Genomic DNA, 119,591 nt, shown 5'->3' with positions numbered 1-119,591 from the left:
TGGCAGAGTACTGTGAGAACATCAACCATTCCCCATTAACAATCCAGCTGCCATTTTGGACTGGATAAAATTTCCAGACCATCTTCAAAGGCAGCCCCACATACAACACACAGCAATCATCCAAGCAGGAGATTAGCAGAGCATGAATAGCTGTTACACTATCTCTGTTCTGGTTAGGTTGTAGTTGGTATATCAGGCTAAACAGATAAATCTCTGCACCAAACTGAACATTGCATTAGTCACATTTTTTAAAACTTGCTTAAACCGGCCATTTCTATTTTGAAGAAAAGACAGCTATGCAGCCACAACCCATAATGTGGATCCCTATCTGGATTGGGGCTCTAGACTGCTTTCCTGCAGAAAATACCACCCCCAGGTGCTGTTTGTTCCCAACAGTGTGTGCAGTAAACAGTACCTTCAGGGGCAAATAGCAGCAGGGGAGCTATTTTTGGCAGGAAGTTGATATGAACCCCCAATCCAGAACAGGAGCACATTCCAGGTTTTTTGGGGGTGGGATAGCCTCTTTTTCCCCTTCATGGATCACTGCCTTGTTGTGGCGAAGGGGCTTGCGTAACTCAGTGAAGCCATAAGCTATGCCGTGCAGAGCCACCCAAGACGGACAGGTCATGGCGGAGAGTTCTGACAAAATGTGGTCCACTGGAGAAGGAAATGGCAACCCACTCCAGTGTTCTTGCCAAGAAAACCCCATGGAACGTATAACAAGGCTAAAAGATACGACGCCGGAAGATGAGCCCCTCAGGTCGGAAGGTGTCCAATATACTAATGGGTAAGAGCAGAGGGAATTTCCAAGTAGCACCAGAAAGAATGAAGCAGCTGGGCCAAAGCCGAAAGGACACTCAGCTGTGGATGGATCTAGTGGTGAAAAGAAAATCCGATGCTGTAAAGAACAATATTGTTTAGGAACCTGGAATGTAAGATCAATTAATCAAGGTAAGCTGGAGGTGGTCAAGCATGAGATGGCAAGATTGAACATCGACATCTTGGGAATCAGCGAACTAAAATGGACAGGCATGGGCGAATTTAATTCAGGTGACCATTATATCTACTACTGTGGGCAAGAATCCCTTAGAAGAAATGGAGTAGCACTCATAGTCAATAAAAGGGTGGGAAAAGCAGTACTGGTGTACAATCTCAAAAACGACAGAATGATCTCAGTACGAATCCAAGGCAAACCATTCAACATCACAGTAATTCAAGTCTATGCCCCAACCACTGAGGCCGAAGAAGCTGAGGTTGATCGGTTTTATGAAGACCTACAACACCTTCTAGGCTAACACCAAGAAAAGATGTCCTTTTCATCATAGGGGATTGGAATGCTAAAGTAGGAAGTCAAGAAATCACCGGGATAACAGGCAAGCATGGCCTTGGTGTACAAAATGAAGCAGGACAAAGGCTAATAGAGTTTTGCCAAGAGAACACGCTGATCATAGCAAACACGCTTTTCCAAAAGCACAAGAGGTGACTCTACACATGGACATCACCAGATGGTCAATATCGAAATCAGATTGATTATGTCCTTTGCAGCCAAAGATGGAGAAGCTCTATACAGTCAGTAAAAGCAAGACCTGGAGATGACTGTGGCTCAGATCATGAGCTTCTTGTTGCAAAATTTCGGCTTAAACTGAAGAACGTAGGGAAAACCACTAAACCATTCAGGTATGACCTAAATCATATCCCTTATGAATATACAGTGGAGGTGATGAATAGATTTAAGAGATTAGACCTGATAGACAGAGTGCCTGAGGAACTATGGACGGAGGTCCGTAACATTGTTCAGGAGGCAGCAACGAAATCCATCCCAAAGAAAAAGAAAGGCAAGAAAGCAAAGTGGCTGTCTGATGAGGCTTTACAAGTAGCTGAGGAAAGAAGGGAAGCGAAAAGCAAGGGAGAAAGGGAAAGATATATCCAACTGAATGCAGAGTTCCAGAGAATAGCAAGGAGAGACAAGAAGGCCTTCTTAAATGAACAATGCAAAGAAATTGAAGAAAACAATAGAATGGGAAAGACTAGAGATCTTTTCAAGAAAATCGGAGATATCAAGGGAATATTTTGTGCAAAGACGGGCATGATAAAGGACAAAGAAGGCAGGGACCTAACAGAAGCAGATGAGATTAAGAAGAGGTGGAAAGAATTCACAGAAGAACTATACAGGAAAGATCTGAATGTCCCTGATAGCCATGATAGTGCGGTCACTGAACTTGAGCCAGACATCCTAGAGAGTGAAGTCAAGTGGGCCTTAGGAAGCATTACTAACAACAAAGCTAGCGGAGATGACAGTATTCCAGCTGAGCTATTTAAAATCCTAAAAGATGATGCTGTTAAAGTGCTGCACTCAATATGCCAACAAATTTGGAACACTCAACAATGGCCACAAGACTGGAAAAGGTCAGTTTACATTCCAATTCCAAAGAAGGGCAATGCCAAAGAGTGTTCAAACTACCATACAATTGCGCTCATTTCACATGCCAGCAAGGTGATGCTCAAAATCCTACAAGCCAAACTGAGAACTACCGGAAGTACAAGCTGGGTTCCGAAAAGACAGAGGAATTAGAGATCAAATCGCCAACATTCGCTGGATCATGGAGAAAGCAAGAGAATTCCAGAAAAACGTCTATTTCTGCTTCATTGACTACGCTCAAGCCTTTGATTGTGTGGATCACAATCAAACTGTGGCAAATTCTGAAAGAGATGGGAGTACCAGACCACCTTACCTGTCTCCTGAGAAACCTGTACAAGGGTCAAGAAGCAACAGTAAGAACCAGACATGGAACAACCGATTGGTTCAAAATTGGGAAAGGAGTACGACAAGGCTGCATATTGTCGCCCTGCTTATTTAACTTATATGCAGAGTACATCATGAGAAACGCCGGGTTGGATGAATCACAGGTCGGAATTAAGATTGCCGGGAGAATTATCAACAACCTCAGATACGCAGACGATACCACCCTAATGGCAGAAAGCAAAGAGGATCTAAAGAGCCTCTTGTGGAGGGTGAAAGTGGAGAGTGCAAAAGCTGGTTGGAAACTCAACATTAAAAAAACTCAGATCATGGCATTTGGCCCCATCACTCCCTGGCATATAGAAGGGGAAGAAATGGAAGCAGTGACAGATTTTATTTTCTTGGGCTCCAACATCACTGCAGACGGTGACTGTAGCCATGAAATTAAAAGACGCTTGCTCCTTGGGAGGAAAGCTATGGCAAACCTAGACAGCATAGTAAGAACCAGAGACATCACCTTGCTGACAAAGGTCCGCATAATCAAAGCTATGGTTTTCCCAGTAGTAACATATGGCTGTGAGAGCTGGACTAGAAGGAAGGCTGAGCGCGGAAGAATCAATGCTTTTGAACTGTGGTGCTGGAGAAGACTCTTACGAGTGCCCTGGACTGCAAGGAGGTCAAATCAGTCAATCCTAAAGGAAATCAACCCTGACTGCTTATTGGAAGGACAGATACTGAAGCTGAAGCTCAAATATTTTGGCCACCAAATGCAAAGAGAAAAGTCACTGGAAAAGACCCTGATGCTGGGAAGGATTGAAGGCAAAAGGAGAAGGGGACGGCAGAGGATGAGATGGCTAGATAGCATCACCGATGCAATTAATATGAACTTGAGCACACTCCAGGAGACAGCGGAGGACAGGAAGGCCTGGCGTGCTATGGTTCATGGGGTCATGAAGAGTCGGACATGACTGAACGACTGAACAACAAGCCTCTTTTTCTTCAAAATAAAAGTGGCCAGTTTAAGCATGCTTTTTGAAAAAAGCCTGAAGAGTATATCATGTACTTTGACCCCATTGAGTAATCTGTCACAAGATGAGGAACCACTTGGTTTCTAAAAACATTGTTTCAGAAACTATGAACACCTTATATATAAGACAGGGATGGAAGAACCTGAAGAAAACCTATAGCTAATTATGGCAACATCTGATCAGTTTGAAGAAGAAGTAAAGACAAGGCATTTGTCATGCAAATGAGCACTCTGGTCCATGTAGGTTATACATTTGCATTATAAACCAAATTAGAACAAGAGCTGCTTTAAGCCTCATGTGTGAAATGCCCTTGGCCTACAACAATGGAAAAAAAGTCAGAATGATTGTGCCATTTGAAATATTGCCCCCCAGGGGCCTTTCCATATTCTGAGTTTGCAGTCTCCATTGTTTTTTGTTTTCCTCCTTGTGGTTAGACTTGATGGAGTCTCATGCTTATGACCAAAGCCACCACCATCATTTTGACACAAGCAATGTTTCTGACAAGACAAAAATCTTGCATGCCAGAAGGGTACACAACAGTGCTTCAGCCACCCTAGTTGCCTGTGAGCCTTGCCTTGTCTGAATCAGTCCAGTCTAGGTGATTAATTATGTGTCTCTTCCCTACCTGGAAATAAGTCTGTGATTGAAATCAATGGGACTTGCTTTGCAGAGTAAACATTGTTAGGCTCAGGCTGGGAAGACCATTCTTTCCCTCCCATTAGGGCTGCCAACCCCTGTAGCTGTCATTTCAGAACAATTTGACTATAATCACAGGTGGTTCTGTTTATCTCTGTAGCAAGGGAAAGTTCTATTGTTTATTTATTTATTAAACGTAGATCCCGCCCAATTGGTAGATGCCCTCTGGGTGGTTTACATGACAATCATTAAAAACAACACCAAAACAACCATAGAATACCAACCCAAACAATAAATGCAACAATGAAAATATCAAAATATTAAAACATTAAAAATAATCAAGAGACAGCTTAATAACCAGTGCATCAAATTAGGAATCGAATGCCTGTTGGAAGAAGAAAGTCTTAACCTGACTTTTAAATGTATACAGAGAAGATACCAGGCAGCTGGGAAAGGGCATTCCACAGACAGGGAGCCACTGCAGAGAAGGCTCTTCACCTGGTTGCACCCATTGCACTATTGTGCGTGGCGGCACCCAGAGAAGAACCTCTGAAGAGCATCTTAGCAACTGGACAGGGTCATATGGGAGAAGGCCGTTCTTCAGGTAGACTGGTCCTATGCTACTTAGGTTTTAAATACCAGCACCAACACTCTGAATTGGGACCAGAACTGACTGGCAACCAGTGCAGTTGAAAAAGCACTGGAGTAATATGTCCAAAGTGCCCAGTCACAGTAAGCAGCCTCACCGCTCTATCCTGCCCTAACTGAAGTTTCCAGTCCATCTTCAGAGAAATCCCCACGTATAATGCATTGCAATAACCCAGGTGGATGGTTGCCAGTGCATGGGCACTGTAGCCAGGCCGTCTCTGTCCAGATAGGGTATTTCAGCCGAAGCTGATGAAAGGCACTCTGTACCGCTGAAGCCGTTTGGGCCTCAAGTGACAGAGCTGGATTTATGATCACTCATTGTGCAGCAACCTCTGTACTTCCAGTTGCTCTTAAAGGCACACAAGAGCAGTTCTGGGCCAGTATTTCCTTCTGGTCATTTGGCAACCCTGCTCCTTGTGGTTGCTGGGAGTTCCACAGCTGGCTCCAAGTTCTGGAGGGCCCTTGGGCAAGACACCCTCAATGGGCCCCCACCGCCCTCAGCGAGTCTACCTTCTCACCGTCATTGTCACCAGCTCCTACTGCTTCTCATCCTCTTTCTCATCATTGCTACCACGTGCTGACTTGACAGGCAGAGAGCCAGGAAGCAAGCAGGCAGTGGCATCTACTGCTCCTCCCTCTCACCACCGCCATTGTCTGGGCCAGAGACAGAGGCAGGTGAACAAGCAGGTTGCAACGGTGAAGAGGAGGAGCAACTCTAGGGGGCTGTAACCTGTGGGCCCATGCTGGCATGTGGGATCCGTTGGCAGCTGCCCAACCATGCCTACCCTTTTTGGCTCACCCTAGGGAATTCCACACCCAAAGCCATTGTTCCGTGATTATATGTAGACAATGCTGGCAGCATTACTTTGAGGAGCAACGGTATGGGTTTCTTAGGCTGCAGTCCTACACTGGGCTGGGCAGAAGGTAGGCAGAGATTTGCAGGTAGTCCTCTGATTGGCAGCACATCGGCACAACAACAATAGATTAAAAAGCCTCCCTCTCCCCACCCCCTCCCAATGAAGTTGCTGAAAAAGAACGCTTGGGGGGAAACCAGGAATAGACTTGGATTTGGAAAGACTTCTGAGCCTGGTTCTGGCCCCAGTCACAAATTCCTGGACTGAGCACGTGCTCAGAGGCACCCTATTCCTTCGTTCTTAGCGTATGGCTGGCTGGCTGCCTGTGCCGTTATTTTGCAACTGCGCCTGACTCCTGTCGGTGGATCTCCGGGTTCTAGTAAAAAAAACTTAAGTCGATCCTGCAAGGCTCAAGTCCGCCTGCCTACAGCTGCTAGGAACACTCACCGGAGAGTGAGGCCCACTGAAGTCGATGGGGCTTACTTCTGAGTAGACATGTACAGGAGAGAAGCGTTAGGCTGCACTCCTATACACACGCGCACCTCACCAAGAGCAAATCCCACTGAACTCAATGGAACTTACTTCTGAGTAGGCACGTGTAGGGGTGCACACTGCCCAGAATGGCAGCGACCCCACGCCCTGAGCTGAATTCGCCCCACAGAAGGAGGGCGGCGCTGCCTATCCTGCGGCTTCCCCGGGGGGCCGCGTCCCACACGCGATCACAGGGACCTGCTCGGAGGGCTGCAAAACGGCCCATTGTGTAGCGAAGCCGCCACGTGGGGCCGCCTCGCGTCCGCTCGGCGGGCGTGTGCGCGTCGCCGCGACGAGGCTGGGCGGCTTCCCCGCCCCGCTCGCCGGTGAAGGGTTACAAAGTCTCTCGGAAGCCTCCGATGCGAACTTTGAAGGGGTTTTCACTTTCCCCGGCGGTCACATGACGCCAGGACGCCCAATGACACCAACGGCAGTGTCCCTCACGAAGAGGTCGTGCGAACTCCCTCTCTGCCACACGCGCGCTGCACGCTCGCCGGTCGGAGTCGGGAGCCCGGCTCGGGCTGCGGGCGACCCTCCTGCTCGGCGGCCGGCCTCGCTTCCTGGACAGCGCCGGGGTGCAGGTAGGAGCGGGTCGTCCGCCTGCCTCCCTCGGGGGCGCTTCGCCACTCTCCCTGCGAGCCTTATCCGCGCGGCGTCGGCGCGCCGGCAGTCGCGCCCTGCAGCCTCTCCTTCGTCGGCGATGTGGGCTTCACCTGTTCCTAACAGGGGACCTCGCCCGTTCCCAGTGGAAAACCAGGAAGGGCCTCGTTTCTGGGCAGGCGCCCACGGGCCCAAACTTTGGGAAACTTTCTGTTCGTTCCTTAATTTAGCCGACTGGGGTGGGGACTAATGGGGCGACAAGCCCTCTTATTCAGCCGTCCCTGACCAGAGGTGTTGGACTGCAACTCCCAGTATCCAACACCTCTGGGGGGCATCAGGTCGGCTGCCTTACGCTGTGCAATGCATGGAGAAGGAAGGAATCTCTTGAAATCCTACTTGGGTGGAAAGATGTTGAGGAGTCCCCTGGATAGATGGGAACATAACGTACCTACTGCAATAGGAGTAGTTCTGCTACTCTTGTCTTCCTATCCAGTAGGTTAAAAAGCAGGTGTTGCTGTCTGCATTTAATAAACAGTACAGGCATATGTTGACCTCCTACGAAACAATTAAAACGTATAGGGTCAAGGGTCTTAAAACATATTTGGCCCTGGTTTCTGGAAAGACAGGGGCTGCAATAGGAAATCTCCCATGGAAAGGTGCTTCACCCACAGGTTAGAATTCCATTCAACATAGTCATGACTAAGTTTCCTGGAAACTATGGGAACTAGTTGGTCACAGCTACACTTCTCAAGCCTTTAAACAAAGAAAGAAAAAAGAGAAGTGAGTGCAACAAATGCGTGCTTGCAACTATGTGTACCTGGGTCTGCCAGGGTGTGATGTGTGAAAGGTCCTCTGACCAGGAAGGAGCTAAAGAAGCTCATTATTTGGGGCGGGGGGGGGGGGAGAGAAGGGAAATAAGAGGAAGTGAAAGAATGAGAATGGCTAATTATAAAGTCTGGAAAAATAGTACGTATCTTATACTAGATTGGGTGCATCTATCAATGAAGTGTGTCAGCACTGACTTGGGCAGTAATTAGCTTGAGTTTCCACTTTTAGATTCTACAAGTCATGTGAAAAGGGAACGATGTTGGAAGAAAGTGAGCCTCTTCTCATCCTCCTGCGGCCACCAGTGTTTTAATAACCTTGGGCTTTCTCTGTCTCCTCATTTCTTGACACCTCAGTTAAGGAACTCCCTCTCCCGGCTTACTTGAGCACCTTTTGGAAGTGCTCTGTGACCTTCTTGGAGCCCTTGGGGTTCAGGGTTAAATCTGTGACCAGTGGAGAAATGTTCAATGAACTCTTGGATTTGATGTAACTTCGTGTGTTTAGGAAATTGCTTTTGTTATGCCCACTTTGGGGGATAGAAAAATGAGAGTCTTGTGGCACCTTAAAGAGTCAGTGAGGAGTTGTGGTTAGAGCATTGGGTTAAGATTGGAAAGGCCCAGGTTCAATTCCCCACCCGTCATGAATTCAGCCTCTCTCAGCCTGGCCTACCAGGGCTGTTGTGAGGATAATATGAGCATGAGAACCATGCACTGTTCCGTGAGCTCCGGGCCGCAGGAGTGGGATGTAACAAATAAACAACTTCATTATGGCATAAGCTTTTGTAGACTAGAATCTACATCATCTGACACTTGTCCATGAAAGCTTATGCCATAATAAATTTGTTAGTCACAAGTCTCTTTGCAACAGACTAACACAGCTACCCCTCTGGAAATTGTTACTTTTGGATGGAATGGCCAATAAAACTAGCGCCAGGATTGTTTTAGAACATAATGGCATAGCTTGTGTTTTGCTATGCGCCACTCCCTTTGATATTGTTAGTAGCTGTGTTTGACAATCCTAATAATTATTTTTCTCTAAATGATTTCCATTGGAGAGTTGGAGAAATGTACACATTCATAAATTGGCTGGAAGCATAGTAAATGGTTACATGGAAGTATTTCTCCTATTAGGGTGGAAAGATTTTTAGGAGGAAATAGATAGAAACATAATGTAGGAACTGCAGTAGTACTAGTTCTGCTATTCTTGTCTTCTTATCCAGTACGTTAAAAAGAACGCATTGCTGTCTGCATTTCATAAACAGTACAGGCATGTTGCACTCCTCCAAAACAATTAAAATGTATTAGGGTCACATTTTCAGCAGTGCAACTATTTGTAACTCTCTGTAGAGCCATCTGTATTGTGTTAGATGGAATTGTAGTGATAAGAATGTTAACTGGGCCTGTGGCTGTCACCACTGAAGTGACTGAAAATGTTTTGATTCATCAGTAACTGTGCTGAGTATAGATGGTAGCTGTATATTTTTCCCCACTGGACAATTAGTAGAAGGGGTGGGAGATGGGGTCAGTTGAGACTGGGAGAAAGATAGGGCAGAAGAGTTTTAAAATGCAAACCTCCCCCAACACCACAGCCTCAAACTATATCAGAAGTTCCAGCACCTGTATTAAGCCTTAAAAAAAAAAAAAAAATTAAAACCCACGAGGAATCCAGTCATGGGCCTTCCCCCACCCTTTCTAATTTGTTTGTTTAAAAGGTTCTTAACCTGCCTTTCAGGACACATTGCCCTTACAAAGTGGCTTACAATATTACAAAAACATGAACATTGGAATTACAATTTTACACATGCGTGCGTGTGTGTGCACACAGCAGTAGCAGCAACTAATGATTTTTAAGCACCAAATGCAGACTGGAATAAATGTGTCATCAGGGTTTGTTTGTTTTTTTAAAGCCAGCAGTGGTGAGGCCATACGTATATCCCTGGGGGGAGAGTTCCAAAGGTGTGGGGCCACCACCGAGAAAGCTCTACCTCTAGTAACCTCCATCCTAATGGCTCTTGTTGGTGGGCCACAGAGTAGGGACTCTGAAGCTACTCTTTATGCTTGGTAGGCTCATGCAGGTATAGGCAGTCCTTCAGACAATGTGGTCCCAAGCCATTTAGGGCATTAAAGGCCAAAATCAGCACCTTGAACTGGGCACAGAAACTTATCAGGCAGCCCATGTAAACAATACAGAATAGGAGTAATCCGATCTGGCTGCCTAGCTCCCACAAGTGTACTAGCTGCCACATTCTGTACTAGTTGCAGTTTCCAAATAATCTTCAAGAGCAGCCCCATATAGAGTGCATTACAGTAATCTAACCTGGCTGTAACCCAGGCATGTGTCACTGTTCCAAGGTAAGTTCTAGATAGGGCTGCAGCTGCCAAACCATCCTAAGCTGTGAGCTGAGACCGTGATGCTTGGTGGCTGTCCTGATTCTGGAGACTGTGGCCATTCCAAAGGGTCATGCTTCCTCACAAGTTGGATTTTGCAGCTTGAAAATGAGTCCCAGGACCCAACCTGGCTGCTGCGTGCCCTGTCAGAGGCCATTTGGAAGGAGTATTTTATGCCTCTGTAACTGCAATGCACTCTACATGGGGCTGCCCTTGAAAACTGCTCAGAAATTGCAGCTGGTTCAGATTGGCCCTTCCTTGCTTTTACTGAAGCCTTGTTCAGACATCTGCCTGAATTTGTGAGGGCTTAAAATGGGAGAGGGTCAGGGCCATCCACACTGCCTCTGCCCCCTCTGTCTCCAGGCATGAAGGCAGGGTCCACAATCGCATGGAGAGTCCTAGTCTTGTTCAAGTGACCGTGACTGGAACTTCCTTGCCGATTCAACGGGGCAAGGGCTGAACTGAGAGGGGTGGGGCTGGTGTGCCCAGAGATGTAGGGGGAGGGCCCAACATGCATTTTTCCTGGCCCTCTACTCATTCTAAGCCCTCACATATTCAGGCAAATGCCTGAACAGGGGTTTAGTGTTAATTATAGGGAGCATATTTCACCAGTGCTGAAGGAACTGAGCTTGTGCACATATTTCAAAGTGCTGGTCTGGAGGTTTAAAACCCTAAATTGTTTGGGCCCTGTGAATCTTGAAGAAGATGCTCCCATACAAACATCTCCACTTTCTGAAGGCAACTGGCTCTGTGTGAACCTGAGGCAGTGCCTTTTCCATGGTGGCACCACATTTTGGGGATTCCCTCCCTAGAGAATTGTTTAGGAAAAACATTGGAGCCCCGCCAGAGGAAATCCTACTCAAATCTCAGAATCGCTATGGATGAATTTGTTTGGTATGAATGTCATTCTTCAGAGCCTTGGATTCCTCATTTGTAAAACAGGAATATCACTGTCTTGCTGGTAGAGTTAATAAAATATGGCAGTGTTGCTAAAGGTGTTTTCCAAGGGTGATCTTGCAAGACTTGTCTGGTCAGCGCGCTCTCCTTTGTTTTGGGTTGTTAATTCTACAATCTTCTTATCACGTAGAACAGAGGGGAAATAGGCAATACAAACAAATCTTGATTTTTATCATGTAGATAAGGGTAGACACTATATTTGGGTTTCCATTGGCCATCATGGCTGGGAATGATGGGAGGTGTAGTCCAGCACAACTGGAGACTGCCAAATGGGGAAAGGCTGATGTACCCTAACCAGGCATGATGCTCGAATAAGGCTAGAGTCTCTCAACCAAAAGCTCCTGAGCAGATTTAGCTATCATGCAAGAATAGGACGTGTCCTCTTGTGGATCAGTAGCTGCTGGTTTCCCCACTAAAATTGCCCCCAAAACTGCTTTTCAGCCCACAAGCAAAGAAAGAAAGAAAGAAATGCACCCCCCTGTTCTCCAGTACCCTGAAAAATCAGTGTTCCTATTCTGGGCTTTTGAAGAGAGACTGGGATACCTTTGAAATATACACACAAGATTCTTTCAGGGTTTTCATCCTTATCCCACAGGTGTAGTCCTGGTCAAATGCGTCTTTACGTGCATGCATTTTGTGTAATAGCACACCTGTGTTTAAATTCGCACACACAGAGAATCAAAATGGCCGTGCACCACCTCCCGTGCACCCCTCCCTTCCATAACGGAGAGCAAAATGTGTTTGAACTGCAACTGTTCTGTAATAAGCACAAGCAGATTCATTGCAAGATTAAGCATTGTTGAGTTAAAACGCCACCACAGAGGCACACACAGACTGTTACAGGCAGTGTAACAACACACCCTGCTTGAACAGCTAGGATAAGGGAGGCTACTGCGGAATCCACAAGCACAGTGTGGGGGAACTAAGGGAGAGACGTCCGCAGTGTGTACTATTTGGAGGAGGCCCTCAGGCATAGGTCCTTGATGTGTGAATAGGAATGTTGCAGGTACATAGGGAGTGTCCCTGGACATGTCATCAACATCCACATGGTACTTTAGAGAGAGTGTGTGAAGTATTATTCTGATTTACATGAAGGATTTATTTACTCGGCGGTTTATATTCAGTACTGAATTCAGTCTTGAGTGGGTGGTTGCCAACCAGCTCCAGGCGCTCTTGGATGATACCGATTATCTAGATCCATTTCAGTCGGGGTTCAGGCTGGGTTTTGGCATGGAAACGGCGTTGGTCGCCCGATATGATAACCTATGTTGGGAAAGAGACAGGGGCAGTGTGACCTTGTTGATTCTTCTTGATCTCTTGGTGTCTTTTGATACCATCGACCATGGCGTCCTTCCGGGAGGATTGTCTGAGCTGGGAGTGGGAGGCACTGCATTGCGGTGGTTTCACTCCTACTTGGACGGTCGGCTCCAGAAGGTGGTGCTTGGGGAACATTGCTCAGCCCCGTGGATTCTCCAGTACGGAGTGCCACAGGGGTCAGTTCTGTCTGCCATGCTATTTAGCATCTACATGAAACTATTGAGTGCGGTCATCCAGAGTTTTGGGGCACATTGGCATCAGTATGCTGATGACACGCAGCTCTATTTCCCCTTTTCATCTTCTTCAGGTGAGGCTGTGGATGTGCTAAACCGGTGCCTGGCTGCGACAAGGGACTGTATGAGGGCGAATAAACTGAAACTCAATCCAGACAAGACTGAGATGCTGTTGGTGGGTGATTCTCCTGACCAGATGGAGGGTGCTGAACCTGTTCTGGATGGGGTTGCACTCCCCCTGAAGGAGCAGGTTCATAGTTTGGGGGTTCTCCTGGAGCCATCTTTGTCACTTGAGGCTCAGGTGACCTCAGTGGCACAGAGTGCCGTCTACCAACTTCAGTCGGTGGCCCAGCTATGCAGCGCCCCTATCTGGACAGGGATAACCTGGCTTCAGTTGTCTATGCTCTGGTAATCTCCAAGTTAGATTACTGCAATGCACTCTACGTTGGGCTGCCATTGAAGACTGTTCAGAAACTGCACCTTGTGCAAAATGCGGCAGCCAGATTGATAATAGGGACCAGAAGATCCAAACATATAAGACCGACTCTGGCCCGCTTGCACTGGCTGCCTGTATGTTTCCGAGCCCGATTCAAGGTGCTGGTTTTAACCTGTACAGCCTTATACAGCTTGGGACTACAATACCTGATGGAGTGCCTCTCCCGACCCAAACCTACCCATATACTACGCTCAACATCTAAGGCCCTCCTCTGGCTGCCTACACCAAGGGAAGCTCGGACAATGGTGATAATGGAGAGGGCCTTTTTGGTGGTGGCCCCCAAATTATGGAATGATCTCCCCGACGAAGCCTGCCTGGCGCCAACATTGTTATCTTTTCAGCACCAGGTTAAGACCTTTCTCTTCTCCCAGGCATTCAGCAATATATGATAAGTGTTTAATCGATCCTGGAATGTCCTATAGTTATGGTTGTTTGTTTTTGAGATTGTTGTTGAAGTTGTTTTAGACATATGTTTCTTTGAGTATATTGTGTGTTCATGTGTTTTTTATGTAAATGGTTTTTAATCTCTGTATATAGTATTTTTAATGTTTTTAATTTTTGTAAACTGCCCAGAGAGCTCCGGCTATTGGGCGGAATAGAAATGTTGATGATGATGATGATGATGATGATACTGTTCTTCCAGGGTAAGAGCTAAAAGTTGGAAAACTTTAGAACGTCTAACACTGAAGTCTTAGTACATGGAGCTGTAATAAATACCCATGGCAGAAAAATGGACTTAGCTAAAAGCAAAGTCAAAATAGCTAATTTTTATAAAATATGGCATTTATTTATTTATTTATTTATTTATTAAATTTCTTAATCGCCCATCTGGCCGGTCACCCAGCCACTCTGGGCGATGTACAAAGTGTATAATAAAACAGTTTAAAACAATAAAATTCTACAGTAAAAACACCATATTTCTAAAACATACCCTAACACCCCAAATGGCTGCCTGAACAACCACGTTTTTAATGCACAGCTGAAGCTCATTAGAGAGGGGGGTATGGCGGAGTTCCCTAGGGAGGGAGTTCCACAGAGTGGGGGCCACCACAGAAAAGGCCCTCTCCCTCGTCCCCACCAGTCTAGCTGGCCTGGCTGATTGGATAGAGAGAAAGCCATCCAAGGCTGATCTTGTTAAGCGGCCTGTCTAGTGTTGCTGGAGGTGCTCCTTAAGAGAGGCTGGGCCAGAACCATATATGGTTTTAAAGGTCAAAACCAACACCTTGAATTTGGCCCAGAAAACAACTGGTAGCCATTGCAGCTCCTTCAGCACTGGAGTGATGTGATCTTGCCGGCGGCTGCCTTTAATCAGGTGAGCCGCCATGTTCTGTACCAGCTGCAGCTTCTGAACCGTCTTCAAGGGTAACCCCATGTAGAGCACATTACAGTAGTGTAAACGAGAGGAGACCAGGGCATGTACTACCAATGGGAGCAGATGATCAGGAAGGAAGGGGTGCAGCTGCCGTATCAGATGGAGTTGATACAGCGCTGTCCGGCTCACAGCTGACACCTGAGCCTCCATGGACAGCTGGGAGTCCAAAATGACCCCCAGGCTGCGGACATGGTCTTTCAAGGGTAGCCATACCCCATTCAACACCAGGTCAACATCCCCCAACCTCCTCTTGTCTCCTACCAAAAGTGCCTCGGTCTTGTCAGGGTTCAGCTTATTCCTTCCCATCCAGCCACTCACTGTCTCCAGACATTTGAACAGGGATTCTATGGCCAACCTTGGTGAAGATTTTAACAAGAGGTAGAGCTGTGTGTCATCCGCATATTGATGACACCACACCCCAAACCTCCTGATGATAGCCCCCAGCGGCTTCACATAGATGTTAAATAGCATCGGAGAGAGGATGGAACCCTGTGGCACCCACAAGTGAGTGGCCACGGGACTGAAACCTCCTCTCCCAGTGCTACCCTCTGGTACCTGCCGGAGAGGAAGGAGCAGAACCACCGCAATATGTTGTGTCTAATGCCTAACCCCTCCAGGCGGTCCAGAAGGATACCGTGGTCAACGGTATCAAAAGCGCTGAGAGGTTGAGGAGAACAAGGAAGGAGCATTTGCCCCTATCCAGAGCCCGCCTCATATCATCCACCAAGGCGACCAAGGCCGTTTCTGTCCCATGCCCAGGCCTGAAGCCCAACTGAAATGGGTCTGGATAATCGGTTTCTTCCAAGTGTGCCTTCAACTGCACAGCCACCACCCGCTCAATCACCTTGCCCAGAAATGGCAGATTCGAGCCTGGGCGAAAGTTGTTCAGAACTTGGGGATCCAAGGAGGGCTTCTTTAAGAGCGGTCTTATCACTGCCTTCTTGAGGGCTGATGGCATCACTCCCTCCTCAAGGGAGGCGTTCACCACCACCCTGATCCCCTCACCCAGTCTCTCTCTGCAGCCCATAATGAGCCAAGATGGGCAAGGATCAAGTAAGCAGGTGGTCGGCCTGGTTTTATTGCGTGTGTGTGTGTGTGTGTGCATGCACACACACACACACACACACACCAGGAACATGGGCAGCAATGTTTGTCAAAGCCTTTCCTCAGATTATGGACAAGAGACTAAATATAAGAAGAACCGTAGACAAACCCCAAGCAGCCAATGGATTCCACTTATAATTTCATCTGTAAAGGGAGGGAAATGTATTGCCTCCTGTCAACAATTAGATTTAAATTTGATGTGTTTGTTTGTCATTATAAAAAAATAATTAAAATATTCAGTGCTGTTCCCTGCTCTTGACTGGCTGCATTCAGATGATCAAGTCCTGACTTAATAAACCACCATTTGGCTTTTCTGCCGCTTTGCTCCTCCCTTTCTGCAAGTGAGCACAGAAACCAGGAAGCCATGGTTAATCATAACCGTCATGTACATAACCGTTATATACAAATAGGAAACTATGGTTAATGGCTTCCAAGGAAGCAGGATTAGGAAGCTAACTTTAAACCAAGTTTTAGTATGCTGGCTTGTTTGGAAGCCATTAACTATGGTTTCCCAGTTTGCACATAATGGACTTGAGGATGCTGTGGTTAATTGTGGCTTCCTGGCTTGTTTCCACACTCATGTGAAGGGAGGAGCGAAGTGGGATGGGACCACAAGGGCTGCGCATGGATGTGCAAACCTCATGCATATCCTGGCTTGATCATCCAAACCCAGCCACTGTGTCTGTGAAATCCTAATTCAAAACAAAGCAGTGAGACAGATCCATTTAGGAAAAGCTTGTATGTTTTATGGTAAAGACAAGGAACAGTTGTATTTACCTCCCTGACCAAATATTTGCTATGCTTTTTGAAGTGTTCCAGGAATATTATGTAACTAAACATCTGTTGCATTTACCCTTTTCAGATACTCAATATTGGATTACCAGAATCCACCCAGGTTATGTACAGTCATTATTTAAAATAAGAATGGAGGTTATAATAAAAGGGCTCTACCAGTTTCAGGAATCGGTGGCCACTGCCTTCCCCTGGCTAGTTGGCTACGTAATAAGCAAACAGTAGCAATAATAGCAGGGCTATAAAAATAGCCATGCAAATGATCGCTACTACGCACTATTGGATTTGCTGCTATTGAACATAGGGATGGGAAATGTGTCGCCTTCCAGATGTAGGTGGATGACAACTCCCAACAGCCCTAGCCAGCATAGCCAGTGGTGAAGGATGATGGGAGTTGTAGTCTAGCAACATCTGGAGGGCCATACATTCCTCTGATATAGGGCATCATTCATAGAAGCACTTATTGTCCAATATTTTTCAGTGGGAGACATTTGAAGTGTATTTGTGACTTTGTCCTTGAAATGAGTAAAATTCCAAAGAGCTTTAACTTTGGCTGACCCCTGCTATGATCTGTCTCACACAGCACAATCCTATGGAGGTTTACTTGGACGTAAATCCAATGTATTCAGGAGTGACTAAGACTGCATAGAGGATGCAGCCTGTCATCATTTTTTTTTTAATTAAGTGGTTAAAGGTAAGAACACATAAAAATAAATTCTACTAGAAATAGAATCTACAAACATATAAAAATGCAAGGAAAATATGAGAAAAGCAAGAGCAGAACAAAGCCCATCTGAATCATGTCTCAATAATTAAGAGCTCTCTGAAATAAAGATGACTTGGTGGCAGAAGAAGTGGAAAGACAGCAGGTTAGATTTCCCTGGGAAGCAGGTTCAAAAACACTTGTGCCACCAAAGAACAGCATTCTTAGGAAACCAGAGCCTAACACCTTGCTGGTGCTTATGGCTTATTTTGACCCACCCCTTTTTGCCTTTGGCCCCTCCCACCACTGGAATGTGAGGGAGAGGCCAAGAGCGTTTCTGCAGTGGGATTGGCCCTCAGGCTGAAAGAGGTTTAGCTGCTGCATGACTAATAGATATTCAACAGGTGTGGTATTTCCAATGGCTGCATCTCCATGCTGGGAAAACCCTGCACCAGTTGAAGTTCTGTTTATTATGCCACAGTTAAAGGCAACTGGGGGAGGACGGGTGTGACAAAGCTGGCGAACGGTTTAACTGGTGTTCAACAGTTATTTAACATAGCACATAGAACAAGCTTTTAAAATCAAGCAGGCTGTACGCACTGAATGGCTGCTGTTGTAAACAATTACATGTGTCCTCAGGGTGTGTCCAAAGGCTGAAATCCCTTTGCTTAGAAGAGGCGCTGATGTCTGTAAAGCCAACAGCTAGTAGTAAGGTTTTCATGTTCTTTCCTTGAACGTCATGTGACTGTACTGGTTCTTATTTCCTCTCTTCTCCTTGCTATGGCACTGGCTTAATTTCTATTAATGCCCATCTAGTGCTCGCGCGCGTGCTCGTGCGCGCTCTCTCTCTCTCTCTCTCTCTCTCTCTCTATATATATATATATATATATATTTTTTTTTTCTCCCTTATCAGCATGTACCAGTTAAGGTTTGATTCCAAATAACAAATGCAACACACACCCCTACACACACCCCTGTCAGTGACATGCATGGTTGCAGACAATATGGTAATTAACAAAGAATAGCTGCTTATTGTGTGGGTACAAATGCCGAAAACAAAAGCTAAACAGATTAGTCACCAAGTACTTTTCCTGCTCACGAGTTGATGATTAAGAGTAAAGGTGCCACTTTGTTTTCTTTCTGGCAGACATCCTTTGCCTTTTAACAGGTAGAAAGTTAGTAGTGAACAGTGGAAGCTGGTGGTTCCGATGTCATTGGGGCGGTGAATCCGCTCTGGGTTTCAGTCAGAACTTTAAAGGAGCTATCCAAGGTGTGGAAGCTGGTTCTGGTTCTGACTGAAACCTGGAGTGGATTCACCACCCCACTGACATCAGAGCCACCAGACTCCACTGGTAGTAAGAATCGTGGAACTGTAGAGTTGGAAGCGTCCGGGAGGTCCTCTAGTCCAACCCCCTGTCCAATGCAGTAATGTATCTTGCAGCTACAGCATCCCTGATGGCTGGTTGTCCAGTTTCTGCTTAATACTTCCAGCAATGGAGAGCCCCTGTCTTTCCATTGTCAAACAGTGCTTACTATAGCAGGGGTGGGCAACTTGTGTCCCTCCAGATATTTTTGCCTACAACTCCCATCAGCCCCAGCCAGCATAGCCAATGGTGAGGGGTCATGGGAGTTGTAGGCCAAAACATCTGGAGGCCAAAACCACAAGTTGCCCATCCCTCTGCTATAGGAATGTTCTCCTAATGTTTAGACAAAATCTGCTTCCTCACAATTTCCATCCATTAGTTCTAGTCCTGACCTCCGTAGCAAGAGAAAACAAGTCTTTCCCCATCTTCTATGTGACAATCTTTCAGCTATTTGAAGACCTCTGTCATGTTTCTCCTTAATTTTCTGTTCTCCAGGCTAAAGATACCCAGTTCTTGTGAATGCTTGCTCATCATTATAGTTCCATGCCAGGTTAGGCTGCACCTGTTGTGTGCCTTTTGAGTTTTCCTTGCCACACAGCTATTAAAGGCACAGGACAGGAGTTCTGGTAGAAAATAAACTCTGGCAACTTTACAAGTTGGCATAATATTAAACCAAATGGCTTTTACCTGCAGGTGTGAAGCTGGTTTGCATCACTGTAGTAAAAACTATTTTTTCCCACCTGTTTCTTAGGCATTAACATTTCCTGTTTTAATGTGAAATTCATTAATATGCATTTGAATACTGTTATATCACTACATGTCTTATTCCTGTAGATTGGGGTGCGCAGCCCACAACTCTCATGTTGTTTGGGTTCTGTATTCAAAAGTATGATCATATAAAACAATAGATTAAAGTCAAAACTGTGCATACCCACAAAACTTGCAAAAATGGTTAAATAGCTTCATATACTGACTTCAGATTTATACAGGCAGACAATATGTTCATTGATGCTGCCACCTTCAGAGCTATAGGGATGGATGAATCTGTCAAGTTTGAATATTTGTCTATTTTATTTATTTAGAAATTTCTTACACAATCTGCACAGTGCTATAAGGCTGTTCTCATGCTCACATTTGTGTAAGCACTTCCCCAAACAGAACATTCTTAGATTTAGTTTTCTTGTTCTTGCACAACACTCTGGCACAGCTTCTGCCAACTTGGTGCCCTCCAGATGTTGTGACATCAGCTCCCATCAGCCCCAGCCAACATGGCCAGTGGTCAGGAATGCTGGGAGTTGTAGTCCAAAACGTCTGGAAGACACCAGGTTGGGGAAGGCTGCTCTAGCACAAGAAAAAAAATGTAAGTTTTGTTGATTTTTTTTGTATTTTAATAATTGTGTATTAGCTGTATTTATTGGTTGCTTTGAGCACTATTTTTAGTGGAAAGACAGGATATCAGTTTAATAATAATAGCAGTAATCATAAAATAATAATGAATAGCTTTTTTATGAGTTGAAGCCACCTTCTGCATATGGAAAGGCCGATACACTTTGGACCCAGTCTTGTATTTGCAAACATTGAGTGGAAGTCAATCGGAAAAACAGCGACACGTGTTTGTGTCCCATGTGTATGCCCTTTTTATTACACACTATATCATATCTGTTCAGTCACCCACAGCCCTGTCTTCCTTCAGAGACTGGACATTGAAAAAGCCACATGGAAATGCCCGAGGATCACTAGTTAGTTGCCCATAATATCCAGGTTCTAGCTGAGGTTCTTTGTTTTTAAAAGAAATTATATCACTATAAAACTACCACCAAACAGTAGTAGCTTCTGTTAATACTGTCGTAGTTACCCTTAATATGGTCATGATCTAGTTGTCCCCACTCTCCCAGTAAACACCAGAAAGAATTGATAACTACAAGCATATTGTCCCAAACTCGCTTTTCCAGGAAACCTTCTAACCCTACAAGAGGCTTTTTCCACCACATATTTAGAAGATATGGGTTTACTTCCTTGAGTTGCATCAGGTTTCTAGTGGAAAAAATGACCTGGGATCTGCAATGACTCTGTCCTGGAGTGAAAGCAGAAGTTGTCCTGTTATGTGGGTACTCACAGGGGAAGCTGCTAGCATCTGATGGAGTCAGTAAATGCAAAGTCAAGTCACATAGGTAAAGTCAACTCATGGCAGGCAAAGTCAGGGCAGATGCCCTCTTATGCTGAGGGCAAATGATAACAGGACCTTGGATAATTCCAAGTGAACCTTGCTGGTTGAGATTCTCTCCTACTTGGACAACTAAATGAGGATGTTGTCTCAGCAGGGAGCTAAAGCCAACTGAAGCCTTATGTAGGCTGACAGATCTATAGTGTACTTAGCTCTCTCCCCCCTGCCCCGCCCCTTGGAGGAATTGACTGGATTGTTAAAAGGCTCTTATCCAGTTTTGTGTCCTAGACTTCTGTGAGACTGGAGAGATGGAGGTTCTGGCAAGGACTTCTCCTCTGAGTCAGGTGGTGGGAGGGCCTTGATAGGCACTTTCATTGGCTTCAGACAGGCTCATGTGGTCAAAGGCTGTCCTTCAGGTTCTGAAGGCATCTCTGATATGATATCTGTGACTGCCATCTTTCCTCCTACAAGGCTCTTGTGCATTTAACAGCTGCATTTTAAGAAAAACATAGGTGAAACTTTATGTCACTGCATTTCCATTCTGGGAAAACCTTCTCCTGTATAAGACCTAGACAATGTCTTATTATTATTATTATTATTATTATTACCTCTTGATCTAGAGATCCAGTGTGGTGTAGTGGCTAGAGTGTTGAACTGGGAGTCAGGAGATCCAAGTTCTAGTCCCCACTTGGCCATGGAAGGTCACTGGGTGACTTTGGGCCAGTCACAGACTCTGAGGCCAACCCACCTCACAGGGTTGTTGTGAGGATAAAATGGAGGAGGAGGAGGATTATTTACACCGCCTTGGGTCCTTAAGGAGGGAAAAAAAGCGGGATATAAATGAAATAAATACATACATACATCTGCTGTGCCTGAGAAAACCCATAGAGCTGTGAATTTAGTAGAGCCTCCATAAGCAACATGATTTGCCAGGGTGGGGTGAACCTGGGCATAATCCACTTGGATAGTTGCAGCTCATTTTGACATCAGTGGGGCTACTCAGTCCTACAGTGTATCTATAAAGAGGAAAAGGAATAACGTGTCCTGGATTTCAGTGTTTTGAATGATAAATATGCTTCTTTTCCACTGCTCAGTGTTTGAAATAGGTTATTGTCTCTTTAAAGGTTAACGAAGTCCTTGTTAGTGTATTGATGCTTGTATTTTTGACTTGCCTGCTGTGGGTGGGGCATGGAAAAGGCAATATTTGCCTGCTGCGTGGTTTTATTCTTTTCATGTTTGTCCTTTGCATTATCTTTCCCAACCATGAATTTACCAGATGTTTTATGGATTTGTGTCAGTCTTTCACTTCAGTTGTCAGAATACATGGAGACATTTGCTGAATTTTTTAAAAGTCGACAATAGCATCTCGTTTGCATAGCTAAGATATGAGTCAAATGCCACCATGTGATTCAAAATGAGGGGAAAGTGCATGGTTAAAAAAAAAAAAAAGGCCTAGAAGACCTTCCTTCATCCAGATCCATAAAAACCCCTTACCCAAATTATTTTTGGGATGTTTTTCTACCCCAAGCTAAATTCCAATGTATCTTGTGGTAGTAAAATGTCCCAAAATAAAAGCCAGAGTGGGGTGTTGGAAGACATTTGCTTCCCCGGATCAGCGCCTGTTTGAAAAACGCCATGGGGCATTTTTAAAAAATCCCAATATATTAAAATTGGTTGGGACAAGACAGAACCCCACTGGCCAAAATGAATAGATTTCTTGAGATAATTTTTGGCTTTCAAGAAAAAAAAGCCTTGTATGGGCAATTAAATCTGTGTCTCTGGAACAGTTTTTTGTTGGGTTTTTTGTTTTTTTTTAACCCTGCACTTTACATTGGCTGGGATTAAAACCTCCTAAATATTTAGGATTGGGGGGGCATTTTTTTGTCTCAAGTGCTTTTTGTGAGCAGAAGGAAAACTGAAAATGATAAGTGACTGAAATTTGGAGATGATGTTTTACTTCTATGCAGGTGATAATGTCCTAGAAGGACTACGTTGTAGGGCTACTTCTGTGTAAATTCTGCAGCAAAAAGTGCATTGGGGGTGTAATCACAAGCCCAAGGTCTAAATGAAGGTATTGACAACCATAAATAGGGATACCACCTCTTTTTTTTCTGAATGCACACACCAGTTTACATTCCTTTGACTAAGACTTTGAGGGCCAAACTACATATGACGCTCATGTTAAGTGTATGGGTTGCCATTGCATGTATCCAATCCTCCCTACAGATGTGGCACTGGGGGGCGGGGGTTGTGTGTGGATTAGGACCTCAGTGTTTAAACCCTCCTGATGCTGTTTTTTTACTGAAGAGGAAAGCTTTCATAAACCGCCTCTGCATGTGCCATGGTCCCTCTCCTGATGGTGGGGCCTCTGTGGCTGCTATCTGTAGCTAACAGATACACACAGCACCAAACCATGTGCTTAACATAGCACATAATTTGGCTCTGAGGAAGATCTCATTGTTTTGACTTTTGCATCTTCCCTTGCCCTGTTCCCTTGAAAAGAAAAGATGCAGGGGTGTTACAAACACTGTACCCCATTTTAAACAGGCTTTCCCAAGTTTGAAGTCAAAATATCTGCCTGCCCAGCTGTTGAAAGTACAAGATTCTTTTGGAGAAAACTATGGCAGCGTATAATAGTTCAGCCTTCCGCAACCTAGGGCTTCCAGATATTTTGGACTATAGCTCTCAGCATTCCTGACTATTGGCCATGCTGGCTGGGGCTGATGGGAGCTGAAATCCAAAACACCTGGAGGACCCCCAGGTTGAGGGAAGGCTGACATAGCTTATACTTCAGGAGTTGGGAACCTTCTTTCTAATAAGGGCCACATTCTCTTGGGAATAATCTGTTGGGGGTGGCATGGCGGTAGCGGGCAGGATGGAGACCGGTGGCAGATTGGCCGTGAGTCAACATGGGGCACGGCCACCCCTTTTGTCTTCCTCTCCTTCCTTTCCTGATCCTCCCAACTCAGTCGGTTCCCATGGAGACTGATGGCTGCAGTGTCAGGGGGGCTGTGAATCCTTTCTGCGTTTCAGTCAGAACCAGTCAGAACTCTAAAGGAGCTATCCAAGGTGCTGAACCCTAACCCCAAAATAGGTTCTGCACCTTAGATAGCTCCTTGAGAATTCTGACTGGAACCCAGAGCCAATTATCAGCCCACTCTGACATTGTAGCCATCAGCCTGCACTGGTAGGTTGCCAGGGCAAAGACAGATGGCTCTTGCCTGAGTTCTGACCGGGTTGTTTGCAGAGGGCTTTTGAAATTAGGCTGAGGGTGGCTTGTGGCTGGAGAGCCACCCATTGCCCACCCCTGTTATATCTGCTGATACTCTGCTGATTTCAAAAGTACTTTAAAGTACTCAGACTAGAATGCTAGACCACAACCTAGATCTCCATTCTATTCCTAGACAGAGTAGAGGATCCAGCAGCGAAGGCTTCTGTCCCTGTTTCCCCTTCTCTACACAGGACTCTGAGTGAGTGTCCTCTGTGAACATGCATATGCCCATGCAAACACTCAGATCTATGCGTCCAAGAGCCTTTTGAAGCTGGTTGTATTGCGTCTAAGCAGGTTTGTCCCAATTGCCACACACACGCATGCACACACGGGTGTATTCCAGCAGGGAAGTTGATTTTATTGAACAGGAATCAAAATGTGCAGATGATCTATCATGGGGAACTCACTTTTTGCAACAGTAATGAGGAGTCACTGATTCTGATATGGATTTGATTAGTTCCTACAAGATGAACAATCCTAGCAAAGTACAGGGCAAAGATAAGGTAACCCGTCCATATATGGGGCTCGAAATGTCACAGTCAATTTATTTGTATAGCACATTTTCCACAATACATTGTGCTCAAAGCAGTTCACAAAATAAACAAATGCAAACAAAATATGGGGGATTTATTTATTTATTTATTACCTTTCTATACTGCCCATTAGCCAAAGCTCTCTGGACAGTTTATAAGACAAAGCTTAAAAACGTAAAATACAATAACATAGTAAAACATAACGTAAAACCATAGGTTTGTGGCTTTGAGTACTTCCAGCTGCGGATTCAATAGGACGGATATAGAACAGAACCATATTCAATCACACCAGTGCTTCTCGGTGGCTGCAGTACTCAAAGGTGTGAAGCCTCTGTCTGGCTACTATTCAATACCAGTCTCAAGAGGAAACAAACCCCTGGTAGTATGCAAATGTGTCTGGGTGTATTCAAATCTGTATCCTGAATACTATGCCTTAAGCCAATCATGAAGCATTTAATTTGGTGCTGTTTGGTGAATTCATATTTTTGAATCTCTCCTTGCCTCCGTGACCCCATGGACCGGGTCCCATGACAAGTCCACTTGCCAAAGGCGCTCCATTCAGCCCAAGATGCAAGCCCAGTGGGCTCATCTTGATGTGAAGTGCCAAGATGAGCATCTTAGAGCAACAGTATCATGTCAGGCCAAACACTGGCATGAAATGGCTTTTCTGATTGCCAACGCACCCCTTTTGTCTGCCTTGGGCCCCTGTCTGCAGTTGTGAGCAGGATTCCAGATGCACCATCAAACTGGCGGGGGGGGGGAGAGGTGACTTGGATTAAAGGACCAGGTGAAGTGGGGAGGCAGGGATGGGTAGGAGAAGCTGCCACTGCATTGAGAAATGTAAATGCCAGATCTCTCTCCCCTCTGAAATGCAGCCTGGCAACCCTGTTTCAAAGCCCTTTCCTTGCACTCAGTAACTGAACATACAGATAAATTAATAAAAATACAGAATCTCTTGCCTCTTTGCCTCTTCTCCATCACCCCTTTCAGAACAAAAAATGGCAGTCTTTTTAGAAGCATGTACACTCACATCATGTTGTGACAAGGAAGGAATACCATAGTGAAGACTGAATTTTTACCACACACACACTTCCTATCAAAAAAGCTTACAAGAAATAACAGACTTAAACAATTGTCCGCTCATGATTTTATTATGTTGACTTCACTTCAGTGATGACATCACTTCCCATCTTTTGGGCTAGCGTGGCATATCTTACGTTATATATTTGCGTATCTTGGAGACTGCAACCAAGACACGTGACTGTATCCACCCCAAAGCGAATAAAATGAAGCAGTATTTCTATATTATACAGTATTTCTATAAGTAGGTGAAGGTTTGCCACCCAGTGGGAAAAGTGATGGGGAAACCAGAGCCAGGGCCAAGGATAGGCATGATTGGGCAGCTGCTGAGGACCCATATCCCAGCAGGGATCTACAACAAGAGCCCCCTGGAGTTGCTCCTCCTCTTCACCGGTGCAACCTGGTGGTGGTGAGGAGGAGGAGCAGTGGATGCCACGGCCTAGTTGCTCGCTGGCTCTCCACCTGTCAAGCAAGCAAGAACTACCAATGCTGAGAAGACGGAGGGGGAGCAACAGCAGCTGGCGACAATGGCAGTGAGAAGGTCGGCTCACTGAGGGAGGGGTCCATTGAGAGTGTCTTGACTGAGGGCCTTCAAAAACCTGGAGCCAGCCACATGGGAAACCTTAATTGTTTTGGGTCGGGCTACTCAGGAGCAGGGGGGTGACTGGCAACTCCACAGCACAGGCTAAAAGAATAAAGGAGAGTATTTCTCTACACACACATGCCACTCCTGTTCATTTTTACAGTCAAGTTATAATCAAGGCCTGATTGGAAAAGTTTGCGCACTGCTTATGAGCATGGGGCATCATAAGCTACCTCACTCTGTTTGAGCCTGAAGTAATTATGTGCTGTTTTGGTTGGCAAGTTTGGGTGAACAGAGACCCTATTCTTCTCAGGGGGGGGGGGGCGGGGAACGGATTAAGTGGCAAGTTGGCTTGACTCCAGACAATACTAAATCTCTTAAAGGAGCAAATGCTTTCTTCAGCTTTTAAGCATTGTTCCAAAGCAGGGCTGCGAAAGACTGTAAATAACATTAAGATAAAGAAATCAAACACCTTTCCTTTCAATAGCAGGATGAAAATAGAAACTCTGTTTCATGGAGGCCTCTCAATTATTTTCCTTTGCCTGTCTATGGATTCCAGCCTGCCCTGTGATCAATAATGTGGCTTAACAATGCACTGAAGAAATAATTGCTCTGATTTGAACATTGTACTCCAAATTGTTGTGGTTTATGAGAATGTAAGTCCCCTTGTCACATCTCTCCTAAATCTGTCAAGGAAATTGTCTGGAGAACAATATCATAGACATGTGATACAGATTAAGTTATGTTTGTTCTACACAGTTGTGAAATCCTGTATTTTTAAAAAAAATCTGGGAAAGAATTGAATGTGATGGTGAGTTGAAAGTAACACATTGAAGTCGGAAGGGATCTTAGAGTTTTCATGGAAAATGTTGAGAGGCTTCTTTGCCTGCAGAAGCGTTCCTGGGGCTTGGGGGGGGGGGCGGGTGCTGCTATCATCACCCACAGCCAAACTGAGTGGAGTGAGCTGGGAGGCTCATGTGCATATTGAAGTACCAATCTCAAAGAACCAGAGTGTTCCAGCAGGTTTCTCAGTCATCAGATGGAGTCCTTCTCAAAGTGGTTCGATTGTTAGGTGATGTGATGCTTGTTTCCAGAAGGGGCAGTGCCTTCTCAGTGGTGGCATCCTGTCAGATGGATTCCCTCCCACCACGAGAGGCTTGGAAAGTCTGCTTGGTTTTGGTTTTTAGAGGATGGTTAAACTATTCTTCTAGTGAGCATTTGGGCATATATGTTTAATTCCAGTCTTAAAGGTTAACGGTTATATTGGAATCTGCTAATAGTATGGGTTTTGAATTCTAATTTCTTTTGTGTTTTTAAAAAATCCTAATGTGTTTTTATTGTATTTGTTATCCCCCTGAGGCTTTTTGAATCATTTGTCAGGATACAAACTGTAATAATGTGACATGATTATTATGGTGGCTAGGGACTCAGTCATCCAAGTTTAGTTATTATTTATTTATTATTAACATTTATATATCACCTTATCTGCTAACAAGCCATCAAGGTGGCATACAACAATTTAAAACAATAAAACCTTGCAACAACAAAAGCAAGAACATTAAAAAGAGTAAGAATATGAGCACAATTTTTTTAAAAAACCACGCATTTTAAAAGGCTAAATTGAAGTTAATGGGCTGATTTGCATTATTCTGGAGACATTGTATAGAACTTCCTAACCTTTTGTAGTAGTATGTCATTAATACTACTAGTAGTAGTAGTAGTAGTAGTATCTGTTCTCAAAAAATCCTTGTTTCATGATTCATCCCACTTTGCAGTAGTTGTTCCCAACCACAACTGGGTACATTTCCATGTAGGCTTAGCACTTCTTACACCAGATGGAGACCTTTACATCTCCCATGTTGTGACAGATGGGGCACCTACTGCTACCTGATCACTCCTTGATTGTTTTCTCTGCCTTTTTGCTCATGTGCTGAGCAGCAGACCTGGAGACCTGTTTGCCATAGAAGGGAGGCCTAGGAAACTGGTCATGGGAGCAGGTGCAGCTGCACCAGGAGAAGGTCTCCATCTGAGGTAAGAAGCAACAGAGCTTTTCTACACGAGGGATTTATTGTGCACTTGTCATTCCTCACTTACATTTTTTTACAGATTCTTTAGATGACATCATAACCCTCCAGTTTCACTTCTGTTTTTAAAGAGCACTTTCCCAGATTTTTTTAGAGCAGGGAATAGGCAGTATTATTTCTGAAAGCAAAACAAAACATATTTCCCCACGTGTAATTACATTATTCCACTATACCACAGCACCACCTAGAGGTAATGTAGGGGAAAAGCAGGAAAAAGCTCTTTGTATAAAGCTCAGATCTCAGTTCTGCAGCAAAACCGAAAGTAGATGCAGCAGATTAACAGCCTTGTGTAGAAAGTTTTTATCTAATAAACTTCAGGCTATAGGCTCTTTGGGACAGAGACCTATCTTGTATACTCATGTTGACAAGCACTTGGGCATTATGTTAACAACACTTTAAAATGTCTGCATCCTGGACAGTATCCTGTTATAAAATAACTCTATAAACTCTAAAGAATCCGCAGTTGTATTTTTTATTTTTTTCCTTATGGACCAACATAGCTACTGTTGCTTTTTCTGTAAATTCTGTAACTACTCTGCATTGCAGAGGGATGAGATACAGCTGAGAAGCAGTGAGTTGCCCAAGGCCATCCTGCAGGCACATAGCTGAGCTGGGGATGTGAACCCAAGTCTAGGCCAAACATATTGTTGACTAGTCCAACACTATTTCCCATGCCTAGTATCCTTCAGTGGAAAGATACAACTAAAGTTATGACCTGGCTGTTTTTCTTAACTATCCTGCCCATTATTTTTCCCTTAGTCTAAGCAAGACAGAGACCTGTAATAATGTAGTGTATCTTCCGTCCTAAAAGGAGTTCCAGCCAGTTAGGGGTCTAAGCAGCCATTCCACTCCTTCTCCCCTCTATTCGGTTTTTCTTTTCTGTTACTCAACATCCTGTAGATACTTCATGAACAGTCCTCATTCAGCTTTTCATTAAGCTGCTTGTCCCCGGGATTATTTTTCAAATATATTTTTGGTACTTTTAGAAACCTCAGGATTCCCCCAAACATGCTGGATTCTGCCTCTTGGTTCTCAGTGGCCTCATTTTGGCTACAATCCTGTCAACACTCACCGCCTGTGTTTGCTATTGGAAGGAATGATATGTCCATACATAAATTTCAAAATACTGAAATTTTAAGATATGTGCATGGAGAGTGGCCTTTTTCTTTTTTTTAAAGGAGATATGACAGCCTTTGATACTGATGATTTAAGATATCTACAGGGAGAGGTACACAGAATTACAGAGTGTACTTGTTGTGTTCTGTTTTGAAAAGATGGCTGATTTTCAAGATCGTAACCTGTGAAGCAAAATATGTACAAATCATCAGTCTGGTTCACCAGTTTTCACAGTAAGGCTGCCCTGCTGTCAAATGACCCCCTCCTCTCGCTTCTTTGCCTAACTCACTGGAGATTAGTAATCTGGACAGCAAGCTATTACCGAATTCGGGCACTTTCTCTTCCAGTTTTGTTGGGAGCCTCATTCTTGGATCTGAGAAGCAACTATTCACAGCATCCATATTGGTGGTTGTATTGTAGCCAGGCTACACATTCTGCACAATCAAACATAGCCTGAAATATTAGAATTTGGGTTGTGCCACTTCACACTGTAGGTGGGAAACCATATTTTTAAATGTTTTCCCCACATTAAAACACAAACGCAACCTGCCTGTATGCAGCAACTACCACACCAGGAGAGAGGGGGATTAGTGTATGCCTTCCTGATGTGCTAGTTTGCTCCACATTTTTGTGTTTCCATGTTGGGAAAACACTCTAAAAAATAACAGCCCACCACCACCTGAAGATTGCAATGGTACAGTAAATTAGACTACTTTCTGCATAGTCTGCAACTAGCATCTTAGTTTTCCTTTCTGGGACACACGCAGTTCATCAAGCTCAAAACCAAGGGGTGTGATTTGGGTTTTGATTAGATTCTTGGCATTTACCAAGGAACTCCTGAAATCTTTTCTTTTGTCTATCAAGAGTTGATAGATCTGATTGTCATTTACAATCCTCTCTAAAGATTGTCCAGTCTGAAAACGCCCTCTTTCAGCTGTTATCTTTGATTCCTTTTGAAATAACAAATCCAGACAAAAACACCTATATTCTTCTCCATCCCTTCCCCCCTCCCCTTCCCCATTGCAGGACTAAATATCCTATTTAATCTTTAAGGAATTAGGGTTATTCCCTCCCCTCCCCCCTGGCCAAAATCCTGTTTAAATCTCTTAAAGTCTGTCTCATGATGTTGTGGTCTGCAGATCATTACTAATTTTATGACATCCCCCCCCCCCCACAACCTCCTCTTGTTCTAGCATGATGCTGGGCAGGTGTTTGAAATTTGCAAACAGTTGTTTCATCTTCCTGACATGGACATTGAAGGTAAATTCTACTGGTACGTTCCATCTATTGCAAATTCTTCAATTTGCAATAGATGGAACAACTGGAGCCCTGCAATGTTACAGCGTGAAGTGATTCTGTTCAGAGTTCCAGCTGCTGCTTTCCATTTCCCCTCCAGGTTTCCGGATTTGCCCAGCATCACCATCAGGTGGCATTCCATGCTCATTGAGCATGCCCAGTCCTCATTAGCCTGTTCGTGGGGTTTTCACTTTAGGGGTTTTTCTAAATGTTGTTTTTGTTTAGGTGGTACTTCTGTAAAACCCAGGATTACCCCAGGGCTGTTCATACAACACGCTAACCCACACTCAGTGGTTGAGTGTGGGTGGCTGTTGAATCATGGGTTAGCATGTTGTCTGAATCCAGGACATTTTCTGCAGGGTGGCTTGTGAACCATGCAACTTGGCTTGTTAACCACCCTGAACAACCCAACAGCTTGTTCAAGAAAAATAAGCCACACTGCATGGTTAACAAGTTCAACAAACAAACAACACTCAACCACTGAATGTGGGTTAGTGTGTTGTGAGAACCCAGCCTCCAAGTCTGCCATTACCTCCCACTTGAGCATTCGTGATTGGCTACATAAGCGTGGGCACCTGAAGACTCTAATTGGTATTCGTATATGTGTGATTACTGCAGTAAATGAGTTTTTGTTAGGATAATGGGAAACATGACTGAACTGCTCTGAAGTGAATTTACTGTAGATAATCTAGCAGTTGTGTATTGTCATATCCTGTTCTATAAAGGCACTAGATTCATGTACTCTGTTAACAAAATGCAATTATGTTAATCAGACTAAGACTTGTTTGAGTAAAATAATTTTGTTTTTAATACCAGCTTACTCCCTTTTTTGTCTTATAATAGGTTCCCATTACACACTACCATTTCTCACCCTTACAGAAATCAGTTTTAACAGGTTGTAACCCAATTGAATTTGGTGAGATATCAGCAAAATCAAGTTTATTTCCTTTACCATTGAGTTCACAAAACCTTGTCCACTACGCCAGGTAGCTTTTTGGCCTACACACCCTCCAAGGAGCTCATCCAGTATTTAGCCTCACAATGACTCTGTGAGGTAGGCTAGATTGAGAGATCGTGACTTACCCAAAGCCACCCACAGAGTTCCATGGCAACACAGGGACTCAAATCCAAGCCGAATACATATTACGTTCATATCCACAACCAACCCTGAGAAGCGTAATAATTGTGAAATTTTCACAATGCCAGGTTTTTTATCCCTTGGACTGCAAGAAGATCAAACCAGTCCATACTCCAGGAAAGAAAGCCAGACTGCTCACTTGAGGGAATGATATTAAAGGCAAAACTGAAGTACATTGGCCCCATAATGAGAAGACAGGCTACCCTGGAGAAGATGCTGATGCTAGGGAAAGTGGAAGGCAAAAGGAAGAGGGGCCGACCAAGGGCAAGGTGGATGGATGATATTCTGGAGGTGACGGACTCGACTTTGGGGGAGCTGGGGGTGGCGATGGCCGACAGGAAGCTCTGGCGTGGGCTGGTCCATGAAGTCACGAAGAGTTGGAAGCGACTGAGCGAATAAACAACAACAACAACTCCACTGAGCAGTTGCTCATTCTTTATATGTTCTTAAATTTAAGATCCAGATGTTGAAGGACATCCATTTAAATGTTGTTTAACTTTAGGGCTTACTTAGAAGCAGCACTGCTATGCGAGTTGCAGCAGGTTCACACGTGGCAAGTGCACCGCGTGATTGCTCAACATTTGTTTCTCAACTGGCTGTATGAACCAATCCCACAGAAAAACATGGCTTTACAGCAGTGTTCTTCACTGCGAAGCCCACAGGCCGCTGGCAGCTCCCCATAACCTCACGTGCAGCTCTCCGCCCCTCTCTTTTTTTTGGCAGTAGCTACTCACTCTTAGCAGGGGCTCTGTAGCTCTGTCTTGTTTGCAGGAGGCAGCTCAACGTTAAAGCAATCTGGGCTACTGGAAGAGGCTTCCCGAGTGTGGAGTCAGGAGACCTGCCACGCTCATCAACTGTAAGGTGGCAGGAGGAAGAGGGGAACACAGGAGCAACCAGCCAATTAGCTTCAGGGGACGGGAGGAGCCTGAGGGTCAAAGAGCAATGTGATTTCTAGCTGCACTGTTACACTGCGCAGGCCCTGGAGTTGGAGGAGATATTGAATGTGCAGGCGTCCTCCAGAAGGGATACATCAAACCCACCCTCTCCCACAGTCTCCATAATGACAAGAGTCCACCAGGAAGTGCAGGCAGCTTTTATTTGTAAGCATTTGCCTCCAGTTACAGCACTGAGGCCAAGAAAGCATATAGACTTCCCACTTGGGGAAAGGATTCCACCTTCCTCCCCTACTCCCTGGCTTTAAATTACAAAAATGTCCTACTCTCCCCTTTTGAAGTACAGGCCTTTCAGGTGGCCACCCTTCACCGTTTTTCTTCACTAGAGGTGGCCCATTCCTAGGGAAGTAGCTCTCCAGACCGAGCCGTGGGTGTGGCTCTTCAGGTGCCGCAGAGAAGGATGCTAAACGCTGGCTTGGATATGCCCGAGGTCTTCCTGTGGATGCCAACTGGTAATTTCCAGGTCTCCCAGCAATGGAAGCCCTGGGGGGGGGGGTTTGCAGGTGAGGTCCTCTTCCAGCATCTGCCTTGGCGAAAAGTGCCTGTCTGCCCTCTTGCAGGCCACTCTCACCAGCCTGTCTTTCTTCTCTCCCTGTCTTCCCTCTCACCAGCCTGTCTTTCTTCTCTCCCTGTCTTCCCTCTCACCAGCCTGTCTTCCCTCCGTTTGCTCTTCCCACCACCCTCCTCTTCCTGCTCCTCCCCAGAGCTTTATAGCAGCATCTTAATGAGGCCTAGCTGTTTCTGCTGAGGCTTCACCCCCCCACACACACACACAGCTGTAGTGTGCTACCTTTACCAGCTTGAGCCATCCCCAGGCAGTGCTCCATTTTACCTTTATACTCAGACCTAGCTGCCTCTCTGCCTGGGTGTTATCAGCAAAAGAAGGATGACTTAGTCTGGTGAGTCCTGGTGGGCTGTTACAGCAGGCAAGAGAGAGAGAGAGAGAGTGATGTGGACCTGCACTTTTCCCTTATCTCAATGATAAGGAAAAGATCCATTCAAATCCAAGGATCAAGTGAGCCTGTCAGAATTTGGCTACTTCGGGGGTTGCTAACTGACTGATGATGAGCTTGGAGGAAGGGGAGGAGGAGGGGAAGAGTGGCCTGGAAAAGGCCCCCACACAGCAGTAGCTGGACGAACAGTGGCTCCTGCTTGAAAAAATGGTGAAGATCACTGCTTTAGAGGTTCCGCCTGCCCTTTGACCCTTCACACATACAAGGCATCACCTCAAGTTGCAGTCGTCAAATAATGTAGATTCATAAGTGAACAAGACCCTCATCTTATGAGGAGACCCCTTGGTTGACTGCGACCTCTTTGTTTTGTTGTGGATTATGCGTAGCTTCATATCTGAGAAATCGGGAAACATGCAACAACCATTAGCTGCAATGTCAGCAGCACCAAATGCTCCCGCTCCTCCCTCAGGCACAGTGTGTGTGTTTCAATCAGTGTTTTACTCGAGCTACAGCAAAAGCAGTAGTAATTAATCAGTGAAGTACATGATTAGTCACACTAATTAAGGAATTTAATTCTTTCGTCCCTAATTATTGCTCTCATATTCATTAATTGGGACAAACTGAGGCAATCACAATGAAACAACTCACACAAGGACACACAGGAAACAGAGCAGAAGAATAAGCTGCACACTACCACCAATTATCCTACAAATGGAAAATACACGATATTTGCCTGGTGCAAGTTTTCTATGCTGCTAGTACTAAATTAAGGTTGCATTCTGCAAGTGTAGGAATACTTGCTCTAAGCAGGAGTGTGCCTTAAAGTCTGAGGGCAGTGGAATTCCCACAAGGTAACATTCTGTCTCACATATGCTGCAGCTTTGCTTGCTCCTTGTGCAAATGGCTGCTGTTGAGAGGTAAATATCATGCATTTTGATTGCAAGGGGTAAAATGTCCTGCTTCCATACATTTCTAGTAATTGTGGCATCTAAAATATTTATGCTAAACATAAACTACAGGGCTATTCAGGGACAACAAGGGAGGAGCTGTGGCTCAGTGGTAGGTCACCTGCTCTGGAGGAGAAGGCTATCAATGGCTACTAGTCCTGATGGCTATATGCTACCTCCAATATCAGAGACAGTATGCCTATGTACACCAGTTGCTGGGGAACATGGGCAGGAGGGTACTGTTGCACTCAGGTCCTGCTTGTGGGTTTGCTCTGGGCAGTTGGTTGGCCACTGTGTGAACAGGATGCTGGACTAGATGGACCCTTGGACAGATCCAGCATGGCTCCACTTCTGTTCCCAGAAGGTCCCAGGTTCAGTCCCCAGCATCTCCTGTAGGGCTGGGACAGAATCCTGCTTGAAACCTTGGAGAGCTGCTTCCAGTCAGCGTCGACAATACTGGGCTACTTGGACCAAGGGTCTGGCTCTGTATAAGGCGGCTTCCTATGTTCCTGATTCTGACCTTGCAATCCTGTCTGAGAGCTGTGTTCTCTGAACACATGCTGCCACCCTGCAGTCTCTCTAATTGTTAAAGGGGGAAAGCTGTATGCACTGAGGACCTCTGTCTTGATGAGATCTATATCAAAAATCCCAGTGATATGAAATCCTTGACAGAGCTCAGGTGTTTCCGGGGCATCTGGATGCTGTTCCTGAACTGTCCAGGGCAATCCTGCGCAGTTGGCAATGCTACCTTGCAAGGGCTCCTAGTGCGGCATGCGGGTATGTGCATGTCTTTGGCGGGATAGCCAAGCGGTAAAATGTAGGACTTCCCCAGCATCCTTTTGGCCACCTGGAACAAAGAAAAAACCCATGTAACCTTATGAATGGTTTCCCAAATGGAAGGTTAGGTTGCCATTATTATTTTTTTAGAAAAAAATTCAGAATGAGATTCAGTATCATTCTCATTCAGTATCAAGCTTGCCTCCGTTGCTGAGCAATGCAAAAAGCCTTCCCAATTAAAAACACTGATGTGCTGGCTAAAGGTGTTCAAAGATGGAGTCTGGTATACGTTTCAGAGTAATGAGTTACATGGGAAAGGCAGCACCATCCATAAATGCCCTGCTCTCCACTCTCTGTAGTTCTAACCAGTAGAGTAGCCGTGTGTCCCACATTACAGAAGACAGTCCTTTATTTCAAGGGCTGTCAGAGGATAGTCCTCTGTTTCAAGGCATCCTCTATTTCAAGGGTTCTCCACTCCAAGTCCAGTTTCAAGATAAAGAATGATCAGAAGCCAGGAGAAGCAGGAGCCGTGAAGCTGGCTATCAACAGTTAACACTTGGACAGCAGACTGCACAGGCGGGCACACAGGTCATCCGATCATAGTCTTTCCCATTATATATTGTATTTCTATTTACATTATACTGATTCTTTCTAGACATGCATCTATAATATCAATTAGCATATGCAAATTTTATGCAAATGTCCTCTTTTTTGAAGTTATATGGGAGGCTACCCTTCTGGCCAGTAAAGGAAGTTATGCAGAGCAAGGCCTCAGCTGTCAATTCGAGGAAGGTATTCCCTGATATTTGTAGGGGCTAGGTAGTGTAGACATTTTGATAAGAACCAGCATCTTGAATAGGGCTCCAAAGCCAAAATGCAGATGGTACAGATGTTACAAGAAGTTTTATATGTTTCCTCCAGTTCGTGCTTCTCAAAAGGCAGGCTGAGGCATTAATTAATGTATGCGGTGTTGTAACACCCTATTGTTTCAATGTCCGCTGCAGAAGGAATCCAGAACAGCTTGCTAAAATTGAAATTCATTGCTTCAATAACAAGCCTTCATTACAGAGTACTAGAAAAGGTTCTGAAGGTGGGAGGTAACATGTAGCCAACTGCCACAAGTCGCAGCACTGAAGTCTCTTTCCTCTCAGTGCTATTTCTCATATTTTTATTTAACACTCGACAACTGCAGCATCCAGTGATGAGTTGCATGTGAGAATGGGCCACTTCAGAGGTAACCCCTAAGATGGTACTTCCGTACTGATTCACATCACCAGGAAGCCCATGCTTTTCAGTAGGGTCAGTTCACACAGTCATTTTCTAGTCCTCAAGTATACTGTTTTCAAATGTAGAGAAACTGAGTGATGTGCGTATATGTGTGAACCAGCCTTAGTCTCGTAATATTCAACAAAGTAATGCAAAAGCAAATACCTTGCTTCTACTTAAGTATTAATTATGATCGATGCTCTTTTTTATTACTGTAAGCTCTTAATAATACAGTTGCAGTTGCAAAACAAGGATCCAATAATTAATCTGAGTAACAAGCTTTCTGAGTCCTAAACAACTCTCTACTTAAAAGTAATGACAAGGTACAAAGAGCGACTTGAGACAAACAGGTGAGAATCCCACAGAGGGAGGCTGAAGGAATGGTGATTAATTCTCTCTTATTTACACAATGAGGATGCCACCTTCCTCAGTAGAGCCTACAGCTGTTTTCTTCAGATTGCATCTCTCCAGGAGAGTGCAAAGAGCTAGCCAAGAGAGGGATTTTACCCTTGGAATGCAGCTTGACTTGCTAAGCAATAGGGACAACTACAGAGGAGAAAATAAATAGTCATTGGGTACAGCAGCTCTGACACCAGTGCCCATAGAACTACATCAACCTTAGAATAATGCATGCAGGTTTTTCCCAAACTCCTGACAGCTGGCACACTTTTCTGAATTAAAAATTGGAGGGACAGATACCCAGAAAGGTTTGCTTTGGGGAACAAGCAAGACCACGAATTCACCACACTCAAAAGAGCCCACTCACACCACACATATATGTCTCTTCCGTATATGTCTCTTCCGTTCTCGGCGTGCCTCCTCATTGGAGGCCTAAATCACTTTGAATTGACGTGGTCCAATATCATCCCCATGCAGAGATGCAATAGGATGACTCCTTCCAACAGACTGATTGGAAGAGAGGGAAGGATGGGAGCTCACTGGTAGAGCCCATGCTTTGCATGCAAAAAGTTCCAAGGCCAATACTGGGCATCTGCATTTATGGTTGGAAAAGACTCCTCTGTGAAATCCTGTTTTGTTTGTTTCTCATATAGCACAGCAGTGCTCCCCAACACAGTTGGGTTCCAGATGCAGCTAAAATCTTCTTGAAAAGCATGTTTCCTAGTTAAGTGTGGCCCATCATTTTTAAGCTCCTTTAGGCACAGAACAGAAATGTGAAACATAAAGGGTTAATAGGAGTCGGTGCAATAAAAGAAAAAAAAATGTTTGCACAGGTAAACATGCCAGACCAGACAATGCTTCATGAAAACTCACAAAAAGATCTTACCAATGCGGAAGTCCAAAGGTTAAGACTTCAGTTGCACATCCACAGGCTGAAACCGAGAGCCAAGTTTTGGAGTGTTTTAAATGCCAGATTCAGAACTCCTGTTCAGCTATATGAAGAACAAAAAGCAAATACAAAGAACTAACACTTTTGAATGTCTGATTTAGATTGTATAATTCAAGGGAATAATTTTACTCCCAAAGAGCTGCTGTGATCTAGTGGTTATGTGCACAAGCTATGAACTGTGAATTCCCAATCCAAATCTTAGTGAAATGACTGGAGAGCCTTAGGCAAGGCACTATTCTCCTGGCCTCAGGCTCCTCCTCTGCAATAAGGAGGTAGTAAAACTAGACTACCTTGCAGGGTTGCTGATATGAGTATGATATGACTGATAAGACATGAGTCAGGTTGCCAACCCCTGAAAAACACAATTCTGGATCTGGACAGGGTCATGGGGACAGGACCAAGCAGACTAGGGGGGTCAACGTGGCAGGGGGGTCACAGCAGCAGCAACAACTGGGGGATGGGATCGCAGCAACAACAGTGGCATTTCTCCAGGGGTGTGCATCACTTTGGACAAAGTTCAAACCCTCAGTGTCAGACCTGAACCCCGTTTTTGTGTTCTTATCTTGGCCATGACCTTCCCTTTAGATAAGCTATGCTTCTCTGGAGTCCCACACTGGGCACCTGTCTGCAGTTGAAGGTAATACCTTACAAGGCTATTGCAAGGGTTACTGAGTGAATGGATATGAAGTGCTCTGTCACTTGAGCTGTGCTATAAAAAAGTATTTTATTAATGTTAAAGCAAGCATACCTAACGTGTTCAAGGGCACGGGAGAACGCAACACATCAAGTAGGAGATGACTTTTTCATCTCCTTTTTTTTTTCTTTTTCAGCAGAGCAACTGAAATTATTGCCATTTCTTTTTTTGTATGCATTGCATTTCACAAAGATATAACTGCCCTCACAGATGCAGGAAGAGATCTATTGTGGACTGTTTTGTTTAATAGAATCTCCATGGTGTGCATGAGCAAACACACACGCACGCACGCACGCACACAGAGCTCTGATCTTACAACATCTTGGTGCTAGAACACTTTTTTTTTTCACCTTAGCAAGCCCTCTCAACACTTCTTGTATGCTGTTGCTTCCTTTTGAAACACAGCCATGGTAGAATCTGTAGGAAGTGAGAACTTGTGGCTTAGTTTTGTTTCCAGTCATCACCATAGCACAGCCTCCCAAAACATTTTTTTTTTTTTTTGGCAGCATCCTGGTCCTATGACCAGTGAGACATACCTTGCTGGATCAAAGGTTTCCAGCAACATTACAGTGTAGGGCCTTCTTTCATAAGCTGGTTTCCTTGCATGCAAAAGTAGTCATTTTGGTTATGCTTTCCAGCAACTATTCTGAAATTGGAGATCACAACCTGCCCTGCTCTTGTCTTGGAAACGAATGGAGCCCTAACTCGAAAGAACCACGCTTTATTCTGTAAAATAAAAGAATAGACGGAGGGTGCTAAAAGAAAGATAATGGCAGAGACTTCGTTAGGAGAAACTGTTCAAGATATACCTGATCTCGGATGTCACTTAGAGAATTGGACTTTATAAAGCAAATAGGGAATGTAACAATATAGTGGGGTCTCTCCCTCCCTCTCCATTGGGTGTGTGTAATGAGTGGGTAAGTACATGGAGGAACTAATGAGGAAAGGAGCGCCAACACTCCTTTATGTTATTTTATATCTATTCATGACAAAGGGAAAAAACTGAACCATGGACATCCCAACTTGTAGCTAAGGGCACAATCCTATGCATATTTAGACAGAAAAAAGTCTTACAATTCCCAGCATTCCCCAGCCACAGGTGGCTGGGGCATGCTGGTAGCTTTAGAACTTTTTTCTGTCTAAACATGCCTAGGATTGCACCCTAAGCCAGTCTTTGGGAGATGTGGGGAGGGTTTCTTGTCTTCAGTAACTTCTCATAATCTCAGTGAATAATAAATCCAAGAATGATGATCATAGGTAAGGTGCTCTCACAGCCTTGGATCTAAGACCTGGTAGCCAGTGCTTGGTAGCCGTAGGCAACAGGGAACCCACATACAGGCCTATGTGGGCTTGTGAACAACTGACAGAGTGCTCTTACCCTCCTCTGTGCACAGCATAAAATGTGCTGGGCTGGTGGAGGAGGTACAGAGCTCTATGTCCCTCCACAGCCAGCCCCTTGGTACTCACCAGGCTCCCTGCCCCTCCTGTCCCAAGATATGGTATGAAGGCACATGAGGCAGCCACCTTGCTGAAGCTAAGCAGGTCTGGGTCTGGGTCTGGGTCTGGTCAGTGCTTGGAGGGGAGACCATCTGGGAACTGCATGTAGCCACCTTGCATTCCACAATGGAAGAAAGGTGGGATACAAGTGTAATAAATAAATAAATAATACAGTACAGTACAAAGCAAAGCAAAGCACCAGCCTGGAGCGCCATCTTTATTTCCCTGAGTGCCATGTGAGCCCCAGAAGCATTTGTAGAGGGCAGTCCTATAGTCCATGGGTGAGTGTCCCAGGGACCATAGGTCTGTTGAGATTCCCCCTTCCATGGTCAGAGACAGAGTTCCAACCTCAGAAGGGGGGGTTGGAAATCCGACCCTGCTCCCCTCACAGCTGGCATGGAAAGAACTGTGCCAGCTGCCCTCTGAGGTCAGAAAATTGACCTCGGAGGAGGAGGAAAGGGGGCATTCCAGTGGGAGGGGAGGAGACCGGAGAGGCCAGGATACAATTTATCCTGAGCCTCTTCCAGCCTCCTTCCCTCCACTTCTGAAGCATCCTTGCTAGATGGGCTAAAAGCCCATCTAGCAAAATCTGCAGGGCGGAAATATGGAGAGGCAAAGTTCACCTCCGATGCTCTTCCGGCCCGGCATTGGATGATTGGATGCCTCTGAGTTCAGGGGCTTCCAATCACCAGGGACACAATCGATAGGATTAGAAAATAAAAATGGCAGGTGGCTGCATGTGTCTCTCTGTCTGTATTATATGAATGTGTGCGTGTGGCTTGCCAGCGGAAACTGGAGAACAAAAACACTATCCTAGATTGGTAATGCTCTGCCACTACTGTGCCACTACTCAACCAGGCAGAAGGATGGTGGTTTGATAAGTGGGCAATTTCATCTTGACTCCCTTGTCATGGTCTGATCATTCTTTTGTCGAGGACATGTCTCTCAGGCTTTCAATGCCTTTATCCCTCTGTAAAGGTGGGAGACCTATTAAAATGGTTTGCCTCTGAAAGATATCTGAGGGCTCTGGAGGAATTTCTGGCTGGTGTGGTTCATGCTCCCATCAAAGTTCTCATCCAGGATGTGGGGAACCTGTGGCCTTCCAGATGTTATTGGACTCCAACTCCCATCAGCCCCAGACAGCATGGCCAATGGTCAGGGATGATTACAGTTGGATTCCAACATCAGCTGGAGGACCCAGGTTCCCCACTGTTGCCCTAGTCACCCTCTGAAATGTCGGGATGACTTGGTAAGTTGACATGATCACACCTTCTCCCACTGAGCAGAGTTCATGCAGCTCCCTGCCATACACCTGAGCTAAAGGCAATGAAGCAAGCTAGAAGACTGGTGAAATGCAGTTGAAGGAAAACTCATGACAGTCTGACTGAATGCAAGCTCAAGCTCATTATCAAACCCATCCTGTGCTGGTGATGGCTGCAAAGAAGCATTTTTTCTCTACCACCATTGCATCCTCTTAGTGTCATCCAGCAGAGGTTTTCTGAGTGGTTCAAGGGCTTTTGCAATCAGGCCAAGGGGAAGATTTGGTGAAATCCTCAATGGCTTACAGTAATATGTTTGCAAGACATTTTGAGAATAAAATCACTTGTATTTATCATGACTTGGATGTCATACTTATGGCAATGTTAATGGAGCTGTCCAGAGTGATGTTTTTCTGGTCCTGTTTTTCTGAATGATTTTCGGTTGTTGGGCCCTAAAGATACAGACGAGATACTTGGTTGAGTCTGGTTGGCCACTTGAATGTTTAATCTCTGTCCCTCATGGCTTATTAAATATAGCAGGGAGGAAATGTTTGGCTAGAACCAGAGGGTTTTAAATGCCTCTTTGAGAGAGCCAGGGTGGTCCCAGACTCTTTAAAAGAAGTGATAATTCAACCACTACTGGAAAAAACTAGTCCAGGCCCAGGATATCAAGACTAGCCTAGGCTGAGGAAATATCAGCAGTCATATGCTGGTGGCTATCATCCCATTCCTGTGGGCAAGGTGCTCAAGAAAATGGTGGCTGACCAACTCTTGGATGAAACTGGTTTTCTCAATCCATTTCAACTGGGGTTCAGGCCTGGTTTTGGGACAGAAACTCTGCTGGTCATCCTGTAGGAAGACCTTTGCCAAGAGAGGGGAAGAGGTGGTGTGACCCCACTCACCCTTTGGGACTGTGTCTCCCACCCTATTGGTGCTCTCTGAAGAGACACGTTGGCCGGAAAAGCAGTCAGTGCAGTTCTTCAGAACCCCAGCCAGGCCCAAATGCCTCACTTAAGGGGTCCATCCTTAAGGGATTCCTGGAAATCGCCCATGGTACAGTCTGTCTGACTGTCTTGTACAAATAGGGTTCCTTTCCCCACCAGCCATCAGTGAAAGCAAAAATGAGGAGAAATGTAGGGCAAAGTCAGTATGCCACTCTCTTCCTCTCAAGCCATCCTCTTCCTTTCAACCCACAGAGCTAGAAGCTAGGACAGCCGTAGTCTCTGTGGCCTGCTCCCATCTTCAGCAGCTACCAGGAAGCTCTCTGTCTGTGTCCATAGCTAAAAATAGACAGGTATTCATCCAGTTCTGAATGGGATGGACCTGGGCCAACCAGCAACTCTTGCTGACAGGCCTCTTACAATAGAAGAGAGTGCGGCAAAATGAGCCAAACGGTGAAAGCTGTCTTGGAGCAGTATGACTAGCTTGGTGTGTTTACGTTTTTAGCCGCAGGGGTGAAGTTCCAGCTGAGCCCAAACCTGCCTCCATGTGACTGTCACATGAGGAAACTAGACACTCCAATTCATAAAATAATGCCCAAATGAATCAGGATATACCAGACTGTCTTAGATTAATTGCCCTTGGCTCTAAATTGGTCTGACACCTTCTCAGCACAATCTGTCATTAATCTTCAGGAAATAGCCTGTGGTGTGTGTGTTTTTTAATGACAGGGCTATCTCCTTGTCATGTCCCCACTCCCCCTCCCCATATCCAGTTGTTCCGTTCCAGTTGGTGGGTTTATGAGAGCAACCTGAGAGAGCATTTTAAAGTGGTAACAAACCGTACAGACATCTCAATTTCTCATTTATCTACCTTTAGAGATGTTAATTAAAGTTCCTGATAAAAAATGTGTATGCATCAAGTCAGCACACCTGCAGAAAGCAACAAAAATCAAGAACAAATAGGTACTTGTTAGAAGATGGAGCCACGTTTTGTTGTATTTCTCTTTTGTTACCTCCTGCCTCTCCCTCACCCTGCTGCTTCCCCACCCCCACCACAGCTCTTGTTTTAAATTTAGATTGTAAGCTCCTTGGGGCAGGGCACTGTCTCTTGCTTATGTTTCTGTATAAAGCTCTTGGAACATGTGAGGTGGGAATAATACAGCTTGAGGGCATCCCACGCCATGCTCTATCCCGCTCTTATGCTATTTTTGGAATGTGCCCAGAACCCATTGGAACAAGGTGCAGGGGTATTGCTAGGTTCTTAAAAGATTTGGTGGCCCAGCCCCATGAGACACAGAACTGCATAAAATTTGCATATGCTCATTATATCTATATATGCAAATGTAGGAATAATTACTAGGATTTCTTTAAATTTCACAGAAGGCAAAGCCAGCCAATTAATTTCTCATCCAAATATTCTTAAATATACTCTTCAGTTAATTTGTACCCTTCCCCAGATCAACTCACACCAAAGGAAAAAAAAAGTGTTTTCTATGCTTGACTGACATGCGGGGAGATTTTTTTTGAGGTGGGTATTGCAGCATTCTAGGAAGGGAGAGTTAACCCTTCTCTCTCCAGCTGCAATCCCTCTCCTGAAAATCATCCCTGCATGGCAATTAATCTAAGAAAAAAACTTCCATTGCCATCAGTGGACACTCAGGGCTGTGGGCAATAGATTCGGGGCCAGGGCACCTGTCTGTTTTCTATCCCAACCAAAATGCTCCTATCTGGACCACACCCCTCTCCACCCAAGAAACAGTGTTGCCATTGCGTTGTTCCACACTACATTGCTCTCCTCCACCTAGTGCAAATACATTTGCAGACATAGATACAACTTTAGGCCACGATCCAACATATACAGTGAAGCAGGTTCCACTGCAATCCACATGACTTGCTTCCAAGTAAGCTTGGCTGGGAGTTGAGCCCATATGTTTTCTTGAAGTGCTCAGTAGAGCGTGACAAAGAAGACGACAATATGCACTATTGTATGTAAAATATAAAGAGAAAATAGGGTGTTACTATCACGGGTTTAAGTTCTGCCTCCGTGTATTTTTTATGCTGCCTAGTTTTATTCTATTCTTGGTTTTAATCAAGTATGAAATTGATTTTAGTAACTTGAAGTGGTATTATTGTGTTTTATGTATTTTATTATTAGTATTTTGTAAGCTACTTTACTTTTTTAAAGAAAAGTGGGATATAACATTTTAAATAAAACAAATATAAACATTAGTAATACCTAGGATAAAAAAGGTTAACTTCTTTATTTTTCCTCTTTGATCTTTGCCTCAAAGGAAGAGGGTGTGCTGCTTAATTGTGAAAAGCACAGGCTGGTTTCATGTAACTGTACATAACAAAGGAGCCCCAGTCTGGGGTGTGAATTCCTTAAGGAAGCATTCCTGTACCAAAGCAGAGTAATCTTTCTATAGCCTGCAAGAGAAAAGAGAACAACCTGAGCAAGCCAAAGCCCTGGGTTTGATCTCCAGTGAAAGCTGAACATACAAGCGCACCCCAATTCCCTGCCCCATGGACTGCAAAAGGTCAAACGCCAGAACAACAACTGTTTCCATGACCAGTTTTGTTCATTCTTATGCTGTGGGGGAAACCCACACCATGAACTAGTGTGCAACCAAGGAAAGTGCCAAATCTGGCTTAGCATTTTTCATTGAGATTTTAACCATGTAACATGGAGACTGTACTGGGAACTACCATAGAGTAGATTTTTTTAACTTTTAAAAACAGCCTTGTAGCGAGATTAAAAATTAAATGAAAAACAAACAGTTAACAGTTCCACCTAGGATAGAGTCAGTGCTCATAATAATACATAACCCAGTTGCTGACTACATGCCTCCCCTCCCCTCCCCTCCTTTGCATGCAGGAATTTCCTTCTACCACTTCTGCCTCCCCACTCCTCAGTGGCAAGAAACTGGGCTGGGGACGGGGGTGCACATGTGCCTAACAGCATGCATAACGGACCGGTCTCACTGCTGTTGTGTGTGTGTGTCATTTTCTAAAGTATTTGAAATCAAGTATGAATAAAGACCGAGGGAACTGTAAGCATTTCACAATACAACAATGCATACAAAATATTTAGTATTTATGTCAGGGGTGAGGAACTTGCGGCCCTCCAGAGGGTTGTTTGTTTTGGCCTACTACGTCTCCCATCATCCCTCACCATTGGCTATTCTGGCTAGGGCTGGTGGGAGTTGTAGGCCAGAACATCTGGAGGACCACAAGTTGCCCACCCCTGATTTATGTAGTTCATTCAAAACACTCCAAAATGCTATGTAGTACGTTCAAAATACTGAACATCCAAAATACCTTTCATACATCATCTTGGTAATCCTTTAACAGACTTGCACAACTTGTGACCCATCAATTTAAACATGACTTGCCAAGGACTCAGTTTTGCTGTCCGGAATTTCAAGTACAAAGGACTTGTCGAGCATAGGCCACAGTACATGCCCAGTGGCTATGATCCACTTGACGGATCACATGTTGCGCAGTCCTGCTTTGCAACAATCAGGTAAGGTAGACCTGTATCAACACAGGCTGTGGCTGAGAGAAAAGTGATTTTCCTAAGTCTACCTGGTCAGGTATAGCTGAAGTGAGATTTGAACTTGAAACTTCCCTGTTCACACAGTCTGCTACCATAACTACTCCAGTATGCTTATTGCTAGCACATGCAAGGTGCTTTCAATAGCTTCATGTGGTGGCTGTCTCAAATGCTGGAGATCTTTTTGTCAGTTGCAGTGGTGGTTAGAAAAATCATCCGATTCACTCAGTGAGTGACTGTCGGGAATGGCTTTCCACATGAGGACTGTCAGGGTGGACACTGAGCCCATAGAATCCCAGAGTAGTTCTGATTCTGAGGAAGAGGAGCCGCTCCTGGGAGAGGAGCGCGCTCATCTTTCCCAGGGCCAACAGCTGACAGAGATTCCTCCCACCGGCATTCCTAGCTTAGATAGCAGTCCTGGGAGTGACAGAGTGCGGGAAGCAGACTTGCTGGACGTGCGACGCCGACACAAGGAGCGACGCCAAATGGATGGCGCAGAAAGGAGGCATAGTGCCCGGCTGGCACGCAAACAATGGTTGCGCCCAGAGGATCCAAGGGAAAAGGGGAGGGACTCTCCCTAGCCCATAAGTTCAGGGTCTGCCAGTGATTCCCTTTCAAACGGGGACCAACTGTTCCAACTTAGGGCATAGGTACTCTGCTGCTCATATCTAGTTGCTAACAGTAGAGTTGTTAAGTTGTAAAAGAGGAATAAAGCTGTGAAAAGAATACCTTTGTCTGTGTCTGGACTTGGCTACTGGATTAGACAGAGAGAGGCCTCCAAGGAGCCCTTGACAGGGACAGGTACTGCACAAAGAAATTTAAAATGACTGCTGCGATCTTAACATATGCACTTCAGTATCTTGAAGGGAGAAAAAAGAGCTGAAGAAAGGATTCTACCTAAAGTCCTACCTAAAAGTTGACTCGATGGTCTTATAGGCCCCTTCCAACCCTAATATGCTATGATTCTATGATGCAGGAAAGGCTCTCCTGCATATACTCAGATTGGAAGCATTGTATTGTTGTTATTTTACATATTGCTGGAATGGATCTTGACCAGCCTTCCCCAACCTGGCCCCCTCCAAATGTGGCTGGAGATTATGGAAGTGGCCAGTCAACACATCTGGAGGACACCAGATTGGGCAAGGCTGACCTTGACCTTCACAGTAAATGTTGGGGGCTAAGCCATCATTCAAATCAAGCTGTGGTCAAACCTGTCAACAGGTAGTATTCATGTGCAGTATTAATCAGGGGACAGAAATCGACTAATGTGCACCCCCCTGAAACATGATTTGGAGGCTAATGTGCAAAAAAAGAATGCATAATGTGCTTTTTCATGTATGTATTTCTACTGCTAAGTGCTCTTTTTCCAACTCTGCATTGTTTTCTAGCAGCAGTGCTTTTGGTAGTCACCAAATGGCCTGGCAGATCCGCTGTTTTTCAAACTTGTTACTTCCACATATTGCAATATTTTAAGGACAAGAGATTATGATGCAGCCATTTTCGGTGGCTGGCATGTAGTATTGGCAGTTTGCAGCTTGCCAAAACAAACAAGCAAGACAAATATAAGGTATTCTCTTGTGGGTTTTGTCTTCTGTTTTTCCAAACAATTTTATAAAGCCATGCCTGGAGCCCCTGGAATATTTCAGCCAGTGAAAATGGTTCATTTTAAGGAAAGTCTCTTTTAGGAGACATTCAGACTTAGTAATATTTTTCTCCCATCAACTAGAATTTGGGGTTAGGGTTTATAAAAAAAAACCCTAAAATTTGGGGGTGAGCCGTTACTTTATTAAAAAGTTACAAAAATATTTATCCCATCAGGTCCCCAATGCAGCTCATAAAACAAAAGCTCATCTTAAATATCAATCTCAATAAAATAATAGAGACTGGGGGGGCGCACTGAGAACACAATCCTATGCATATTTAGACAGAATAAAAGTCCTATAAGCCCCAGCATTCCCCACCAGCCATGCTGGCTGGGGAATGCTGGGAGTTGTAGAACTTTTCCTGTCTAAACATGCATAGGAGTACACCCTTCAACAGTACTGCACCAACAGAAGGAATGCAGCGGGGCGGTAGGCAGATAAAGCCAGGCAGCTAAGCATTCTTGGGAACCCCCAATGATACCGTCTTCATTTGGAGCCTTAACAAGCAAGGAGATTAACAGAGTTTTCTAGGGCAGGGAGGGCTGCTGTACAAGTGCCAGCACTGAGAAGGTTATATTCTGCATACCCACCTGCCGTATCTCCAGCTGGAGTGCCATTTCTCTTGGTAGAAAGGTGGGGTACAAGTCAAATAAATAGAATAATACATACATCTCGAATGGCAGTAGTACACAGTGCAATCGAGTGCTCCGTTCCTTAGGTTCTGGGGGAGGAAACGAGGTGGAATTCCCTTAAACAAGGGAACAATAGCTAGCACCCCACAGCAGTAATAGTAATGTTCTTACTGGATGGAGGAGAGGAGTGCCTCTTCCAAGATCCCCTTGAGACTAAGGTCTGGCTGTCCTTCCCCTCACCCCTGCAGCTGTGAGACAGAGTACTCCCCAGGAGTAAAGGAGGGCAAACACTAGCAGCTGTTGTTTTATCAAACCAAAATTATAAAACCCCTTTTTGTTCTTGGGAGGGGGGACTCCAACTTCAGCCTCTCCTGTGCTGCCCCTCTTGTGCCTCGAAGTGCATAGGAGCAGTATGGCTGCCGTGTTCCTCAGATGTTTCTCCATTTTTACCTCAAGCAGCAGCAGCAGCTCCTCTAGACATATCAGCTACCCCTCATACCTAACCTAGTTTAAAGGAATGTTATGTGCCTTTTCCCTGGCTCTCTTGCAAAAAAAGAAGCAAAACCCACCAATTCTGCCTTTTCAAACTTCCCCTAAGGCACTTCCAGAGGAAAAATTTGTGTAGGACAAAGCAAAAGTCTTCTGCTTGGCTCTCAAGTCTCATACATGGATGAGAATTCTTGTATGCCTGGGAATACGTACAAGAATTCTCTGGCTGGTCAGGACCAGGCTGATTTCTTATCCTTTTGTCTGTGGAGTTCTTCCCTGAAAGAAAGGAAAGGGCACTGGGCCTCAGTGAGGCTGGAATAAATGTCTTTCATATTTTATCTTTTATTTTATCAGCAGAGGAAGTATGCACCTATAAATCCTAGGCAGAAATATTTAATGTGTTAGTGCAAAGAACGTGTGTGTGACTAGATAACTCTGAAATTTTGAAAATTGCCCTGAGGTGGTTCTTATCAGTTTCCTGAAGGAACTTTAAGGAATATGATGAGATGAAGGTTTTAGGAAATGCTATAAATAGCCACCTTTTAATCAAAATCTGTTGTACAATTGCATATTTCAGAACTTACCATTACCTTTTTAAAAGCCTCAAACGGGTCAGGACGAGGATATCTAAAAGAGCATCTCTTCTACAATTCACATAGAAATTACTACAGAGACGAGTTGTGCTTCAACTTGGTGCATTACAAAAAACTGAAGGGACCAATACAATAAATAGTTCTCTTCTCCTCCCCCCCCCCGTTTGTTTACATCTTATTTACACATTGTGTCTGATTTGTATATTGGCAAAGATTCCTTATTCATGGTCTACTGTTTTGGGGAAATCAACCTTTTCTCCTTTTTTGTGTTTGGTTTAAAAGCTGTGTAGCAGGCAGAAATATCCCTCTCCTTTTTTTATGACAGAGGTCTTTTGTCTCTCTCTTATTCTAGAGAGGCTATTCTGTATTGTTTTTTAGAGAACACCTCTGGAGAGAAAACCCCCTTTTAGATTCTGGCGTACAGTTATTTAGTAGTGCCAATAGACTGCATTGATTACAGTATTTACAGAACATTGATATATGAAAAATTAAAATCTTGAGGTATCTGAAAGAATACCTTGTCACAGGTAAGTACATATAGTTCTCCTTGTGTAGGACTTGCCAAGATTAGCCTTTCCTTAGACCTGCCATTACATTGTCAGGAGGTGACAAGCATAATAATCACTGGATTATTTGCTTCCTTTCCCCCAACGTATTTTCTAATACAGAGGATATGAAGCCATACATACTGAGGCTGACCCAACAGGTTTGGAACAATGCTTCCTGTGTGTGTATGTGTCTAGCGTGAGTTGATGCATGAAAAGCCCATCAGTGTTCAGTTTGATGTTTGGCGACTTTAACCTCCAGTATAAAGTCATGGTGCTTCCAGATAGCAGCCAACTGGCAAATGGAGCACCAGCACTGGAAGTGTGACAGGAAGTCCATCAGAGAAGAAGATTCCTAGCACAGGATTTTGGTGTTAAGGTGGGTGTTCAGGCTCTGCCATCTGCTAATCTTGCCAATCCGTTTGGCAGTCTAACAGCCATTAAGAATGTGGAGTAGCATTGGGTGCTTCAGACAACACTTATTGTGCCACTGTCCTGCCTCATTCATCGAGTTTTATGGGGGTGAGGGCCCAGGCAATAACGTTTTCCACTCGTAAACGTCCCATGTTTTCCCACTGCTTCTTCTGTCTTCCCTTGTTCCTGGGTTTTATGCGATGTCTGAACCTGGGCCTCTGGGTTGTTTAGGAACAAACAACCCAGAGTTTTAACCCAAGGTTTTTTGTCAGATTGAAACTCTGGGTTGTTTGTCGGGTTGAAACTCTGGGTTGTTTGTCGGGTTGAAACTCTGGGTTGTTTGTCGGGTTGAAACTCTGGGTTGTTTGTCACTCTCTAATGTCAGTCTAATTTAAGTTACATTTATTTCAGTGAGTCTACTTAGAACAGGACTAACATTGGATACAATCCAGAGACTGGTCCTGGGTTAATAGGATAGTTGTGGTTTGTGCTGTCAGGTGCTCCAATTCAGTGTGCCCAGAGCCAGCCTAATGTTTCCAGCAACATCTAGTTAGTGGGGTTTGTGTATAGAATTTTAGAAGGGGTAGAGTAGGTACGAAATTTAGGAACTAGCACTGAATAATAATAGTAACTTATAACTTTTCATGTTTTAAATAAACCTTTGTTCTTAAAAATCTAACTTCCCACGTGTTGATCAAATTGTTACACTACCATTATTTCCTGGTTTCCTGGTTACGTCTCCTGTAGTGGGTTGAGAGATCCAACTGAGCATATTGAGTTTCTCTGGAACCCAGAGAGAGTAAAAGGACTGACGCTTGTGGGACAGTGGGTACAGCTGTCCCAAAGTGAAAGCAGGCATTCCTGAGGGGTTTGGTTCTCAGTTTCTGAGGAGGAGGATGGAGAAAGGTGGAACTTCAGGCAAGAACACCACAGGTGCCAATTAGTCACACTTGATCCTAAGAGCTCCACCACAGGAACCCGTGGTGTTAAGCAGAGGATGCCAAGGTGTCATTCTTGGGATAGCTGCTTGCAGCTGTAAAATGTGTTGCACCAGCCCATTTCCAGTAGCACTATGGCTGCTGGAGGAAGCTGTCTGGAGTACAAGTAGCCAGGAGTACAAAACCCACTCTCTATCCAAGCTCAAAACAGATGGTTGTTGCTATGGTGAGTCCAAGGAATAAAAGATAACAATCAGATAATGTGAAATGTGTTACTGCGAGACTGACCGAAGGGTTATGCAAGCTTTCAGGTCATGATGTCTGCCCAAAAGCCCAACCTTGAGGGGAGATGTGGATTGCGCACAACGTGTTGCACTAAAAACTGATTGTCTGGAAAGGTTCTTGGTGACAACAGTAATGCATGTAGGAGCATCTAAACTGGGTAGAGAAGATTTGGTGGCTTAGCACAAAGTTAGACAGTTTGAGCAGCCTCCATTAAAAAGGCATAACCCTTCTTGTCAGATCTTCCAGTGATTTATATTTCCCACCCATGCTGCCCCACACTTCTTATTTGTTAGAGGTTGGGGGGAGAACAACAGCATCCAATCTGAAGGGTGACTTTCTCCTGATGGTGGAGAAAAATCCATTCATGGTGACCTTGGGCATACACTTCTATGTCCAGACCAACGTTCAAATTGGAAGTCATGTTTACTTACATATTTACCCATCAGCTCTTCAAACTTACCCTAGATGCTGAACATCAAGCTGCATTTGCTTTTGTTCAGTCTCCTCTGGGGCAATATTTCCCCCCCACCCCCCTCTGTTACCTCTTCATGTTGCTCTCCTCTTCAGAGTAGCTTCAAAAATGCAAATAGAGACAGCATTGTATTGATAATGCAAACACCAGAGTCCAAAGAGAATCCCATCTGATTTGCCTGTTTGTTGTTCCAACTGTAATCAGCTAACAGCAACATTAGAAACCTAGGAAGTTCAAGGGTAGCTCAAACCAGAGTCTGCAGCAGAAACTTGCTGTACTGTAGCATAGAGGGTGAAGTCTGAATTCTGAGCAGGGAGACTTGGGTTGAACATCTCTCAGTTCAGGGCTGGTGGAAGGGTAGGCATGGATGGGGGCCTACACCAAGCACGGGCCCACTGACAAGAGCCCCCTGGACTTGCAGCTCCTCTCCATCATTGCAACCCACTTATTCACCGGCTTCTCGCTCTGGCCCAGACAACAGTAGGGGTTAGGACGAGCGGTAGATGCCATGGCATACTTGCTCACTGGCTCTCTAGCAAGCAAATGATAGCAATGATGAGAAAAAGGATGAAGAACAAGAGCAACTAGTGACAGTGTTGGTGAGAAGGGAGACTCACTGAGGGCAGAGGCCCACTGAGGGCGTCTTGCCCAAGGGCCCTCAAAAACCTGGAGCTGTCACTGTCTCAGATTAACAAATCTCACAGGATGGTTGTGGCTTACATTAAGCTTTCATCCCCATTCACGCTGCCCTGGAAACATGGGATCCATAGGTGAGACATAAAATAAGTGCTAGAATTGGAGGGCGAAGCAGCAAGGGACTTTTTGAAATACTCTTTTAAGTCAGTGGAATGGGAAAGGTGACGACAGGCCACACCACCTGTCATTCCTAAATTGAGAGCCATGTCCACTCTAATCATGTCGTCCAGCCCAATCATGAAGCCACCACCATCCCTCCTCTCTAATACTCTAAGACCACAGTAACCTCTGCAGAGCCCACAGTACAAAGACAGCACATGGTGATAGGCCATAAGATATGGGCCTGAGCATATGAGATGTTACATATCTTCTTCTTTTTGTTCATTTTTATCTATGTATTTATTTTAATTGTTTTAATGAATTGTGTGCACCACTCTGTGATTTGATAATGCGGGGCAGTACATAAATATTTTACATAAATAGTCATAGATAATATTTTAGTAGTCCTGATGAAATTTACCAACGCTTTTTAGTATAGCTGTTCTCAGAACTCTTATAGGTAGGTGCCCTGCCTCACAACACCAGAGAGAAACTCCCATCAGGCACCTCGCTTTTCAACTCCTCCAACTGGGGATGGAAGGCAAAAAGCACTATACACAGGTAAGCAAGGGAGGGAAGGCGGGAGGGTACCACATCCCAAAATGTGGCTGCTGTCTCCCATATCTCCCCATGCCACATAGTATTTGACAACTGTGTACTAGTATTTGCCTCTTTCCTCCTTCAACAGTTAACGCCCTGTGTGGAAGACCCTGCTAAGTATGCTCTGTACAGAGCCAGGGATGGGGCACTGTTTGTCCTGAGCCCCAAAGTGTAGGGAAGTTCCCACTGTGCAAGGATGAAAGCAACAGCCCCGTTCCTGGGCGAGCGCCAGTCCCTCAATCCCTTTTGTAACTGCCAGGACTGGCCTAGGTCCCAGGGCCATCAAGTTATACTGGCACTTGAGGGAGTGGGGAGGAGCAGGAATCCCAGAAGCACCTCTCCCCGTGCTTTGCAGTAAAAATAGAATAATAATAAATTAACTCAGAATTAACCCAGAGCCAATGTGGTGTAGTGGTTAGAGTGTTGGACTTGGGAGATCCAGGTTGTAGTCCCCACTCAGCCATGAAGCTCACTAGGTGACTGTGGGCCAGTCACTGAGCCTAACCTACCTCACAGGGTTGTTGTGAGGATAAAATGGAGTCCAGGAGGACCATATAAGCTGCTTTGGGTTCCTTGCAAGAGGAAAAAAGCTGGGATATAAGTGTAATCCATCAGTCAAACAAACAAACAAATTGCTGCCCTTTCGTGACACACCAAATCTGTTGCCTGAGGCAACCACCTCACTCAGTCTAATGGTAGGCCCCTATAACTGCTGACCAAACACTCGGGACTGTTTTTGTCTTGCAGGATCAGCCCCTGGCAACATGCAGTAGCACAAACAGAAATGGCAGTTTTTAACTGCAGAGAAGGATGAGTATGTCTCAGTGACTACCATATTTCCCCTCACAGATGCCCCACCCCACCCCGTGTATCAGAGCAGAACCAATGAGGGGTGCTTGGGTGGGCTGAGGCAAGGGAACTGGCAGAGTGGTTAGTCTTCCTCCCTCTCTCATAACACTGGAACTTAGGGGCCGTCCAACAAAGGTGAAGTATGGGAGATTCAGAACTGACAAAAGGAGCACACTCCTTCACACAGCACATTGTCAAACTAAGGAATTCACCACCACAAGAAAGCCATCTAAGAGAACCGTACAAACTCAGGGAGGATAAGGCTATCAATGGCTACTAGTCATTGGCTAGTAGAGGGGAAGAGAGTGACTCACGCCTCTCAATACCAGTTGCTAGGGAACAACAGTGGGAGAGGGCTTTTGCCCTTGTGTCCTGCTTGTGGGCTTCTCAGAGGGATCCAGTTGGCCACTGTGGGAACGGAATGCTGGACTAGATGGACCCTTGGTCTGATCCAGCAGGGCTCTTCTTATATTCTTAGACAGTGCCATTCTCAATCACTCACTCATTATCACCTCCTGATCACTATGCCCAGAAACTATACATTGCAGTTGCCAGCTCTTATTCATTCCTTGGCTCTCCACAGGTAGTCCACAACAGGGGCAGAAGCAAGGATGTTTCCCACCCCCCACCCCCCAATTCCATACGGACCACAAGCAAGATCTGCAGCAAGACTAGCAGCAGCGTCCAGCATGAATCCAGCTGTCCTCCTGTGTGGTTGTCAACTGTCTTTGTCTAGCTGGGCTCCTGTACCTTTGCAAGCTGTTTGACGTTTATGTGACAGTTGGTAGCATGGGGGTGCAGTGACAGGGAGAGCTGTACCTGTCACTCTGCTTTGTGACAGGAAAGTCAAAGTGACAGGAATCCTGTTCCAACAAAAATGTTGGCAACACTGTTCATCTATCCTGCTTTCAGAACTTGTTCCATCACTGATGCTATTCAATAAAAGCTTGGACTGTTTCAGCGGCTGTTCTGTGTAATAATATGGGATGATCAAATAGGGCTATTTCATTTATTTTTATTTAAGATTATGTCTGTTCTGCTTTTCAGTTAAAAGACATGGTGCAGAAAGTGGCTAATAACAAATAAAAGCGGATTTTAAAAACCTTGATAAAATTTTAAAAGGCGTAGGACGGGGTAGGCTTCAGGGTCACATGTGGCCCTCAGCTGAATTTCCTGTGTCTGTCAGCTTAATTTTAAAAGCTGTCTGCATCTGATCAGTTCAGACATTTGGCATGAGTGATCTGTTCCTTTACTGGCAGCCCACTGGGTAGGAAGGAAAAGAGACAAACAGAGAGAGAGAGAAGGAGGTGGCAGAAAGAGGAAGAGAAAAGGGGTGACCCACCAACTGGGACAAAGGGACTAACTATCTAAGAACTGCTCATGTTTCTAAGCCTCAGGTTGCATTTGCACTGGCCCGTATGAATGCTCTACCATTCTGCCATGCTAGAGAGGAGATTCAATAAGGATTCTTCATTGCAACCTTGTCCCTGCGGTTCAGGGTATTTAGAGGCTGTAATGCATGTTTTATTTTATTGTAAGTTCTATTGGGATATTATGAGAGAACTGATTGTGTCTTTGCCATCTAAGTTTCCTGGCAGAGACAATCTGTTTTATGTATCTTATGTTTGGCTGACACCATTCTGTAGTTACTGGAAAAGTTGCTAAGTTTTTTTACTGTTGCGGTTGAGACCTCAATTAACCTGTTTTTGATTTGCTCAACATAGATGATACAACATAGATATTCTGTATGTCCTTCTATATATATTTTGTTGCTCTACATGTTTTTCTACAGATATTTTATATACCTTGCTTTTTCAGTCTGGTCATGGATGGTAAAAAATTTGGATTTGAGGTGACCTACCCCCTTTTGGCTCTGACCGACACGTGGCTCCTGTGAGGTTACCCATGAGGGAATGCAGCCCTTGACAGAAAAAAGACAGAAAACTTAAAAATGCCTAGCAGGAAAAGGTGTGACAGATAATTACAGCATCAAAGCCAGCATAAAGACCTATAAAGGCTAATGAAAGGTTAACCTAAACAAAACCACCTTAACCAGATGTTGGAAAATAGAAAGTGAAGGGGCCAGATGAATGTCCAATAGAACAGAATTCCAGAGCTGGAGTGCGCTGTGGGAATGAAGGCAACGCAATGCTAGATGGAGCTGTGGTCTGAACCAGCAAAGCAATTTATTAAGCTGTCAAATCCTTTTTTTTTTTTAAGGATATAAATGTATTTAAAAAACAGTGATACAAGAACAACCCTGTTCTCTGTGAAATGGTTTATGGCCTGAGACTGCGCCCAGTTTTTGCAGTTCCTGAGTGTATCAGATAAGACTCCTGATGAGCAAAACAAGAGATAGAAAAACATGCCAATAGAATGAATCAAAGCAATACATGAGTGTATTAGCACTTGCTGTCTACAAATCAAATGATATGGCAACAGCACATTTGTGACATCAGGCACTAGGAAAACTAGTCAAACAGGCTACGTTACTGCACAACGTTGGTTCACCTCCAAACTGGCTCTGTGTTGCAAACTCCGGTCATGTATTTTTGGAGTGCGGCCTCACAGCAATGTTGATGGCCATCGTGGTGTCAACAGACCACATGCCAATGCTTGCAGTAATTATATAACTTAGGCTAGGCTAGGCTAGACTAGACAAAGAGAGTGGCTTGTCAGACTGCGTTTGGGGCAAACCTGGGGTTCTTTGGAAGCTTATTCAGAGTTCCCTGATGAAAAGATTGGCAATGTCAGAGAAGCTTCTCTGAAGACAACTTAGCTGCCATGATCCATAACCAGTACAAAGCTGCAACGGAGTGTTGAGTGAATTCTAGGGTGCACTCGGTTCATGTGAGGTGATAGGCCCAGCACTCCTGGCTAGCAGCCGGCATGAATATTGATCAAGCCCTAGAACACATCCCCAAATGTTCTGCCGTGAGCAGGGATCCCATAGCAGAAGCACAACAGTTCTTCTGCCACAGCCAAATGGATGTGGAAGGGTTTCCTGTGGAAGCTGGAAAAACACCCAGTTAGCATTACAGTATGGCTGGCGCTGCCACAGGAACAACAAATAGAAGGCAATTTCTGAAAATTACAAATAGCTCATGAATGGAGGTCCTTCATGATAGAAGCCACGTATCAACTCTCAAATTGTTCACCCTGAAACCTGTGTTATTTACTGACCTTTCTCACTCAGCCATCAGGTTCCTTACATTGTCCAGCACTCCTTCACAGCTCTTGATTTTCTTACATAGTTCAGCATCTGCTGTTATTAGTAAAGTTCTAATAGTATTAGTAAAATAATATTAGTAAAGTTCTGTAGCAGCCAGGATGGTGAGGTAGATAGCATTGGTTGTGGTACAAACTGGGATCACATCTCTGCTGACCTATAGTTGGACAACTTGCAGCCCTCCAGATGTTTTGGCCTATCATTCCCATCAATCCTAGCCAGCATAGGAAATGGTGAGGGATGATGAGAATTGTAAGCCAAACCACCTGGAGGGCCACAAGTTGTCCAAACCCGCTATAGACTCATTTTATGGCTTTGCAAAAGCCAGTGCAGTGTAGTGGTTTGAGTGTTGGACTGGGAACTGGGAGATCCAGACTCTAGTCCCCACTCAGCCACAGAAGCTCACTGGGTGACTTGGAGCCAGTCATAGACTCTCAGGGTTGTTGTTGCCAACCTACTTCACAGGGTTGTTGTTGTGAGGATAAAATGGAGAGGAGGAGGATTATGTACACTGCCTTGGGTTCCTTGGAGGAAAAAAGGCGGGATATAAATGCAATAAATAAATAAATTATCCCTTCACTCAGGACTGGAGAAGCTGTGGCCCTCCAGATGTTGTTAGACTACAACACCCATCATCCCTGACCATGCTGGCTGGGCCTATTTGGAGTCCAACAACAGCTGCAGCTTCCTCACCCCTGCTTCAGATGAAACCTAAAAGGTGTACAAGAGGGAGAGGATCTCGATTCAGGAGTTTTGCATTAACTGTTAGAAGGCCTAAGACCCACACCATGTTTTCTTCAGTAGGTTGGCTTACAATGTTTAAAGTAAGGAGAATTGAGAAAAACAGTAGAGTCCCTTTGTAGAAGCAGGAGTGGGGTGGATAAGTGACAAAGAAGTTCAAGGCACAGCCTTCAAATGAAATATATTGGTTAAAAGGTAACTTCACCCTGGAGCATTCAAGTTCACTGGTTCTACTATACAAATATGCAGGACAGGAAATAGTAGTGGGTTTCCTAAATTCAGTAACTGGGGCAAAGTGGTGGTGGTTCTAGTAGTTCTTGGCTAAAATTGAAAGGTAAACTTCACTTTTACACTGAAGATCTGACTGCATGTTTTTTTGTTCAGCTCCCAGAATAATGGTCAAGCAACCTCCTTGCAACAGGAAGTTGCCCTCATTATTTCCTCCCAGCATCCCCTCATGCTCTCTGCTTGGTCCAGCAGAGCTCAGGAATTGGGCAGAGTTTTCTAGGCAATGGTGATGCTGCTAGGGTTGCCCTGCACCTGCCATCTGGAATAGAGACGGAGGCAAAATTTGTTTGGTTTGCATTTTAATACGAACAAATTTGCACATCCCAAACTAATTCCCAGACAGAACACAATTATCCTTTGGTTTTTGTACCTCTCCAAATTTTGTGATGTAGTTCTCCAATCAAAAAATGTGTACCAAAATGCATATATTAGGGGAAATTGCATACAAAAAAGACATATATTAGGGGAAAGTGCTTACAAAAAGTGTGCCTATCTGGGAAACTTACGTACAAAATGCACATGAATTTTCATTTGCACACAGATGCATATAAATTTTCATGTGGACTTTTAAAAAGAACATTTGCAACTGATGCAGAAGTGGAACAGAATTGACTTGTGCTTGAAAATATGTGAACGTTATGGATGGTGAAGGAGACAGATTCGTCCATCTGAGAATCTGGAAATCTCAGAATAATCGTGCTGCCTACAAATGGGAAGAGAATCTGATGGGCGTAGAATGCTGAATGCATTAAAATGATGGTGATTTTATCTTTCAAGGCACCCTTCAGCCCCTCTTGCACCATTACTAGTGTGCCTTGGTCCAAAGTTTGGAATTCCTGCATAAGGATGATCATTCACCAACAGCAGATGGATATCTCTTAACAATCAAATCCCATAACTGTATATAATAAATTAATATAATATAATATATGTCATTTCAGATGCCACTGCTCAGCCAGACATTAAAATCATGATCCTCCAACTCCCACTGATTTATTGGTAAGCAGGCTATGAAATTACATTTTTCTGTAGCCATCTGCATGAAAATTATATGTTGTTTACAATTGAGGCTTGCTGAAATCGCTTTGTTTTTCTCCTCTGAGGCAGTGCTTTTCTCTGATTGAGGGAGATCCCTTCTGAGGAAGCAGTATCTGAGCTGTAGCCAGTGGTACTCCTATACTGAGTAGACCCATTGAAGTGAATTGACCTAGTTTACGTAGGATTACCATTGGATAGTGCCCTCAAAAAACCAGTTTCTGGATGCTGAGGGACAGATCCCTAGTCCCCCAGACTGGAAAAAAACATATGAGAACAAACTTGAAAGGTCAAAATGCACTCCTCGACAGCCTGAACTAACAAATGACCCAAGGAAAATGTGTGACAGTTCCCCCAGGATTCTAGCTGTGGGAATCAGCAGCCATTTGCAAACTCTCTCAGTTGCAGAGATAATTAGACCTCAAGTGTAAGATATAGGGTGGCCACTTATGCATCACCAAAAAAGAGGGCACCAGTTTGCATTAAATGTGCATATGCTGATTTTTATATATATAGATGAAAATTTGGAAATAATTACTAGAATTCAAATAGAAATACAATACACCTCACCAAAGCAGGGAAAAGTGTGACCAGATGACCTGTGTGCTTGCTCAGTCAGTTGTCCAGGTGCTACTGAGGGGCAACTTCAAGGCCCCTGCACTCCCTTCTTAGGGGTCTTTAAACCAGACTTGGACTGGACAGCCCATCAGATAGAGGACACCTTCAAAATACAGGATGGTCCTCTGACAGCCCTTGAAATAGAGGTGTTCCTTCAAGTAGAACACATGACCACCAAAATAAGATACTCTCTGCCTGAGCAGAGGGGATCACTATTAAATCAGTTTTAAGTTCGTGGTGTAAATATGTCCATAGTTATTCATGCTCCACGTTAGAAACTTCACTAGCTAAAAATAGTCCACATCTCAGAAAGTACCAATACAGGAAGTACCAATAAAGCAAAAGTGTATTTCTGAATAACCCTGGGCTGAGATTTTGAGAGTCAAAGGATTAAAAGCAATAGGCTAGAGGTGGTTCATGCCACCATCTACCGATAGAATGTTGATACAGCATTTGTTAGCTTTATCATGGGAAGAAAAGAAGGTCAAGCCCAGCAGCTCTGAGAAATTATTAACTTACAAGCAAACATACAGTTACTCAGAAGTCCAGGCATTCAAATTTAGGAAAAGGCTTATGAAAAGTCTGCCCCCCCCCCCCAACACATCTGACTGGATTAAATATTTTAAAAACATTCTCAGGAAGATTTGAAGTGCTTTCCAAGTTTCATTTCTTCCAACTTCATTTCTTTCAAAACCCACTAAGCAGCAAGAAATGGTACACACGCCCTGAAACTTTGGCGACGTTTTTGATCCTCCTCTTTTAGACGAGCCTGTTTTAACAATGGGATGAGTCTCCTCTTCCTTCCACTTTTGCAATGTTCCCTCACATGTATTGCAGATAAACAGACAACACCTTCACCACATGAAGCAGGCAGCAACGATTTAATAGGAGTAGGTGAATGTTTATACTAGATGCTGCAGTAATGCAATTACGATACGTTGCAATTAAGAAAGTCTGAATGCAGTTCTCCCAGCTCCTACCTTACATTTCAGGAAAGGTTTATATTTAATGTCTTCTCTTGCTTGACTGAGGATTGACTGCAAGATGGTGCTGGTTAATATTTAACAAAGGAAACACTCTCCATTTCTACTTTTATCCCATTTGGTGGCAGGGAAATGCCCCTGCTTTTCATCTACTACTACTTTAACCTTGCAATATTTTGCTCCCCAAATGGCCCATGAAGGGCGCAATCCTATGGCTGCTAGTCAGCAGCTAGATGGTCATAGGATAGGTCGGTCACAGGGCTCTTTGGTTGACAGGCTTTCACTGCTGTTCGTATAGTTTTATCCTTCTGGGTTTTGAGACTGTTTCTTCTTTTAAGTAATGATGTTTTAAAGCTGCAATCCTATATTCAGTTACCTAGGAGTAAGCGTCGTTGAAATCATTGGGATTTACTTTTGAGTTGGCATGTATAAGATTGCACTGTTGATGTCTTATTGTATCTTGATTGTATTCTTATTGTATTTTGCCTATCTGTCTATATGTTGCAGTTATTTTTCTTTGTTAGCCACCTTGAACATTTTGGAAAGATGGAATATAAATATTTGAAGTAGTGTAGTGTAGTATAGTATAGTGTAGCAGAGAGTTGGTGTGGTGTAGTGGTTAGAGTGTTGGACTGGACTCGGGAGATCTGGGTTCTACTCCCCACTCAACCGTGAAGCTCACTGGGTGACTTTGGGCCAGTCACTGACTCTCACCCTAACCCACCTCACAGGGCTCTTATGAAAATAAAATGGAGAGGAAGAAGAACATGTAAGCAGCCTTGGGTAAGAGGGGAAAAAAAGGCAGAATATAAATGTAATAAATGCATACATGAATAAAATAGATGTATAACAAAACAAACTTGTCCCATTGATTGCAATGGGACTTCAGCATAACTAATGGATCTTGACAAGTGCAGTGGTTACAATGCAACATGCCAGCATGAAAATAGTTCTAAAACAGGGATAGGCAACTTTGTGTCCCTCCCGCTGTTATTGAACTGCAACATCCATCATCCCTCACCATTGGCTATGCTGGGTAGGGCTGATGGGGAGCTGCAGTCCAACAACATCTGGAGGGCCACATGTTACTTACACCTGTTCTAAAAGCACGGCCAGAAAGGCAAATCTTGTTTTCAAAGAAGGAAGAATCTGGAAATAAAATATGGAATTCGTAAGGAATGGGATGAATGAGTTCTGTAAAAGCAGCAGCATCTTTGGTTTTCTTGTATCTGAGCATAGGAATCAGTTCTCCATTTAATCTAACACAGTCTTACAAAAATAGGCAGAAAACTATTGCCTTTTCATGGCTGCAGTATTTCGTATCTTGCATGAAATACTCATGTGCGCTTTTGCCTGCTTTTTCTCTTTTCAGATATTAACAAAGAAGAATCCAGATGGGGTGCAGATGCTGTAAAATGATACAAAGGTACCGGCAGACTCAGTATCGCTTGAGGCATGGCTAAAATAAAAGATCTATATTTCTAAGCAGCTGGTGCCCTCCAGCTGTTTTGGACTTCAACTCCCATCAGCCCCAGCCACATGGGCAGTCATCAGGAACGCTGGGAGTTGTGGTCCAAAACATCTGGAGGGCATCATGTTGGCGATAGCTACTTCTAAGGATATTTTTGACACTTAACTGCACTATGCTTTTGTTTTATTGGAAGAATGCTCCAGTTTTAGGGTTGGATCCACATTTACTCATAGGAACATAGAAGAGCCATGCTGGATCAGACCGAGGGTCCATCTAGTCCAGTATTCTGTTCACACAGTGGCCAACCAGCTGTCAACCAGGAACCCACAAGCAGGGCATAAGCTCAACAGCACCCTCCCACCCATGTTCCCCAGCAACTGGCTCACTGCCTCTGGTTCTGGAGGTAGCACATAGCCATCAGGACTAGTAGCCATCGATAGCCTTCTCTTCTACTAATTTGTCCAACCCCCTTTTAAAGCCATCCAAATTGGTGGCCATCACCACACCCTGTGGTAGTGAATACCCTAGTTTAACTATGTGCTGTGTGAAGAAGTACTTCCTTTTATCTGTCCTGAATCTCCCACCAATCAGCTTCATGGGATGACTCTGGGCTCTAGTATTTTGAGAGAGGGAGAAAAATCTCCCTATCCACATTCTCCACACCATGCATAATTTTGTACACTTCTATCATGTCACCCCTTACTTTCCTTTTTTCCAAGCTAAACAATCCCAGCTGTTGTAACCATCTCTCATAGGGGAGATGCTCCAGCCCCTTGATCATTTTAGTTGCCCTTTTCTGCACTTTTTCCAGCTCTACAATATTTTTTTTTAGGTGTGGTGACCAGAACTGGACACAGTATTCCAAAGTAGACCCACTGAAATAAATGGAACGTAAATTAGTTTTGCCTGACTTATACCCCATTGATTTCAGTGGATGTACTCTAAGTATGAGTAAAGCTGGCTCCAGCCCTTCAACCGGAACTACCGATAAAGCTGCAGGTTTGAAGAATTAGAGTAGTTGTGTGCTTCTTCAATTTAGAATGGAAATACTAATGGGCTCTCTCAAACTCTCTCCAGCTACATCTTTGATCCCCAAGAAGTTCAGACGTCCGGGTACGTCAATGAAATAAACAACTACAAGTCAGATGAACAAGATGGAGGTAAACTCAAATGCAAGCACAGCAACGACATTCAGGTACATAAAAACGAACTGCAGAATGCGGACTTACAACCAATAGCCAACAGGCACAAATTAAACAACACTAAGGATATGATACAGAACCACAGAGGCACGGCTATTCACGAGGAAGGGCTGGGGAACTTTGTTGAAAAGTGCAACCTCAGTATCAACGGCGTCCATTCCTACTCTGGTGTAAATCTCAGCCCCAATCCCAACACAAACCACAACAAAGAGAACTGCACACACATCTGCTCTGGTCAGGTATTGGATTCTTCAGCCAAAAGGGTCTCCCAGCCAAAAACGTGGGATAACCATGAGATCCAAGCAACAGAAGACCGACCAAAGCTATCTCCAGAGACAACAGGAAGCATCCACAATGAGGAATCTCAGAATACAGGTGAAAACATTTCTCCCACTCAGAGTGACATTGTGGAGGCCCAAGGCAATGGCATACACTTGCCTGGCCCAAACAATCCCCCAAATGCCCATCATGTCGGGAAACAGAGAGCTGCTGGAACCGAGGGTCTGTTAAACAATCACACACACACAGGCCAAAGCACACAGTGCAAGGCCCTGTGCAAACCATTGTGCGAATCTGAAAGCTGCAATTCAGGAGATGAAGCCTATAGGACAGGCCATTTAAATGTGTGTTTCGAGGACAAAACATCCAGGGATACCCCATCTCTGCAGACTGAGACAGATGTAGTGGAAGAAGTGAAGTATGTGTGTCACAAAGGGACTAATGGAGAACTCGAGGAGGAGGAGGAGGATGCAGAGGTAGCAGAAGCTCTTGCGGCCCTTGAGGCTGCTACAGCAGGAGAAGACTCTGAGGAGGAAGAGGACTATTAGATGACCACCATGATACTGGTAGTAAATGTCTCTTCAGATGTGGTGTGGGGGCTTGCCTTTGGGGACAGTGGCAGCAGGCCTTTGCCCAGGACACCCATAACTGGAAGAGGGAATATATTTTTAGGCCGGGTGAGCTAATTAACAAGAGCAGCCACTGCCATGCCCAGCACTGTACATTTTCCAGGACTTTGCTGATGTGCCACCATCCACATCACCCAATCGAATGCTTATGTACCAGCCCCCTACATCAAGGGTGGGCAGAAGGTAGACCAGGTTTTCCCGGCAGACTTCTGGGTGACTGGAAAAGGTTTCTGACTCCCTGCCAGTTGTTTAATAACAGGAACAACAAAATGACTCTTCCCACTTAAACTGGCTGCTGAAATGAAGAAAGCTTGGGGTAAGCAGAAGTGGACTTTTGTGGGAAAGGACTGTGGGCTCAATTCAGTCCCAGTTCTGGTACTGAACACTAATTCCTTGGCCTAGAATGTGCTTAGAGGCACCCCTGTTCTTTCATTCTAAGTGTACGTCTTTTGCACCTGGCTCCAGTTGATGGATCACTGGGTCCTAGTAAAGAACAAAGTAGATCCCACAAGCCTGAAGCCTTCCCAACCCTACTCCACACTATGAGCTACCTGCTCCTCCTACCAGCCAAGCCAATCTCTCCCTTCTGTTTGCCAAGATGGCAGCTGCAGCTGTAATGAATGCATGTGCTGCAAGGAATGGTTCCCGTGTATCATTTACAAAGAGAGAACTCCAGCTTGAACAGTTTCCTCTAGGTCACATTCTCTTGTACTTGGAGAAAAAGGACATCCTGGAAATCACTAAGCCCTCCTTCAGGCCAGTAACTAAGAAATGAAATAACCTCACTTACTTAAAGACACGGGTATGTTGAAACTTTGTCCTGCTGCACTTCCAGGCAGTACAGGACTTTTCTTGATCCTCCAGGCTTTACGTGCTCTAGGGCATTCCACTTATCTCAAAGCAAACCTGCCAAAAGGCAGTTTCAGCTAGAGCTCAGCCAAAAGTGCTGCTTTTTGGATGAGATTTTCAGCAGTGCCAAAAATGCCTCCCCTTCTCACCTTTTTTTTCCTTTGTGGGGAGGACTCCAGGCAAAAATGTTCACTTGCTCATTCACCCTGACCTCAGTGATGTCACCACATAGCCCAGTCTCATTGAATACATAGTGTTGTGATGTCATCCCCTTCACTCCTCAGTCACTCATGATTAAATCGGGAAAGGTGGAAGCAGCCACAGCTAAGGGGAAACCATGGGGCCGAACGAGACTGGGAAAATCAGTGAATATTTACACTGTCTTAACGCTACACAGGCTTACTCAAAGGTAAGGCCCCCTGTATTCAGTGGGGCTTACTCCTAGGAAAGTGCATGCAGGATTGCAGCCGAAGACTCAGTCCTCTTGTTTCCGCACTTGATGATCATACACCTCTGAGCCTGGAGGCTTACAATCATCCAGTGCAGAGTGAGAAGCACAGCATAGGCCACCTTCCCTGCCCTGCCCTCCCGCTCTGCATTTCCACTAGATGGGCTTTTTTTGACCATCTAGCTGGGGCATCTTGGCCGGGGAGGGAAGGAGGCTGGGGAGGGCTCATGATGCTGAAACGCCCCCTTTCCTTGTCCTCCAGAAGCAGCTGGTGCAATGCTTTCCGAGACAGCCGCGAGGGGGAGGCGGTGGAGCACGAATTCCCCCCTCCAAGGTCGGAGCGCTGTGCCCAGCCTTGGATCTGGGAATCCAAAATGTCCTATGGCTGCTCAGATGCTGCCTAGGGGTCATAGGATTGCTCCCTCCGTGGGCTTTGGGAGCACTTGCTGATCTCTACCCAAAAATCAAAACTGGAGAATATTTAGCTAAGGTCTCGTGTCAGGTATTTCCCCCTATAAAACCGTGTTGTTGCTTTTTTAAAGGTGATTAAACTTTTCAATTGCACCTCTGGCCACATATGCCCAATTGGTACCAAAACACTTGGGAAGGGCTGTAGCTCAGTGGTAGAGCACCTGCTTTGCATGCCAGAGGCCCTCGGTTCAATCCCCAGCATCTCCATGTAGGGCTAGGGCAGAATCCTGCCTGAAACCCTGGAGAGCCACTGCCAGTCAGTGTCAACAGTACTGGGCTAGATGGGCCAATGGGCTGACTCAGTGCAGGGCAGCTTCCTATGCCCCTATCAACCTGCATTGCATGGGTTCTATTTCACTGCATTCCTTCTTTCTGCCGATCCCTAATGGTGCTTCCCATTCAAACTCTGGTGCTGTGGGTACATGCAGCAGCAGCAGGTGTCATCCAGCTATGTGCTTCAGGTTCTGTAGTGCTAATTATGATCTGTGCTAATTTCCAGCCTTGGCTTGCCAGAAGTGATCATGCCATGGCTTCCATTCTGGTAAGCACAAGAGATTCTTGCTGAAGTCCAGCCTTCCCAGTGTGGTGCCCTCCAGATGTTCAAAACATCTGGAGGGCACCAGGTTGGGGGAGGCTGCTGTAGGATGAAACTGCATGAGACCAAGGCATGTTCATGTCACCGTCTTAATGTTGCCTAAGCGCAAATTAACACGAAACTCTAATTACAGATGCTCGCAAGCACGGGGCAGGTTTGCACATGCATCCATAGTGCTTGATTTCTCATCACTCGGTTTGCTTGCAGAGGAATATTTGACAGGACTCCATTAAAAATCATTGGGGTGACCTGACTGCTCTGTTTCTGGTTTGTGTTTATTCAGCCATACATACCACAGTACCGTCATAAGCAAACTGCACAACTAAAGGTACCTGTCAACTGACAAAACACTTCCCTGAAGAGCATTATTGTTTGAAATGTGTATATAAATCAGGATCTTTTATAAATATAATAAATATTGTCCTTTTCTACATCCTTGGAGATCTTACCCTTTTTTGTGCACCATTATAGTGCCATTCTCCCCCAAAATAGATCAGTTTCAGGGCTGGCTACAACATGTTGTTAAAAAACAAAGGCAACATTGGTATGGTCCATCAAGTAACTCCTTTTTTTTCCTTAAAGGTCATGTCTTTTTAATAAGAATAAAGACATTACTACTTTCAAGAAACTGCTACTTTCAAGTACTGAAGCATATGGTGATTTTTCTTGAGGTTAGTAATCTAAGGGCTCAATCCTATGGCCCCCAGACATTGTCTGAGAGGCCATAGGATCCTGGAGATTCCCCACATACACTGAGGTCAGAGACAGAGCTCTGACCGTGGAAGAGGCGATCCAACCCCCCTCCCACACACCCTTGTAGCCGGTGCAGAAAGAACTACACCAGCTACTCTCCGAGGTTGGAAAATCAACCTCAGAGAGGGGAAAAGGGAGCATTTCAGTGGGCGGGGAGGGGAGGAGACTAGAGAGATCAGGATATGGCTTATCCTGAGCCTCTCCAACCTCCTTCCCTCCCCCTCCGAAGTGCCATTGCTAGTTGGGCAAAAAAGCCCGTCTAGCAAGAAATGCAGGGCAGGAGGATGGGGAGGCAAGCATCACCTCTGTTGCTCCTCCTGCCCTGCATAGAATGGTCAGAAGCCTCTGAGTTTGGGGGCTTCCGAACATCAGGGTGCAATCAATAGGATTGTGCCCTAAATTAACATTAAATCTTGTAGACAGAGCAAGCTGGATTGAGATAAATGGAATTAATATTTTCTCTGTGATCTTTTGAACCCTGGATGTGATGGAGGAGAGGCAGGTGTTCCTATGGCAGCAGCCATCAAAATAGTACAATGAGGATCCACGCAGGCATTAATTGGGCTGAACTCAGGATTGTGTGGCTGCAGAAAAGATCAGCTGCTGGGTAAATCCAAAGCAGATCAGTTTAATACCAGATTGCCTGGTGCATTATGAATGCAAAACATTCCCTCAGTTTCCACATGACAGTATTGATGACGTTTGAGAAATACTTGGTATATCCTACTGGAAAATATTTATTCTTTAACTATTGGCAAGCGATTCCCTTGGATTTCAAACTACCGCATTTAACCTAATTTTGCTAGTTTTGAGGTTGGATGCCTCTAGAGAAGAAAGAAATTAAAATGACACGCTACCTGACACTGGACTCAAGCTTCAGTCACAGTCAACCATTCCTTTCTGATTTTATATTTGACAAGCATCTACTGTAACCTGTTAATAAAGAAATTGTTTTAAATATAAAGAAGTTTTCTCATGTGATTTTTATACTTAAGGGCTTTTTCTAAAATGACATCTCTGTCACCAATAAAACATTTGGAGCTGAAACCTTTGCAGCTCTTAGAATGGTGACATATTAGTGTCGCTATATGTGAGCCCTATGTTCTATCAAGGCTGTGTGCTCAGCTAGCCTAATGAAGAGTTTACAGAAGCATAGAAGACCAATGGTTGTGTTACTTATTTTCTGCTTTGGGGCCCCAAGTCCTGAAACTGGTTCATACCAAATAAAAATTGTGATTCTAATACAAAGTTTAAAAACACTGCAAGCATGAACAGCAAAATCAGCAGAGGAAATAAGTCAGAATTTAGAGTGGCAATGCCCAACCTAAGCAAAAAGCCTATCTGGAAAGTTTTCATGGCCTTGCCACAGGGATGGGGATCCTCAGGGCTGGTGGCCAAAACCAGCCCTCGGAAGGTCCCAGTCTGACCCTCCAGGGTTCTCCAGCTGGCCCCACCCCCTTTCACCTGACCACCAGCAGACCCCCGTTCTGTGCTGATCGTTTGGTGGTTTCCTGGCCTTTGTGCAGCCCCCCATCCGCCTTCCTGAAAGGTTGAAATGCCTCTCCTAAGTCTTAAGTTACTGGCTGTAAGAGCTTTACGCTAAAATATGCTGGTATTTTTGGTGGGCTTGGCCCCACCACTTTTGCCTTTGGCTGGGCCACCACTGAAATGCAGCCCCCAAGAGCTTCTCTGAAACTGAATTCAGCCCTCAGGCCAAAAGAGGTTCCCCACCCCTGCCTTACCAAATGGGCTGATTGAAAGGATCTGGCTTATTTCTGACATGAGGACGTTCCATGGCCTAGGGGCCACCACCACAAAGGCCCTCCTGCCAGTAATGCCTAATCTCACCTCTAGTGGTGACCGTACCCACAAATGGCCTCATTCCGTGATCCTAAAACACAGAGAGACAGATATGGAACAACTGTTGCTGAAGCAAATGGCATTCTAACATACGTAACAGCAGCAAATAAGGTTAGGAGTGAGATAAGCATTGTCACAGGTCTGACTCAAAACAAGTTGGACTGATTCACACAATCAGTTGTTTGTCCCATGTCTCACAGCTTAACTACACCCTAGTGCCAGCTTGAAGCAAATCTTGTGTCAAAAGTGAAATGAATCATCATTTGTGACTTCATTTTCTGCCTTACTAACAATTTTATCGACTGTTGTACACATCAGTCTTCCTCCCATATCAGTTGAACACAACAAGCATGGTCATATAAGTTACATACCTGAACTAGCCAACAGTGGCATAGGTTGTATTCTGTTATACTGCCTTCAGTGATGAGCCATAACCTCATCTTGAGTAGGTTTTCCCACCAGCTCCATTCCCCATTTTGGAGCAAAGAGGGCAGATCTAGACAGATACAGTAAAAGTATCTGGCAAGGAATTCAACTTGTGAATATCTTGCGTGCACACACACAGTTCCTTGTTTAGTATTAGATTTCGGGTGCAAGCCTGTTTAGATGGAAAAAAAGTCCTACAACTCCTAGCATTCCCCAAGCTGGGAGTCGTAGGACTTCTTTCTGTTTATGCGTAGGTTTGCACCCTTCCTTATTTTGATAAGAGTTCCCTACACTGTCGTTTTGGTCAGGCTGCTTCTATTCTGGAACTAAAGCCATGGTAGGCAACTTTTCACAAACAGTAGTACAAACCTACACACTTTGGCACAAGCTGGGCCAGAATAGAATTTACTGTGGCGTTAATGTAGCCTGTGCAAGGGTGTATGGATGTATGAGAATTTGTTATGGGTTTGTAAGAAAGGGAAGTTAACTCCTGTACAACAAAAACACATATATTACGTCTGTGACTCCTCAGAGTTTCTCTCATCCTTCTTGGTAAGAACCTTCCAGAAGGAAGGCTCAGTGCTTGAGGAGAGGAGCTTGATAGAACAAATGTCATCCAAAAACTGCCAATCCTGCTCTAGATTAAATACCTTCATCATGGGATACCTCTGGTTTGAAAGCCTGAGCATAGTCATGGACTTTCTGGCTGTTGGGCATCAGGTCTGTTTTAGCTACTGTGAAACGAAAGCAAATAAGTTATGATTTCTAAGACATGGGTAAGGACTACAGAAAAAATAAGAATAGTCCAAGCTATGGTCATCTATCGGTAGCTAGCAACATGGGCAACTACCTTGAACCTTGTTTGTTCACTTGGAAATAAGACCTATGGGGTTCAAAGGGACATATTCCCAAGTGAGTGTGAGTGGGATTGCAACCGATACCCAGCGTTCCACAGCTCAAGGGTAACCATTCATCAGAAAGAAAACCTTAATAATTTTGATGAGTGAACACTGGGGTGACTCCAGGGTCAAATTTTGTCCCATCAGAAGCAGAGTTGCCTACCTCCCCACTTGCCACCAAGGAGGCAAGAGGGGTTTATGAAAAGGGTGGTAATTGTCACAATGGGACTTGCTAGCAAGTCAGTGTGGCACGAGGCATGGGACGTCCTGGGCCACCATCCCAGTCTCCATGCAATCCTGTAGTGTAGAGCAAGTGTCTAACGCGAGGTGTATGATCTAAACAGGAATAAATCTTTGGCTTAATCCTTTAGCTAAAGGCCTTAGTTAGAAAACAAAACTTAGAAAACTAAACCAAGGTCCCCCATTAAGCTTCATGAATGAAAAGAATTTGAATCCGGACCTTGATGGTGCTTTATAATAAAAATATCGATGTTGTAGCAGTGGTTTCACCCAACTGGCTTTTCCTTGCCTTCATTTCTCAGAACACCCCATGTAAGCAAATAGAAGAATGGAGAGGAAAAGCATAGGTTTGTTTCCTAAAATAGCCCCCCCCCCCATCCCTACTTCCAGGTTTGAGCCTGCAAAGCACCAATGTTTTGATACTCATTGCACAAGTTTAAAAAATTGCCAAAACCTCAGAAGTATTTTCTACATTACTTCTACCTGGTGTATAGGAGAGCCATCTGCAGGATTAAGGAATTAGTGCAGCTATTATCACATTTCAAATTTAGTTGAAGCAGTGGAGTGTGGAGTAAGGTTATTAACAACAGTGTAGTTGGTCACTAATTTTTTTTAAGCAATAGCCTTGGCCCATTTGGGCGTCGGAGAAGCTTTATATGCTGTAAAGTTATGTATGAATACGAAGTCTGAGTTATAAAACAATTCCTGTGGATACCTTTGCATTTGGGATTAACACAGTAGGACCTGCAACAAAATGTTGCAGTGTGAGGTGCTCCTGTTCAGTGTGCCAGCACTCCTCCATGATACTCTCTTCCATTCCACCTTCCACCAGGCTTTTTATTCCCCTTCCCCAACAGTCATCATTCCATGGCTACTGAGCATGCTCAGTCCTCATTTGGCTGTTTTTGGAGTTCTCTGTGCCTTAGGGATTTGGCCTAAAGATTTTTTGTACTTTTGCAGACTTTGGGGTTTCCCCAGCTCAAGTCTGCTCTTGTGTGTGAATAGTGCCATTTTGACTACATATGCATCCACACTCGCCTCTGAATTTGGGAAAGAGAATGAGTGAGTTATAACTGGATTCTAAACTTTCAGTTTTTTGAAAAATAGTACCAAGATTCATTGATCATTCATTATAAATGTAAGCTTCCAGTTTAATTGAAATGTAAAAGATCCAGTGATCAGACATTTTTTAAAAAACGCTCAGAACTGATAAGGAATATAGCATTTATTTAGTACTGGGTAAGTTCCAGCTGTGTGTGTACTGCTTTTGAACTCAGATGTCAGTTTGCATTTTTACTTGGCTTTTCCCGTGAAGCAGACTACAGATGTGGCATGATCTAATTTAAAAGAGGAAAGGTTACACAGGCCAAATCATAAACACTCTATGCAATAGGTGGGCACAGATCAGGCTTAAAAATGGATCACAGAGAAAGCAACAGAGGAACATTTCAGTCCTGTGGGACATTCTCTGACCTTAAGGTCATTATATTTTAAATATAAAGCGACCTTAAGGTCACTTTAGAGGGAGAGAAAAATCCCACAAACCTCCCCTGCTGCTTTCTCTGATTTATTTTTAATATCATCTCTGTGTCCCTCTGTTACACAAAGTAGAGATTCTCTAGTTCGGCCCATGTAACCTTCCATTTTCCAAAATAGATCACGCCAAATTTGCAGTCAGCTTGAGCCAAAAGAGCAAATTTTTAAAAAACAAGACCCAAAAAACTAAAATACCAGACTAGTGGTTGGAGGGGGCAGGGAGAAAGTTGGGATATGAAGATGCACAAATGGAATTCATTAGCAGTTTTAATTGATCTTATGATGAAGTTTCCCACGAATACATCCCATTTCAAATTTGACATTAACCCTACATAGGCGTAACACTTGCTTTCCTTAGTTCTCATGCACGGCATGATGATAATGGCCACCTCTTGTTACTGGTTCCCAACAGCTTGCAATCTGGGGTAGCGATGATTGAAGATTTTGCTTGCTCTGTATTTCAAAGCAAGATGACCTGAGCCACACCTCTTGGGCCCCGACTAATGTGCGGATCAGAACATCTTTTTATTCACTCCATTTCATCAGGGAGGAGCTGGGGAGTATCTGGTTCAGGATCAATGAGGATGAAAATGTTTGATTGCCCAAATGAGGACAGGTTAGAAATAGGCCATGTGCATGCAATACAACATGATAGCCAAAGAGGGCAAAGGGCCACAGGGGAAAATGTACACACAAGAAGGGCACCGCATATATAGGTGTTTCTGTGCCAACACTAGAAGCCTCTGAGCCAAGATGGGGGAGTTGGAGAGCTTTGTTTTAAGGAGAATATAGATATAGTGGGCATAATGGAAACCTGGTGGAATGGAGAAAATCAGTGGGATACAGTCACCTCTGGATACAAACGCAAAACACAGAATAGGTTTGGGTGACAATACCAGGCCCCAAAATTAATTTAGTACTGGGGACATGTTTACTCCCATCACCCTGACCAAAATGTTCAAGGGGATCTTGATAAGGGAAAATGAAATCAGGGAGGCATCCAAAGGAAAAAGGACTGCAGTAGTGAGTGACTTCAATTACCCTCACATAGACTGGAAAAATGCACATTCCAATCATGACAAAGAAGTAAAATTTCTAGATTCCCTTAACTACTACACCCTAGAACTGCTGATAAAGGAGCTGAGCAGAGGGGAGGTGATTCTGGACTTAATCCTAACTGCAGACCAGGCCCTAGTGTGAGATGTATCACTGAACCAACTGGAAACAGTAACCACACTATCAAATTTAATTTGTATATAAGCAAGCCATATGGGGAAGCCGCATCTGGCCCACAGGCCAGAGGTACAGAATAACACAACAACTTAAATTCTTGTAGTCCCCAGGAAGGTTTTCAGCAAAAAGCATTAGACAATTACATTAAAGTTATTTTTCAGTACCATTTTGAGGCTTGTGAGTCACATCCTTGAGTAGAGAGACAACAGTAGCTCTTGCCTGTATATGTGGTGGAACGGTGACAGAATCAGGTATTCAGGGAAGTTTCCAGTATAGTTCATTATCCACTACTGCGAGAGTCTAAAGGTGTAACTAGGGGTGTACGAAACCCCGCTTACCTGGCTCCGCCGGGTTCCGCAGGTGGGGGGAGGCGATCCGTTCCTCCCCCCGGAATCCTCGACGGGGGGGGTGGCAATCCGTTCCTCCCCCCTGGAATCCTGCCCGGCTGGCTCCACTCCGCGGCCAGGCCACAGAGCTGCCGGCCGGGCCAACCCGCAGCGGGGCCTCCAGCCGCTGCCAGGCTGCTGTGGACGCAAATGGCGTCCTGTGTAGGGGACGCCATTTGCGTCCCTACGTCGGTCTATGATAGGCTATGTAAATATTTACGTAGCCTATCACAGCAAAAAAAAAAAAGGAACGCAAACGGCGGCGGCTATGGTGGCTGCCATTTGCATTCCCTTTTTTAGCTGTGATAGGCTACATAAATATTTACGTAGCCTATCACAGCCTCCGCAGGGACGCAAATGGCGTCCCTGTGTTAGCCGTGATAGGCTATGTATTTACATAGCCTATCACAGCCATTCAAAAGATGCGAATGGCGGCTGCAGACGCCAGTCGAGGCGCACCGGAACGGCCGACAAAGGTAGGCTCCGTTCCAGGCCCGTTTTGTGGGGGGAGGGCGGGCTTCATTCTGCCATGGATTTCAGGGGGCTGAATGCCCTGGCATTTGGCCTCACTGAGATCCGTGGCGGAATTCTCCACCATGCCTAGGTGTAACTCATATGTATAATATGGCAGAGAATATAAATCAGTTGCACATGATGTTCTCACTGTACTCTTCTTCAGTGCACGTGGAAATCATGTAATTTTGGAAGGATCTAGATCCTTTCTGTTAACTAGTTCTGCAGGTTATCTAGAGGTGTAGTTAAACTGGACTCCTTTTTCAGTGTGCAACTTCTGTTCATTTCCTGTGTTAACAGGAATTTAGCCACTCCACACCCATTCTAGGCTCATTTATTTTGACAAGACAAACGTAATATACAGAATTGTCTGAATTATTTTGACATGCTACTGCTTTGACCTTACTTTCTGTTTTGTTTTTTTCCTGTTCCAACTGAAAAGTTGTATTAGTTTTTAAAAACTCTAAAATAAAACATGCTGCCTGAAGTAGGACATCTCACCCTGCCAAACATTTGGGCCAGTCCTGCTTCCTGGTTCTGATTCTGAAGAATATGGATTCTGGCTTGAAAGGAAGCAACAAGACAGTTTAAAAAAGGAATTTTGTAATTTTTATTGTTCAAGTAGTACAAAATATTTATACAAACCATACTGTTAAAATACATTTTATGCACACACATGTGAAAAGTGAGCTTTTCTATGCTTTACTATGGCAATCCATATATCACACAATCATGCTGATACAGTATCTTGTGCCCGAAGCAGGTTGCGATACACTCTTTTACTCAAGAACATAAATACCACTTCCACAATCCAAAGATTTTTGTCAACAGCAGAAGACTGTATATACATGAATTCATGCTTGAAGAGTCCTCCACCAAACAGATGGCGGTGCAGTCTGCTCTGGTGCAGCTGCTCATACATTTGGAGGATGCCTGGAATCAGTCTTTCTTCACGAGCTGTTGGATGCCGAGTTCCCCCTCACCCCATGCGTTCCTCTGTACATGTGGGACTGCATCTAGTAGATGCATGTAGATTGGCCGCTAGAATTGGGGTTCACATTTTTTTGCACCCTGTAGGTCTTTGTACAAGCACAACAGCATTTTAAAATATTCTTTATTAAATGTAGGACTGTGGTCCCCAACTGCCCTTTCCTCTTTCAACCCTATTTTAGAATTGCAGCAATTTTGGTAATATATTTAAAGGGGATTTCACACTATGCAATTCTAGCCAATCAGGGATCACATAAGCATGAATAGGAGTTGGGCCTAAGTCCCACTGAAGTCAATAGGACAAGTTAGTTGTGACTAATTTATCATCCCCTCTACTTCCAGAGTTCAGAAGTATGTGCAGATCCTTATGTAGCCAAAATGGCAATGCACAACAGGGAGGTATCAGCAAGCTTTGGGGAACCCCAAACTTCACCTAAATACAAAAACATCTTTAGAAAAAACCCTAAAGTGGAACCCCCAAAACAGCCCAATGAGAACATGCTCAGTGGCCACAAAATGCTGACTGTTGCGGGGAAGCACGGAAAGTCAGGGCTGGGGGGGAATGGAATGGAGTACTGTGGAGGTGGCTGACTGACTGGAACAGGAGCATTCCCCACTGCAACATTTTGCTGCAGATCCCAATCATGTCCCATTGAATTTCAATGGGACTTTAATATGACTAACTTTTGTTGGATTTGGGCTAAACCGTTATGATACCATATAATGATTAAGGTGCCACATTGTTAAATATGACTATTTGATAACATCAGAAATCCAATTTGGAGGGAGCACTTCAATGCTTCTTCTGTTCACTCTGAGTGGGCAAACGTTTTCATCCATTCACATCTTCTCCCCTTAAAGATCACCAGAGAGGTGCTTTTTCCAAGACATGTATTTGCAAAGAGGGCTCCCCACCCCACACTTCACCATTCAGTCCATCCCTAGTTAAATGTAATGGATATTGGATGAGGGATATATATTTCTAATCAAGCTCTTCCAGTTTAGTTTAGTGTACTTTTTAGAATACAATTCAACCAACATGTTTTACTTGAAGCCATAAACTATTACTAATAAGTGTTGATATTCCAATAGAATTTCAATTCTTCAAAGTCCACATAACTTGGATTGTAAAAAATGCTGTTGGTTTCTTGTTTTTCCTTTTAAACTTTAAAAACTGGGACTTAGACAAAGTGCAGTATTTTCAAAATATGTTTCAGTTAAATATTCTCTCACACTTTGTATTATTAGAATATTTCTATTTTGTTCTTCCACAGTGAATTTCATCTGCATCTATTTTGATATGCCTGAGTGGTCAATTTATGTTAAATTCAAAATGCAGAAACGTAGGGAAAGAGGTCTCCAAGAACAAACACTTCTGAGTTTTGCTTGGTTTCAAATGACATGATGCTTTTATTTATTGGAAGACTAAACAGCTTCCTGATCTGGGTGTGTTATATATTTAGTCATGCACAGACTGAAAATCCATCATGAAAAGACTCCTTTTTTACTTTGGAAATAAACTGGCTCTGACAGAGTTTATATTTTTCTGGGTAATGCCAACTTAGTGTCATGAATAAAGTGTTTCTTACAGTTGTCTAGTGGCCACTCAGCAATATGAACCTATGAAATTCTCCGCTAGAGGCACCAAATTAGAGAACTCAGAAGGGCGTTAGTTTTCACAATTTGCCTGGAGAAGCACCAGCAGCCAAAAAACTCCCAATAAGAACTTAAGATCAACACACAAAGACAATGTCACAAACTGGTTCCATAGTCATTGATTTACAAATCTGTAAAGTAGAGTAAGGTGCTTTGAGAGTCTTTCAGGATTTAATACTGCATGTATCAAGGCCCATGAACTGACTGTATGTGCTGGCATATGTACATGTACGTACATGTGTACATATATTTAAGAGGCAAACTGTACAGCTTGATAGAAATTGTACAGATTGCTTTGAGCACGATAATGGTAATTATGGTAAGTATACAGAGAAAATATAATTAGACAGTGCTTAATGTAGCAATCATTGGTATTCTAGCAATAAATTAAATTTAAAACATGGCTCACAACTTTGGTCCTCTACCATGCCATTCTACACAGACCTTACTCCTCTAAAAATCTAATGCAATGTGACACATTTATATTGCAATATAGCAATAGACATATTCTGGGAAACTGATTTTTTATTTGTCCATTCCATGAAGGATTTCATTAGATTCTGCTTTATTAGAAGTAAAAACACATAATATTTTAAATATAAAACTGCTGACCATATGTCCCAGTAGCCTTCAAATTATTAAAATGTCATTACATTCTGAGTTACTAAAAATATTAAATACCTGGGACCAAACCCTGCAGAGATTCAGTCACAGAAACTATGCACAACAATAGTGCATTTACAAATACCTCTTTGGGGAGACATTAGTGTCCCAGTTTTGAATTTTTCCAGATGTCTTTGTGTGCTTTCTCTAAAAGTGTTCATCTGCAAGGGAAGAGAAAGAAAAAATATGCATTACTAGAAGTGACAAATTGCTACTTTTCACTGTGCAACAATTCCTTTCTATAGTAGTAATATTAATGCTGGCTGAAAACCCCAATCATTATACAAAGCATCTAAATTCTGTAGCTTAGGGTGCAATCCTATGCATGTTTAGACAGAGAAAAGGTCTACACCTCCCAGCATGCCCCAGCATACCCTTAAAGTTCATTCTTTCAAGGGACATTATCTATACACACACACAATACTAAAATACCTAGTTACAAGGAAACATATAAAAAGCAGCATTTGCAGGTTAATTAAAGGAGGTGTAAGATTCTTCATCTTATATAATTTAATTCTGAAATAAATGCAATGATCTTGTGTCTTTAAAGGATTTATAACAACTTTAAAGCCTTATTATTAAAAACAACCATATACTGACCTCACACATGAACTCCATAACTTGTTATACCCAACTGTTACTCTGAACCAGATCTCCCTCTGTTCTCTTGCTTCACAGGAGTGCAAGGCAGTTCTTTTGAGCCCTGTTTGACAGCAGGTTTAACTGGCTCCTCTCTAGAGCCTTCTTTGACAGGAGTGGCCGGCATTTCCCCATTGATACCTTCTGCGCCACCGACAGACACCAAGTTTCTACGTTCCTTTGAAGCAGATTTGTGTTCCACCTTTGTGACTCTAAATCTGGAGGAAAAAAATGAGCTATTAATAGGATTCAGCTTTTCCAAAAGAATTCACTTATTCATCCACACACTCCATCCCAAAATGATCTTTTTTTTTAATTGGAAGTGACGAGGAGACTTATCTCATTGAAAGACATAAGACAGACAATCTGAGATATTGCGGTGAACTGTCATGAAACAATAGCTACCAGCAAACAAAACGTTGTGGAAAAAAGTTTCCCAGCAGGTAAAACATTTGAGAATTGCCGCTCTGGACAGACAAATTCCAGAAGGGTGACTATATTAGTCTATCACCATGGAAACAAATCAGCTGTGATCACTCCGGATCTTACTTCTCTTGCCATTTCTTTTGCCCTTTAGCGCTTCTCTCTCTCTGTCACACGCACACAATACCTACACACACACACAATACCTATTTATGTCTGATAAAGTTTACCATCACTCAAATAAATGTGTTAGCCTTCAAGACACCAACCAATGTTTATGTTTTTCTCTATATCAGTTATGAGCATCAGTCCCAAATGCCCAGCTTCAAAGCCTGCATGACAAGAGGGGATGCCCTTGTGTCCTCTGCACTCTCACAGAAATCTTGTGGGAATCTTATTTCCCAGAGACCTCTGTTTGTGTGCCCACTCACCCTGGATAGAACTACAGACAGGGGGAAACGTTTCAGCCCCAGTGCAGCTTGCTCAGAAGGCCCAGGGCCCTGCAGCAAAGAAGCTGGCCATTGATGCTTGAAAGGGAGACTCTGCCCCTATTTTAAGCAGTGTTTAAATAAAAGTAAATCATATGTACAAATGACATGCTTCCTTTAATTTCATACATTTTATACTGATTTTAACAAAGCTAAAGTACTACTGCTGTTTGTGTATATTGTCTGTGTGCTTTTATGTAAATGACTTTAAAACTTGTTATATTGTATTTAATGTTTTAACTTCTGTAAACCGCCCAGAGAGCTTCAGCTGTGGGGCGCTACAGAAATGAAATAAATAAATAAGAATAGTACTATTTCAGAAATCACATAGAAGTAACAAGTGAAATGTTTTGTTCCTAAGCATGGCTGACAGCTGGGAACCGACAGTACATGTAGGACAGCCTTCCCCAACCTGGTGCCTTCCAGATGTGTTGGACTGCAACTCCCATCATTCCCAGCCAGCACTGACGATGGCTGGCTGGGAATAATGAGAGTTGCAGTCCAGCACATCTGGAGGGCTCCATGTCGGGGAAGGCTGGCTGAGATCATAAAACCCTTTATCCGTAAGGAAAATACATTTCAGCCCACTTTACTACACCAGCTTCATCACCTGCTAATTACATCATACAACCACAACCAGATGGTTTTCATATATAGCCCAGCAGCTGCAACACTTGAAGGGAAGCTGGCTGAGGACAGAAAAAACAGAGCACAACAAGCAATCTAAGATGAAATGAGATGGACGCACCTCCCCACAGACAGCACTGTGACTTCTCCAGGCCGGGCTCTTCTTGCCTCTCTAGATTTTTTATTTGGACTGAACAGATGCCATCTTTTCTGACTGCAGCGAGTACAAGCACCTGTCCCTGCAATTCCACCAACCGTATGCAGGTGACGGCCTCGGCAAGTATGCTTTGATTGAGGACCTCCAGGTGACAAAGGAGAACCTGGACTCGTTGGACTGCCTGGAGTGGTTGGACTGCCTGGACTAGTAGGGCTATTTTTAAGGGTAAAATACAATAAGAATTTGTTAGAGGAAATGACAGTTAATGAATTAAACACCTCTGCCTTTACCCCCTTGCAGCTCCTTTCATCTGGAAAGCTCTCCAGAACATCTATGTGGTGCCATTTTTCTCTCTTTCTTCAAAACCCACCTTTTCCACAAAATCTTTGGGTTAACCCTTTAAGATGTGAAGTTTAAGTCCTCATCCACTAAAGAAACTAAGGGTGAATTAGAGATCTAAATATCAAAGAGGAATTACTTTGCAAGGTGAACCCAGCTTCTTCCTTTGCAATGTAAATGAGACACATTTGTTCCAGTGAATCAACTGCTGGTTCAGTTGGCAGTCATGCCATTCCCCCACATATCTGCCCTTTAATCAATCAATCAATCAATCAATCACACACACAATTTAAATGTTCATATCCTATTATAAAAATAAAAAGAGCTGCAAAACACCAGCAAGGGGGGGGGGGGAGGCGAGACTGGGTTTCTGACATCACAGACACCAGCCAATCCATGGTGTAAACAGCAAGCTCCTGCAAACCGCTAGCTTGCCACTATCTTTCTGCCTCTCCCTTCCCCCTCTTGTCTCCCCCCTTCCAAAATTTAGATTCTAAGCTCCTCTCAGAAGGGGCCCGTTTTTTGCTTATCTTACTCTGTAAGGCACCATACATACTGATGATGCGATTACATATATAGGTACTTCAGCAGATATTTTGTATGGCCATATGGCTATTTCCAGCATAATGTGGCCTGCATGTGATATCAGCAACCTCTTTAACATGAATTCATGAAACTTTGAAAAACAACTTCACTGTCACAATACAATCTGTTTGGGAAATCCTAAACAACAGTGAACTTCAAACGAATTGCCATTTGCAATATCCTCAGGAGGGATTGTACTTTCTCTGTGCAGACAGGAGCAGGAATGAAAGGATGGAAAAAAGGACTCCTATGAAGCTAGGAGGCAGGGTTTGAGGGAGGGGCTTCAGGAGGAGGGGCCCACCCCCTGGTGTCATCCAGCCAGAAGGCAATCCACTCCCCAGGGCCAGAACAGTTCCCCATACCAGAGGTAAAGCATTACAATGGAAAAAAGAGTTTACCTTTCTGGATCATACACAGAGTTATCTGTCACCATGGCCTTCAGCACATCAGCATTAGCTGCAAGGATTATAATATTTAACATTTTGGGTCTCAATCTCTTTGTACATGGTTGGGTTATTTTGGTGTTAAGCAAATTTGCAGGCAGCAAGATATTAAACCATAAGCAAAATTAGTTCTACTCCTAGCCCAGAAACTGTTTGAATAATGAAACATGTGTCTGGGTACAATGCTATACACACTTCTGACTTGAAGTCCTATTGAACTGAGTGGAAATTACCTTCCTGTAGAGAGGCATAGGATGGGCTGCAAATAATATTACAATAACTGTACTGTAGTTGAACAATACATAACTGAAGTATGAAAGTTGTACTACCCAGCATCTTTGAAGCATATTCAAGTGTTCAGAACAACTACACATTGTTCAGTCTTCCTGGACATACTAGTTCAGAATTCTGGTGCACAGATTGCATTTTGAAAGTCTTCCACATCAAATTTAACTACTAAGAGAAAGCTAGCAAGTCAAGGGGCTATTCTGGTTTCAAGCTAGCCCAGTTTTTATGAGAGGGGGAACATTCCCACATGGAGTCCTCCTCTAATCCAACGTGGTAGTCTAGAGCAGGAGTCCCCAAGGTGGTACCCACGGGGATTTCCGATGGTGTTTGCGAAGGGTCCCCAATGTAGTGGCCACAGGCACATGCAAAAAAGTATTTTTTTTCTTTTTTTTAACATAATATGCAGACAAATGGACCAAATATGCAGATAAATATCCATTTGAAGGTGGTGCCTATATGCCACCTGTTCAAATATTGAAAGCGTTGTAAGGTCCTCAATCCATTGTATTACAGGAGCTGAATGTTTATCCTTCTAATGCTGTAATATCAGTCTTTTAGCTATCAAAAGCATGCAAAGAATCCATTTACACTGACCATTTGTTGATTTCTATGAAGCAGGTAAATAATTTAAAACAGCATGAACATCAGTGAATGTTAAAGACTGTTCCAGTACAAAATTTATCTGTGAAATAACCTCCCGCCGCAAAAAGGAACTACTGAACATTGCCAAAACATGTTTGAAAGAAGACTGCCAGCAATTAGCCCAATTAGACAATCGCTTATTAAAGAGACACTGTAGTATCCAATAGACATGAAACAAAAGTTCTTGCTGAATAAGATGCAGCCTAAGATCCACAGACATCAGAGGCAGATGCCAAAGCGATAGTCTGCTGATTAGGCATTTTGTGGTGGTGCCCACAGCAGTTTCTCAAATTCCCAAATGTGCCTACAGATCAAAAAAGGTTGGGGACCCCTGGTCTAGCGAGGACTGTACTATGTTCTTTTTCGTTACATTTGAATGACTGCAGTGCCCCAGTACAGTGGGTGATCAGAAATCAGGTTGTGAGGTTTATTGTACTACTTGTTCTTGCTTTTGGCTTGAGGTGTCACAAATTGTGCAGTCCTGCATTAAAACCAGAAACGGTCCAGCCCAACATAAAAAATCATCTAAATGGCTGTGGATGCCACTGAAATACCAAAACAACAATTCACACCATCAATCAGAGTGGACCACAAGACAACTACTGTGACTCAGTGCAGACTGGTCATTTTTGTATTTGCAAAAGGCTAACATTAAACTGATCCCTAGATTTGTGTCTTATGTCTTTGGAAGTTTAAAGTCTTGAACTTTGTACTCACAATTCAAAAGAGTAAGTGGGTCCTGCAACAAAGTGTTGCGATGTACAGTGCTCCTGTTCAGAGTTCCAGGCAGGCAGGCAGCCATGCCCACTTCCAGAATACTCAATTCCATCCTATGCCCCTGTTTTTATGTTCCTCACCTGCAATCAGTCAGCATTTGGAATCCACTGAGCATGTCCAGTACTCACTGAGCTGTTTTGGGGGTCCGCCTGTTTTTTCCTCTAAAAATGTTTGTACTTCTGCCCTCTTGCACGTGGATGCTGCTGTTCTGGCTACATAAGAATCCACACTCAGAGAATAAATTTGTTATAAGTATATATAGGATTTTAATTTTCCAGTTACTCTTCAAGGAACACCCTTGATTGTGACCTTGTAACCATCTATACCTATGCAAACTTTTGTGGAAGCACAATGGATTTGCAAAAGTAAGTTTCTGTTCTCATACATGACAGTGAAAAATAGCATGTATGTCATGAATTAAGAGCTAGAATGAATGCCTTAAAAGCTCTCAATACAGTTCCAAAGGAGTTGCAAAGGATTAAAATTTCCAGCAATTAGATCTGTATGTTCATTTAAAAAACAGCAACACACAAACCTTCGTTTTTCATAATGTAGTCAACGATCTTTCCCACGGTGTCACCATTATCATTTGTACTGTCATTCAACTCTGAGAATAAAAAGTAGAATTTGACAATCCTTCTATATTCTTGGAAAGTCAGATATACACAGGAAAGAAGTTATACGATAACAGAATTCCACAAAAATACTATATGAAGCAATTATCTTCTTTGTAAATATTAGAAACACTTTCAAAGAGCAGAGTTCTAGTCCGAAAGCAAGCCGAATTTCCACACGTATTACATTCAGAACTAAAGACAGATGCACAGTGTGCGCAGCACATAACTTCTTTATTTGCCCCAAGCCTCTGGAATTTTTCCAGAGCTAGTCCAATGCTCTGGACAGCTGTATCCAAATCCAGGCTACAAGGGCAGGTTCTCAAAAATCCCAGTGTGCCCAAGATTAGCCTCTACAAGTGCAGCTGGGACCTTGAGGAAAGACACATGTGTAGCCTCCTCGGTGCTATAGTGCTGAACCAACTGCACGCATGGCTAGAGAAAGAACCAGGACTACCAACACTAAAGGCCAACACCATCTTCTAACCCCTTAACCATGGCTTAAGGGAGCAGGAGCAAATCAAGAACGTGCCTGCTGTTTCCCCACCATTTTCCAGGGCAAATTCCCACCCCCATCCCCAAGCCAGGATTATATCCGCACCAACCTTAAACACGATTAAAGGTAATGATAACTAGGATCTGAAACCCAGCAGGGAAATTTGCCCTGGGAAGCAGACAGGCTGGGCTGGGCAAGACAAAGGCCATGATCCATCAGCATGCTTTCCCTTCCTGAACAACACTTAAGGGATCAGGAGAGCCATCTCTGCCCTGGCCAGATGTCAAACTATGGATGTGGCATTGTTCATCTTCCTTGCCCCACGCACAACCTGATGTAGCCCCAAAATTAGGATCACCCCACCCCCACCCCAAAGAAATGGCAGTGGGAAATTTTTGCTGTGCTTGGCTTCCCGGAAAGTGCAGCTGAGCACAGGAATAGATTTCCAGCCACTGTTTCCTTTAGACCTAGGAGCTTCCTGGGTCCAAAGCAAGCATCAGCAGGCAGCAAGAGTGAAAAGGTAGGTAAGCAGAGTTTAACCTGGACTGGCTACTATATCCTGCAATGGGACAGGTGATCAGATGCAGCCCTGTATGCTGAATTCTCCTCTTCTACACAGTGACTGAAGGCACAGGAGCTCTGTCATCAAGTGATCCCCCCTTCCTCTAAGGCAGGGGTGCACAATCTGTGGCCCACATACAGCCCCCAATGTGCTTGCAGTCTCATGACTCTGCCACTGCCAGTTTTACCACCACCACAGTAAAAGAAGTGCTAGTGGTGCAGTTTTATCTGCACCTGTTTTATCCCTGCAACAACCCTGTGAAGTAGATTAAGCCGAGAGAAAGAGACTGGCCCAAGGCCACACCCAATGATCTTCAGGGCTGAATGGGGATTTGAACTTTGGTCACCCCAGTAATAGCTAAACTCTAACTTTTACATGACCTATATATTACTCCACCACTACCCTGTTTTATCCTCAAAGGAACTTCATGGGAGTAGGTTAGGCTCCATGCCTGGGCAGAGATTTGAAGCTAGGCCTCCCTGGGCAGAGTCCCAATGATCAAAGCCAGTCTTCCCCAACCTGGTGACCTCCAAATGTTTTGGACTTCAACTCCCATCAAACCGAGCCAGCATGGCCAATGGTCAGGAATGCTGGGAGTTGTGGTCTCCAAAATATCTGGAGGGTACCAGGTTGAGGAAGGCTGGTTAAGTACTCGAGCATATAAAATGGGAGTCCACACATTCCCATATTAGTACAGAAGCTTTTAAATATAGTCCTTGCCTACCTATCTTTTCTTGAAGTTTTTCCTCTTCTTGCTCAGCTTCTGTTCTACAGCGATAACCTTTTTTCTTTAGTATATGGCAGATGAAAATCCCAAGGAGTCCCATGAGAAAGAATACAGGAATCAGAAAATAAGCAATATATTCAGGGTGCCCGCTGCCTCCTGGAAATCCATTCTTAGGGTCATCTGTCCCATTTCGATGGCTTGCCAAAACTTCAGGACCCTCTAAAAAAAACAAAGGGTGGGGGGAAGGCTACTATATTAGTCAGATTTATACAGTCACAATGTAACATTTTAAACTTCTACAGCACTGTTCAGTATAGAAGGTAAAAGCCTTCAGCTAGCAAGAGGCCAGATCAGCTCATCTGGACAGCTCTATTAACTATGAACCCCCCAAACTAGCATCTCCTCCAAACATATGCCAAAATTTTGATGTCTCAGTACACAGTTGTGGGCGGCGGCACAGAACTCAGGATTTGTGGCACATAACTAGCACAAAACTTTGGTACATGTTTGGAGAGCCTAGTTTGAGTGGTGCTTAGTTAACAGAGCCCATCTGGACTGTGTAGAGGTAAGCTGCTTACCTGTAACTGTAGTTCTTCGAGTGGTCATCTGTGCATCACACATATGGGCTCTGCATCTGCGCTGAGCTTTGTTCAGGAATCTTCTAAACCCAGGTAACATTTTTGGCGGGAACCCTCCCCCAGTGTCCACTACACATAGCCCAGGGGGTTCCCACCCATTCCCTCAGTTCCTTGAGACTGCCTAGCTTGGCCTTGGATCCAAGGGGAAAACACACACCTCCATACGAACACCGAAATCGACAATGACACCAAAGTGGGGATGGTGGGTGGGTTGTTTGCACAGATGACCACTCGAAGAACTAGAGTTTCAGGTAAGCACCCTGCCTTTCTTCTTCATGGTCTCTGTGCATCACACATATGGGCGATTAACAAGATCACTTACCAGAGGTGGGTAGGTGTCTCACTATAAGATTGATGACGGCATGGCTTGCCCAAAGGCACAGTCTGAATGTGCCTTGGCATCCAGTTTGTAGTGCTTTACAAATGTCAAGGGTTTCAACCATATTGCCGCTTTACACGAGTCTCACAATGGAACATCTTTGCCAAAGGCTTTAGATGTGGCAACCCCTCATGTCAAATGAGCATGGATGTGAGATGGGCACTCAAAGCCTGAGAGCTCACGAGCTACACCAATTGGTCATACAATCTATGAGGCTAGCCTTTGAGATGACACAGGAAGATCCTTCTTAGGGCCCCTGTAACAAGTGAAAAGTCGCCGTATTTTACAAAAGGATGCTGTTCTTGATTTATAAAAAGCCAATAACCTTTTCACATCAAGAACATACAGCTTCCTCTCCAGTTCAGAAGACGGCTCTGGGGAAAAATGCTGGCAGTGAAATAGACTGGTTGACATATAAATCTGAGACCACCTTTGGTAAAAAGTCAATGTCTGATCTCAGATCAACTTTGTCTTTGTGGAATATCAGATAGGGATGATCCACTCTTAGAAAACAAATTTCCCTAACATGCCTGGAGGAAGTGATAGCAACAAAAAAGGCAACTTCCCATGATAACAGACGAAGGTCTGTGTCAGCCATAGGCTCGAAGGCTTTTGAGAGCAGAGCATGCAAGCCAACAGAGAGGCTCCACTGAGGCATCTCAGTTCTCCCTGGAGGTGCCAAATTCTTTAACCCATGCAAAAACTGATGTAATGGGGTGTGTAAAGAGTGAAAACCATTGTACTTGCCCTCTATAAGACAAGAGGGCTGCTAAATAAACCCTTATGGATGAAAGCTTCAACCCTTTCTGGTTCAAGTGGTGAAGGAATAAAATGGGGAGACTGTATATGGTGAGTATCAGGAAGTCAAAGCTGACACTTGGATGAAGGGTCATTCCTCTCATATCCCTGGCGGTATTTAGAAGAGGGAGTTTGCTTCCCCTGTTCTTGGGATGGCTGGTACCGTATGGTTGCTGTTGATGGAACCACTTGCGAAGTTTGTAGGGTTGTTGCTGGTGTTGAAACTCCAGACCCATTTTTCTGGCAGCTGTTTTTGCATTTTGGACAGAGTCCATCTGTTCATCTGTTTTGGCACTGAACAGACCCTCTCCATCAAATGGCAGCTCCTCTATCCTGGAATGAGCCTCAGGAGTCAGGGTGGCAAATCGTAACCAGGCATGCCTCCTGAATGTGATCGCTCCAACCATGGATTTCGTGCTGCAGTCGGCTTTGTGACAGGAGCTATTAAACTGCTGTCTCAAAGGTTTGGCAGTTTCCACTTGAAAAACTCTGGTCAGGTCTCTTTGGTCATCTGGGAGATATGCACAAACTGAGTCCATTTTTTCCCAGAGGAAAAGCTGGTAGTGGGCCATTAAGATCTGATAGTTAGCAACACGTAATCCAAGAGCAGCTGACGAGTGCATCTGTTGAATCAAGAGAGCCTCTTCTTCCTTCTTTGTCCACAGGTGATGCACGGACCTTCTGTGATCAGCCTTGCACTGACTGAACAATTTTGGAATTTGGACGTGGATGTGAATATGAAAAGGCTGTCGGTACAAGAACGCCAGCCTTTTTGAAGTGCATGCCATTGAAGCCAGGGCCTTCCACAACTGTTGGATCATTTGAAGAAGAGTTGGGAAAAAAGGAACTGCCACTGGTTTTGATGATTCCATATGACAATATCAAAAACTGGATCTTGAATGTGTTGTTCCGGTTGTTGAACATCAATCCCAGAGACTGAGCCATTCTACTGACCTACTATGAGAAAGGGAACATGTCCTCAGAGGGTGATGCTGCCTCTTAGTTTCCAGCAACATCATCTGGAGATAAGATGGAAGGAGGTATGGACAAATCCAATGATGAACTGGCCTGGTAGTCATTAGTCGAATTCTGAGGCAGTGGTGGTCTGTGCACTGGAACTGACGTAGGGTCTGCTGGTACATTGGGAGAAGATGGTAATGGACGATCTGGTAACTGTAACTGAGGTGATTTGTTCCTCGATGCCAGTTGGCTCCTTATTAAAGATGATGAGCAAGGAGGTACAGGTGGAGGTGGAAGAAATTCATCCACTGTCGGAGGGCAAGGTAAAGTCGCTGATGGACAAGGCTGGTACCGAGGAGAGGTTGCTCCAAGGTATCTGGTGTGATCATAATAATGTTCTCGATCCCAAGAACAACACCAGTCATCAAGGGTATAATGACTCTGAGGTAGGAAAGACCATTCAAAGCATTGACCCCAGTCCCGATGTGGAGATCAAGACCTTTCTCTGTATTGGTGACTGTACCAATGGTCTGCATTCAGCAATCTGAGGGACTCGGGGGAATGAAATTGATGTCTTGGTCTAAGCTCTACAAACGGAGAATGAGGCTGTCGATCCAGAGCTAGTGAAAACCTTTGGTCTCAATTTCAAGACGTATCGTCCAGCGTAGGAGAGGGAGGCTAACCTTGAGTTGGAGAGATTCCTCGATCCTGAGGAGATGTTGGGGACAAAGACAATGCAACAATTTTGGCCTCTGAAGCTGTAGACACTGGCTCCTGTACAGGGACACTTGGTATCATTTGAATTGGAGAGTTCAGTAACAGTGGTATTGGAACCTTTGTTTTTGAAGGTTTATTAACATGTTTATGTTTCTTTTTCAAGCTTTCTGATCCAGACCTTGTATTTTTAGCTTTTTTAGAAAACTTCTTGGCTAATAGTGTTAGTGAGTGCCCTAGAATAGGTGGGTCTACTCGGTCCTCAACAGGGGCCGAAGACTACAGGGAGGAGGGTTTGGATGAAGACATAGTGGTTGCTGTCTTCTCGGTTACACAAAAGTTGGTTGTTTTTTAGAATCCACTGCCAGTAAGGCTCTTACTTTCAGTCTATCTGACTGAGTTCTCCTCGCTTGCTTGGTAAAGGATTGGCAGAGCAAACAAGCCCCAGGAAGATGTGCCTCTCCCAAACAAAAATGGCAGAGTGAGTGAGGATCAGTTGGAGGTAACTTGCTCCCACATTTTACGCATTTACAAAATGGATCCTTTGAGGCCATACTCTGCAAAGGCCACAGCCATGGCTTGTCATGAATGATGAAGAAAAAACAATGAAATTAAACTTTTTTTTGTAATGAAGAAAAAAATTAAAATAAGCAGAAGAAGAAAGAACAAACTTCTCAGCAGTAGTGCGAAGCACTAAAACGTTCTCTAATTACAAACCAAGATCCCATAGAGGCAACTGGTTAGGTGGTCGAAAGAGAGCTGAGGGAACGGGCGGGAACTTGCTGGGAGATGTGCAGTGGACGGTGGGGGAGAGTTCCCACCAAACATGTTCCTCAGCTTAAGTTTCCCAAACAAGGCTCAGCACAGGTGCAGAGCCCTTATGTGTGTTGCACAGAGACCATGAAGAAGAACAAAGTATTTATTCCCTTTTCTTCTTTTTTTACTAATGACTTAATTTCAAGTTAAGGATGTAGTTTTGCAACAGCACTAGGTTAGTATGAATATCCTACGGCTAATGAGCAGGTTTGCACATCACGCTAAGCCACTCTGGAGGATAAGCCACCGAAGGCTGGTTGTTCACTCGCCAACCCCCGTTACTCCCAACAGATGATCGGGCACACGGCTTCTTTCACCCTCAGTCCTCTAGCCAGTTTCTCATATGTATCCTAATGTTCTTCGCATGGCACCCCATTTTGTCTACAGCAGGAAACTTTCCTGGCCCCCCTCCCTGCTCTGATCACTACTCCTTTTCAGAGCACTTATTTCATTTGCCAGTTTTTTTCTTTTTGGTGCCTCAGAAGTGTGCAAATGAAGTCAAGATTTTTTAATTATTCCCCCCGCCCCAGGTCTTTCACGAGTGACAGTCCTTCCAAAGTGCTGTTTCCGCATTGGTGGAAGGGCAATAACTGGTGAGAGAGGAGGGAGCCTGGAGGTGGCACTGGCAAGATTACAAAGAGCGGCATGGGCTTATTTGTCGCTCTTGCCAAGCAGCTCTGTAGCCACTTTGGACAAACTGCACTGCCGGGTCTGGACATCACAACAAGTTACCCTAAGAACAAGCCACCCTCAGCAACCCTAGTATAAGCCATGGGTTCTCAGGGTGGCTTGTTTGCAAATATCAACCCACGCTGAACCGTTCACATTGGGTTCAGACATTATGATAAGCCATGCTGACACTAACAAGGCTCAAACCCACTGTGGCTTATCGTGTTGTGCAAACCCAGTCACTGTGTGAAAGGAGGGAGATTTGATCCAAACATTGTGTAGAAAACTATTTTGTTTATTTTTAAGCTATTTTGTTTTCCAAAGTAGTGTTTCTGTTTTTTAAAATGGATATTTTACCACTGCAAGGAATTCATTCTTCTATCAAGATATATTCCAGGCAATAAAGAACAAAAACAGAGTTATGAAAGATCTTTATATAAGAATTATTATGAACTATGAACAGTATCTGTTCATAAAATATAGGGTGTTTTTTTTTAATTGTCCTATTGCCTCTGGGTTTTAATTATACAGCTGAAAGGATGTAATCAATATGCCAAAAATGTTATACTAAAAGTCATACTAGTGGCTAGTATGAGCATGCACTAACCTAAACATTATGGACTCAGCAAATAGGGCAAAACAGAATTTGCCACAGGTTCTCATTAATGCATATCAGTTCATAAGAAAGCAGCATATGAAGTCACATCAAATTTATTTGCTTAAAACCTTTAGTCATGACAAACATGGGAAAACGGTACAGTTTATCATAAATGGTCTTCCGTGCATTATGAGCAGGCATGAAAGAAAAAGCGGGAAAGCAACAATTGCATGGGGTGGGAAAAGGAAGGAACAAGGCCTCCAGGCATACAAGAGAAATGTTTTACTGAGCCCAAAGCATTTCAAACCATTATTCAGACAGTATAACATACTGTTTAAAAGCAAAAAATATATAGCAATAATTCACATCAGCACCATCTCCTTGAAAATTAAGATTTTAGAGACAGAGGCTTGGATCCTAAGAATGGAAGGAAGTCGAAGGAAGTGGACTATCCTACTACTATCCTTTCCTCCCCAATGAAAAGCCTCTCCTCCCCTGGAAAGCCTCTCTAGAGGGTTGGGGGATCTCCAAAACACTGTGGGATGTGGCTGCAGTGGGAAGTGGGAGGGGAGAGTGTCCAAAATCTGGCAGATTAACCTAGCACGGGCAGATTAAACTTAATGCAAGGCACCTCCTGTTTTTTGGGCCCTTCCCCACCCTGCTCCATCCCCAAACCCTCCAGACATGCTTTTTGAAAGGCTGCAGTGGGAGGAGGAGAGGGGATGTCTTTGCTTATGTGCTACCTAAGCTAGGTAGGTATGGCTAATTTTCTGGCCAAGGCTTCATTCAACATACAATCCCTGTCTTCCATAGTGTTGCACTGAACCATCCTATAAACACAAAATTAATTTTAAGCCATCCCTTAAGAGTATCAGCACTTTACTGGACGGCAAGAAACGTTAGCCCAATTCATGTTGCTATCTCAACGGCATAGGGCACCTTGCTCTAAGGCCTTGTCCTATGCAGCTTTGAGTAATATCTATGTAGAAGAACCTGTGTAAATGATGTCATCACTTCCCCTGCAATCCTGAGGAAGATACTGGAGTGGGAAGGAACCATTCCATCCCAGAGAGAGAGGGCCTGCCTTTGAAAAGTGTTTTGGAAGCTTCAGCTGATGCAACATACTGCTGCCAGACTACTGACTAGAGCTTGCTTTTTGGAACATATTACTCTAATTTTATTCAATCCTCATTAGCCTCTCTAGTGTTTCCAATCACAATTCAAAGTGCTAGTAGTCATCATCAAAGTAATAAATGGGTTGGGCCACGATATTTAAAGGGCCAGCTCCTCCCACATAGTCTGTTTCCCGCCTCCCAGCTGAGCAGAGCAGAGCAAGCTGCTCCAGCTGGTCCAGGGACTACAGAAGCAGGCAAGCTCCCAGAGAGCGAGCGAACAGAGCGAGCGAACAGGGGGAGCAAACAGGAGTTGGCCAGGGGAGTTGCAGTGGTTGAAGAGACAAAGGAGACAAAGGAGACAAGAGGCTAAGAGGTAAGTGGGTTGCAGGAAGCCCAGGGGGCTGCCCTTTATCCTTCTGATTGGCTGTGAGCTCACCAGGTGCTTCTGAGAGCTCCAACTGAATTGGAGGGGTGTGGCCTGAGTACTCCCAGCAGCTGACTGGGCGGGAAGCTTCAGTCTGTTTCCCGCCTCCCAGCTGAGCAGAGCAGAGCAGAGCAAGCTACTCCAGCTGGTCCAGGGACTACAGAAGCAGGCAAGCTCCCAGAGAGCAAGCAAACAGAGCGAGCGGACAGGGGAAGAAAACAGGAGTTGGCCAGAGGAGTTCGGCAGGGGAGGTCAAGGGGGAGGCCCCTAACATTTTTTTTAATTATTTTTATTTTTTATTTTAACTAACTTTTTTCCATTTATTTGTCTTGTAACACACACTTTCACACCAGTGGGACTCTGCTTTTAACTTCTACTGAGTAGAGGAGCAGGCACAGGCTAGTCTAGAACAATCACAAAGCTAGACACAAAAAGGAAAAAGAGGCTATAGAAGGACAAGACTCTCCAGTGGTGGTGACCTGCAAGGTGTGTGCAATGTTTGTTTTCTTGCCTGAGAACAACATGGCCTACACCTGCAACAAGTGCAAGTTGATCACGCTGCTGGAGGAAAAAGTAAATGGACTGGAGCGGCGACTGTCGACCCTCCGGGGAATAAGAGAACACAAAGAGTTCTTGGACAGAATGGGGGAACTACAGCAGCAAAGGGCAGACCAGAAGCTTGAAGAGCAACAGCAAGATGAGGCAGTGGGAAATGCTGAGGTGAAGAAAAATGGTATAGAGGATACTCCTTGGAAAAGGGTGACAGTTAGAAGAAGAAGAACTAGACGCCACTCTGCACCAGTGGAAGCAGTGGAGCTGTGGAACCGATTCCAGGTACTTGCAGATGAGACTGGAGGACAGCCTGCAGAGGAAGAATCACAGGGGAACCTGCATGAGAGTGAGCAAGAGGCTAAAGGTCAGTCAAACAGTGGCAATGAAACCCAGGCCTACAAGAAGAAGAAGAGTGGTAGTAGTGGGAGACTCCTTGCTGCGTGGGATTGAGACCCAAGTATGTCACGAAGACCCATGGACTCGCCAGGTATGTTGTCTCCCGGGAGGACAGATTAGAGACGTGACTGAAGGGTTGCCTGCACTCATAAAGCCCACTGACAGGTATCCCTTTCTTCTCATCCATGTGGGAGCAAATGATACCGCCAAGAGGAGCTACGAAGAGATCACGTCAGACTTTCAAGCTTTGGGAAGGAAACTCAAGAACTTTGGAGCCCAGATAGTTTTCTCATCCATCCTTCCAGTAGTTAGAAGAGGGATAGAAAGGGAACGAAAAATACTCCGGGTGAATGATTGGCTACAAAGGTGGTGCCGACGAGAGAGATTTGGATTCTGGGACCACAGGTTATACTTCCTGGAAGATGGGCTGTTGGCTAGGGATGGGTTGCACCTCACAAAGGATGGGAAGAATGTGTTTGGCCACAGCATGAAGAACTTCATCAGGAGGGCTTTAAACTGAATCCTACGGGAAAGGGAGATGTAATGTTGGGGGTAACAATGGACATAGGCGCATGCACTGCAATGGAGAGAACAGCTCTGATAGCGCCCAATAATAGTCTTCAGACACATGTAGGAAGAAAGCCAGACCATGACGCACATGGTCTTCGATGTCTATATACTAATGCCCAGAGTATGGGAAACAAACAGAACGAACTTGAACTCTTAATACAAGAGGGAAATTATGACCTGATAGGTATAACTGAGACTTGGTGGGATGACTCTCATGACTGGAATACAGCAATTGAAGGATATAACTTGTTCAAAAAGAACAGGAGGAACAGAAAGGGAGGTGGGGTTGCACTGTATGTGAAAAATACATATCTCTGCACAGAAATACAGGAGGAGGAGCTTGGTAGCCCCATCGACAGCATCTGGGTTGAAATAAATGGAGCAAAGAATAAAAGGAACCTGGTGGTCGGAGTCTACTACTGGCCACCCAATCAAGGAGAAGACAAGGATGAAACTTTTGAAAAGCAAATAGCCAATGTTTTAAGGAAGCATGATGTAGTAGTAATGGGGGACTTCAATTGCCCCGATATTTGTTGGGAGACAAATTCTGCAAAACATGGCCTCTCCAGGAAATTCCTGACTTGTGTGGCAGATAACTTCCTCCTACAGAAAGTAGAGGAAGGAACTAGAGGATCGGCTATCCTTGACTTGATCCTAAGCAACAGAGATGACTTAGTGGATAAAGTAGCAGTTACAGGAACTCTGGGGGAAAGCGACCATGTTGTACTTGAGTTCTTGGTTCTAAGGGAAGCAAAAGCAGAGTGCAGTCAAACGCGTACCCTGGATTTTAGGAAAGCTGATTTTCATAAACTCAGAACAATGATCAGTAAGGTCCCACGGCAAGCGATGCTAGCGAGAAAAGGAGTCCAAGATGCGTGGGAGCTTTTAAAAAAGGAAATTCTCAAGGCACCATCACAAGCAATTCCAACAAGAAGAAAAGGTGGAAGACAACAGAAGAAGCCAATGTGGCTTCACAAAAAGCTTAGGGATGACCTGAAAACAAAAAAGGACACATATAGGAAGTGGATAGAGGGCCAAGTAACAAAGGAAGAGTACAGGCAGATAGCACAGAATTGCAGGGATGGCGTCAGGAAGGCTAAAGCTGAGAATGAGCTGAGGTTAGCAAGGGATGTTAAAAACAACAAAAAGGCTTTCTTCAGCTACGTGCATAGTAAAAGGCAGAGGAAAGAAATGGTGGTTCAGCTATTAAATAAGGATGGCAAAACGGTAACAGATGACAAAGAAAAGGCAGAGGTGCTCAATGCCTACTTTGGCTCAGTCTTCTCCCAATAGAGGGTCTATGACCCCCCTGGCAAAGGCGAAGTACAGGCTGAAGGGGCAGGCTTGCAGCTGGAGATTGACAGGCATATGGTCAAGGAACACCTAATGACTTTGAATGAGTTCAAATCTCCAGGGCCAGATGAACTGCATCCTAGAGTCATAAAGGAACTGGCAGAAGAATTCTCAGAACCGCTGTCTATTCTCTTTGAGAAATCATGGAGGACGGGGGAAGTGCCAGATGACTGGAGGAGGGCTAACGTTGTCCCTATCTTCAAAAAGGGTAAAAAGGAGGAACCTGGGAACTACAGACCAGTCAGTCTGACATCAATCCCTGGGAAAATTCTGGAGCAGTTGATAAAGCAATGCATCTGGAAGCACCTTGACAACAATGCCGTGATTACTCGAAGCCAACATGGATTTGTCAAAAACAAGTCCTGCCAGACAAATCTGATCTCATTTTTTGATCAAGTAACCTCCCTTGTAGACTGTGGGAATGCTGTAGACATCATATACCTTGACTTCAGCAAAGCTTTCGACAAAGTGCCCCATGATATCCTGATGAGCAAACTAGCTCAAAGTGGGCTAGATGAAACAACGATCCGGTGGATCCACAGTCGGCTACAGAGTCGGACTCAAAGAGTGCTTATCAATGGGACCTTCTCAAACTGGGGAGAGGTAACGAGTGGGGTACTGCAGGGCTCAGTCCTGGGCCCAGTGCTCTTCAACATTTTTATTAATGACTTGGAGGAGGAGGTGCAGGGAATGCTGATCAAATTTGCAGGTGACACGAAATTGGGAGGGATAGCTAATACTTTGGAAGACAGAAACAAAATTCAAAGTGATCTGGATAGACTGGAGCGCTGGGCAGAAAACAACAGAATGACATTTAATAGGGACAAATGCCAAGTTCTGCACCTAGGAAAAAGAAACCAAATGCATAGTTACAAGATGGGGGATACGTGGCTCAGCAACACTACAAGCGAGAAGGATCTTGGAATTGTTGTCGATCACAAGCTGAATATGAGCCAACAATGTGATGTGGCTGCAAAGAAGGCCAATGCTCTTTTACATTATTAAATTACATTTATATTCTGCCTTTTTTCCTCCAAGGAACTCAAGGCGGCATACATAATCCTCCTCCTCCATTTTATCCTCACAACAGCAACCCTGTGAGGTGGGTTGGGCTGAGAGTCTGGGCTGCATTCATAGAAGAATCGCTTCCAAATCCCGGGAAGTACTAGTTCCCCTCTACTCAGCACTGGTTAGGCCTCATCTGGAGTACTGTGTCCAGTTCTGGGCACCACACTTTAAGAAGGATGCAGACAAACTGGAGAGGGTTCAGAGGAGGGCAACAAAGATGATCAGGGGACTGGAAACAAAGCCCTATGAAGAGAGACTGAAAGAACTGGGCATGTTTAGCCTTGAGAAGACTGAGGGGAGATATGATAGCACTCTTCAAGTACTTGAAAGGTTGTCACAGAGAAGAAGGCCAGGATCTCTTCTTGATCATCCCAGAGTGCAGGACATGGAATAATTGGCTCAAGTTACAGGAAGCCAGATTCCGGCTGAACATCAGGAAAAACTTCCTGACTGTAAAAGCAATACGACAATGGAACCAATTACCTGGGGAGGTGGTGGGCTCTCCCACACTGGAGGCCTTCAAGACGAGGCTGGACAGCCATTTGTCAGGGATGCTCTGACTTGGATTCCTGCCTTGAGCAGGGGGTTGGACTCGATGGCCTTGTAGGCCCCTTCCAACCCTACTATTCTATGATTCTATGATCCTGCCCACCCACTGGTCATCTTCAGAGACTCTGTTCTGTATCTCAGCCTCCTAGGAGCCTTTTTGACTGCAGCACCCAGACTGTGAAACCTCTTGCCCTGAAAGGCTTGTCTCAACCTCTCTCTGAAGGTGTTCTGGTATTTGGCAAAGATTACTTTAGTACATTGGGCTTAAGGGCTTGAATGATGCCTTCCCTATGGTAATTTCTGATACTGCACGGGTTTTTAAAAACTGGTTTGGTGTTGTGCTGTTTTTGTTTCATTGCTTTATTGATTAGGTTTGGTTTATTATAATTTTGATTGTTGGTCATCTGAGAACCAAATAGCAGGCTATATTTTAAATCAATACATACAGGTGTGGAGCAAGTTGAGATCAAATTACAGAGAAGCCATGTCAACTGATACTAAAAATAGTACTAATTATGAATGCTAAAGAAAATGGCCAAGCTCCAAGAGTTCACACTCATTCGTAGCTATGTCTCCAATTGTAGCTATGTGCTGTGTAGTTGTCAGCCTTTTTTGTTGGACAGATCACATTTGGATCTCTGACACAGTAACACAGTCCATTATATCATTCAGAGAACTAAACAGTTCAACAGCACTTATGGGTTTAATGTACAAATACACTGCTCTTAATTAGCTTAGTGCAAATTTGGCTAGGGGTCAAATAAACTAACCAAGACAGATGATTAAAACTAGCCTGATTTTCACACTGCAAACCACAATGCTATCTGGGTAGCTGTTTTGAAATGGCTAAAATTAGCTCCTGCCATTAGAAGGAAGTGCCACACTGAGTTGTCACAAGGCTTTCCCTTCTTTAACAGAAGTACTGGTGTCATTTCATTTCCCTAAGCTACTGCGTTAGGAAGCTGCGAGAGAGTACACGCAATGAATAATGAGGAAGCTGACTGACAGACAAATGACATGAACTATTTCCTCCAAGCTAAGAAAAAATAGTCCTGATAATATACTGACCTGATTCACACGCAATACTAACCCAAGGTTCATTTAAACCATGGTTTGTTGCCCTGCCCAGGATTTGTGTGGCAGACGATCAAACAACCCATGGTTTGTTTTCTCCGTTCCTAGGTTATTTGTTTCCCTCCTCCTTCGCTGGCTCCCTCTCTGTATCCAACTGTCTTTGCAGCACTACAGTACTGGTACGTAAAGACGCTGGGCTTTTTTTTACCACTCTTGTCTGCTGCCTCTGTAGCCCCATAATTCTGGGGCCACATGTAATGACAAGCCATGATTTAAAGAACCCATAGTTCACAGCCCAACAACAAACCATGACCTAGTTCACATGACAGCCCAATATGTGTTATTTTACCTACGAGGGCTTTTGCATTATGCCAGGTGCCATTTTTGCATGACACCCACAGGTGCCTAGCTTGCTGTAGGTTGTCGTGTCATGTCAACCCAGATGGCAGAGGTTGTTTGAGGATTAGGCAATTCTCAAATAACCTATGGCTTGTTTTAGGGTTATTTCAGGGTTATCTAACTCTCAAATAGCCCTACCACCTGGGTTCACATGATATGACAGCCCATGGCAAGCTGGGCACCCACAGGTACCATGCAAAAGTGGCGCCCGTGGGTGCCCAGCATGACACAACAGCCCCCACAGGCAAATTAACCCACAGTGGGCTGTTGTGTCATGTGAATCAGCTCCATGGGTTATTTTTGTGGGTTGTTCAAGGTTAACAACTTGTGATAAACCCACAGTTCTAGGTTTCCACATAACCACAACCCACAATTCAACAAACCATGGTTAATTAAACCATAGTTTGTTGCTGTGTGTGACCCAGGTCAGAAAGTCCCGTCATTAAGTCAACAAGAGAAAGTTATTACACTAGATACATATTAAACACGTTTTTGTCAATTGACTGCCTCTTTTTAACTCAGTTGTTCTCAGACTCTATGGCACAGAACACCTAGAAGAAAGCCCAAAGACCCAGAGACAAATATGGGTGGGTTAAAGGCCTTCTTACAAAAGAACCTCGCTGATTCAGACTGGATTTGGAAAGACAGACTAATCCCCTTTCTAGTGGCTGTGTTCTATTATTGCCCTGATCCACAGCAGTAGGCTACATGCACACTACTGTGCACAAGGATCTCTATGTGCTCTGCTGTGGAACGGTAGCTGATGATGGGAAGGGGGCTCATAAGAGAGGAAAGTTTAGGGCCCTCCTCTCCGAAGATCAAAAAGTTTGAGAATTACCATTTTAACATATTATCAACTAAATTTAAATACAGTTGCATATTATAAAATCCTCAACACAGAAGTCTGACATAACTTGTTGTTGTTCAGTCGTTCTGTCGTGTCCGACTCTTCGTGACCCCATGGACCATAGCACGCCAGGCCTTCCTGTCCCGTGCTCTCTCCCAGAGTGTGCTCAAGTCCATATTCATTGCATCGGTGATGCTACCTAGCCATCTCATCCTCTCCCGTCCCCTTCTCCTTTTGCCTTCAATATTTCCCAGCATCAGGGTCTTTTCCAGGGAGTTTACTCTTCGCATTAGGCGGCCAAAATATTTGAGCTTCAGCTTCAGTATCTGTCCTTCCAACGAGCAGACAGGGTTGATTTCCTTTAGGATTGACTGATATGACCTCCTTGCAGTCCAGGGCACTCGTAAGAGTCTTCTCCAGCACCACAGTTTGAAAGCGTCAATTCTTCGGCGCTCAGCCTTCCTTCTAGTCCAGCTCTCACAGCCATACATTGCTACTGGGAAAACCATAGCTTTGATTATACAAACCTTTGTCAGCAAGGTGATGTCTCTGCTTCTGACTATGCTGTCTAGGTTTGCCATAGCTTTCCTCCCAAGGAGCAAGCGTCTTTTAATTTCATGGCTACAGTCACCGTCTGCGGTGATCTTGGAGCCCAAGAAAATGAAATCTGTCACTGCTTCCATTTCTTCCCCTTCTATATGCCAGGAAGTGATGGGGCCAGATGCCATGAGCTGAGTTTTTTTAATGTTGAGTTTCAAACCAGCTTTTGCACTCTCCACTTTCACCCTCAACAAGAGGCTCTTTAGATCCTCTTCACTTTCTGCTATTAGAGTGGTATCATCTGCGTATCGGAGGTTGTTGATAATTCTCCCAGCAATCTTAATTCCGACCTGTGATTAATCTAACCCGGCATTTCTCATGATGTACTCTGCATATAAATTAAATAAGCAGGGCGACAATATGCAGCCTTGTCATACTCCTTTCCCAATTTTGAACCAATCGGTTGTTCCATGTCTGGTTCTTACTGTTCTTGACCCTCGTACAGGTTTCTCAGGAGACAGATAAGGTGGTCTGGTACTCCCATCTCTTTAAGAATTTGCCACAGTTTGTTGTGATCCACACAATCAAAGGCTTGAACGTAGTCAATGAAGCAGAAATAGACGTTTTTCTGGAATTCTCTTGCTTTCTCCATGATCCAGCGAATGTTGGCGATTTGATCTCTAGTTCCTCTGCTACTTCGAAACCCAGCTTGTACTTCCGGTAGTTCTCGGTTCACATACTGCTGAAGCCTAGCTTGTAGGATTTTGAGCATCACCTTGCTGGCATGTGAAATGAGCGCAATTGTATGGTAGTTTGAACACTCTTTGGCATTGCCCTGCTTTGGAATTGGAATGTAAACTGACCTTTTCCAGTCTTGTGGCCACTGTTGAGTGTTCCAAATTTGTTGGCATATTGAGTGCAGCACTTTAACAGCATCGTCTTTTAGGATTTTAAATAGCTCAGCTGGAATACTGTCATCTCCGCTAGCTTTGTTGTTACTAATGCTTCCTAAGGCCCACTTGACTTCACTCTCGAGGATGTCCGGCTCAAGTTCAGTGACTGCACTATCATAGCTATCAGGGACATTAAGATCTTTCCTGTGTAGTTCTTCTGTGTATTCTTTCCACCTCTTCTTAATCTCATCTGCTTCTGTTAGGTCCCTGCCTTCTTTGTCCTTTATCATGCCCGTCTTTGCACAAAACGTTCCCTTGAGATCTCCAATTTTCTTGAAAAGATCTCTAGTCTTTCCCATTCTATTGTTTTCCTCAATTTCTTTGCTTTGTTCATTTAAGAAGGCCTTCTTGTCTCTCCTTGCTATTCTCTGGAACTCTGCATTCAGTTGGGTATATCTTTCCCTTTCTCCCTTGCTTTTCACTTCCCTTCTTTCCTCAGCTACTTGTAAAGCCTCATCAGACAGCCACTTTGCTTTCTTGCATTTCTTTTTCTTTGTGATGGATTGAGTTGCTGCCTCCTGAACAATGTTATGGACCTCCGTCCATAGTTCCTCAGGCACTGTGTCTATCAGGTCTAATCCCTGAAATCTATTCCTCACCTCCACTGTATATTCATAAGGGATATGATTTAGGTCATACCTGAATTGTTTAGTGGTGTTCCCTACGTTCTTCAATTTAAGCCGAAATTTTGCGAGAACCAGCTCATGATCTGAGCCACAGTCAGCTCCAGGTCTTGTTTTTACTGATTGTATAGAGCTTCTCCATCTTTGGCTGCAAAGGACATAATCAATTTGATTTCGATATTGACCATCTGGTGATGTCCATGTGTAGAGTCACCTCTTGTGCTGTTGGAAAAGCGTGTTTGCTATGATCAGCGTGTTCTCTTGACAAAACTCTATTAGCCTTTGTCCTGCTTCATTTTAACACCAAGGCCATGCTTGCCTGTTACCCCGGTGATTTCTTGACTTTTTACTTTAGCATTCCAATCCCCTATGATGAAGAGGACATTTTTTTGGGGTGTTAGTTCTAGAAGGTGTTGTAGGTCTTCATAGAACCGATCAACCTCAGCTTCTTCGGCCTCAGTGGTTGGGGCATAGACTTGAATTACTGTGATGTTGAATGGTTTGCCTTGGATTCGTACTGAGATCATTCTATCATTTTTGAGATTGTACCCCAGTACTGCTTTTCCCACCCTTTTGTTGACTATGAGTGCTACTCCATTTCTTCTAAGGGATTCTTGCCCACAGTAGTAGATATAATGGTCACCTGAATTAAATTCGTCCATGCTTGTCCATTTTAGTTCGCTGATTCCCAAGATGTCGATGTTCAATCTTGCCATCTCATGTTTGACCACCTCCAGCTTACCTTGATTCATTGATCCATTGATCTTACATTCCAGGTTCCTAAACAATGTTGTTCTTTAAAGCACTGGACTTCCTCTTCACCACCAGACACATCCACAGCTGAGTGTCCTTTTTGCTTTGGCCCAGCCGCTTCACTCTTTCTGGCGCTACTTGGAAATTCCCTCTGCTCTTCCCCAGTAGTATATTGGACACCTTCCGACCTGAGAGGCTCATCTTCCGGCATCATATCTTTTAGCCTTGTGATACCTTCCATGGGGTTTTCTTGGCAAGAATACTGGAGTGGGTTGCCATTTCCGGAAATACCATTGTTAATATATCCCTTTTCATTCTCTGTTACAGTAACACATAAGAACCATAGCCACAAAATATTAAGTGTATCCTTAAAAATACAGCCTGCCAATTAAACTTAGCTTCATACAATTAACTAGCTAAAGCTTTAGGGTTATATCCAGCCTACCAATGGGCAGAACTGCAAACCATAACTGATTAATCTATTGATTAAAGCTTGGAGCACTAGTTTCAAACATGAATGTTACTTTGTTGTTTTGTTTTCTTACCTGTTTCCAAATAACTTTTCTTATCTACTGTTTATTAACTGGGCCAATGCAACAGAAAATAAATCCAGATAAATTGTGGTTCTAGCAAATATCAGATACACTGCCTCAAAGAACCTGGGTAAAAAATAGAAACAATGGGCTTTCCCTATTTCTTTAACAGTTTAGGCATTTCATCAGATATGTACTTATACATTACATGGTGTTATGGCACAACCAATATGCCCCCAAACCGGGGCACAGTCTACACTCCGTAAGGATGAGGTCTTCCCTTCAGGAGTAGATTTGAATACTAGACTGTCTCCAAGTTACCTAGAATCAATGTACTTTGATAATCCAGAGCCTCCCTGGGAATTCTTCAACAATTCAAGAGATATTGAGAAGGGATATTGATTGAAATAATGGCGGAAAATAACCTTTGCTGTTGCATTTATATTCTGCTGGTTTTGTGTTTTAATATTTAGTGTTTAAGATGCAAATTGAAAGGCTGTTTTTAATTCTTACATTTTTTTTTATTTTTGAGCCTTTTTGTAAACCACCTTGAACTCTTCAGAGAAAAGGTGGGGTATATATGTTTTAATGAATAAATATATAAATCTGTTTATCTTCTTTCCTTTACAGCCTTGACTTCAGTCAAATCAACTGAAATCATCTATAAACGATACTGTCTATTGAGAATCTTGAGATACACATTTCAGATAGCCATGCTGTCCCATTAGAGTAGGCAATACTTTTATTAAGACTAATTAAGAAGTCAGTATATAGCAAGCAAGTTTTGAGTTTTTCAAAAATCTTCATCAGGCTGGATGAAGAGTTTTGATGAACCTGAAAGACCTCTCTCACCTCTGACTTTTTAAGTTGACCCTGATAAAGGTAATAACTCTATTGTTACATTTGGACTTTGCAGAGATGGGAATAGATGAGGTCAATTTCCTCAACTACAAGAACAGCAAAATACAATGCATTATCACACTTCTTCTGTTTCCGCTGAATTTGCTATTCAAAACTAGAAAAACATAGGAAAGCTTACCTTTTTCTTCCTAAAATGGAACAAGACTCCAACAGAAATAGACTGCAACAAAAGGCAACAGAAACCACACTTCAGGTCAGGTTCCTTTCTTTAATATTGTTGAGCACTTTGATCCGTCTTTTACTTATAATCAATGGGACAAAAGTATGTGACTGTAAAACTGCAATAGTAGCCTATTCTACAGGACTGTTGTAAGGATTACTGAGATAACACAGAGATTTAGATAACCAAAATGCATTAAATAAGTGGAAGTTATTAGGTCTAAAGTCACAGACCTGGTTCACATGTAATGACACCCCATAGGTTGTTGGGCCTCAGGAACACCCCCGCCCCATTTCTGGGTTGTTCACCATGATATCAAAACCAGGAACTCTGGGTTCTGGAGGGTAAAACAGCCCAGAGTTGTAACTCAACAAGAAATCATGGGGTTGTTTGCTACACCAGATGCAAAGCGGAAGCAGCAAGAGGGCAGGAGGCAAAATACTTGGTCACAGCCCTGACCAACCATGGGTTAATTAACCCATGGGTCATCACATGCGAACCAAGTCACTCTAGTAATGCCTGATGGCAATAGAAGTAGACCTAACAGGGAGTAGAATTGAAAAAAGTATTATGAAATATTCAACAGTAGCCCTCCCACACACACCACCGAGGAACACACACAGAGATAGAGGTTGTACTGTGCAAAGTCTGTTGGTATGAACAGAGCCCTATATCTGATGAGCCAAGGTAACAGTTTTTGAGAGCAGTTTCCCTAAAAAATGAAGCATGGAAGTCAGTGGATATGTTCAACAGAACTGAACAGTAGAGTTGTTCCACGACTGTAGCACTCCACAATAAGCTAACTATGAATTGGGGGGGAGGGTAGAGAGAAAAGGAGTGAGATGTGCAATGACGGAGTACTTAAACACAGAACCAACCACCACTGCCTAAAATGGGGCAGTGTAGGGAAAAAAATTATCATTTGATTCTTACAGTTATATGAAATAACCTTCTGTTTAAAGGCACTGCCTTGTGGTTGGCGGTCTGCTGTACATTAATAATTTATAGGTATCATAAGCTGCCCAAATAATGTTATTTGGCAGCATGTAATTGTGGTAAAGAAATAAAAATACCTTCAGCCTGAAAACTGATGGCCACTTGCATTTTTATTATTATTTCTATTTATAAGACCCCTATAAAACATATTCTCTACGTGTCGTATCATTTTATAGTTTTAATTATACAACACAAAAATCTAAAAACAGTAAAACTAACATGATAAAAATACAATACAAAGCCAACCTGATAGAATATAGTAAAAAAAAAAATAAATGAGGACCTAAAGCCAGTCTGGCTGGGGAATGCTGGGAACTGTAGCACCTTTGTCTGTCTAAACATGCACAGGATTGCACCCTTAATCAGATTACGCTTACTTATCTTCATTCTGTTGCACTTCATAAACAACTCACCACCACTTCCTCCTCCTCCTCCCACCCACCCACTATTTCCTGTGCCCCGTTGCTGTGTCTGCCCACGATTCCTTCTCCCCTGCCACCACAGCCGCCCGCCTGCTTCTGCTGCCTCCTCCTTCCCACCATGTGCATGCGTGTCTTCCTCTCACCTGCACGCTTGTGCCACCGCTTCAGATACCATGGCTTCCTGGCTGCAGAGGTAGGGAGAAGCAAAGACAAGACAGCAGGGACTGGGGGGTAAGGAAGGGGGCGGGGGAGTGAAGAAGGGATCCTGGTGGGTGTTGCTGACCCCTGCTTTACAGTATTGTAAAGATACAGGCCTTCCTCTCCACCCCTTTGGTTCATGCTTCAGTTCCCTCTCTCTTTGACTGCTGCAACCTTCTTCTCTTGGGTCTTCTGTTATCTCAATTCACCTCTATCCACAACTCTGCTGCCATAATCATTCACCTCTGTCACCACTTTGAGGACAACTCCCCTAAATAAATACCTACATTCCCAGATCCAGCACAAACATCTTTTCCTTATCTCCAAGCCCTCTATAGCTTTCTACCTGCCCACTTATTTTTCTATCTTATATCCAGATACATTCCTGCCTATTATCTTCATTCTTCCAGATCCACCACCCTCAGCTACCAAAGGTGAAGCTCTACTCCCTCAAATAACTTCCCTTTGTCTTTTATTGCCCCTTATGCCCGGAACTACCTCCCAGAAAACCAGCATTTTGTTACCCCTCCCCCTTAGTTCCTTCAAATCCTTGTCCAAAACCCAGATTTTTCATGAAACCTCTGGCATAACACCCTAGTATCCACACCCATTGTAACTGAAATGAATGCATTTTCTTCCTCTGTTTATCCTGCCTCCACTTCCCTACCCTTCCTCCATCTTCTCTCCTCTGTCAAATTTTAAATGCTAAGCTCCTCAGGGAAGGGATCTGCCGTCATATACTTTGAAAAGCACCACACACAGTAGGACAAATCCAAAGATTCCCTTCCTTTGACAGAAAGAGAAAACCATTGGTTACAACCCACTGATGGCAATATATTAGTAAACAATGGCATGCCAATTCATAAACTTGTATGAAATTTCACCACCTGTGTGAACAAAGTTCATGGGTGCCCTGCACAACCAAGCTTGTCCACCAAAAAACACTCACTCCGCTTTTTGCATAATTTCAGTGTAGAGTGGTAATGCAAAACCTGTTGCCTATTTTCCAGTAATTGTCCCATATATACAGGATCTTCACTCAAAAGAGAAATGTGAACAGTGATAGATTGCAGTATTAATCCAGTATTAATAATCCTACCTATCCACCTGCTCCTAATTTTCTAGGTATTATCTAAAGAAGGCTTCAAAAAGAAATTAAAAAGTATTATTCTTTGCCAAAAGATTAAAGAGCAAACATCACATAAAGCAGCTTTAAAATGGAAAACACCTACATCTGTAGTTCTAGCACAGTACATAAATCTATCATACACACACAATAATTAATGGATCCAAAAATAAAATTGTCCGCAAAAAGCGTTCTTCACAAAAGTGTTAAAAGAAATAAGGGGGCTTTTTACAAGTGCAAAGAGAATGAAAAGCACATTTTTCTTTCATTTTTCATTTTGAACAGCACTCCTTTGCAACAAACCCACATGAAAAATGAATTAATGCAAACACTGTAAATTAATACAGAAGGAAACAGTATATACAAAAAACCAGTAAGTTCCCATTTAAATTTGTGTCAGTTACCGTTTCAGCAGCCACATGGACAGCCTGCCAAGAGTGGGCCAATCATTTACATCTTTGTTTAAAATCCTTCAAAATGAGGATCACAACCAGGTTACAATAATAAAAGCATAAAACAGAATACTTACAAATACCACAAAGCAAGTCATGAAGTACAGAGAAGTTTATCACCAAGTTGCACAATATCAAGATAACTCAGATAACTTTTGAAAGCTACAAAAACAATGACTTATAAGATAGCAAATTCGAACTAGAAGCCTGAAAAAAATCGCTGAGTAGACAAGGTGTAAAACAGGATATTATCCCTGTGATGAACCTGACCCTTACATTATTGGTCTGATGGATATAACTAGCTTTCACTTTCAAAGGGCAACTCTGTTTTGGCATCCAGCAAACTAGCCAGTTATAAGGATTTCATCTCTGCCATTGTGGAAACAAGGCCTGGCTCCTTCTCATCAACACCACCACCAGTAAATTGCTTTCCATTCAACCTCTCATGCTCAAGGAACATTTCTAATTCATGGTCACAAGACCAAGGTGTGTGTGTGGGGGGGGGGGGGGTGACAAACACAAAGTTCTGTCTTTCCTGTTCTAACTAAAAGTTCAATACTTGCTCCAAATCAGCTTTCATTAGGATAAGGAATGGAAACAGAATAAACTTTCCCTATTGTCCTTCCACAAGCCCTGCCCCTTGCAAGTCCCTCTGACTTATAACTCCATGTCACAAGGGATGGATGGGCATTGTGTTACCAGTCCTGAATAGTTTACTGGAATATTCAGATAATTCTCAATATTTGTACAGTTTTGTCTGCAAACAGAAGTTCAGACTTCAAAATTTAAAGTTGGCACTGAAGGCAGATTTAAAAAACAACAAAAATGTGACCGATACGTTGATCTTTAGTAACAGAAGAAAGCATTTGGAGACAAGTTTAAGGCAAGCAGATTTCAAGGCCTTAGAGAAATTACAGTAAAGACCCTCCTCTATCCAACAGATCAGTCTTCCTCAACCTGGTGCCCTCCAAATGTTTTGGACCAAAACTCCCAGCATTCCTGGCCATTGGCCATGCTGGATATGAGCACAAAAAACATCCTCCTAACTCATGTTCCCCAACAACTGGCATTTGGAAGTATACTGCCTCTGATACTGGGGTTAATATATAGCCATTGTGACTAGCAGCCACTGACAGATTTATCCTCTATAAAATTTGCCTAATCCCCTTTTAAAGCTGTCCAAGCTGATGACCATCCCTTCCTCTTGTAGTAGCAAATTCCACAGTTTAACTGTGCTGTCTTCCAGCATTATGTTAGCAGTTTAAAATGTCTTCATTTTTTTCTTAACAGATAGTGTAACAGCAGTATATGCTATTGAGTTTTCATGTCTTAAAATACTTATGTATTCCAATAAAAATAATTTCTATATGAAGCCTTGAATATAGGATTTAAACCACACTAAGTGCACTTAACTGATTTCCCCCCCAATCAAATAATTCCGTTCAACTACTTCTGTCTATCAGAAAACACTTACAGCAGCTAAATTTAACTTTTGTTTTGTTTACTAAATGCAAGCCAAATAAACATTATATATTAGATCTCCATTGATTTAGGGCAGCAGAACATTTCCCAGAAAACCCACAGAACAGCCTGATCTGCAGATTACAAATAGTGGAAGGCTCAGAGTGACTCGGGGGCGGGGGACCATAGCTCGGGGGGGGGGAGAGGATTTCCTTTGTGTGCAGAAGGTTCCAGGTTCAATCTCTGGCATCTCCAATTTAAAGAAGGATGAGGTAGCAGGTGATGGGAAAGCCCTTAGCCCAAGTCCCTGGAGACCCACTGCCAACCAGAGCAGATACTACTCAGCTAGATTAACAAATGACCCAGCATATGTTCCTATGACTTACTCCCAAGTAACTGTCCATAGATACATACAGATGGAGGAGGGCATTAGATGATGAACATAATGTACAATATGTTCACACTGGGAGAGGTGCTCCATCAGGTACTGCAGTCCGGAGCCATCTAAGCCTTTATAGGTCAAAGCCAGCACCTGGAATCAGGCTCAGAAACATGCAGGCAGCCAGTGCAAGCAGGCCAGAATCAGTGTTATATGTTTGAATCTTCTTGTCCCCGTTATCAATCTGGCCACCACATTCTGCATGAGCTACAGCTTCTAAACCGTCTTCAAGGGCAGCCCCATGTAGAGCACACCTCAGTAAGCTCATCTGCAGGTTACCAGAACATAGACAATTAAAGCCAGGTTATCCCTGTCCAGATAGTGACGTAGGTGGGCCACCAACTGAAGTCGGTAGAAGGCGCTCTGTGCCACTGAGGCCACTTGAGCCTCAAGTGACAAAGATGGCTGCAGGAGAACACCCAGGCTAGGAACCTGTTCCTTCAGGAGTGCAACCCCATCCCGAACAGGTTGAGCACCCTCCATCTGGTCAGGAGAACCACCCACTAGCAGCATCTCAGTCTTGTCTGGGTTGAGTTTCAGTTTATTAGCCCACATCCAGTCCATTGTCAAAGCCAGGCACCGATCTAGCACATTCACAGCCTCACCTTATGAAGATGAAAAGGAGAAATAGAACTGTGTGTCATCAGCCTACTGATAACAGCATAGTCCCAAACTCCAGATGACTGCACTCAACAGTTTCATGTAGATGTTAAATAGCATGGAGGACAAAACTAACCACTGCAGAACTCCATACTGGAGAATCCATGGGGTTGGGCAATATTCTCCAAGCACCACTTTCTCAGTCAATTGTCCCAGAAGGATACCATGGTCAATGGTATCAAAAGCCACTGAAAGATCAAAGAGGATCAACAAGGTCACCCACATCCGTCGTCTCTCTCCCAACATTGAAACAGCCTTGGTTGCACTATGTCAAAACGTGACCTGAAGCCTGACTGAAATGGATCCAGATAATCCAGAAAAGTAGTTTAGAAAAAAAAATTGGAGGTCAGATACAACAATCACTTCTTTTAACTCCATATTAGGAACACAGGAAGCTGCCTTATACTGAGTCAGACCAATTAGTCCATCTAGCCCAGTACTGTCGCCACTGACTGGTAGCGGCTCTTCCAGGGTTTCAGGCAGGAGTTTATCCTGCCCTACCTGGAGATGCTGGGGACTGAACCTGGGTCTTTCTGCATGTAACATTGGCTGGACTGGTCCATTCTTGCTTCACATTGGGAAGCTATTCTAAAACATCCCTAGGGACTGAACTGCCCATTCATTGGAGAAATGAAATAACTGAATGTAGCTGGGATTTGCACAACTGTTATGTCCCCACACACATAAGCAAAAACCAAAAAGATGACAAAACAGGCCAGTGAGGGCTGAGCATATTCCATGGCATGGAATGCTGACTGACTAAAGAAATATGGAGGACGGGGGAAGGATGGAATAGAATGTAACAGAGTGGCTGGGACCCTGAATGAAATGAGAACATTCTGTTGCAAGGCCCCATTTGTATATACTTATAGTGAACTCACTGTGCTTATAATTAATGATTGCCATGTAGACGAAATGGCACTACTGAGAAACAAGATGGAAGTGTCAGCATGCTTGGGGGAACCCCAAGGTTTACAGAAGCAGAAAAAAGGTCTTTAGGAGAAAAAAAAATAAGGGGAAACAGACAGAATGGCCACAGAATGCAGAGTTTCTATTGAATAAAAATAGAATATGAGGAGAGGGGTGAGGGCGTGGATAGAATTGAATACCCTGAAAAAAGGCATGGCTGGCAGGAACACTGAACAGAAGCACTCCACACTGTGTAGCAGGTCACATTTGTATATAAATAAAAGGCAGTTTTAACAATTGTTTCAAATGCATCAGACCTTACCACAAAATGTATGCATATTGCACCAGTTATGAAAGGTGTACATATGTATAAGTACATATGCTCTTCCCTTCAAAATACATGAAATGTTCTCACATCACTATATAATATAAGGTATCCACAAGAAAGCAATGAGCTCCAATTTAATCACTTTTTAATAAGCCGTGCCAGGGGGGGTACAACAGCTCTGACCACACCAATCTGCAGAATAAATTTCATAGAGGTTTCCAAGAACAACTTCCTTCATGATTTCAGCCAATGTACACATTGGCAGGCTCGCACTGCACAAGCCAAGTAGCACAAGTAATGGGGACAAGGAAGCTTACAGAGACCATCCCTCCTGATTTAATATTATGACCTTGATTATCTGCTGTAATACAATCCCAGGTTAACGCACCCCGATCTCATGGAAGCAGGAAGGCCCTATTGCGAACAACATCAAATTATCTTGACACGAGCAACCCAGCTCTGGAACCATCATCAATGTACTCAATGTGGGAAAAGTCACTGAGGCTACAATCCTAACCCTGCTCTCTCATTTCACTGAGTCAATATGTATAGAATTGCCCTGCTAAAAACACTTGGGGAGAGGCAGCAAGGGAATTGGTGGACTTCTGTACATGAAACAATTTAATAATATTTGATGTTAAAGCAACTACTCCAAGGCCAGATTCCTTATTCCAACCACCAATGCTGTGCCTCAAATCTAGAACAGGTAATTAGAGGGCTAAAAATGGTACTCCTGCTGATATCTTAACACAGAAAGGAACTGGTTTACTGCAAAAACCTGGGCTAAATTAATCCATCCCAAAAGACTAATGAACCAAAGAATGCAACAGCTGTAATCCTTCAAACAGTCCAGTACCGTGAAGACACAGCAATTTATATAAACTGTCAGTTATTGAAAGGAGGGACAGATACCACAGTAGACAAACTCCAACTCTCAAGCCTTTTGAGCCTGCCAAATAGGAGGACTTGGAAAAAATGAACATAATTTAGAAGAAAAAAAAAACCCTGAGGGTCAAGACATGCCAATCACTTCTTTTATCTCCATATTAAACTGGAGTAGCTGTCACCATCACCCCCAATTCTGTACTATAACTGAAATATCTTTGAACGACGCCACCAGATACAAACACACTGAAAACCATAAATATATACATATAAGTCCTCTTGATAGTTACCTTGACTATTCACAAAAGTGGTGAAGTGGGATAGATTATGGGGAGGAAGTTTCTGAATAAGGCTAAGGAAGTGGTTGATTTAGAAAATTCCTGCATGATAGGAAAAGCATACAACCTGAGTGTAGTTTTTCCACATGTAATGACCCGACATGTATATGTTCCATAACAATCAAATCATACCTTCGCAGCATTTGTGTATGCAGAAAAATACATATATGTGGGATCACTGCATGCAATGATCTACACACAATTTGCACACTGGATCTCCTCCAAGTAAGTACTTTCCATGTAAGAATTTGTAACATGTGAGCTCACAGCAGTAAGCAGCAGAATCAGACAATATTTCACAGTAAGCCTGACAATAAGGCTCTAGTTACTGAAAATACTCTGAAGTGATTGCACAGCAAGAAAGAGAAAAGAGATTACAATGGAAGGAAGTATGAAGAGAAAAATATTGGATTGGAAAGAGAAGACACCAGAGTATGATTTCAGGATGAAGAATGTATTGAAAACTAAGATTCAATGTAGATTAAGGCCAGTAGTTAAATTCTTTTCTTTTTTTTAAAAGACATGTCAGGGTTCATATCTGCCTGGGAGTCATAGCCAACCAATCTTAATCTTACAGGTGTGAGAACAGCTGTGGCTATCCAGTGGCAGGGGTATGCGCTTCGGTCATGCTTTGAAGTACAGTTCCACATGTTTCACAACAAAACATATTCAAAAATAGCTTCTGGAGCTCAACAATATATAAAATAACAATAAGGCAGCTTTCCCCAACCTAGTGCTCTCTAGATGTGTTGAACTACAATGTTCATCATCCCCCAGTTGCATGGCAATGATGGGACTTGTAGTCCAACCCATCTGAAGGGCACAGGAGTGGGGACGGCTGTAATAAGGGATTGCCCTTTATGCAAGCAACATAACAAGAAACCCAGCCGTTGGGGATTTATAGGGGAGTTTGTAATTATCCTGCCTGCTCTGGGAAGCAAATACAGTAACGTAAGAGAAGGCTAGACAGGAATAGGATTGGCATTTAAAACGCACGCCCATAGCCCCTATTCCTGTGGGTTTAACAGCAGCCTAACATACAGCAATTTATTTACCACGTGAAGCTTATCCCATCACTTGAGCTCTGGGCCAGAAAAAGCTGTTTCTGCACAGCAGGCTGGGCCAACGAAATGAGGAGGAGGAGGAGGAAGCGGGGCCCCTAGACCAGGACCACGAGGGGAGGGGAGGGGAGGGGAGGGGGCCCGGGCTCAAAGAGAGGAGGGGGCAGGAGGGCTCAAGGGCGGGTGGGGGCTAGGACGGAGGAGGGCAAGTTTTGAAGCGCGGGGAAAGCGGCTGAAGAAGCCCAGGCGGCGGAGAGAAGTTGCGAAGTGCGAGCAAGAAAGCAGCCGGGGAGGTCCCCTCGGCGGAGGGAAGCGCCACGACCGGGAAACGGATGCGGGGGGGGGGAGACAACTGCACCCCAAGGTCCCACCATTTCCCGCCCACACGCCGTCTGCACAGAGCCTTCCCACACCCACCGAGAGCCAAGCGGGCGCTAGCCCGGGCGGACGCCGCCGGGAGAAACGCCGCCGAGGAGGCGCCAGGCGTCGCGGCTGGTCCTCCGGGAGCCATCGCCGACCGAGGGGCAGACGCGGGGGCCCGCACCGGCGTCCGGGGACACTTCGGCACTGGGGCTGCGCTGGCGACCGCGGGCACTCACGGACTCCCTCGCGCGCAGCCGCCTCGGCCGGGCGCGGCTCCGCCAGGCCCCGCCCCGCTCCGGCCTCGCCTCCGGAGGCCCACTGAGCATGCCCGGCGACGGGGCTCTGGGCAGCCCGAGGCGCAGGCACGGTTAGGTGGAAGAGCGGGGCGGGGAGAAGGGGAAGGCGGGGAGGCTGGTGGCTCCGATGCCAGTGGGGCCGTGATCCGCTCTGGGTTTCGGTCAGAGCCAGCCGGAACTCCGAAGGAGCTGTTCAAGGTGCTGAGCTCGTTTGGGGGGTGGGGCTCGGCGCTTTGGAGAGCTCCTTCGGAGTTCTGGCTGGCTCTGAGGAAACCCTGAGCGGATGCACAGCCCCACTGGCCTCCGAGCCACCAGCCTCCACTGGGGAAACGCTTCCCCCCCCCCCCCCCCAAGAGAAACCGGACCGTAAGCGTTTGCTTTTGCCACTTGTGAAACAGCTGCCCTTTCCGTCCCTTGGTCTACTGGAAAACAACCACGGAAAGTCTGGCGACGTCTTCAAGACTAACAGGCACTGACTTACATAAGCTTTCGTGGACGGGAGCCCACTCCGTCAGATGCTTTCTAGTCATCGGATGCATCTGATGGGAGTTGGCTTCGGTTCAGGCAAGTGATGTCGCAACGAAACTGCTGGCCTTTTAAGGTGCCACAAGACTCTTCGCTGTTTTTGTGGCAACAGACTTAAGGGTGCAATCCTACGCACAATCCAGAAAAAAGTCCTACAACTCCCAACATTCCCCACTCAGCATGGCTGGCTAGGGAATACTAGGAGTTGTAGGATTTTTTTCTGTCTCCCCAGGCGTTCACCAGCATGTCGCAGTCTCTCTCCTCAGGCACTTCACGTTCTCCTCTTGTGCCACCAGTCACCCCATAAGCTCAAGTTTCACACTGAATTCAGTTAATGAACGCTCAGAATTACATTTATGGATGTTCTTAATTTTCCATTCATCCAATGATCTTGACTAATATTCCAAGCTATAATGATTAATTAGTGCAATATTTGCTTTTGAATTGTATAATAGTTAAATTACTTATTACTTTGGGTTGTTTTTATGTGGGGAGGCCAAGGAGAGGGAATTGGGGTTGCATAGGATATCACGACATGTTACCGGGGTTCTCAAACCAAGAAATGATTGAAAGCCACTGAACGAAGGAGTAAGTCCTATTGAACTCAAAGGGCCTTACTTCTGAATAGATCCACTTAGAATTGTACTGTACCATGATTACCCTGCTCCCTCCCAAAATTGATCTAAGTATGTAATAGGAGTAGCATAATACCATTAATAGGACTAGCTGGAAGTCACAACACTGTGAAGTGCCTTTCAAGTTTCACAGAACTATTCCAAAAGCTGCATAAACAAAAAATGGGGAGCAGACATAGCTGGCAATGGGCACAGGGAAGAGGCATCTGCAATCAAAGTTTTGTCATCTTTGGATCTACACAGTGGCTGCAAAATGTATCCTGAATTAGAGACTACTCTCCTCTCACAATGCTTTATGCTTCTCTTCTTGCACACACATACATACATACACACCATACCTAGGCACTGTTCATCTCATATTTGACAGTCTGTATGCCTGGTTAAGCAAGCCTAAGCCCACTGAAGTCAAAGGAGGGAATTGCATATCACATATTTTCACTTCAAGAAAAATGCTTTGACCCATTTGGCTTTGAGACATCAAGTATATCAAGATTCGGACATTTCTGTGCTATAGTGTTCCCAGTTACCAACCCACCCACCCCAAACACATACACCCAACTATATATGGTGACTGAAGCTGTATGAAGAACTTGCAGTGTCTAGCCATACATACAGTAAAATGAATTTTATCATATCCCTACAACCAATCAGAAATTAGGAGTTATGGAGACATGTTAAAATTCAGCCAGAACTATGGAGAAGCAGGTCCCACAACACTGCAGCTCCCACATGGCTCATTTTTAAGCAAATCATGGAAGTTTTGTGTAACATCCAGCTGAAGAAGCATTCTGGAGAACTCTTGCTCAGTCACCTGGGAAAAGGAAGAGAAGGAGGTGGGGGAGTTTGGTTGCTGGTATGACAACTTGCTAGCTCTCCAGCCTATCAGTCAAACTGGTTCTACTCTCTGCTGTCTCCGGCAGGTATATATACAGCATGGCATGCAGAGGCAGTGCCTCTGCATGTGCCTCAGCATCATGCAAAGTGTGACACTAAAAGCACACTTAGCACTGCACTTGGAGATGCATGCACGAGTATACAGCAGAATCCCCACCCACCCTGGAAGACACAGGCAGGAGCAACAGCAAAAACAGCAGCAGGAACATCTACTCCTGGGTGGAGGTACTATAACTCAATCTCCTCCAGTGTGCCAAACAGCTATAGGGAGGACCAATATCAGCTAACCGTAACTTGGAATGTGGTTTTAGCAGGCCTGAAATGTGTTTACTGGTGGAGGAAGTTGGGCCCACTATAGCTGTTATCATCTCCCACCGTTATAGCACCCTCTGCCCAGCACTACATCAGAAGGGAAGGAGACTGAGACATCTGCGTGCTCTACCCCCTTCCAGTCTGCCTTCCAACCTCTATAATTCTGGTTGCTTGCCTGCAGTCCCCTCTAGCCCGAAGGTGCTGCTAACGAATGCCAAGACAGCTACTGGAAAAGGTAATATCATTTCTGAGCTTATTGCTGAAGAACATACTGACCTGGCCTGTGTTACCGAAACCTGGGGAGGAGTCAATCTCTCCCAAATGTGTCCACCAGGGTTTCTTGTGCAGCACCAAGCTTGACTAGAGGGGTGGGGTGGGGGTAGCCTTGGTCTATAGGAATTCTGTCCCCCTGGTCAGATGCCCTATCCAACAGTCAGCCTGCTTTGAGTGTCTGTACCTGGTGTTGGGCACCTGAGACAGGATAGGGATTCTGTTGGTGTACTGCCCACCCTGCTATTAACAGTCTCCCTGCCTGATCTGATTGAGGCGGTCTTGAGCGTGATGTTGAGGACCCCAAAGCTTATGGTCTTGGGGAACTTTTAACACTCATGCCAAGGCTACTTTGTCAGGAACGGCTCAGGATTTCATGGCCGCCATGTCAACCATGGGCCTGACTCAAATAATATCTTGGCCAACACATGTGGCAGGACACACTTTAGACCTGGTTTTCTGTACTGGATTGGGAGAAAATGATCTGTGGGTGAGGAAGCCAGTAGTAACTCCTTTGGCATGGACAGATCATTATCTGATCAGTTTTGACCTTCAGGCCACCTGTAACCTTCGCAGGGGTGGGGGACCAAATTTGATGGTGTGCCCACAGAGGCTGATGAATCCGGATGCATTTTTTAGGTCTCTTGGAGATTTTCTTGCAGGCTTAGCTGGCGGTCCTGCCGAGGTCCTGGTCCCTGCTTGGAATGAGGAGATGACCCGGGCTACCAATATGTTCGCTCCCAAAAATCCTCAACCTAGTCGTAGAACTGGTTGTACTCCAAGGAGCTGAGGGTGATGAAATGATGTGTTGACGATTAGAGTGCAAATGGTGGAAAACTCAAAATGAATTCGATCAAACACAAGAATCCACTTACAATCTTATTCTGTGGCATTGATGGTGGCAAAGAAATCCTACTTCTCTGCCACCATTGCATCTGCTTAGGGTTGTCCTGCAGAACTCTTTCATGTGGTTAAAGGGCTCTTGGGTATAGGCCCTGGAACACAAGAACTTGAACCCTCACAGGCCCACTGTGAACAATTTGCCAGATACTTTGTAGATAAAATTGCTCATATTCGTGCCGACTTGGATGCCATTATCTTGACAGAGTCTGATATGGACGGGGCTGGTGCACCATCTAGTCAGGTTATGGATACCTTTTGGCTTGTGCAACCTGAGGATGTGAACAAACTGCTTGGAGGACTGAGGCCTACTACTTGCCCTTTAGATCCATGTTCATCCTGGCTTGTGAAATCTGCCAGAGGTGGGCTGGACATCTGAACCTCCAAGGTGGTAAATGCCTTCTTGAGGGATGGTGAGATCCCTGCAGCTTTGAAAGAAACGGAGGTGAGGCCCTTGTTGAAGAAACCAAATTTAGATCCTATGGTTTCAGATAACTACCACCCTGTGCCAAATTTGCCATTCTTGGGCAAGGTGCTCGAGCATGTGGTGGCCTAACAACTCCAAGCCATTTTGGATGAAACTGATTATCTCATGCCATTCCAATCAGGATTCAGGCCTGGTTATGGGATGGACACAGCCTTGGTCACCCTAGTTGATTACTTACGCCAGGGAATGGATGGGGGGAGTGCAACCCTGTTGGTTCTTCTGGACCTCTCAGCAGCTTTTGATACCATTGACTGTGGTATCCCTGTGGATCATTTATCTGGATTGGGCTTGGGAGGCACGGTTTTAAAGTCGTTCCAGTCCTTCCTGGAGGAGCGGCCTCAGAAGGTGATGCTAGGAGCCATTAGCCTGTGGGGTGCTGCAAGGTTCTTTCTTGTCCCCCATTATTTTTAACATCTACATGAAACTGCTGGGGGAAGTCATCAGGACGTATGGGCTAAAATGTCATCAGTATGCAGATGATACTCAGGTTTACCTCTAGTTTCCATCTGCACATCCCAGGGAACCTGTGGAACTCTTAAACCAGTGTCTGGAGGCTGTTTTGGGATGGATGAGGGTGAACAAGCTGAAACTTAATCCATATAAGATGAAGATACTGTGGGTTGGGAAACCAACTACTTCAAATGGAGGTTTAGAACTGGTCTTATATGGGGTTAAAGGTAAAAAGGTAAAGGTGTCCCCAACCAGTCGTGTCCGACTCTAGGGTGCGGTGCTCATCCCCGTTTCTAAGCCGAAGAGCCAGCGCTGTCCGAAGACGCTTCCGTGGTCATGTGGCCGGCATGACTGTACACCGAGGTGCACGGAACGCTGTTACCTTTCCCGCCGAGGCGGTACCTATTTATCTACTTGCAATTTCTTGCTTTCGAACTGCTAGGTTGGCAGGAGCTGGGACTGAAGACGGGAGCTCACTCCGTCACGCAGCACTCGGGTCTCGAACTGCTGACCTGCCGACCTTCCAGTCTGCAGTTCAGCGTCTTAACCACTAAGCCACCGCGGCCCCACTAAGCCACCGCGGCCCCACTAAGCCACCGCGGCCCCACTATGGGGTTACACTCCCCTAAAAGACCAAGTATGCAGCCTGGGAGCCCTCCTGGACTTCAAACTAACTGGGGAAGCCCA

General features: G+C 44.3%; 2 protein-coding genes across 3 annotated transcripts; one reads left to right on the top strand and one right to left on the bottom strand.

The window, feature by feature from the left end:
- The first annotated feature begins 6,690 nt into the window (after positions 1 to 6,690).
- PGCKA1 (PDCD10 and GCKIII kinases associated 1) lies at positions 6,691 to 64,689 on the top strand. 2 transcript variants are annotated; one of them, XM_084860329.1, is made up of 4 exons: positions 6,691 to 7,018; positions 59,495 to 59,552; positions 62,562 to 62,615; positions 63,738 to 64,689. In XM_084860329.1, the coding sequence occupies exons 3-4, from the start codon at positions 62,584 to 62,586 to the stop codon at positions 64,687 to 64,689; spliced, it is 984 nt and encodes a 327-aa protein (XP_084716455.1). In that variant the 5' UTR covers positions 6,691 to 7,018; positions 59,495 to 59,552; positions 62,562 to 62,583. The 2 variants fall into 2 exon arrangements, 1 of the variants encoding a protein (XP_084716455.1); XR_014792593.1 differs by lacking the exons at positions 59,495 to 59,552; positions 62,562 to 62,615; positions 63,738 to 64,689 and adding exons at positions 54,194 to 54,260; positions 54,879 to 55,252 and having other exon boundaries at positions 6,760 to 7,018.
- Positions 64,690 to 75,567: 10,878 nt separating this feature from the next.
- On the bottom strand, positions 75,568 to 114,391 carry RELL1 (RELT like 1). Its single transcript, XM_084856958.1, has 7 exons — positions 114,190 to 114,391; positions 86,093 to 86,314; positions 84,232 to 84,303; positions 81,945 to 82,002; positions 80,587 to 80,835; positions 78,889 to 79,145; positions 75,568 to 78,449 (listed from the first exon to the last, which is right to left on the bottom strand). Exons 1-6 carry the CDS (start codon positions 114,281 to 114,283, stop codon positions 78,926 to 78,928), a joined length of 915 nt encoding a protein of 304 aa, XP_084713084.1. The 5' UTR covers positions 114,284 to 114,391; the 3' UTR covers positions 75,568 to 78,449; positions 78,889 to 78,925.
- Between the last annotated feature and the right edge of the window lie 5,200 nt (positions 114,392 to 119,591).

Source organism: Heloderma suspectum, chromosome 5 (assembly GCF_057233095.1).
Source record: "Heloderma suspectum isolate Gila_16-S chromosome 5, 16-S_ref, whole genome shotgun sequence".
Classification (NCBI taxonomy): Eukaryota; Metazoa; Chordata; class Lepidosauria; order Squamata; family Helodermatidae; genus Heloderma; species Heloderma suspectum.
Note: the sequence above shows the minus strand (reverse complement) of the source record. Positions and strands in the feature narration are given on the sequence as shown.

Coding starts and splice junctions, on each gene's coding strand:
- PGCKA1 (XM_084860329.1), top strand. CDS start 62,584: ATGGGGTGCAGATGCTGTAAAATGATACAAAG. Junction 62,616..63,737: donor TGCTGTAAAATGATACAAAG/GTACCGGCAGAC, acceptor AACTCTCTCCAG/CTACATCTTTGATCCCCAAG.
- RELL1 (XM_084856958.1), bottom strand. CDS start 114,283: ATGGCTCCCGGAGGACCAGCCGCGACGCCTGGCGCCTCCTCGGCGGCG. Junction 86,315..114,189: donor TAGCGCCCGCTTGGCTCTCG/GTGGGTGTGGGA, acceptor TGTTTTTTTTAG/AGGGTCCTGAAGTTTTGGCA. Junction 82,003..84,231: donor CTACATTATGAAAAACGAAG/GTTTGTGTGTTG, acceptor TAATCCTTGCAG/CTAATGCTGATGTGCTGAAG.